This window comes from Saccoglossus kowalevskii, chromosome 16, assembly GCF_978046115.1.
Source record: "Saccoglossus kowalevskii chromosome 16, keSacKowa6.1, whole genome shotgun sequence".
Lineage (NCBI taxonomy): Eukaryota > Metazoa > Hemichordata > Enteropneusta > Harrimaniidae > Saccoglossus > Saccoglossus kowalevskii.
Window position 1 is genome coordinate 23608652 of NC_140656.1, and position 144179 is coordinate 23752830.

The following is a 144179-nucleotide window of genomic DNA, read 5'->3' on the forward strand; positions in this document are numbered from 1 at the left end:
TCGTACTACAATTAAACTCCCCATAGACGACAATGTACAATCTCATACTACAATTAAACTCCCATAGATGACATTGTACAGGTCTCGTACTACAATTAAACTCCCATAGATGACATTGTACAGGTCTCGTACTACAATTAAACTCCCCATAGATGACATTGTACAGGTCTCGTACTGCAATTAAACTTCACAAAGATGACATTGTACAGGTCTCGTACTACAATTAAACTCCCCATAGATGACATTGTACAGGTCCCATACTACAATTAAACTTCTCATAGATGACAATGTACAAGTCTCGTACTACACTTAAACTCCCATAGATGACAGTGTACAGGTCTCATACTACAATTAAACTTCTCATAGATGACAATGTACAGGTCTCATACTACAATTAAACTCCCCATAGATGACAATGTACAGGTCTCGTACTACAATTAAACTCCCATAGATGACATTGTACAGGTCTCATACTACAATTAAACTTCTCATAGATGACAATGTACATGTCTCATACTACAATTAAACTCCCCATAGGTGACAATGTACATTCTCATACTACAATAAAACTACCCATAGGAGACAATGTACAGTCTCATACTACAATTAAACTCCCCATAGGTGACAATGTACAGTCTCATACTACAATAAAACTCCCCATAGGTGACAATGTACAGTCTCGTGCTACAATTAAACTCCCATAGATGACATTGTACAGACCTTATACTACAATTAAACTCCCCATAGATGACAATGTACAGGTCTCGTACTATAATTAAATTTCTCATAGATGACAATGTACAGGTCTCGTACTACAATTAAACTCCCATAGATGACAATGTACAGGTCTCGTACTACAATTAAACTTCTCATAGATGACAATGTACAGGTCTCGTACTACAATTAAACTCCCATAGATGACAATGTACAGGTCTCATACTACAATTAAACTTCTCATAGATGACAGTGTACAGGTCTCATACTACAATTAAACTTCTCATAGATGACAGTGTACAGGTCTCGTACTACAATTAAACTTCTCATAGATGACAATGTACAGGTCTCGTACTACAACTAAACTCCCATAGATGACAATGTACAGTTCTCATACTACAATTAAACGTCTCATAGATGACAATATACAGGTCTCATACTACAATTAAACTTCTCATAGATGACAATGTACAGGTCTCGTACTACAATTAAACTCCCATAGATGACAATGTACAGGTCTCTTACTACAATTAAACTTCTCATAGATGACAATGTACAGGTCTAATACTACAATTAAACTTCTCATAGATGACAATGTACAGGTCTCGTACTACAATAAAACTCTCATAGATGACAATGTACAGGTCTCGTACTACAATTAAACTCCCATAGATGACAATGTACAGGTCTCATACTACAATTAAACTTCTCATAGACGACAATGTACATGTCTCATACTACAAATAAACTTTTCATAGATGACAATGTACAGGTCTCGTACTACAATTAAACTCCAATAGATGACAATGTACAGGTCTCGTACTACAATTAAACTTCTCATAGATGACAATGTACAGGTCTCATACTACAATTAAACTTCTCATAGATGACAATGTACAGGTCTCGCACTACAATTAAATTCCCATAGATGACAATGTACAGGTCTCATACTACAATTAAACTTCTCATAGATGACAGTGTACAGGTCTCATACTACAATAAAACTTCTCATAGATGACAATGTACAGGTCTCGTACTACAATAAAACTCCCATAGATGACAATGTACATGTCTCATACTACAATTAAACTTCTCATAGATGACAATGTACAGGTCTCATACTACAATTAAACTCCCATAGATGACAATGTACAGGTCTCACACTACAATTAGACCCTCTCATTGACGACATTGTAGAAGACCCATACTACAATTAAACTTCTCATAGATGACAATGTACAGGTCTAATACTACAATTAAACTCCCCATAGACGACAATTTACAGGCCTCGTACTACAATTAAACTCCCATAGATGACATTGTACAGGCCTCATACTACAATTAAACTCCCCATAGATGACAATGTACAGGTCTCGTACTACAATAAAACTCCCATAGATGACAATGTACAGGTCTCATACTACAATTAAACTCCCATAGATGACAATGTACAGGTCTCGTACTACAATTAAACTCCCCATAGACGACAATGTACAGGCCTCGTACTACAATTAAACTCCCACAGATGACATTGTACAGGCCTCATACTACAATTAAACTTCTCATAGATGACAATGTACAGGTCTCGTACTACAATTAAACTTCCCATAGACGACAATGTACAGGCCTCGTACTACAATTAAACTCCCGTAGATGACATTGTACAGGCCTCATACTACAATTAAACTCCCCATAGATGACAATGTACAGGTCTCGTACTACAATAAAACTCCCCATAACAATGTACAGGTCTCGTACTACAATTAAACTCCCATAGATGACAATGTACAGGTCTCACACTACAATTAGACCCTCTCATTGACGACATTGTAGAAGACCCATACTACAATTAAACTTCTCATAGATGACAATGTACAGGTCTAATACTACAATTAAACTCCCCATAGACGACAATGTACAGGCCTCGTACTACAATTAAACTTCCATAGATGACATTGTACAGGCCTCATACTACAATTAAACTCCCCAAAGATGACAATGTACAGGTCTCGTACTACAACAAAACTTCCCATAACAATGTACAGGTCTCGTACTACAATTAAACTCCCATAGATGACAATGTACAGGCCTCGTACTTCAATTAAACTCCCCATAGATGACAATGTACATGTCTCGTACTTCAATTAAACTCCCCATAGATGACAATGTACAGGCCTCGTAATTCAATTAAACTCCCCATAAATGACAATGTACAGGTCTCGTACTACAATTAAACTTCTCATAGATGACAATGTACAGGTCTCATACTACAATTAAACTTCTCATAGATGACAATGTTCAGGTCTCGTACTACAATTAAACTTCTCATAGATGACAATGTACAGGTCTCGTACTACAATTAAACTCCCATAGATGACAATGTACAGGTCTCATACTACAATTAAACTACTCATAGATGACAGTGTACAGGTCTCATACTACAATTAAACTTCTCATAGATGACAGTGTACAGGTCTCGTACTACAATTAAACTTCTCATAGATGACAATGTACAGGTCTCGTACTACAACTAAACTCCCATAGATGACAATGTACAGGTCTCATACTACAATTAAACTACTCATAGATGACAGTGTACAGGTCTCATACTACAATTAAACTTCTCATAGATGACAGTGTACAGGTCTCGTACTACAATTAAACTTCTCATAGATGACAATGTACAGGTCTCGTACTACAACTAAACTCCCATAGATGACAATGTACAGTTCTCATACTACAATTAAACGTCTCATAGATGACAATATACAGGTCTCATACTACAATTAAACTTCTCATAGATGACAATGTACAGGTCTCATACTACAATTAAACTTCTCATAGATGACAATGTACAGGTCTCGTACTACAATTAAACTCCCATAGATGACAATGTACAGGTCTCTTACTACAATTAAACTTCTCATAGATGACAATGTACAGGTCTAATACTACAATTAAACTTCTCATAGATGACAATGTACAGGTCTCGTACTACAATAAAACTCTCATAGATGACAATGTACAGGTCTCGTACTACAATAAAACTCTCATAGATGACAATGTACAGGTCTCATACTACAAATAAACTTCTCATAGACGACAATGTACATGTCTCATACTACAATTGAACTTTTCATAGATGACAATGTACAGGCCTCGTACTACAATTAAACTCCAATAGATGACAATGTACAGGTCTCATACTACAATTAAACTCCCACAGATGACAATGCACAGGTCTCATACTACAATTAAACTTCTCATAGATGACAATGTACAGGTCTCGCACTACAAGTAAACTCCCATAGATGACAATGTACAGGTCTCATACTACAATTAAACTTCTCATAGGTGACAGTGTACAGGTCTCATACTACAATTAAACTTCTCATAGATGACAATGTACAGGTCTCGTACTACAATAAAACTCCCATAGATGACAATGTACAGGTCTCGTACTACAATTAAACTCCCCATAGACGACAATGTACAGGCCTCGTACTACAATTAAACTCCCATAGATGACATTGTACAGGCCTCATACTACAATTAAACTTCTCATAGATGACAATGTACAGGTCTCGTACTACAATTAAACTCCCCATAGACGACAATGTACAGGCCTCGTACTACAATTAAACTCCCATAGATGACATTGTACAGGCCTCATACTACAATTAAACTCCCCATAGATGACAGTGTACAGGTCTCGTACTACAATAAAACTCCCCATAACAATGTACAGGTCTCGTACTACAATTAAACTCCCATAGATGACAATGTACAGGTCTCACACTACAATTAGACCCTCTCATTGACGACATTGTAGAAGACCCATACTACAATTAAACTTCTCATAGATGACAATGTACAGGTCTAATACTACAATTAAACTCACCATAGACGACAATGTACAGGCCTCGTACTACAATTAAACTCCAATAGATGACATTGTACAGGCCTCATACTACAATTAAACTCCCCATAGATGACAATGTACTGGTCTCGTACTACAACAAAACTTCCCATAACAATGTACAGGTCTCGTACTACAATAAAACTCCCATAGATGACAATGTACATGTCTCATACTACAATTAAACTTCTCATAGATGACAATGTACAGGTATCATACTACAATTAAACTTCTCATAGATGACAATGTACAGGTCTCGTACTATAATTAAACTTCTCATAGATGACAATGTACAGGTCTCGTACTACAATTAAACTCCCATAGATGACAATGTACAGGTCTCATACTACAATTAAACTTCCCATAGATGACAGTGTACAGGTCTCGTACTAGAATTAAACTCCCATAGATGACAATGTACAGGTCTCATACTACAATTAAACTTCTCATAGATGACAGTGTACAGGTCTCGTACTACAATAAAACTCCCATAGATGACAATGTACAGGTCTCATACTACAATTAAACTTCCATAAATGACGTTGTACAGGTTCCACTACAGCTTCGAAGCAGATATGTATCTAACTCGATGAGTCCTTAGCTTCATTTAACCATAGACCTTAGAAAGAGAGGGACAGGCAACTGGATTATAAAACAAAGGATTTCACGACATCCGGCGTGCAACGTGGGATACTGCAGTTATAAACAAATGACCAAGCTAAGGAAGCCGTATGCCGTCACTCACAATCAATCGGCCGCGCAGTTTGCAACACGTCTTTCAGTGTTTGTGCTCATTACATTGAATTTTTAATTTCAATACAAGATCCATTTTTTGTACTGGTTATTAGGTGATACATATTATATGTAGAGTTACAATTCGTTGTTTTTTTCATCAGTATAAATTAACTACTCGGCTGATTTTATGTGCAGTGACAAATGGATGAATAATACTTATCCTGCGACTGGCACATTTTCGCCAGTTTTCGGGAAAATATAAACACTTGCTGTTTGCATTATCATATTTTTCACTTAAATCATACTATTTTCAATGATACTCGCGTATTTTAGTTTTGCTAGTCTATATTTTAGAATCGTAATTCTGAAATTTTCGAACTGTCTGAAAGGCCGTCTGGACAACACCATGCAGGTCGACGATGAAATGCGATTAAATGTTGGAGTGAACAACTTGAAAATCAGCGTTATTTCAGACGCATGACTCCAATGAATTCTGTGCTCCTAAATTGGTATATTGTGAAAGTGGCCTCAACTCAAAAAGCGAAACCGAACATGGAAGAAGTTGACCTATTGACAGGTGCTCACTGAACTAGGATAGGATATGTTCGTCTCAAAGCAAAGCTGGTCAGTTTCGTTGAAATCCGATTTAAAATCTGCGAGCTTATTTTTTGGCGCGAATAGTTATATTCAATAACATTCGTTCATACGCGCCTGGGCCGATGAAATCCTATTTATGGTGTGAAACCTATATTATTTTATAATCTCACTATTATATATCCCTGCTTTAAACAAGATTACATATGCATGAGAGTGCTCTTCTCACGCGCGGATACAATTCTGGCGTGTTGCCAAACCATGCTGTTATGTTTACGATGTTATGGGTGTGATGGAAATTTGATCTAGTCATCCCGTTTTGAAAGTCTGGTAAAGTTTAGTTTCGTAGACGTATATTACATTATATCTTCCGTCCTAGTTAGATGAAGACGTGGCGAATTTGGTGAGTGCGATTTTAAGTCATATTGGTCAAATCTAAACCTGAGATACCAAACTACGTCATCGTGAGGTAAGGCACTGTAAGCGAACGCAATTGGCTGGGTGGGGCTATTAGACAATATACAGGCATGATAGAACCAAAGGGGTATTCGAAGGGAATCGCCGCATGCCTTGAAAGGGGAGACCCGTACCAGCCGAGGGATAGTGTTATATTGGCAAGGGACGTTGCGTGATTTTAACATTTTATATTAAGAGTGTTGTAAGCAATGATGATGCGTTTAGAGGTTTGGGTTGTTGGAATTACTTACTGTAGATGGTGAAACATTCACTGGGTGAAATGTGGATTTCATGTTGTTGTATATTCACTAGATTTTGTTTTTTAACGACCTAGAAAGCTGCTCGAACTGATAAATATAAAAATACCAATAGGTAATCATAGTCTTCCATAATTATTCAATATACTAGTAACCAAATTACATTTAAAAATCCGTTGTTCGAAATTGAATGAATACAGACGACTGTGACTATATATTATCATTGTTTATACATTATGCTTTAAAGGGTGGTGGTCATCGCGCTGCGCATGTGCGACATTTGTGTTGATTTTCCCACAATCCAATGCGTTCTTCTAATGCAAATCACAAGTATGAGGTTTGACCTGGGTGCGACTTGTACTTCCTTCGATACCTTAAAATCACTTAAAATAATACACAATTTAAGCCTAGTAACGTCTCAGTGTGTACTTGTTGGTCTGCACAGCAGTCAAAGTCGCCATCTTTGTTCATATGAGACCCATATCTCGCGTATGAGAGGCGCGGCAACTACTGCCCTTTAATTTAGCGTATTTGTCAGCAAGAATAAACCCCAGCTACTAATTAAGCCCTTTGTATTTTGTCTAAATTTTTCCAGAGGATTTATTGTACACAGAGAGGTTATAATTATTGTTTTACATCGGTCAGGGGGTGGCCAATAGAAACTTTGGATAGACAGATATTAGAAAAACTACTAGTATACAGAATTCAGTTTTTTTCTATCACTTAATTTTGGAAGCTATATTTTTGTGAGGCTGATATTGGTACAAATAATTTGTTTTTGTTTTTTTCTGTCAAATGTAGGTGTATTTTATAAATATATTTTTTTTCTGTCTCTTCCTTATACAGACACAGTCTCTTAATCTACCCCCTCCCTATTATGGCCAAACGCTTCTACTTGGAATGTGCTGGGGTTACTGCAGATAGCTGTTTACATCGTTTATATTCGTACGAGGAAAAAAAACTGTTGATCCGATATGTACCAATACATGCGTCACACTGGTTTACAGGGGCCATGAAGTGTGCGTTACCACGATGCAGATACCATCTTAAAGGCGAAACCGGTTTCGCGCCATCAACGACAAGCATTCGTTTCTTACATCGACTTGAGTAGACAATCAACTGACCGTAGCGGGCGCTAAATTGTTTTCGACCAGTTTGTTGTCTATTCGAGCCCGTGTATGTATATTCTACGTCCAAAGAGACAAGATGTAACGCTATATCATTCTTTAAATGCATAGATGATGTGTCGAAAATAAGACAATTGCATACTGGTCGACTTAATAAAAACAGATCACGACCACATTACGGAAAATACACCATTCTTTGAATACTCTAGTGACAGAGCGCTTCTGTGACGTCAAAATGACGTACTTGGGTGTAAGTAATGTCGTTCAAATTGACAACCGTGTTCAGTTGCGAAGTAATTCGTCACCAAGAATTCCGTAAAGTCTCTCTCTCAAACAAATATTCATTGATGACGACTTCAGATAAAAACGAACGGCTTTCGTGTGGCCCATTTACGTCATAGGAGCGCGTTGTCGCCTGAGGGCACTATTTACAGAAAAGGTGTATTGTATTGACTATTTGAAATACATTTGTTGGAACTAAATTTGTACTCACCACAGCGTTAAATCAGTAACAATGGCCCAGGAGATATGTCCCGATAACAAAAATACGAATAGATAAAATAGTACGATCCAATGCACCGTACTGAAATGTTATTATTATACATCTGTCACCGTAACGCCATAAGTTAGAGCGTGCGGTAATTTTGCGGTATTTTACGGAGTATTTCATCCTACCATATAAGGAAATGTGTATTCCAAATATGGAACGATTACGCGCGTAAGTGTCCTCTGATAATAAAAACAAACATGGCTGCCACCAAACTTTGACCGGATTCCACACAAAGAAGTTCGCTGATTCTGTTCTAAACATTTTGGATTTCGGCATTCCCAATAGTGTATACTTGGAGGGAAAAAATAATGTTATTACGAGGATACCTCAAAGTATGCACGAAGACAGTATGCCGGATTTCACTTATCGGTGAAAATAGCGGAATTTAAACTCAGTGATTAATGAATGAGTTCACAGTACATCGTGTATGTTACCGGTTATTTGATATACATTTTTTTTTTTACATTTTCGGGGAAAAAACCTCTCAGATTTATGAACTATTGTAAGTATATTTAAATTTGCACACACACAAAAACATTGTTACTTTTCAGTATACGTGTGAGGTTTGTTTTAAATAATAAAACGTCCCTGGTGTGAAACACGAGGTGGTGTGTTTGTATTTAAAATGATAGCTCGAGTCCATGGACTTTCCGATGTGCTTACCTAAGGGGTTGACCACACAAATCTGGAAGCGGGGATAGTATGAATACTTTCCCTCGGTTAATTTTGTAGATTTTTTTCAAGATGCTTTACTCTTCAAATGTGTGTGGGTCTTTTTTACCATGTGTTAACTGTTTCCATGGTTACCTGTTATTGAACTTTAATGGGTGGGATTGAGAGGGAGGGGTTAAAACATTAACATTGATAGCAAATTTATAAGCCCTCTCCGAGAGTGCCAGGATGCGCGACTTTTTCAGTTGGAGGTAATGCGCAAGACCGTCGTGATCTTTGCGGAGTTGTCAATATAAATATAGGCACACTGTAACAGTACTATATACAATTTCCGATATAGTTTTTTTTTTACCATAGATGTACTAAGAAGTGCTTAGAAGTACATCTTAGTACATCCATGGTTTGACACAATACACATCCACGCCCACCCGTGTTCTGTTTACACGCTGGGGTCGATTTCATCACCTTAGTGATATTCTAGCCCGATTTCTTACATCACTGGTATTGTCAAACTTTAGTTTTATCAATTTTATAATATTCCATCACAATTTTTGGCGAGTATTTCTTGCCATGCACACTGCGAATCAAAGTAAATACGCCTCGCGGGTATAACCAACTATAATTATACACTGTAAGGCGGTCACGGTGGCGCATTTACATGTTTGTACCTCAACGATAGCCCTGAAAAAAACACACGCTGTAACGACGTTGCAGGTGACACATGTGTGTTGGCGTTTCATTCGATCATCATCCGTAGATTTCCCATTAAAAATAAAATCCCGTGTTTTGTTCAATGTTAACTTTATAATCGGATTTGGTTGTGGTATTATCTCGTCGACCTTTCGGGACAAATGAAGGATAGACCACATGCGCCCAAATTGAAGATAGGACGGCCATAATCGCACGTATTATTTGTAAATAATAAAACCTAATTTAATTGTATATTTAGCATTGTTCGCAGTCTATCGACTATATTGTTAATGAAACAGACTTCACACTACTACGTCAAAGAAATTAACGTGATAATAATTTGAAACTATATAAAAAATGTCCGATAGTAGATCAAATTACTGTTTTTTTAGTTTACTGATAAGGAGCCGGCGAGCGCGGTTAATCAAGCTTGGGTGCATGTACCACAATGAAGCTAAATTTATATTTTTTGTAGTGGTTTGTGGTATTACTGATGTGATTTCACCATGGACCTTCTCTTTTTAAGGACTACGGTCTTACTGAATCAGAATATGTAGCTTACATTTTTGAAGTGAGAAATTCGGAACTGGCTAGCTGGCCAGTCGATGTTTAGTTCTGGATCCGTGATAATTCAAGGTGGGAATGCTACAACTTTGTCCTTGCTGATTTACCATTGGCATGACCACTGTGTTTCACCCAAGTATTCAACCTCCCGATATGCCAGGACAATTAGTATGGTAGTACTCGTTCATTTCAGCAATCCAACCTAGGTAAAATGTGAAATCTCAATAAATTGAATTGGGTTGAAATTGTTGTAAAATATGTGTATTTAGTGGTATTTATAGAACCTGTAATTGATTTTAAAACTAAGTCTTAACCGGAACCCGTTTGTCAAACACTCACTGAGATTTCCGGCGGCTTTACAATATGGTTTAGAACGATTTTAATTCCGGTGTCACCTGGAATGATTCCAAGGGTTTCAGACTATCCTAACCCCCAAGGGAGCATATACAGATACTCATTGAACCGGACGTTGCTTACAGAGCAGTGTGTTACTATAAAATGTTAACTAACGTTTGTATAAATTTTCGGATTTACACAACAACAACAACAACAAAAATAAAAAAGTTCGACAATAATTGCGGTCTTTCGATTCAGATTCAGATTCAGATTCAATATTTAGATAATAGTGTTCCAATAAACAATGTGACACTTTCATATGAAATTACATATATGCGCAGTAACATGCTCAGTAGTTCAAAAAATCAAATTTGGCCAGAAACTAATGAAGATTGAAATAAAAGTAGCCGGTGTACTGTCAGCATATTATTTATTCACCGAGTTTTAATTTCAGCTGATTCGCTGATAAACTAAATTAAAACTACGTGAACATGTTGTACAATTACATTAGCCCATTTTTCACTGTACTATAATTAGAAATATCAAAATAATTAATATAAATACTAGTGAACAATAATGATTTTACCCTATATCCAATGACGTCACGATTGAACGCATTAATGTCTTTAGTTTATATGACGTCATCACTGAGTGCATTAATACTTTCACAGTTTATCCAATGACGACATCACCGAGTACGTTAATACTTCTACAGTTTATCACCGACATCACTATGTACGGTACAAAGCAAATCTCTAGAAGGTGCGAACCATTCTTCTAAACCATTGAACGCCCTAAAAATGATGAAATTGCTGAGGATGGTACACAGATTTTAGTAAAATCTTTTATCGATTTTCCACACGAGTCAAATTTAGATTTAATCCAGTGCATAGTATCTAGTCACATCACAACTATCAGTTAATTATTGATAAAATGTGAGATAATAATTTAGAAATGTTCTAATATCTTGGCCAGCTTCCAAATTAGAAGCAACAGTGCACGTAACAATGAGACAGCGGCCTTGAGAACAATGGAATTGCTATTAAAAATATATGTAAAAGTTGTAGTGTTTATTGCGACTGTACACGGCGTGGGACCGCGACCAACCACCATGGGCTCCGACCATTTACGTTCGGCTGTGTGTGCGGTTGTGAAATAATTATAACGGAGAACAATCGATTTAGTTATTTGACGATATACATGATGCATATCGACCGCCTCTTATCTAGACGCATTATTAAAGACTGATTTCCGACCACAGGTGTCACCGTTTGCAGAAAGTAATCACAGCTTAATAACTCGGCTCTGGCAAATTTGATAGAGTGGAGTGTGGTTTACTTTTTGTTCTGCGCACTGTATTTTTATTTGCGTCTCGTTATTTAGGCCAGATTATCTGCGGTTAACCCTTATAGAATTTCGAGGTAATTTATGGAAACGTATAATAACACGTGACGCGACAGCTCTTGTGTATGCCCGAGGCAAAGGGCGAATCAATGAAACCACAGTGCGAACGTCATCACGATTTTACATGAGCGGTGTGATTAAGTTCGATAAGGCATGATCGAAATATGATCCGCCTCCACCAATGACAAGCTAGACAACGAAACACGCCTGTAGGCAGTAACACCTCCCAATAGTAAATATATGGATGTATATTTCTTTTCATTTAACTTATAGAGTTTATAATTAAGCGTTCAACGATATGCTTCGCAAAGACCACGAGTATATTTAAATAACGTGCCCAGCCCACGAGCAATGATCGACAGAGATAAGCACCAGTTTTTAAGGGTTGAACTAAAAGGTCGCCCTCTTGCGATTGATAGAAACATGATCATGAACCAAGAAACTTTTAATATCGAATACTTGTATTTGATAAACTTCTGCGTTCGCAAAAAAGGTGTTTAGAGAGTACCGATCAGAAAGCAGCTTGCTTGCTTGCTGACAGTTGTTTTTCGTCGTATAAAATTCTTCTTTGTGTATATATACTATATATACGTTCAAAGTACCTATTTGACCGTCGTATAAATATGATATGTTGTTTATTTGTTTGTTATTTATTTATTACGCAGATCAACAGGCAAAGAACTAAACCAGCAATAGTGTGAACCAGGCAAGTGGGAGAGTGCCACAGTCTTACTAGATGTCATTCTCCAAACCAGAAAAGGTGTGAACCAGACAAGTGGAACAGCGCAACAGTTCTACTGGACATCATTCTCCAAACCAGAGATGGTGTGAACCAGACAAGTGGAACAGCGCAACAGTCCTACTAGATGTCATTCTCCCAACCAGAGATGGTGTGAACCAGACAAGTGGAACAACGCATATCCTAATAAACATTTTCTTCCTAACCAGAGATGGTGTGAACCAGACAAGTGGAACAGCGCAACAGTGCTAAAGAACATTTTTCTTCCAACCAGAGATGGTGTGAACCAGACAAGTGGAACAGCGCAACAGTTCTACTTAACATCATTCTCCCAACCAGAGATGGTGTGAACCAGACAAGAGGGACAGCGCAACAGTTCTACTTAACATCATTCTCCCAACCAGAGATGGTGTGAACCAGACAAGTGGAACAGCGCAACAGTGCTAAAGAACATTTTTCTTCCAACCAGAGATGGTGTGAACCAGACAAGTGGAACAGCACAACAGTTCTACTTAACATCATTCCTCCAACTAGAGATGGTGTGAACCAGGCAAGTGGGACAGCGCCACAGTCCTACTTGACATCATTCTCCCAACCGGAGATAGTGTGAACCAGACAAGTGCGACAGCGCCATAGTACTACTGGACATTATTCTCCAAACCAGAGATGGTGTAAACCAGACAAGTGGAACAGCGCAACAGTATTACTAGATGTCATTCTCCAAACCAGAGATGGTGTGAACCAGACAAGTGGAACAGCGCAACAGTCCTAATGAACATTTTTCTTCTAACTAGAGATGGTGTGAACCAGACAAGTAGAACAGCGCCATAGTCCTACTCGACATTATTCTCCAAACCAGAGATACTGTGAACCAGACAAGTGGAACAGCGCAACAGTCCTAATGAACATTTTTCTCCCAACCTGAGATGGTCTGAACCAGACAAGTAGAACAGGGCAACAGTCATACTGACACCATTCTTCCAACTAGAGATGGTGTGAACCAGACAGGTGGAAGAGCGCAACAATTCCAATGAACATTTTTCTCCCAACCAGAGATGGTGTGAACCAGGCAAGTGGAACAGCGCAACAATTCTACTGGACATCATTCTCCAAACCAGAGATGTTGTAAACCAGACAAGTGGGACAGCGACACAGTCCTACTGGAAATCATTCTCCCAATCAGAGATGGTGTGAACCAGACAAGTGGAACAGCGCAACAGTCCTACTGGAAATCATTCTACCAACCAGAGATGGTGTGAACCAGACAAGTAGAACAGTGCAACAGTCCTGATGAACATTTTTCTTCCAACCAGATATGGTGTGAATCAGACAAGTGGAACAGCGCAACAGTCCTACTGGACATTATTCTCCAAACCAGATATAGTGTGAACCAAATAAGTGGAACAGTGCAACAGTCCTACTGGAAATCATTCTCCCAACCAGAGATGGTGTGAACCAGACAAGTAGAACAGCGCAACAGTCCTACTAAACAGAGATGGTGTAAACCAGACAAGTGGGACAGCGACACAGTCTTACTGGAACACATTCTCCCAATCAGAGATGGTGTGAACCAGACAAGTGGAACAGCGCAACAGTCCTACTGGAAATCATTCTACCAACCAGAGATGGTGTGAACCAGACAAGTGGAACAGCGCAACAGTCCTACTGGAAATCGTTCCCCCAATCAGAGATGGTGTGAACCAGACAAGTAGAACAGTGCAATAGTCCTGATTAACATTTTTCTTCCAACCAGATATGGTGTGAACCAGACAAGTGGAACAGCGCAACAGTCCTACTGGACATTATTCTCCAAACCAGATATAGTGTGAACCAAATAAGTGAAACAGTGCAACAGTCCTACTGGAAATCATTCTCCCAACCAGAGATGGTGTGAACCAGACAAGTAGAACAGCGCAACAGTCCTAATGAACATTTTTCTTCCAACCAGAGATGGTGTGAACCAGACAAGTAAAACAGCGCAACAGTCCTACTGGACATTATTCTCCAAACCAGAGATAGTGTGAACCAGATAAGTGGAACAGCGCAACAGTACTATTGGACATCAATCTCCCAACCAGAGATAGTGTGAACCATACAAGTGGGACAGCGCCACAGTCCTACTTGACATCATTCTCCCAACCGGAGATAGTGTGAACCAGACAAGTGGGACAGCGCCATAGTACTACTGGACATTATTCTCCAAACCAGAGATGGTGTGAACCAGACAAGTGGGACAGCAACACAGTCCTACTGGACATCATTCTCCCAACCAGAGATGATGTGAACCAGACAAGTAGAACAGCGCAACAGTCCCACTGAACACCATTCTCCCAACTAGAGATGGTGTGACCCAGACAAGTGGGGCAGCGCCACAGTCCTACTGGACACCATTCCTCCAACTAGAGATGATGTGATCCAGACAAGTGGGGCAGCGCCACAGTCCAACTGGACACCATTCTTCCAACCAGAGATGTTGTGAACCAGACAAGTGGAACAGCGCAAGAGTCCTAATGAACATTTGTCTCCCAACCAGAGATGGTCTGAACCAGACAAGTGGAACAGCGCAACAGTCCTACTGACACCATTCTTCCAACTAGAGATGGTGTGAACCAGACAAGTGGAACAGCGCAACAATTCCAATGAACATTTTTCTCCCAACCAGAGATGGTGTGAACCAGGCAAGTGGAACAGCGCAACAGTTCTACTGGACATCATTCTCCAAACCAGAGATGGTGTGACCCAGACAAGTGGGGCAGCGCCACAGTCCAACTGGACACCATTCTTCCAACTAGAGATGGTGTGACCCAGACAAGTGGGACAGTGCCACAGTCCAACTGGACACCATTTACCAAACCAGAGATGGTGTGAACCAGGCAAGTGGGACAGCGCCACAGTCCTACTGGACACCATTCTTCCAACCAGAGATGGTGTGACCCTAGCAAGTGGGACAGTGCCACAGTCCTACTGGACACCATTTACCAAACCAGAGATGTGTGCCCTATAAGTACCCTATGCCATTCTTACACATAAAGATGGTATGAGCCAGACTAAGTTGGACAGCGCCACAGGACTCCATTCTCCATAATAGCATATTCACAACATATTATACAATGTATATGTTGCACCCAAATTGACATATTTTACATTGTATATGTTGCATCCAAATACACAACATATTTTACAATGTATATGTTGCACCCAAATACACAACATATTTTACAATGTATATGTTGCACCCAAATACACAACACATTTTACAATGTATATGTTGCACCCAAATACACAGCATATTTTACAATGTATATGTTGTACCCAAATACACAACATATTTTACAATGTATATGTTGCATCCAAATACACAACATATTTTACAATGTATATGTTGCACCCAAATACACAACATATTTTACAATGTATATGTTGCACCCAAATACACAACATATTTTACAATGTATATGTTGCACCCAAATACACAACATATTTTACAATGTATATGTTGCACCCAAATACACAACATATTTTACAATGTATATGTTGCACTCAAATACACAACACATTTTACAATGTATATGTTGTACCCAAATACACAATATATTTTACAATGTATATGTTGTACCCAAATACACAATATATTTTACAATGTATATGTTGCACTCAAATACACAACATATTTTACAATGTATATGTTGCACCCAAATACACAACATATTTTACAATGTATATGTTGTACCCAAATACACAATATATTTTACAATGTATATGTTGCACCCAAATACACAACATATTTTACAATGTATATGTTGTACCCAAATACACAAAATATTTTACAATGTATATGTTGCACCCAAATACACAACAAATTTTACAATGTATATGTTGCACCCAAATACACAACATATTTTACAATGTATATGTTGCACCCAAATACACAACATATTTTACAATGTATATGTTGCACCCAAATACACAACATATTTTACAATGTATATGTTGCACCCAATACACAACATATTTTACAATGTATATGTTGCACCCAAATACACAACATATTTTACAATGTATATGTTGCACCCAAATACACAACACATTTTACAATGTATATGTTGCACCCAAATACACAGCATATTTTACAATGTATATGTTGTACCCAAATACACAACATATTTTACAATGTATATGTTGCATCCAAATACACAACATATTTTACAATGTATATGTTGCACCCAAATACACAACATATTTTACAATGTATATGTTGCACCCAAATACACAACATATTTTACAATGTATATGTTGCACCCAACTACACAACATATTTTACAATGTATATGTTGCACCCAAATACACAACATATTTTACAATGTATATGTTGCACCCAAATACACAACACATTTTACAATGTATATGTTGCACCCAAATACACAGCATATTTTACAATGTATATGTTGTACCCAAATACACAACATATTTTACAATGTATATGTTGTACCCAAATACACAATATATTTTACAATGTATATGTTGTACCCAAATACACAATATATTTTACAATGTATATGTTGCACCCAAATACACAACATATTTTACAATGTATATGTTGCACCCAAATACACAACACATTTTACAATGTATATGTTGCACCCAAATACACAGCATATTTTACAATGTATATGTTGTACCCAAATACACAACATATTTTACAATGTATATGTTGCATCCAAATACACAACATATTTTACAATGTATATGTTGCACCCAAATACACAACATATTTTACAATGTATATGTTGCACCCAAATACACAACATATTTTACAATGTATATGTTGCACCCAAATACACAACATATTTTACAATGTATATGTTGCACCCAAATACACAACATATTTTACAATGTATATGTTGCACTCAAATACACAACACATTTTACAATGTATATGTTGTACCCAAATACACAATATATTTTACAATGTATATGTTGTACCCAAATACACAATATATTTTACAATGTATATGTTGCACTCAAATACACAACATATTTTACAATGTATATGTTGCACCCAAATACACAACATATTTTACAATGTATATGTTGTACCCAAATACACAATATATTTTACAATGTATATGTTGCACCCAAATACACAACATATTTTACAATGTATATGTTGTACCCAAATACACAAAATATTTTACAATGTATATGTTGCACCCAAATACACAACAAATTTTACAATGTATATGTTGCACCCAAATACACAACATATTTTACAATGTATATGTTGCACCCAAATACACAACATATTTTACAATGTATATGTTGCACCCAAATACACAACATATTTTACAATGTATATGTTGCACCCAATACACAACATATTTTACAATGTATATGTTGCACCCAAATACACAACATATTTTACAATGTATATGTTGCACCCAAATACACAACACATTTTACAATGTATATGTTGCACCCAAATACACAGCATATTTTACAATATATATGTTGTACCCAAATACACAACATATTTTACAATGTATATGTTGCATCCAAATACACAACATATTTTACAATGTATATGTTGCACCCAAATACACAACATATTTTACAATGTATATGTTGCACCCAAATACACAACATATTTTACAATGTATATGTTGCACCCAAATACACAACATATTTTACAATGTATATGTTGCACCCAAATACACAACATATTTTACAATGTATATGTTGCACCCAAATACACAACACATTTTACAATGTATATGTTGCACCCAAATACACAGCATATTTTACAATGTATATGTTGTACCCAAATACACAACATATTTTACAATGTATATGTTGTACCCAAATACACAATATATTTTACAATGTATATGTTGTACCCAAATACACAATATATTTTACAATGTATATGTTGCACTCAAATACACAACATATTTTACAATGTATATGTTGCACCCAATACACAACATATTTTACAATGTATATGTTGCACCCAATACACAGCATATTTTACAATGTATATGTTGTACCCAAATACACAACATATTTTACAATGTATATGTTGCACCCAATACACAACATATTTTACAATGTATATGTTGTACCCAAATACACAATATATTTTACAATGTATATGTTGCACCCAAATACACAACAAATTTTACAATGTATATGTTGCACCCAAATACACAACATATTTTACAATGTATATGTTGCACCCAAATACACAACATATTTTACAATGTATATGTTGCACCCAATACACAGCATATTTTACAATGTATATGTTGCACCCAAATACACAACATATTTTACAATGTATATGTTGCACCAAAATACACAACATATTTTACAATGTATATGTTGCACCCAATACACAACATATTTTACAATGTATATGTTGCACCCAATACACAACATATTTTACAATGTATATGTTGCACCCAAATACACAATATATTTTACAATGTATATGTTGCACCCAAATACGCAACATATTTTACAATGTATATGTTCCACCCAAATACGCAACATATTTTACAATGCATATGTTGCATCCAAATACACATATTTTACAATGTATATGTTGCATCCAAATACACAACATATTTTACAATGTATATGTTGCACCCAAATACACAACATATTTTACAATGTATATGTTGCACCCAATACACAACACATTTTACAATGTATATGTTGTACCCAAATACACAATATATTTTACAATGTATATGTTGCACCCAATACACAACATATTTTACAATGTATATGTTGTACCCAAATACACAACATATTTTACAATGTATATGTTACACCCAATGCACAACATATTTTACAATGTATATGTTGCACCCAATACACAACATATTTTACAATGTATATGTTGCACCCAAATACACAACATATTTTACAATGTATATGTTGCACCCAAATACACAACATATTTTACAATGTATATGTTGCATCCAAATACACATATTTTACAATGTATATGTTGCACCCAAATACACAACATATTTTACAATGTATATGTTGCACCCAAATACACAACATATTTTACAATGTATATGTTGCACCCAATACACAACATATTTTACAATGTATATGTTGCACCCAATGCACAACATATTTTACAATGTATATGTTGCACCCAATACACAACATATTTTACAATGTATATGTTGCACCCAATACACAACATATTTTACAATGTATATGTTGCACCCAATACACAACATATTTTACAATGTATATGTTGCACCCAAATACACAACATATTTTACAATGTATATGTTGCTCCCAAATACACAACATATTTTACAATGTATATGTTGTACCCAATACACAACATATTTTACAATGTATATGTTGCACCCAATACACAACATATTTTACAATGTATATGTTGCACCCAATACACAACATATTTTACAATGTATATGTTGCACCCAATACACAACATATTTTACAATGTATATGTTCCACCCAAATACGCAACATATTTTACAATGTATATGTTGCACCCAATACACAACATATTTTACAATGTATATGTTGCACTCAAATACACAACATATTTTACAATGTATATGTTGCACCCAAATACACAACATATTTTACAATGTATATGTTGCACCCAATACACAACATATTTTACAATGTATATGTTGTACCCAAATACACAACATATTTTACAATGTATATGTTGCACCCAAATACACAACATATTTTACAATGTATATGTTCCACCCAAATACGCAACATATTTTACAATGCATATGTTGCATCCAAATACACATATTTTACAATGTATATGTTGCACCCAATACACAACATATTTTACAATGTATATGTTCCACCCAAATACACAACATATTTTACAATGCATATGTTGCATCCAAATACACAACATACCGGTATTTTACAATGTATATGTTGCACCCAAATACACAACATATTTTACAATGTATATGTTGCACTCAAATACACAACATATTTACATACATTGTATACACACCCGAATCAAACACACAGTGCCGCGACTATGACACATTAATACACAAATCACCCAAGAAAAAATATTCACTATCAAAACACAAAGAAAAAATCAGAGGCATTAAATACTTTCATTGAAAATTGGTAACCGTCTATTTGACATTAAAATCCTCTACAGACTCATTAACATACAGTGATTACAGTGGGGGGAAAAATTGTCCTGGAACAAGCCCGGACCAAATATTTGTTTTCCAGCCCTCCATTATTTTTTTACATAAAATAATAAATACAAATGCTATAAAAAACTCTTTAAAATGCACCAGATACAGCAATTTATTTTACCTATTCTAAAATTTCATTTGGCTACATAGATTTTTTTCGTTCTTTTTTTTTTTTGGTTATTTATGTTTTCATAGAGAGTGGGTAACCTATGTGCTCCAAAATAAACTGTGCATGTATCTCCAAAATACATCACCTCCATCTCTTATAATTATGGAGAATGAAAAATATACATATAATTTTTTCTCCATTTCTTGGAAATGCAGTTATTTTCTCCATAGACTTTTGAACATTTTCTCCTAAAATATTGCTTTTTCCAGGCTTTGTGCAAAATATATAAGAACAAATGAAGTTGGCCACAATCACTGTCTCAAATTAAAAGACAAGCAATTCTTGTTACAATTACGTTAGTATAATAGTAAGTTGAGGCTGAATTTGTACATGATTCACTGGCACAAATAAGACACAAACAAATGAACAAACAAGATGGCCGACACAAGCACCTGCCCTAGTTACTAGGCAACTACCATATAGGCACTACAGTGGTTTCAGAGACAAACACATTTCAACTAACCACCCCCCCCCCCTCAAACAAATTTGTGATACACAATTTCAAGTTTTCCCAAAATATTTGGCAAAAAGCTGTTTCTTTTTTCCCTTTCTTAAATTGGGATATTTCAAGATCAGCCTTAAAAGTCTACATCACTAAAACAGTTGTGATATTAATTAAATATGGTTTCTTCAAACTGTTAATACTGTGTGCATGCATTAGGGGAAATGAACGACACAAAGTTAAAAATCATTGGGTTATACAAGATTAAAAATCCATCTTTGTTTGTTTTTTTCAAATAAGCCCAAGACTCCGTGCAAGAATATTAAAATTGCGAGAAAAAAAATTATTTACAATAAATGTACTCTTGAAGTGCAATAATAATATGGTATCCCTGACAGCCCTATGCAATATGGAATGGTCCGCCCCAACCATTGAACCAGGCCTGCATGTCAGAGTCAAAATGTGAAAAAAAAAACAATTTTGGGATGATTCATGGTTTTGAATACATCAAAAGTACATAAAAAAATTAACATCTTGTCATAAAAATACAACATTGGCATAAACTGTCATATAGCCTTAACACTGCAAGCTTTTGGTCACCAACCTAGGGAGTGTTTTACACATCATCACTGAGATAAGAGGCATTAGACAATTACTAGATATATGCAGTGAGTCACGGAAAAATACGCTGAAACTGATCTGGGTATGGGTATGTTATACACGACACAGTTTCAACCTCACTGTAACAAGGTATCACAATCGTGTCCAATAAGAGGAGCAATTTCTCAGACAAGCTGGACCCCATAATGCATCATTTTCAGTGTACAGACATCAAGCATGTTTATTTCACAGTGTTGACACAAATTCTCTATCGACACGGCAATAGAAAGAGAGTAGCTAAATATATTGTAAATTAAGAAAATATATTCTACAGCGAATTTTTAAAGAGCAGAAATTAATTATAAACGGCAATTTTAACAGATAATGAAATTAACTTGTCATGATTGAAATATAAAGCCTGTTGTGCGCATAAATTTGTTCACAATTCAATGCCAATGTCAAATTTCACATCTGATCGATTTGAAGAACTCCAATTGTATAGTATTTTTTTTTTTGAATTGCTGTATAAATACAAGTCAAGTTCAATGATCAGTTTGAACAATACCAGTGAGTTAGGTAGGACTATATCCAAAACCCCCTAGTTTACAGGTGATTCTTAACAAAGAGTGTGATAGTGTTGCTTTCTTTAAGCTACCTCAATGCATTATGGGTAAAAATGATCTGAGTTGAATAATGGCAAACCAAAAAATATCCCACATATTTTTTTCACCATGATAAGTATAAGCTTGCATTGCTACATTTTGCTGACAAACATGTTTCATAGCAACCAAAGAACTTGAAACAGCCGCAGCATAATTTTATTGCGAGTACAAGCATGTTGCCTCTTATTTCAACATGTTTTTGGGTTTTTTCAGCTAAATTGTTGACATGAGGAACTGACAGAGAATGGCAGAATTGATGAAAAAGCTATATAATCAATAAGAGTAGCAATATCGATGAGAGTGGTTATAGGATTGGATCAGATTGTAGAGAAATTGGATGGTTCCATGATGACCTTTACAGCAGACATTGAACTTTACAAAGGAAATGATGCACTATTAAAATCCAGAAATAAATAAAAAGGTTCTGGTCAATTAATTTTATCAAAAAATCATGTGGGAACATGTTTTTTCATTTAAATTTTAAAATTATGCTTTATTTTGATTTTTCATAAAAATTAGATTTTGCTTTTGTTTCTAATTTCAGATTCTTGATGAGCACAATGAGCAGAAACAAGAATAACTATTTTCTGAGCAAAATAATATTTTCTTATTATTATTATTGATTTCCGTGAAAACATGCACAAAAAACTGGAGTGGCAACACTTTAACATTTAGGCAACATTCATCAATTTGTTTTGGTCCAAATTTAGAAGATTTTCCCGGCCCTGCAACTTCAAAATTGTTTTTTTTTTTTTTTACTTTCTTTTACGCTAAAAAACATGGGAAAAAAAAAACTGCAAAAAATGGAATACCATGATTGTCTATTTTCATTTTTAAAAATGCACATACTATTTGTTAAAAATTGATCTGTGATGAGAAAATCACTGTGTGGATAAAACGATATGCCAAAATACACTACAAGCCTTAAGATTTCAGTTAAAAACAAACAGGCACAAACAAATTAAAAGTCTTCAATTGTTCCCGGAATATAATTGGTCAGTGATTGTCATGTGATTGGTTATGAAGTTTTAAAAATAAAATAAAATATCTTCTACATCTTTTTAGGTAAATTGTACTCTTCAGCTTTGCAGCCAAATTGGCAATTGTGAGTTTTTAAGGAAGCCCAGAATAACAAGTCCACTGGGCAAGCCCATTCACTCCCTCCCCCAACTTGTACTGAGTGATGATATTGAAACATCAGTTGCCTCCCTTGCATGTGTTACTTCATAAGGTCACCATTGGTAGGTCATGTGAGCGTATGTGATATCCTTTCCTTGAAATGTTTCTTGGATCTGGATTGCATCGTTTTTGGCAGTTATATTCAGATTTCTTGTTACTTCACGGCAATTTACTAAAATTCACAACAGAAATTTACAATAAGTGTGACAATAAATGTGACAATAAGTAGCATAGTTGGTTGATTCAGACAATAGTCAAGAAGACAAAAATACTGCAAACTTGTAAAATTTGATGATCTAAAGGCGTTTGTGAAGATGAAAGTCCACAAAAGTGATTTCATTTTAAGGCAGTTTTAGCCAAATTCACTACTGAGCATGTTACTGCACATGAATGCAATGCATTATGGGAGAGAGCATTTAATACATCATAACCAAATATGGAAATCAAAATACCAAATATGGTATACAAATGAATTAACTCTTTCACCATATATGGAAGTTGTGAGCAAACCTACCTGAGTATTTCATATTCTTGTCTAAACATGCTTATTTCATCTGCAAGTCTGTTGTTGCAATTCTTGAGGGATTCTATCTCTTCCGCGCACTGAAAAATAACAACGAACACTTTTATTTTAGAACTAATATCGGAATCAACCATCCATAAAATATACATCAAAGAGACAAAAATATTTATAACCCCCCTTATGAAACTTCTATTTTTATAAATAATTTTTTTTACAGATGAGAGAAATTATTATTATGTGAACGTGCGAGTACATGGATTATGACTGCACAATTTGTATACGGCTTGCACACACATATATGTACGCTTCTTTAGCAAAACTGTACGAGCCATCAATTACAATAACACATCTCATTCTACGGTTGAGAACATTTCGAAATAATAGACACTGTGATTTGCATATTGTGTCAGCCAAGAACCAATAATAATCTACATAAACTCAGACTGTGTAACCGACGTATTTAGAATGCTAGAACATGCATTTGATGAGAAGCGCTTAACTGATGCTAGATAACGTGTGTTACGGCAAGATAATAAATAGCCAAGGTGTTAATGCAGGTTTTGCAAGTTACCGTGAGGCAATCAAACGCTCTAAAATTAACGCAATGAAAAGCTCATATAATTCACACAAAGGTATGGGCAGCCTTAATGTACTAAAACACTTAAATTTAAAATTAAGCACATTTTCCCCTTCAAACAAATCCTAGTTTTATAGTTATATTTCATAAAAATACTGAAACATTCTCATCAAGTTTCAGGCAGTGTTTCCGGAGAAATTTATAGTGTACAGACGGGGGTAAAAAAATCTAACTGTTACTGTTTTATTGCCGGGAATCAAGTATCTGTCATCAAAACAGAGTTTGGAGGCACAGATTTTTTATTTGCCACTTCCAGAAATAGAACGAGAATTTACAGTTTTGGCCGCAAAAATGTGACAATTATGGCACTATTCAAGACAAAAAGTGCAATAAAGTACGACTTATTCAGCTTTATGAGACTCATGAATATGTAAATTTTCGACCTTTGTCCACCCAGTGCGGAATTTTTTGTAATTTTGTGAGATGCTTCGAGAACGGTAGGTTAAGTAATTTTGACAGAATAGGTTTTGGTTTTTTTCTCTTTTCAAATTTATTGTACATAAAAAACAGCAACAATAGCAAGGGTGTGTTTTTAATAACCTTTACAGAATTTGTATACAGTAAAGACACATACCCGTAATTGGAAAACTTATTTCTGACTAAAAAAGGTAAAACAACTGTACTGGGCTGCAAAATATATAAATTTTAATAAGCTTTTTTTCTCTTTTTTTTTAATATGCAAAATTATTTTCACTAAGAACGAGTTTCTCATTTTAGGTGTACTAAAAAGAAGAGCACTCGTACTACAAATTTGGAAATGCTTTTATAATTAACAATGTAAACTACTGTGGAATACTTTACTTTCGCTGGAATTAATTTTCGCTGAAAAGGCTTTTTAAGCATTTATTATGGAATTTATTTTCACTGATTTTTGATGAGTTGAAATGTGAAATATAGGAAAAAAAGTATATTCGCTGGATTTTATTTTCATGGAATCATCCCTTCAGCGAAAATAGCGAAAATAAATTCCAAGCGAAAATAAAGTATTCTACAGTATTTCACAAGGCGAGAAATTTTCATTAAATTTCAAGGCAGGGAAACTCCAAAATTTTGTAAACAGTCAACTATGGTCGTTCGGACAAAGTGTCATCAAAATATGAACATTTCTAACAACAAAAATATATTGATTTACAGTAATTTGCATAAGCCCCATTTCTTTTTCTTTTTTTGTTAGACTCATCAGAGAATCAGCCGATTTGCTCCCTTGTATGTTTGAGTCTCTTGATGAATGTTTTCATCTGTAAAATGTTGTGTTGTAGGATTTGTAGTTTTTAGTCATGCATATGTATCATATCAGGTGTCGGCTTAACTGAGTGTAAACGTTAATCCCTAAACACCTCCTTACGGCCACCCGAGAGTTTTAGCAAAAAGTCTCATTTCCATAGCGGAAACCGAAAAACAAACATGAGCATAAAAAATTCACACATTTGTTACTTGTATTATGTTACTCGCATATTTTCATTTTAAAACAGACTTCGTATTATTAAGTGGTATATATTTCACAATTTTTGTTGTTGAAAGACGTTTGCCATAAAAATTAAAATCTCCCACAATTTAAAAAAAAAAAACACACAAAAAAAAATGCAAAATATCATGAATTCTATTATACATAGTTGTATTTTACTTAGAAAAAAATTTCTGCATTGTCAGTGTTTGAAAATTATACTGATCGCAACATTTGGGAAAAAAATAAAAAATAAAAATCATGCAATGAGTACATCCTTCTATAAAAAGTACTTTTTATCACTAAAATCATGGAAATATTTTGATATTTTATTCATTAAATGGACAGAATGTTGGATACAAGCTAATTAATGCATTTCAGGGAGAAAACGACATGTTTCTGTAATATACCACAGATATGGCTACAAGACGTTAATAATCCCGACAGATTTGGCAGTACACGAGGGACTTTGCTTAACCACAATTTGAGTCATCAGTACGGCTTATTCTTCAGTCTTTCGTACTCTCTCCGGGGATGGGCCCATCTTAATACACTGCATGTAGAAAAACGTATTCGTAATTCTGTAAAGATTTCTGCACATCGCGCTTCGCATAAAAACTGTACTACTCAACTAGAATTCCCACTGGAAGGAGGTGGAATTTTTATGCTGGATAAATCTATTATGTGTTCACATTTTCTTTTTATATTTCAAATTTTCACGTTGCACCTGCAGTACAGAGAGTGGGTGGAAGCTAAGATGATGTACAAGCACTCTAATATTTCTTGTAACATCACTTCACTAGATGAGTGGGGGATGCTTGCGATAGAATAGTATTTTTTTAGTATTTTAATTTTTTTCAGATCAACTTTGTGTTCTATTTTACTATTTTACAAATTAAGAATAAATGTCTCTTTTTCATGTATTTTAGGAGAGACTGTGAAAGAAGTTATTAATTTTTTTTGGTGGTATTTTTGTGGTATATTTTTTTTTTTGCTGTTCTACTCATTTTTCCCTTAATAAAGAATAGTGATGCAAGTTGTTTTCTCTTGTTGACAGAAAAAACAAGGACACTGTTTGATTCTTTCCAATTATTTACATCCAAAGATAGTCTCATTTATTTTTCAAAATACATTAAATTTTTAGTAAAAATTACAAATTTGAAGAAAATACACTCATAAATTGGCACCATAATGTGCACATTCATAATAAAATCAGAAATCAAAATGGCTCCAACAATTTCTCTGAAACAGCGCCCTCAACGTACTATTAATGAAACGGAAATGAAAAAGTAGAAACCAATGAATATTTACTTGCATTAAAAAGCGAATATTTAACGAAGACAAAAGAACACAGCTTGTGGGGTTTTCATTCCAGTGTTCAATGAATAATGCATGATCATGAACACAGCCCGCAGTACGCAAGATCATCCGTGGTTTTTATTATTACTGTGAATGAATAAGTTATATAAGTAATTCGACAAATGTCATTTGATTCAAGAAAAGGCTATTAATAGGAAATGCAAGACACAAAAGAAACCATACAGTCTGATGGAATTATTTAGCAAGGGCAATCTGAAGTTCTACTTGCCTAGAAACTTAAAAGGTATCTTACCCAGAGAATCAATGCAGTATGTTACATTTTTTATTAGGAACTGCTTGTTTCAATTCCGAATCAATGATGGCTGATCTACGTCCATTCTGCTCAAGCAATAAAACATGAACAGCGTTCACCGTCCTCAACTCGAGGCAATTACAACAAGAGTACTGTAAAATTAAAGTATGTAATAATGCACAAAAGTAACTCCGAGATTATTATCAAGACTTTCTGTGATTTTCAATGTTTGTTTCTTTCAAGATTAGAGTTTTGAATATTTCGAACAAAGTACATGATATAAAATAAAGAAAAAAACTGTTAAACAGATTTATCTCATCAATTATGCATAAAGCCAACACCAATTTTTATCCAACATCAGTTGTGCAACAAGAATTCATTTTTTTCCACTATTGGAAGAAATTCTTTTCTACAATTGAAAGATAAATTTTTATAAACTTCCCATAATAGTCAATATTCTTGCGCAAGGCTATTCTACAATCATTAGAAAACTCTCAAATGTAACAATAGACTACAAATATTTTATATTTAGGGACAATTTTTTAAGTTATTAAAACCAAAAGAAGAAGACAACGATGACAAATATTTGACTCGAAAAGCCTTTTTTTTAAAAAAAAATAATATTTTCATTCATTCTTTATTCAGAGAAAACTCAATTGCACGAAATATAAATAAGAAAATCGTATTTATAAAAACAAAATTCCATAAAATTTGGGTCAGAGCACACAAGGAGATTCAATTCCTCAACTTCCCATCACTGACGGCAATAAAAACGTTACCCGAGTAAAGTAATAAGCATATATCTGTCCATTAAATGTGATTAAAAACATCATATTCACGTTTTGCAGCCTAATCTATAATTCAGTCCCCGAGTATTATAACAGTCAAATTAAATTTTGTAAACCTTTCAACTTGACAATGCGTGAACAGGTCAATAGATATTTTCAGCGTTTGGTGCTTTGTTTTATTTTCAGTTGCAAACAATGGGGAATAAATAATTAATCGCCTCGGCAACGATGAGTACGGCACTATTCAAGTTACAAATCCTGTGGGGTGCCTGTGATAGACACTCATTAGGAGTAAAAAATAGAAATGGCAGGAATGGGAAATGTATGTTTCTAGAAATACGTGAACGAGTACAGCAATAGCGCAAAAAAAACAAAAACATGTTGCTATAAATGACAAGCCAATGAAAAGGACAATATGAATACAAATCACAACATGAGTGGAAGGAAGCACAAAATTGTTTTGCTAAAATCCACCAATTACTATTTAGCAAGACAGGTATATCATTTTAAGCATATACGCTGTGAACGATCAAAAAACATGAAGTAGACATGACGAAGTGTTAACAAAAAAATCCCCTCCCTTTGATTAGAAAACAATAAAATCAACCTCAGAAAAACAGCTAAGAAACAGATAAGAAACATGATTTTTGGTACTAAATCATACACTAGTTTATACATGAATGTTTTCGCACATAGGATGTGTGTCAAATGTGAAGCTTCATCAACCAGATACATGTATGTTCTATGGAAATATTATCACGTGTGAGAAACAATGTTTTACACATACACGATTATATCGTCACAGTACAATCGTCAGAAGACAAGCTTGATACAAAAATGTTGTATGAGATTGCATTATAGGAATAAAAAAATAATAAAAAAACTTTTTTGTTTTCCTACGCTGCAGCTTATATCAGACCAAGCAACGCAAACCACAGCATATCAATATTCTTCTTGAGTACAACAATTGTTTATCAGACAAAAGCTTAAACAAATAACAAGCTATGAACTTTCCGGAATACTCTCCTGAAAAACAAATTGACCTCTGACATTAACAGTTATCGTTAAAAAATGATGAAATTGACATTTTCAAAGTTCACTCCCATTTAGTAACATCTCTTGGGTGTGTCCTAGCATGGCTGTTTTATTCTGTTATTGTTTTACAATAGACTTGACAATAAAGCTTATTATATCTAATATTAGAAAAGATTTTAGTTTTTTTTTTAAAGAATAACACTTCTTTTTTTCATTCAGGCCAGACTTTTTTTATTCTATGTTTCTCGAGTTTTTATAAGGCAATTTTTTGGAGGAGGGCGGAAATAAAATAAAATTAATTCTTTTTTTCCATTAGATTTGTGTGATTCTCAAAGAATTGTAAGTGAGATCATTGATCGGAGAGAAGAAATGAAATACAATTTTATTCCATGTATAACCTTGTTCCTCATCTGCGCGAGACTTTAGTACTTTGATCATGATACTCCCACAAAAATGCTACTTGGGTAGTTATGCGGCGGGCGGAAAAAAAATAAGATAAAAATAAATTGTTTTCAGCAATTTTTTGCACTTACAAATCGGCGGGTGCAAGAAATTACGCTGGAATAAAATTTTATTTTTATTTCATTTTTGGCTCCTGTTCATTCGGCGGGTTCGCGAAACAAAAGATAATAAAAGGTTGGCCTCAATGCAATAGTGTGGGGTCTTAATAATTTGGTAAACTATATACTTTGTGAATCAAAAGAAAAATGAATGACGACTGTTACAAGCTGGTAGAAGTCAACAACATATGTAGATACAACATTACTGAAACCTATCTAAGTAAACTCCATTCCTGAAATTCTATGCCGATTATGGAAATTTGTTTGGGGAAAAATCCGGTACCTGAAGGGATAAGTCACCAAGGGCCAACCCGGAATAATCAAGAATGAATTGAATGTGGGAATACTGAAGGCACCCAGGGATTTACCGTACTAATAGATAAGATGAGAACGATAAGACGAAAAGACAGTGATTTGTTAACTATCACTGGTGCATGGATTTGCCCAGCGGTTACCGCGGTTACAGAGAAAACGGGTAGAAATAACTACACTCAAATAGGCACACAGAAAATTTTAATGATTGCGTCTTGTTGTTTTCTGTACACTCTAAAACAATTAATTGCAGCACAGCCCCCACTAATGGAGAACTGCAAAAAAAATGCATTTTGTTGGGAGCGGAGATCAGGAAAGTAAATTTGAGAAATTAAATTCAAGATAAAGTAGATGAAAGAGAGACAGACTGAAGCAGTGAGTGTGCACGCACCAACAAACCTTCTATGGGAAAATTTTCCTCACAGATAAGACCATGATGACAAGGAGGAGAAAGAAGACCATGACGACAAGATGGAGAAAGAAGACCATGACGACAAGATGGAGAAAATAGATGAATCACATAGCACGAAGTAAAGTAAACATACATCACTCAAACGACGGGAGAACTGCACATAGGATGAGACAGGTGGAATGGAAAAGGAGGAATTATGGGACTGACTCTGTAAACAACGAAGAGAGTTCAATAAAAAGGGGGAGGGTAAAAAAAGGGATGAGCCGAAAGAGCTGGGAGGGAATATGGGAGGAGAAAAGAAACGAGAAAGGATTACTCTTGATAAAACATGTCAATGAAGCCAGCTGACAAGCGCTGAACCCCCCCCCCCCCCCCCCACACACACACACACACACACACATTGATGAGAGCTTAAACATGAATAAAAGTATAAGCTCTTTCTAAGGCGATTACGATGACAGTAGAAAATTCAAGGCAGGAAGAGAGACCTTAACAAGATAGTGAACTGAAATTCCTCGATAATGCTCATTTAAGTTATTATTACCATGGCTCGCTGGACAGTTGATTTTTCAGTTTAAATCTACCAAATTAAAGTACTAAAGCTAACAACGCTGTAGTTTTCTTTTTTTTTTTCTCTTTCTAAACGGATTAACGTGTAATGCATTGCAGTGTGTTATGTTGTTTATTCACCCTAGGGGGTTTCAGGAGCCTCTCAAAACGTCAATGTGTGCCGTTTTTTTTTTTTAAAGATCCATTTTGAATTCAACAGAGCCACCTTAAGGTGAAATTGAATTTCAAGTTTCATGCTAAGTCATTCATTTCACTCATTTGTGATTCAAAATAGTAGATATTGTAATAGTGTAGTACCTACTGCGGCTCTCGAGTTTCTATCTACCTCTTTTTGGGCTTTATCAAATTAAATTTTTCAATCCGGTTAATTTCATTGCAAAAAAAGTTATTTTGTATTAAAATTCAATTCTGATGAAGCCTTGAGACAATAAAGCTTGGTTCCAGCATAAGGATTTGTTTTATTAAAAATGTTTATATTCACTAATTTTCGATGTGTTAAATGTAAAATATATAGGGAAAACAAGCATTTTTAAGCATTTTTTTATATTTCTGGTGATTCACCTTTTCAGCGAAAATAAATTTTAAGTGAAAATAATACTTTACAGTAATTAGCGAATTTGCATAAAACAATTAAAATAACAAGATGCTAAATTTAATGAGGTCACTAACAGAAAATGTGCAGCAGCAAAACTGCCACAAATGTTTATTCAAAAGTTCTAAGACAATCAATCTTTTTTCATGTTTTATTCTTGAAAAACTTGAAAAAAAATTATAACTGCTCACATTCATGAGTGAGACCAAACAAAACAAAATCAAAAATCAACACCAGATCTAAAAGTTCAGGTCATGCATCAGCGACACTGTATCGCCTCCGACTAAACATGATTCAGATTTTAAACGTTCTATCTAATGGAAAATATTCGACATCATCATTTTTTTTTTCACTAGGAGGATTTTTTTTTAAAGGACGTGGCAATACCATAAAGCACACAACATGCAAAGATCAACGTTTCTAAGTCTCATGCTTTGTTAACCAACACAGAACTCCCAAGAACATTCCGTCAGGGCACAATGGAATCTGGCGATATCTACTGATTTCATCAGGGATGAGATAGCCTCTTCCCAATCCATCAATAATGCAAGCACTTTAATAACATAGCGCAATGATAATATTTGTCTGATGGAAGATCGCGATAAGACAAACAAAATTGTTCGCCACTTCATTATGATATCACATGTGACATAATAAAAAACAAAACCAGCAGAGTGCATTTGAGTATTCAGGAACTGTGCAATGACTTCAATAAACGTAAATTTAATTCAATTTGAGTTTCCACAAAATGGCACAATAAGTTCAAAAAAAAAGAAAGCTAATTCAATGTGAATTTCTACAGAATGGTAAAATTACTAGCTTTTCATACAGCACTGTCGTTAAGGCTTTTGGTTACATAAAAAGGAGAATTTGAGGCAAATATGTGTAGGCATGGCAGAGTGCATGGAGCACTGGTTTGCAACCAATTCCAACTCACAATTTAACCAGTTCACCAGTATTTTTTTTTTAATTTGAACTTGCATACAATAAGTGAGAGCTATAGAACAGAATTTATCACAGCAGACACTTTTTTATGCAAACAAATATGTAAATTATATGCAAATGAATGCAAATTATATTCAAATTGCATGAATATATGTAAATTGTATGCAAATGAATGCAAATTACAAGCAATTTGAAAGAAATATGTAAATTAATGCAAATGATATGCAAGTTTTATGTAAAGATTTATTAAAAGTACATATTTTGCAAAACAATTATTACAAAACACAAAACTTTTATTTTATGAAGCACACAAGATGGGAAATTTTATAGCATAAACATGTCACTTGCAGATTCATGTAGAATTTTTGTGAATACTCTCAATTTTATAATTATATGTAAATTTCATGCAAAAACAAATGTATTGCATAGGTTTATATGGAGATGTGACAAGCCATTATTTGACATTAATGTTCAATGAGAAAATATAAAATGTTATGACGTGATAAACGGTGACAATTTGAAGTCATAAAATTTTGTGTGAAAATAGGATGCTTTATTAAATTTAATTCTATAGCAACTTTTGTTTCTTTTTACTAAAGCTTATTATAATAAATATTTAAGGAATACAAATTCAATAAAATCTGTGAATATCAAAAATTCTATCAGTATAGTGTAGTGAAGCTGAAATTTAAAAAAAAAATACATGAAAAATTTGCACGTGAATTATGGCGGGAATTTGTGATGATAAAAGATCTTCAACTGCTGCACGTTATTAAGCTGGTTTTGCTATCGACATGAGTATTACGTTGAATGACAGTTTATACAGATCTCAATCAGTGCAGTGCATTGTGGGTCAACACAGCTCTATCATGTAATAATGCTGAGTGTGTTCATTGAAATTCCATCGATAGCTTCGTAAAACCTTCTACAATCACCAGTGACGTCCTAACTACAATCTCGGTGCTGGCCTTCAGGCAACACGTTTTCCGGGCATTTGTTGAAAGACAAAAGAAATGCGGCCTGTTCTTCGTAATTTGTTATATAAAAACAAAATACGATAAAAAGCCAATTTAAAAACAGATGTAAAATCAATTTTTTTAATTTTTTAAATTGACATCTTCATTCAAGAAATGTGTTCAATATTTTTTTTCATTTCAAAGTAAGGGCAAAATGTTATGTTTTTTTTAAGTCTGTCTTTGTAAAAATGTATTAAAAACGAATAGCAGAGGTGGCAGCAAGTGGCATAAAATCATACCCCATCTCCACAAAAAAATCTTCACCTACAAAATGCTTTCGACCATTTTGATTTATAAAATCGAAGTGTGTGAACAGGTTACCATTTTTATTATACATTTATGATGGGGGCACCTAACACCGCAAAAAAATGCAATAATTGTGATGGATAAATAAGCATGATTACAACAAAATTCTTATATTTTTGAGACAAAAATTTCTGAATCTTACTAGAGTCAGAAAATTGCATAATTTTGAAACACTGAATATTTTACAGGAATCCTGAGGAGTCTCATTGAACATTTCACAGAAATCTTAGGGAGTCACTGTGATTTTAGTAAAATGTTATGAAATAGCAAAAACATTTTTGGCAGTTGAAATTTAACAAGTTACTGTAAAATTTCATTTCAAATAATGATACAAAAAAATAAGTTAAATTTCAATACGAAAAAAAAAAATCAGTTCGATGATTTAGACACATACATGTACATGAACCAGGATCACATATTAACAAATTGTAATAAAAGTTATTAAAAAATTATATTAAAACAATATTTTTTTTCAAATTAGAATCAGAAACAATAATATTAATAATTTACAAAAATGTTTTTAAAAAATCTTACAGTCTATACATTTAGCAAGCGTTAAAGAATGCAACCTACTTATGTGATAGGCTCAAATAAATAGCGTTATTCAAAAGTACAGATGGGGATTTAGTTTGGGCCACTTGTTAACTTTATAGTGCATTTTGTATTTAGAGCTTTAATCTTTGCAATTTAAATAGCAACAGTGAGTGGCATATGGTTGTTATAGTTCAAGTCGACACGCGGATAAACAACACATTCAGAGTAACAATGTCATACCGTGTTAACAAGACTTTTCCTTTTGTGGGTAAATCAGATTGCATACACATTTTCTGTATATTCATGTGGGTGCAGAGATTTTTCTCGTCAATGAACTTGGCTATATTGCTTTTGAATGGTGTGTTATTTGGCTGCAGTGAATAACATCGCACTGTACGTTTATTGGGTTTTTGTTAATTTTGATAAAGCGAAAAAATTTACAAAAATATATATGCATATTAGCAAAGATTTGCCTTAAACTTTCCATGACCTCTCCCTTGTAATGTTCCATGTGTAACTGAAGACAAAACATTTGACTTCTCCAGTTCCAAGCACAAATATGCGCCTACATTAAAATGAAATAAAAATATTAATTGCCACACAAGTCTGGGCACTTGATCTATACTTTTAGGCCAAAATGAGATCTATCGTCGGTCAGGTCATTTTTTGTCCCTTTGGAGGTATTATTTTAGAAGGGAAAAAACAGTGTAGTGTATTATTGTGTGATATCATGGCTCAAATTGTAATGTAGACCCTAATTATAGGCTTCACATTCCCACCCCCTCATCACATACTGGTATTTGTATTCCCCAAGTCAATAATGGAAGAGTCCATTGCACCCTAATGTTGTGTATTGTTTTTAGCCAATCAAATGGTGCCTTGGAGAGAGAAGATGGTACACTTCTCTCTGATTGGTTAAATCTGTGGAACCTTTTCAGAAATGCAGCAACAAAATGAAAGAAAACTCACCATTTTGTTCCTTTGCTGTTTTCCCAGCATATCGACAATGTAATTGTGTGCTGAAAAAATAACAATGGAAAATGTAGGTGAGACGAGGAAAGAAATACCAAATACACTAACACGGCAAAGGATCAAAATGCACTAGTCTGTGTGTGAACTGGACATGCATATATTCTTCACAGTGGTATGTGGTCCTGTAGCTCACCGGAAAAGTGATCTACATTATTATTCAAAATGAATCTAATTCATACATATATATGAAATATCATTCACTGTCATCGAGGATTATGATTGGCTGTTCAGGTTTTGGAAAAGTATCCATAGCAGACAACATATATTGTGGGGGTAAATGCTCTGCAAGATATGCCACATCTATCCAGCCAGTGTGGTCAATTCACACTCATCTGGGGCTTATCCCTGACACCATGCTGTTTGAAAAACGAGCACAGCCGGACAGACAGACAGACAGACGATTGGATAGACAGACACATATTACATATTTTGTATTCCTTCACTGGATTGAATGTCTACAGAAAATTGTTATATTACATGTAAATTCTGTACTTTGAATGCAATATTATTATTATAATTAACTATAAATATAACTAGCATTATTAAAAATATATCCGAGAGAGAAAAAAATGCACAATCTATGTTTTACTCTCCTGGATATGCATAATAGATATTTATTTTTATGCTCAAACTAATTACATGTAAAATACGCTGTTAATTAAATGTGAATATGTAAAACATGAACTCGAATTAAAACCTTACAAAATAGTTAAAATTAAATGCCAGTTAAAATAGTTGCTTTCACAGTAATCAGATTTTGGATAATTTTGAAAATGGATATGGAGAATAATTACATGCATTATGCAGATACGTTTGTTGTCAAAAACAACCTAGGAAACCCTTCTGGGAGACTGGAATTTGAACAAAATAATCTGCACAGAGAAAAACAAAACAAAATATTTACAAAATTTTGCATATAATTGAAAAAGAAAAGCAAAAAGTATAGCTCAAAACTAGGTAAGGAAAAAAAATAATTTGTAGTTCTATCTTTCTTCTCCCAGAATTACTAATACAAGAAAAAGAAATCAAATCTACATCAGTAAACTCAAATAGATGACATGACACCCTTAACGCTATGTACGTGAAACCAGATCATCACAGAGACATTATTAAAATATCATCTTCCTTTTATTCATACAAAAAAAAAATTCAAAGTCATGAAAAGGTTGCCATGGCAATGGCAGTAAACATGTCACATGTAACTGTAGAAATCTCATTTGATTACCATCTTTAACAAATGATACATTTCGTCTTTTGTTCGCTCCTTTTCCTTCAACGCTGCTTGAGACGAAAATAATTCATAGCAAAAAAAAAAAATGTTTTCTCACAAGAACTTTAATTTAATCTGGTGATTATTTATTTTATTTTTTTATCAAATTTTCATAAATAAAATTACCACACAGGCAGCTACGGTACAACATTAATTTGACATGTGACTAAACCTCCGATAAACGGCGATCTTCCGTTATTACTGAAGCTTAATTTGATGGTCCATTGATTCCTTTTAATTAGGCATGGGCATTATCAAGATTAACACGTATATGCTTCGCACTCAATTAATTTCGTCAATTATGGTAAATGTATAGGTGCGATGGAAAGAATCGCAATTGAATTGTTCTTTTTGGGGTGCCAGAGAGGTTAGGGGGAGGGGCACCTACATGCACCATGTATCTAAACTAGTAATAGAGCTGATTATCGTCTTTCAATACAATAACATGAAAAGGGATATTTCTTAATTTTGTGACAATTATAGACATTATGCTTGACCTCTAAAGGTCACACATCCTGGTACTTTCCGGGGGTACTGTTGTCTTATAATAGCGGCAATTCCAGATAATATCAGTTTTTATCAGTTAAGCCGGCTTTGAACTTAAATGACAACTGCTTACATTTTGGGAGGGAAACAAATTTCAGTGATCATGAATTGACACCCTAATATGGATGTGTGACCTTTGAGGGTTCACGCATGAGGTCTTTTCGAACTACTGTAATTAACGACAGTATAGTACATCCAATGTAAGTTAAATATACGAAAGTAAAATGGATGTAAATTTTTGCTGCTAGGAATGTCTGTGATTTAATGTCATTTGTGAGGCAAAAATTGTTTTTTTAAAGTCGCTGTGTCTTCATGTTTTTAGTACCCCGAATGGAAGAACATAACTCATTAAATATGCACAGGTATCAAAAACTGGTTAATAAAAGAGCACTATTTTTTTTTAAACTTTAAATAGCTAAAGACATACAGGCAGATGACAAATAAAATACTAAAATAAAACTTAAACCGCATTTTTGAAACCTGTCATTGATATTTAAGCAATTTGGGGGTGCCAGTCATTTTAACAGGATTTCAATTTTTTATTTCAGTTTTCATATCGTCTAAATTCAGTGTTCTGAATCAACAGTTGCGATAATCAGCAGTTTCAACAATATTACAGTAAGTACTGACTTAGTTTGGGGATTACACCCCCAAAAACGCCCATGCATGGTGAATTGGACCAGTGTGTTGGTTTTCTATATGTGGACTAGTACATTTTAAATACAGGGGTGGATGAGCTAGGAGGGTGAAGCATGTAACAAACTTGCAATCATTCCCAATACTCATTTATACTGTAATGTTTCTACAGAGAAAATCTTTGAATTTAATTTAATATCAATATTTTTGTGTGAGAGTATGAAAAAATCATATAAAAGTGTTATTGGTGTGAAAACGAAATCTAGTTCTTGGTATCACAAGAGCAGGGATTTAAAGGTAGTTTAAGAGGAATATAAGACTTGTAAACAGGAAAAAAATCATGGTTGCACCCTTATTGGGTGGTGATCATTTGTGATAACATTATATCTACATGTATATTCAACACAACAAAGACGTTGAAAGTTGTCACGGCGATTTTCATACACATACTCAATCAAAAACGGACATGAGTGATTTATTTTTTTTTTCGTTTGTTCATGAAGCATTCTAAATCCTATTCCATGCTATCATTACTCCTAATTGGCCTGTTTACCTGACATATTGAGATTGCTTCCAATCAGATTACTCGTAACAAAAATAGGCATGTTAATTTCAATTTCCTTGACAGACGTAGCGTAATAAGTCTGGCAATCACCAGCAGCAGTGTGCCTCATCAAGAGACATCCAGCGGAGAGGATGCCTCATTTCCAGCCGGGAAGAGAGTTCCATGAGGGAAAGGGGAATAAACAGTCTCTAAATCCCGCAGTACTTTGGATATACTGGTGTGCATTAGACGAGTGCATTAAGCAATGAGTAATGGGGAAAAAAAGCATCCCTGAAGTCAATCTCACACAAAAAACTGTCAGTTAACAAATGCGTTGCGTCTCCCTGGTTAATACACTTTTTTTTGTTAATGAATTTCTTAAGGAGAGTGGTCGTCTGTGAGCATTGCTGACAACATACTTCAGTGGGTTTTTTTTCTTCTTTGCTCTTGGAAGTCCTTACAGACACCATACAAGTCTGTACGAGCAGGTGCAGTTTTCTGAGAGATCGTCTATGTGTTTATTACTGATTTTCATTCAATTTCGTACATCTGGGGAAATTTAGTTCAAATAAAAGTACTTCTTTTTTTGAAAGTGTATCCTTCATTATGGAATGAAAAGTCGTATGAAAATGAACGGTAGTTTAAATAACTTATTATTGGTTATCTCCTCTCAAAACTAGTTGAGTACCACAAGTTGAGTTGAAGATTTAAAACATGGCTGCCACATCTGACTATAATTTTTCAAACTTTTCTAGATCATTTGAATATCTTTCAAAAAATACATTTTTTTTTCATATTTTTATCATGATCAAGAGTTGTTACAAATGAGAAAATGTACCAATCAGTTCTAAAATAAACAAAAATTACACAAAATGCATAAAAATGAGTAAAACTTTCAATTTGAACTGCTAAGATGCAAACACAAGATGCTTTGCCACTGTGTAAATATTGTTGCAACATTTTTCTGTATTTTTTTATTTTTCCTAACTTTTCGTGGTTATTTATAAGTAGTGCTATCATACTCAGAATCAAGGAAGCAAAGACACAGAGGATTTCAAGCATGTGTGGGAGGAGTGTTCAAACTAACTTTTTAAAAGAAAAAAGTCCCTACACTTACTTTTTTAAAATAAATAATATTTCTTTCCCTAGAGGAGGGCAGACTGTTAAAAACTTTTTTGTTTGTTTTACTTCTGTTGCCATAGAGATGAACATTGTTGTTCAGTTTTTTGAGTAGGGTAGGGGGTCCAGTTAGTGAATTACCAGTAGTGTCTTTAAGGACCTACTAGTACATTGAAAAGTTCATTTGTGAACCCCAGAAAACTGTATTAAAGTTTCCTAGACTTGCAAAATTTCAAAAAATTATTCTCTGACAAAATTAAAGTGGTTTCACGTTATATATATTGTAACGGCCGATGCTAAAACTCACCTCGGAGAAGCACATTCTGTTGGCTTTGATCGGCAAGATCTCGGCAGTCAGGCACGGCACGTTTCAAGACATCTATGGAATGCTTCAGTGACTCTCTTCTTTTCTGTTCTGATATCTTGTGTAGCGTCCGCCGATCCACCTGATTGGGATCAACACTTTGACCTGAAAACACACATAATAAAGGGTGAAAAAAAGTCAGGACCAAAATAAAACTGTTTTTTTTTTGCTGTATCCTTTCATATGAAAAAAAAAAGAACTTCTATAAGGAAGTGATGTATGATGGGAGAAATATGCAACCATCCGATTGGTGGAAATACAATGATTACATAGATGAGGGAAACATTTGGAACAATGCCAAAAAACTGGAATACTTTGATGGGCAAATCTCATGGCTCTCGTACTCATTCTCAATGAGATCTTGACGGCCATTTGCAAGGCAGAAACAGACACTGGTACTTCACCATGGTAACCAACAAAAGACCACTGTAAACCATTATATTTTTGTTGGTACATACATTCACGATTTTATAATTTAAAGATTTTTTGGAAAAGTCACTATGACTTCCCTGTCTTAACATTTTCACCACCAGACGTTTTTGCCCACATTTTTCTGTACTTTCTTCTTATGATATTCTTCAATATAAAATGAACCCTGATTTTGGAGTCAACAGACAATATTTGAGTCAATTTCAACCATTTTTATAACTGTCTGTAAACTTCATATTTTAGTTTAAACTCTAAGATGAGAGTAAAGAGTACTAAAGAAATAGTTGCATTAGTTAATTGTCTACCCACTTGAAAATACTCCTCAAATGGACATTTGGTTTAAAGGGTAGAAACATGTGCTATCTGATATAAGTACGTTGTATCAGCTCTCTATTATTATGCAAATTTTTAGTGACACGACTTGCATTTTGATTATAAGCTTATCACATTTCGAATCACCAATCGCAATCAGATTTTTTTTGATTGGAGGGAGTCAGAGTTTTTTTTAAGGTAAATCTCTCGAAAAGGTTAAACAAGCGTGAAATTGGTGTCAACGCAAACAAAGTCTATTACCAAGCATTTCAGTGATAAGAAATGTTATGTAATTCGTAGTCACAAAACAATGATATGCCACAGAGAGCCACTCACTGGTTATAGAGACATATTGAAAACCTGAATGAATGAAAAAAATGTGTTGACCAAAAAAATAATAACATTTTTGTTTCTAGAACTAAACTAAAAGCATAAAAAGATTTAATTTTAATTTAGTACAGTTATTTCACTGAAAAATATCCTGCACAAAAACTGTTTCTGTTTACTTACATGTACTGTTATTTTATCCCAAATTGACAAACAGAAAAAATCTAATTTTGTATATTTTATATAATATAGGTATATTTTGACAGAAGCCGATATTTGAAAACTAATAATTTTCTTTTAATCTAAAATTTTTTAATTCCTTAACAAATTCCGAAAAAAAAAATCCTGTCATCACCATTTCAGCTGTTATTTATAAAAAAAATCCTGTCATCACCATTTCAGCTGTTATTTATAAAAAAAAAAATTCCAAAAGCTTAACAGCTGGCCAATAATCATCTGATCAACCTAGCCAGACACCCTCCCCCACACCACAACACCCCCACCTCCAAACAACAATGTACTACCTACTCTATGGCAGAAGCCATTAGGCCATTGCCAAACTTCTACAACAGAATTAAATGTTATTTTAAACCCAAGGGAAGTTTAAGTTTACTATATTTAGATCTAATCAAATCTGGTCATTTTTTAAATTTAGATTAAATTGAATTGTTCTATTTTTAAATTCAACAGAAATTTCCTAATTGGGCTGTGATGCAGCTATAGAACCGTAGATGTACTTACAGCTAATTTGCTTGTATCTCCCACAATGCATTGTAAATTTAGTACATATAAGGACTGTTGCATGAATCCCCATGATGCATTGCCAATTAAATCTCCCCATACAGGTACTTTTTAAATCTCCCATAATACACTGCAAATTAAATTTCATACATGGGCATTGAATTAGTCTCTCTCTTGATAATGACTAGGCAATCAAGGAACAAAATTTTAATATCATTTTTATACAATCTCATCAAAATGGCGCATGCTATTACCAATACATTTTCAAACATCTCAAACTTAGCACTGGAACACACGCTCCATATATATAATCTCCTATATTAACAACAGCTGTGTGGCACGGCCATTTGACCCATGGGCAGGTGTTGCATCAACAATAGGAGATCCTTTTGTCGAACATACAGTGATTATGAAGGCTTTGCTCCAGATAAAACATTCAGCCTCGTAGAACATTCAATAGCATTATAAATTAGAATACAGAGAGCATTATTATGATATGAAAAAAAACAAACACCAATGACGAAAAAATTAAATATGGTTTTCATCATATTTCACGGGTCACCTGTCATGAGTTCATTTCAACATTTTATGTTATCGCAAATATGGAAATTATAATCACAACGAAAAAAAAATCTGGTAACTGAATAAATAGACTTGGACAAATACCAGAAATATGTTTAAATCCCAGCCACATTCTCAGTGATGCATGTACTGTACATGACGTTCATTGCTCATCACTCAAAAAAGGATATTTTCTCAAAAATTATTTAGCTAAAAGATGAAACTAATTTATAATGATTTGCGCAGATTGTCTATGATTTTACTGCTGTTGGCAGTTGCTAAACTAGGACTTAGTTTATAATGTTTCATATATCTAAGCGATATTTGAGGAGTTAAATATGAAATTATAGAATCCCAAACATGATGATATAAATTACAAAATATTTGTAAAACATTGTTTATAAGAACCGAAAAACTTAACAGGCAACTTAATTGAGACGTGTTGTATGCAATTTTATTTTCTCACCTCCAAGTTATTGATTTTTGTGTAGAAACACTTATATCTAAATATTTTACTCGTAAGTTTAATTACGTGTACAACAACACATGGTACACGACACTCGAAAAATAGTGATCTTTGTATCACACATAATATATATGTAGAAACTGCGCGAAGTTGGTGACGCCAATACCCGATGCTAATACAACAACCGTAGACAAGGACAGATGCAATCATGTACCCCCCTATAGCTTTCTCTTCATTTACAATAACGACAAAGCGGACAACCAACCCAAATGATTATTGCCTAACCCTTGAATACTTCATTACGTGGATCCACGATGTTCAACTTATGAGACGCTCAAATTAAAAAAAAAAAAAGGCACTAATTTGAAGTTGTCGCAGACACCCATGCCGTCACCTGCTTGCCCATTCCCTGCATCTTCTTGATTCAACGCAAAATGAAATTTCGAGGAAAATCATTCTCTGATTTGCAGCCTCATTCATTACTATGACAGCACACGGTAAAATTTAATACCAGTTATTTAAAGCGATGTAAGGAAATTAATTTAAATTTGAACTGCACATTGCACTGTGCCCAGAATTTTTAATCATTCTGTAAAATGAAGATTATGCCCCGCAGTGTTTCACGGCAGTTACTCGCATTAAACAATTTCCATTTTATGACTGCGTCAATGCGCAGGTATGCAGCACCAGCGAAGTGATCTTAATAGTTCACGGAGGTGAAGATGAGCAAAATAAAAAAACATGTTACAAACTGATTTTTTTATTGCTTCGCAAGAATTCAATTAATTTTTACTTCACATTGTTTATAGTTAGGGCTATTAAGGTAAAAACCTGATGTAACACAATGTAAAAAAACAGACACTCCCACAAGTCTCTACGATAATTCCTTGCAATGCCTGTGGCAGTAATCATTCTACTGACACAAACTGATCTCAATTTAATAAATATTTATACCATACAATGGCATTTTAATTCAGGCATTTTATTCAGTCTGTTCAAAGTAACTACACGTTCCTCTGCTATTCCCTCCCCGAAAATTTAAACTTCACTGATCCTAATTTCGGAGCACTCAATAATGGCCTTGTGGCGCAAGCAAAGCGGAGGAGATAGATAGGAAGCTGTGTGCATTAAGAAGCCATTAGTCACAAGATTTTTTTCTTTCACCACGAAACGTAGAAAGTAAACACATTAAAAATATGGCTGTATAAACACAATAAAGATGTTTCCATATTTGGGTTGATGATTTTCATCCCCGCACTTAAACAGGAGCAAGAAGAGGAACAACAAATCAGAGGACCATTGAAATTGGTGAAAATCAACGTCATTGGCTAAAAGCAGCCATATTACAGAGTGTCAATGCTGCAGTTATGAACTATGCAAAGAACTATATTTTGACCAATCACAATTTTAAAAAAAAATAATATTAATACATTTGGAAATTTTACAAGGGGTGAACTTTTGGGGCTGTAGGAACAGTACACATGTACTTTATCATCCAATATTAACAGTTTAATTTTTAGTGTTGACAAACAGACATCAATAAACAGGAATAAACTACTTTCAAAATAAAATGTACTTGCAGTGCTGAAAGACTTTCAGTTGAAAAACAATTGTTCACCACCTGTATGGAAATGAAAAGATCTATCTGCTTCAAAATTAACAGAAATTACAGAAAAATGAAAATGTTAAACCAAAATTTGTAATGAAGAAATAGACCTCTTGACAGTTCACTTTTATCTCACCCTTATAAAGACTACTTATGAAAACTGAACAAAGACGACAATGTCAGGAAAGATGTCTACGCAGTCACCACAAAGTCAAGTAATTCTATTCTCTACCCAATGCTTTCACAGAGCGCACTGTCCCCAGCAGAAGCGAACAAAGAAGAGACATGTTTATTCACAGAGGAAGAGATATCAACATCAACGTCATGTTTATTAAGAGTCAACCGACTGTTAAACGTGTAAATACATTGTTGGTTTTGTACTGTTGTTGGATTGTCGGCAGCAGGCAACATGTACATACATGTAAACACGTATTATAGCAATTCATTCAATCAGGTCTTACTGTGACTTTTTTTTAGCAGAAAACTAACACGTTTGTGTTTAGTTTCCAAACATCGGTAGAAGAGATAAACACCAAAGAAAACTACTATTACAAACAAAACTATAAAAACTACAATTTTACCCTTAATTTATTCTCACTAAAATTTTGGTACCGACACTCAGTTCACATATTTAATTATGCAAAGTTATGCTAATTTATGCTATTTTTTTCAATTTTTTAAGTGTGAGGAGGTTGTTTATTGCTGTCCAGGTCCAGGCAAGATTCTTTCATTTCATTTGTAACGACAAGGATTTTATTTTTATTTTAATTATACTTCAACTCAATAAAGCACTGCCATTTTTATCTATCAGAGACTTGAAAACTCAGATTTCCTTTTTTTCATAAAAGTGTAGAAACAAGTGATGTAAAGGTGAAGCACACCCCTTTATTTATCAATGGATCGACCCATATTCTGTCTCGGAATATTTCTCAATTCAGTGGGAAACTAATTGAGCGTAGCACCCGTTTAACTGATGTGTTGATTTATACAAGTTTTTAGTATTCCGAGCATGTGGTAGAGGAATATTCTATGATGATGAAAACCACCTATTTTTCCTTGAAGCATTAGAACAACCCAAGTCCAGACTAGAGAGTACGTTTTCTTTTTGTCGAAAGTTTCTACATTTCAATAGGTAGTCAATTGAGCGTGGTATTTCACGCAACGTCACCAGATGTACTCATGATTCTTTCACGAAAGAAATTTTGCACGATAGAATCTATGATACGATAGACAATTATTCAGACTAGAAGGAATCTGTGCGTGAATATACAGTAAATCTGATGAGAAATCGGAAGTATTAAAAACTATAAGATTTCAATTTTGTTCTGATTTATAACAATTTAAACAGTTATAACAAAGCAGACTGTATACATGCTAGTTGACCTTTGACATCACGTATTGTGTGTGTTTCCATCTGTGACTTGGCACAGTGAAAGCGAAGCAGATATGGTTGAGGGAGAGGAGGGGTAATACATGCATTAAACTTTAAAGCGCTGATGTGTGTACCTTAGTGTGAACCGAATTATCGCCTTTCTGGGCAAACACCTTCCACACACTACGGTAATTGCGATGTCAGTAACCAGGGACAACGAGTGAAAGGAGGTGTGTTTTACTGTATTATTAATGAAATACGCATTCGGTGACCGGGGAAAAAAAATGTTTGCCCACAGCAAATACATAAAATCAACCCTGGATTAATAATGGACAACCCAACTATGCAAATGAATGGGAAATATTTGCCTAGGGCAGGAGTTGGATTATTTACAATGCTATACACCATTAGGATGCATATCACGTGTAATACATGTTGTCTAGTCTATTATAGAAATTAGGGGTCGCACGTTTTTTTAAAGAGTTTGGGAGAAACTCGGTTGTCAGTGTGTCTGTGCGGAAACCACCAATTTACCGTATCTAGTCGCATACCGCAGACGGTGTTTTTATATACATGGGGGAAAACGACAAGCTGGAGTTTCAATTAAGAATTTTTCATCCATGCCTCAGGGGCTCCCCACCCCTTCTTTAGAATAAAGTAGTTGCTTCCTCACAACGTAGACTGACAGCGAGCGCTCTAGTCAATAGGACCACATGTGCATGAGCTACACTATCTAATCCTTGCGCAAAGCGATTCATTTGAAAGATTTTCTGTACAGGCTAAGTCATTGCAAATATAATCTGTTTGAATGAAGTGATATTGGGGAGGTGGGGATTCTAGTGAAAGAGAGAGGGAGGGGAGGGGTTTTAATAAAAGATGTCCATGTATACAAGTTTCTTTAAATTTTTTTATCAGTACCTTTGGGAAATATGGTGATTTCCGCATTTTTTCTCTGTTGTAATAATTGGTTCATTGAAGTAGAAAAAACAAAATTTTGGTTGGGAGGGGAGGGGATGTAACATATACCTGTACTGTTGAAACGATTTGCTATAATGGTCTGTAGCACCTTAATAACTTCAAATAAGATAATTATTTAATTTCTTAGAATTAATTTAAAATGTACATGTTATTAAATTTTCTACTTAGAAGAGACTGAGTACAGGTTTAAACTGAAGTCAATGACCACTCGATCAGTTATTAAATGCTTAGCAGGTTGATGAGAACAATAGGAATTAATTTGTAACATATTTAATTTGCAAAAATATATTTGCGCCACACAAATAAATATGATAAATGTAGTTTTTGCATACAAACAAATCATTGAAAGTAATATTATATCTTGTTCAGCATGTAGTATGTATGTATGTATGGTGTAACAGCAAAATACTTGCTTCAAAAAGAATGAAACATGATGGGAAGCTGATCAAACCTGATCATTCACTAATTAGATCGCTATTGTACAGCTCTGCAAACAGTACACACACAAACTATAATAGATACACAGAATAAAACGTATTGAGAAATTTGTTACAGTAAAGAGTATGAGCGGTGTTTTTTGTTAAATTTTTCATCAAATTTATTCAGGGTACCAACGGGATGTACAGACTATGCACAAGTACAGAGCTACAGTATACAATGCCTAGACAGCGAGCTATGCACAGGTAGACAATGCATAGACAACTGGCTATGCACATGTAGATAATGCCTAGCCAGCTGGTTATGCCCATCCAGACAACACCAAGTCAGCTATGCACAAGTACAGAACTACAGCATACAATGCCTAGACAGCGAGCTATGCACATGTAGACAATGCATAGACAACTGGCTATGCACATGTAGATAATGCCTAGACAGCTGGCTATGCACATGTAGATAATGCCTAGCCAGCTGGTTATGCCCATCCAGACAACACCAAGTCAGCTATGCACAAGTACAGAACTACAGCATACAATGCCTAGACAGCGAGCTATGCACAGGTAGACAATGCATAGACAACTGGCTATGCACATGTAGATAATGCCTAGACAGCTGGCTATGCCCATCCAGACAACACCAAGTCAGCTATGCACAAGTACAGAACTACAGCATACAATGCCTAGACAGCGAGCTATGCACAGGTAGACAATGCATAGACAACTGGCTATGCACATGTAGATAATGCCTAGACAGCTGGCTATGCACATGTAGATAATGCCTAGACAGCTGGCTATGCACAGGTAGATAATGCCTAGACAGCTGGCTATGCACATGTTGATAATGCCTAGCCAGCGAGCTATGTACAGGTAGACAACACCTAGACAGCTGGCTATGCCCATCTAAACACCAAGTCAGCTGGTTCTACACATGTAAACAACACCTAGACAGCTGGGTATGCTTCAAGCTTTCATAGGTGAGGGCCATATGTAACCCGAGAACATGACACATTATCGTGTTGTTTACATATTTTGTACTTTTGTTTCTCTTTTACACAGATTATTAAAATATCACAAAATTGACCAAAACACACGTTCCTTTTATATTAGGGAAAAAACAAATCAGGCTCACTCTTTCTCCCCGATTTAAATAGCGTTTTGTTTTGACCTGAGTCCTTTGGGTGATTTGAATAATTTAATTTCAATCAGGATGGTGCGGTTTTAATCAGAGAGACTGGAAGCCAAGAGCAAGTGTCTTTGATTAAATGAGCTAATCTGCGAAGCACAGACAAATTAATTTATTTGAAACAAAAAAAAATTATTCAAGGAAGAATACATGATTTTGTACACTAGACAATTATTTGATACAAATTTGCAAAATTTTGATAATTCAAACTATGTCATTAGCAACAAAATACATCTTTATTCAGATAAGACGATATCAAGATTATTAAATTTTATTTAGATTATGTAATTTTTGCAAAATTTTAAAAAGACAAAAACTAACAGAAAAATCTGAATTTACGGCCAATATTTTCAATATTCGTTGGTAAAACCATGAGTAGAAGATGATTAGGTGGTAACAGTGGAGTCGTTAAACTATTTCCCTCATCAATGGAGAAATGGCGAATCATATTGGCATTTGGAATTACTCAGCAGGTATGGACAATCCATGCTGGGAGGAAATTATCCAAAACGGCATGTTTCCAGGCAACCAAGGGTGAAGAGATGTGGCCAAGGAGTGTAGCTGATAGAGGTAGAAATTGACGTCGACGAATAAATTGGCATGATGGGATATCATGTGCGTCTCTCAAAGAGACAGCATTCTATGTTCACAGGTTGGCTTCCCTATTAGGTTCTTGTCTCTCCGCCTACTAAAAGTTCCTTACTGTGTTCAAAGAATAGAATCTAAACGGAATGACAATCATCGCTGTTGTAGCATTTTACCCATGGATCAATGTTTTCTGCTTGTTAGATTACTTTCATTGGTAAATATAACTTGGTGATTGTTTTCTTCTATTCTATTAATTTTATTTTGATGTTTCATCGCCATTATAGTACACATTGAAGTTTCAAAAAAATCAAATTAAAGAAAATGTTGAAAAATTTTGGAAAAGAAGAATTATGATCATTAAGCCTTAGTCACCCCTAGAATCACAACTTAAGTGTAAAATTTGGATTTTGTTTCCCTAAATATTAGTGATAAATTATTTTTTATAAATTATGATATGTATGATATGCTTAATCCAGTGAATAATTTGCATATTTAATCAGCTCCCCTAACTTAATTATTAATCAGCCCTGTAACTGATTGGTTAGATTTGCATATTTATGTCAGCTCCCCTAACTTGGTTGAGAATCAGCTCTGAAACTGCTTGGTTACATTTGCATACTTGCGTCAGCTTCCCTAACTTGATTATCAATCAGCTCTGAAGCACATGGTTACATTTGCATATTTATTTCAGCTCACCTAGCTTGATTAATAATCAGCTCTGAAACCACATGGTTAGATTTGCATAATTATATCAGCTTCCCTAACTTGAATTATCAATCAGCTCTGAAACTGAATGATTAGAGCTCTCAAAATGGAAGCAAATCTCGTGTAATAGAGATCACATGCTGAACATTTCTCCATTTTGTACCAGGCTTAACATAAAATTGAAATATTTATTCATTGACGAAAGGACTACAATTATCCAATGAAATGATCAAGTTAATAATTTTGTATTTTTAATGGCTTTTAGAATGTAAGTTTGAAAAAACAAAGTATCAAGAGCCACTAACAGGTACACATGTACATTTCAAGTACATTGAACGAATAGAAATCCGTACATGCGTGAACCACACGCATTTATTCCATAAAATTTTATATGAAATAAAAGTTGAACTTAAATATATGTTATGATTTTAGTAAAATTGTTATCTAATTTTGCTGATGCCATTTGCAACTTATAATTTTTTTCAGTGAAAAAGGATTTCTGTAAAAGATAAAATGTAGAAAATATGCCGTATTTCTAATAACAGAAAGACAGTATTTTCTAACGTTGTTTCATAAATAAAGCCATCAAATGTAGTCAGATATATACGCTGGGCCACTATTAATGAAAATTCAAATTAGTCTATTTTCTGTTGATTAATCCAATAGGCTCTCACAGGAATTTTTCACCACATTCTGGGATTTTTTTCTTTTTTTGGGGGGGGGGGGGTACCGAAATGCATTCACGAAACAATGTGGCAATCATAGCCTGATATGCGTACACTGATTAATCATAAATCCAAAAAATTTAAAATTTTGGGAAGTGTTTTTGAATTTAGACTGTGACTAGGAGTCGTAGTATAGTACAAAAGCAAAAAAAAAATTCTGAGATAAACTGAAAGCTACGTGATCAGTGGCGAAAATCAATCAAAAATCGAACTTGGAATTGATTCATCCAACTTAAATAGTGAAATGAGAAGGTTTTAAGGAATCAATATTGTTCACTGTTATAGCATTGACTTTGTACGGAGGAGAAACGTGCAATAGAATATGCCACCATAGCCCGCAGGTAATAGTCAATAAACGTGTGATAGGCTTCGGCACTTGAAGTTCTGTGTGTTTATCTTTCAACAATAAGAGGTACTTGCACCTGCCTGTCTTGCCTGAGTGTTTGCCCATTATCGCACATTATTGAGGCGAAAAAAAGTGCCATAGTGCAGCAAGTATGTTGTGATTTAACCACTACAATCAAATGTTTTTCAGATCATAGTGGATAAAAACAAGAAAATGAACACAAAAAAAAAGGATATATGAAGTGTGTTTTTTCACAAGATCTGTATTGATAAAACTTGTGGCTTGTGGAAACTTTTCAAAGTGCTGTTGAGGGTTTGAGATCTAGTTCCCACAATGATTAATGTTACCAATGCAAATTCCATTGCTTTCTATGGTTTTAACAAAGGTCTATGTTATAGCATTTTAATAAATTCTTGTTTGCCATGGGTGTTAAGAACAGTCTATTGTTTTCATACTAATTATGTTGTTTCCTATATGGTTTATACATGTACCATGATTGTCCATCATTTCATATGGGATTTTATTTTAAGTTTAGTGTTTCCTGTAAAGTTTAAATCAAGTTTGTCCATCATTTCATATAGGATTTTATAGTAAGTTGGTTGTTTTCTATGGTGTTTACCAAGATTCTCTATAATTTTGTATGACATTTAGAACTATTGTAGAAAGTTTCAGTGTTTTCTATAAGACTTATCAAATAATTCCTAATTTCTATGCCACTTGCGGATAGTATACCGAGATTGCTTTTTTTACGATGTAGTCATTTTAAAAATAATATAGGGTTGTACCAGGTTCAATTTCTGTGAAAGTCAGACAAGAAAATATAACATACTTTTGGTTTTTAGTATTTTGCTCAACAATCACACCTTTTCATTTTATAAAATATTACACAAATACACCCAAGTTTTGGTTACTATCATTTCCTCAGAAAAAAAGATTTAAGCAATAAAAACTGAAAGTAGTTGAACATTTACATGACTTGGATTCACAAGGTCAAAGTTCAGGAATAAATGTCACATGACCAACAACCAAACAGCAGTTAGGAGACTCAGATGAGGAAGCCAACAGAAGAGCATTATTATTAAGACTGCAGGGTATTATCAATTGGGAGGAGAGTAAGACTATGAAGTTATCATTGCTAAAAATAATTCATCTGATCTAGTCTAACAAAATCTAATCACATCTAATTAAGAAAATAATAAATTTCATTAAAAAAAATATTAGTTTTATAACTGGTATTTATTACTACTGAACTATGAGTCATACCTTCATCAGTAACAGTCTTCATTTCAAACATTTGCGGAGTTATTATTTTGGGGGTAATATTTTTTTTTGTCAATCTGACAAATTTGTTCATGCTACTTATGCTACAAACAACGATATTGCTCACAAATTTTTAAAACATGAAATATTTTTTTTTTTTGATCACATGATGTAATGAATTAACTTCACGTACAATATGATGTAGAATCTCTCTTTTTTTTCATAAATTTGTACTTCCAGACAGTAACACAATCCGGATTGCACGGTTTAGCAGTTAGAGGCAGACGATTTCAAACCAAAATAGGGCACCCCGGGGAAATCGACATCAGACAGCCTAAAAGAGTCATTCATCAGACGACACAGTCAGAAACGAAGTTCTATTATTCCCTTTCTTTATCTAATTCTGCTTTCCAAATTTCGTCTTCTGCTAATTTCATTTTGAACCGGTATTTTGTAGGATTCCTGTCAGATTGGAACAAATTATTTCTAGCTTACATTAAAATTTAAAAGGGTGCCCTCTTAACAGAAATGTAGCATTGTGCATTGTTGTGCTTTTTTCATACCTATATCCACAATTCTATAAAAAAAAATGTTCACTGGTAACTATTAGAAAGAGGCTAATAATTTTCAAAATATTTTTGGTAAAAATCAAACAAACCATTGTAAATTTCTATCACATCGTGCAAAGTAGTCTGCTTATTTTCTTTAAAATTTTTATCAAAAATTTATTTTTGGGAGCAAAATCTGCAGCATTAGTAGTAGTCAGTTCATTTGGTTCAAAATGAATACCCAAATCAGTAAAATTACAGAAAAAAATATTTTCCCCGACATTTTAGCGAGGGAAAATCTGGCAATGAAACATTTTGCAGTACATTACATAAATGTTTACTTGGAAAATATACAAATTTAGCACAGGAGAGTAAACACTAACAGCTATGATAGTTCACAATACCATCGAACACACACTGAGAAAGATTTTGTTCTCAAATTAACTTCTTTTCAACATCATGTCACGACAACAAATCAGTCACGAATAATGTATAAATTACTTGTTTTTGCAAATTTTTTTCCAGTAGAACATGCTTTCAACATACAAATTAACAGTAAAATTGAAAAAATTTTGATTTTCAGGTTTAAAAATTTAAAAAAAAGTTGTCCTTTTTTTTCAAAAGACTTCCCCCTTAAGACTGTTCTAAATTATCCTCATTTTTATCATACATCACAAGTTAATTTGAGTAATGAATTGATTTATTACTAATACTCAGGAAGCAAGTACAGAAATCAAGAATTTATTATAATATTATAGGCCAATATTAAAGGGAGAAATGAGGACGGGTACTGATACGTTAAATTACAAACCAAGACTGGACGAGATATCATTTGAAAATTAGTTGGAAGAAAATGCAGGCTGACACCATTTGATATTAACAGTACAAGAGAGACACTTGCAATGAGTAGAATAGTTTAGGAGTTTGGGGGGAGAAAATTCAAAAATCTAACATCAGATAAAAAAAAATTTTTAAGCATGAGGAATAAATTAATATTCAAGAAGTTGTGTACGTGATGCTTTTTTTTTTGTAATTTATTATTTGTGTGGGACAGACAAACTTCAACAAGGTGACAGAAGGATGTTTGAAAAGAAGTGATACGGCTATGGTTGGTATAATTGTGTAGTCGTGTTCTTCATTTTCATGAAGGTCACAAAAGAAAGCCAAATCTCCATATTACGCCGGAAAATAAATTGAAGGAAAAAAAACAAATAAGAACGAGAGACAGCGAAGAGACAATCAGATTCTGGAGACAGAATGGCTAATGAGACGGTGGTTGGTAATAATTACCATTAAAAGAAGAACCAGCCACGATTGCGAAAGAAGCCAACTTCTCTCATTTTCTCTATGAAGCATAATAAGTTGCGTTTTTTTTGTTTTTTTTTCTTTTTAAAAAAAATTAAACTCAGTCGTGTCAGTGCATTTCTTTCTGATAACGCAGCATAAAAAGATCAGACTTATTTGATTGTGTGTCTTTCTCCCTGGATCTATCTTCCCCTTTTTCTCTTTCTCCCTCGCTCGCTCTATCATCACATCTCATTTTTTTTTCCTCACTCTATCTCGGTGTCTCTTTCTCTATATTTTTTTTAATAACTACTATTCCACAAGCTCAGAAAGTCGTTCCCCAAAATTAATTTACCACAATGTGGTAAATGGGTCTCAGTCATGGTATTAATTCATTTTCTCTGTGCATGTCACATAATTGGAATCGTGAAACGCTGACTCAATTTCACTCAGCAAAACCATTTACAGAGTACGGGGATCTGTCGTTATTTACAATCATACGCCTTTTCATTTACACAAATTAACCATTTTGCGCTCCCCCTCCTGGTTTGCTTCCTTTGTGCTGGCCACTTGGAGATATTAGCTGCTTGTGGTGCAGAACAATATATATTTATCAATATCACCCATTTTCCCTTTTCTTATTCTTCAATCTTTTTTTTTTTCTCTTCACTGAGGATATTGAATTTTAATAATGACCAAAATGCCACACAGCTGAGTATATGAAAACGACGCATTATGAGATATATACGTACTTGGCTTGATACGAGGTCCCTTCTTTGTGTTTACTAAATTAAGTAAACGTACTTGCACTGGGAGGCAATTAGGAATGAAAATAAAATTGTTGGCTAGATTTGAAAAGTTTCCGAACCTCCAATATAAGATGATTAAATGGATTTTTCTTTTTGTGATTAAAAACAAGTACTTTTTGAAAGAATGAATTTGACCATATTTGGTTGTCGGCTTGTCCATGAATCACGACTTTCTGGAGCTATGCGCTTCAGAGGTAATCTAGTGATGGCATTCACCGTCTCTGGATACACTGTACACTATAGGCATGTTAAGTAAAACATCACAAAAGTAAATATTTTAAAGACAAAGCTATGTTTCTATGACAACAACGAACATTTAATTTACAAATAATTTTCTTCAAAATCTTTTTTTTTTCGTAAACGATTTAACACATTGACATCCATAGCGATGTATGATGCCTATAATGTACGCAGTAAAACATGTGTGATACTCTGTGTGTTGCCCCCGTACATACGAGTAATATTTGTGTAGCCTCTAATGTATCAACACATAGATACCACAGCACTGCAAACTGCATATAAATTGTAATTTCATTTGTATGCAATGTGTTCATGTCTGTGTTCTAATATTGTAAACATATTAATTATTCACAGGTTTTTAATTTTGTTATTTGTGTTGATAAGTAAACAATCACTAAATTAAATCCGCATTAAGATATTGAATGAAAATAGAACTCAGTTTCACTGCAATGTTTGGGAACTTCAAATCCAGTGAAATCGCTCAAATCATCAAAATAGTGAAATTAAATGCCGATGAAAATCAATGGTTTTACAGTATTTTAAAGGAGTTTCTCAACAGACACTGAAACACGTATTAATCGGGAAACCAGCTTAAACTAAGCTCTTTTTTCTTTATTTCCTTTCTCTATCAACTTATAGCTCCAATAAATAAACCTCTACAACAGAACACCTCGGTAAGATACAGAAAAACTTTATCAGTCATTTTGGTGTTCAATTGAGACAGGTTTCACTGCAATTATAGGTCTTATTCAGTGTTCAGTCAGAATGTTTTGCTGATCAAGGCATTCCAGCCATGTGATCTGTTAAATACAGTATAAACCGTAAGCAAGTAAATAAATACAGCAGTGTAGAAAGATCCATTTCTCCCGTTTGTTGCATTTCAGCAGGTACCGATAAAACCATGAGCAGCTCAGAATGTTGTCTTTTTATTAGGACTAGGGATTGTACAATGACACAAATCCGAGTGAAATGAAGGACTACCTGCATATCAAACGAAAGGCATGAATTCTTGGTTTGAGATCTACTGTGAATCCTGGTATTTACACATTATCCATATCTTTACGAGGTATTACAAATTAGTTAAAAAGCAGATAAATATATTACAAATGTTATTATAAGAAACGCAAACTAACAAGGGTAACAAACGTTTTATCTCATGTGACCGGGAAAATATCAAATTTAGTACTAATATTGGGAAGTATCTGATGACAGTAGAGCCTACAAATGGGAATTCCCTGTGAGCAACGTGTGACAGATAAGAGTTCCATTAGCGAAATTAAGCATCCTCAAAACTCAAGACAATGCTGCACAAAAGACATTATCCAATCTTGTATTGACCCCTGGAGTACCAAAATCAAGTTCAGGCACCATACCTAAAATAGTTTCATATATGGACTATTTATTTACACAGAAAATTTACCCCACCCACCGGAAAAGCATTCAGTGTTAAAAAGTTAACTTCATCTTTTTTCTTCAAGTTTAATTAAAGCTTAATATGATTGATTACGTGTGGTAGAATGAAAATATGAGTACCGGTAAGTATTTACTTGTGAGCAAGTATTTACCATGATTCACGGTTAGAGGTTCATTCTTCACACTGATTCACATAACAAACCCACAACAATGAACTGACTACCAGCTGTAAGAAGGCCACCAGAACAATTGACACACACTGGTAATAGTCAGACATATGCAACAGAGACATCGGATGCAACCCCTTTTATTAAAGACACCCACTACCCTATGTTATTCTACAATAGATTTTTTTCTTTTTTGGAACCTATTTTATTGTCGTCTGTTGGGGGTAAAAAAATGTCTGCTGAATTGTTTCTGCACACGTTCTTCTTTCTATTTGCAATGCCGCATTTTAACCTGACAAAGATAACGGAAAACGAGAATACATTGAAAAGGGCGATGCAGATGTTTGGAAGGTCGCCGCCCACACAACAATATGTATTGATTTGTCTTTCGTGAAAAGAGATCTCAATGTTTTTGAGGAAACGGCCCATTTTATTTTTTCGTCAGTCGACAACACTTTTAACAAAGGAGAAAAATCTGTACATGGAGATCCCTATTCGGAGAAATACATTAGGTAAAGTAAGGTTACTAACTGTGAACTTCAAATAAATTTCATGATTGTGAATAGTGTTTTTTTTATTAGATTCTAAAGAAAAGGCATATTAAAAATATTATAGATTTTTGGTAGTGTGGCCTGAAAGTTGATTATTGAAAAACAAATCATCCATGTTGGTTTGTAGAAGTTCTTAAATTGTGTAAAGTAAAACAAATATTGATTTAGAAAAATATATCTGGTTGGATAAAATTTACAGAATCTCAATTTAAAAAATACAATTAGAGTTAGTTTTAAACACTACACTCACTTCTCTTTCTCTCACTTCCCCAAAACACCTGCTGATAGCTTGCATGAACAGTCAAAATGACAGTGAAAAAAACGGCATCAGCAGGCAGTGTGTCGATATTTGCATGTCAAGATGGCATAAGAGTAAGAAAACAAGTCATTCCAGTCTATCATCTAGCAAACAAGATATCAGAAAGTCAAAGAACGGCTACGAGAACATTAACGGTAGTTAACAGCTTGTTTGGGGTTGAGGTACTAGTAAACATCTAGTAAACATAGGGCCGAAGATGTTTACTAGAACTGAGACCCCATGTGTAACATCAAATTAAATCCATATCCTGAGACTGAGACACAATCTAGATTGGTTACTTGCTACATGTTTCATTCCATGGCACTGATTGACCACTCATCACATGTTTCATTCCATGACACTGATTGGCCACTCATCACAAGTTACATTCCATGGCACTGATTGGCCACTCATCACATGTTACATTCCATGGCCCTGATTGGCCACTCATCACATGTTTCATTCCATGTTACTGATTGGCCACTCATCACAAGTTACATTCCATGGCACTGATTGGCCACTCATCACAAGTTACATTCCATGGCACTGATTGGCCACTCACAAATTCCATTCCAAAGCACGAATTGGCCACTCATCACATATTTCATTCCATGGCACTGTTTGGCCACTCATCACAAGTTTCATTCCATGGCACTGATTGGCCAATCATCACATGTTACCTTCCATGGCACTGATTGGCCACTTACAAATTCCATTCCATAGCACTGGTTGGCCACTTGGCACATGTTCCATAGCACTGATTGGCCACTTGGCACATGTTCCATAGCACTGATTGGCCACTTGGCAAAATTCTATTCCATAGCACTGATTAACAATTTTTTCAGGAAAATGTTAAATACAACATACAAATTATATATCAACACCAACATTATTAAATGTTGCAATTTGATGATTCAAAAATATTCACAGGGAAGGAATGTCACTGTGACTTCTCTCTTCTCCCCCATTGACAATTTTCAATGCTACAAAATTCCATGATTTTTTTTTCCCCTGACTCGGAAAATTAAAGCACATTTGTCTCACACAAAAATATTTTACATAAATTGCCAACAGTTAATATGTAGAAGACATAAAAGTACAGCAAACACTAAATCTTCAATTCCTGTCAATGATTCAAGATATTCGACTGAACCGCTAATTATTCGTTTCTTGACTGTAAAAAAATTAAGGTTTCAAGACTGCCACCACCACAAAAGTGATTATGGGTATATTTAGAAATTACATACATATGGTTTATTTAGGTTATCAATTGATGAGGCAATATGGATACACGTTTTCATGGATACTTCCCTGGACAATGATAAAATTTATAAACGGTTTCTCTTTTGAGCCAACCATTTCAGTATTACCATAATAAATTGAAAACCAGAGAATTTCAAACAAGCTCTTTTTTTTCATGTTTGACGATGGAACGATGATCGCGTCTAAATTGTGATACACATGAAGAGGATAGGATAAATCATGTGAACACGAAACGATGATCATGCCCCCAGGCAAAGGCTTTAGATTAAAACCACAGCAATTCATGCATATAGACAAATGTATAATACATGCACAGAAGATGGACAATACTGAGCTCATGATTTTCGTGACAAGGCATCTTTTTTTTTTTAAACAAATTCTTTATATTTTTTTTTAAGGGTAATTTACCAAAATTAAATAACACATTTAAACACAAATGCTGACAAAAAAAAATCAATGAAGTCAATTGGTGTTTATTTTGTGATATTTGAGGGGGGCATACAACAGACAAGTGAAAATGTAACAGATAATTTACGAGAGTGAATTAAAACAGACAGATTTTAGGATTATAGCCACTGGGTAAAAACAAAAGGGATTGCATCTTCTAAAAATACAAATAACTACGAACAGATTAACTGAAACGCTTGTATGACTCGCGTATACGGTACATACAAAATGTCCTAAGGATTTGTTTTTGATACTTCTGAATTTTACTTCTTCAAAAGAATTCAGTATTTACAAACAATTGATAAATTTTATTTAATTTGTTTTAGTTAATATACAGTTTTATTATTTTGTTAAATCTAAGAAATAATTTTGTCTGAAAGACTGATTAAGCCAAGCTGATGTTCATGTTGAAATAAATTTCAATCAACCATTCTTTGGTAGAAACACAATTTTTGTATGGAACTATATTGTGGAACATTACAAAAAATGAAAACATGGATCAAAATATCATTTCACATTAAATCAGATTGAAATTTTTTTTTTTTTAAATTTCAATATGGCCCCATGATAAGCGCCCTCTATAGGTGACAAATTTGCACCAGGCTATTGGGTCATTTTAAAACTTGATAACAAACAAATCTTTTATATCTATAATTATTGCAGAAGTTATTAAACTGGGCATTTTGCCCACATGACCTTTGAACCCTCTACATAATGACATAATAGTGGACTTCAACCCTGACAACCAGTAAGTCGGTAGATTGCATTATTTTAAAACATGGAGTGATTTTTGTTAGCATACTTTCAGGTATATCTGATTAAACAAGATAATTTTCATTATATTCCTTTTATTTTGTTTTTGTACTTTTTTGTACTTATCTGTTTTATAAAAAAAAAAACATCACTATCAGTAGAATGATAAACTAAACACAGACTAAGTGTATTATGATATTTTTATTTCTGTACCTATTACTATGCATGAATGGAATGAATAAGTATTAAACACCACATTTCCTCTACCAGCAGCATATGCAGGTATGTAAATTACAGAGGTGTGCCCATGGTATCCACCATAAATGCACTTTCTGGTCTATGTGTGCATATATTAGAGGAGTACTTCTAATACAATTACTGTAAAATACTTTATTTTAGCTGTAATTAATTTTCGCTGAAAAAACATTTTTGATGCTTTGTATGGACTTAATTTACATCGATTTTTGACAAATTTAATGTAAAATACAGGAAATTATAGGTACCCCGGTATATTCGCTGGATTTTATTTTCACTGAATCATTCCTTCAGCGAAAATAGCGAAAATTAATTTCACGTGAAAATAAAGTATTCTACAGTATTTTAGTAACCTAGAAATTAAGAGTTTACTGAAAATTGGAATCTGGGGTGAACACGTACGATTTCAGAAATATACCAAACTTCATTATAATGCTTTTCAATGCAAATGCAACTAACAGTCAGAAGTACTCGTATCAAGATTTATTTTTATGTCCATCTCTAATTGATAATTTAAACGTTAAACATAGCAAAGACATGCTGCCAACATCTAATTTAGGAAAACTTCTAGCAGAGCAATGCCGATATAATAAACTACAATATTGACGCCATATAGTCCATGCCATTTTACCATATCCTTTGGCAATCCAAACACCCCCTTTGGGGCAGCTCACTCTGAAAAAGAGGTATACCATTATTAAAAGTGGGGGTGGTAGCTAGACCACACTTTTTGAGATGATTATTCATGGTCTACTATGTGCTATGTACTTTTTTTTTTGTTCTCTCAGAGTCTTGTGTGGAGAACCCGCACATCTATTCAAGCGTTTAAATTCTAGCCTAGCTCCCCACAAAATTAATGGTAGAACCCTAAAACACCAACATACAAATTTGAGTATCCAGTGGGTTATGAAATTTATGTTTTTTATTTTTTTTTTCAAAAACAGTCTTTCATTAACGCAATTGGTTAATTTGTCTAAATATTACACACAATAAATAAAAAAACACAAAAACTGATATAAAATGTAGAAATGAATATTATTCACATTAGACACACAAACCAAAAATTGCAAGAGATTAGGCAGGGGACATGTTCTAGACTAAGCGATAAAGACTCCAAACATCAGGTGTCTGTCTGGGTTTAAACTGCAACGTTTGAATGAATAAAAAAAATGCAAAAATTTGTCAATAGTGCTTGGGGGCATTGCAAGCGTTGTTGTCCCGTCAGACAATAGAACCAGCGCTAAACGGCTTATGTGCTGGCTATTACTACTACTTCGGGTACAATGAATAACTAAAAACATATTTGAGGGGATGGCATTTGGTGGGGTGTGATGGAAAGGGGTTGGATAGTGGGGATGGAGGTAGGGACGGATGCTTGGAAAACTGGTTGAAGCTGCTCTGGGACAACTAAGTGAAAATAAGTAGCTGTTTTTACATTCTAAATAAAGGACATTAAACAAAAGACACTGGCAGTCTATTCTTGAAGTACAATCTGTGAATGACCTTAACTGGACCTGTAAGCAATCTCCATACAAAACACACGTGACTCGGCCTGATAATAGCTGTAACTCACCACAAAAAAAAACAAAAACACTTTTTATTTAATATTCAATGTATTCATAATTAAATAGCATAAGTCTCGCCTTCGGCTGTGAGCTCGATGCAGAAAGTAACACAAGTTTTTTTTTACTGAAACAAATCTGACGGTAGGTGCAGCCAGTGACACAGTTTGCAGACAATGGAACTCTTTTTATAAACATTGAATGGGTTTCTAATATAGGCACAGACTAAGATTCAAGACAGCCAGCTACAACACAATCATTCTCTCAGATACACACTTGCGGACAACCTCAAAAGCTAAAAGATGCTGGCTTGATAGCCACCTCTTTTTTTCCTATTGTAAGATCATTAAACAAACCAGCATTCTCTTTATTTTCTAGTGCTGTTTCAAACAACCTTTATATCATTTCTATACTCGCATACATCACTTTTACAAAACACCATTATACCACTTTTATACCCCCATAATCAGTCACAACACAACATTATACCACTTTATTGCTCCCATACATCACTGTTACAAAACACCATTATATTTCTTTTATACTCCCATACAGCACAGTTACAAAACACCATTATACCATATTATTACTCACATACATCATATTTACAAAACACTATTATGCCACCTTTATACTCCCATACATCCGTAAAAAAAACACCATTATACCACCATTATACTCCCATACATCCGTAAAAAAACACCATTATACCACTTTTATACCCCCATACATCAGTCACAAAATATCATTATACCACTTTTATACTGCCATACATCAGTCACAAAACACTATTATACCACTTTTATACTCCTATACATCAGTCACAAAACACCATTATACCACTTTTATACCCCATACATCAGTCACAAAACACCATTATACCACTTTTATACCCCATACATCAGTCACAAAACACTATTATACCACTTCTATACTCCCATACATCAGTTGAAAACACCATTATACCACTTTTATATACCTCCATACATCACAGTTACAAAACTCTTATATCACTTCTACACCCACCTATAATACACTATCAATTCCATTCCATCTTAATTTACCGACATGACAATAATCCAGCTATGTCAAAACGGCTTTACAGTGTTTGTATACAACATGTTTTCAATAACTAGCAATGTTATTAATCATAACTGTGTAATAATGTCATTAAGCAGATGAAAAGTCTACAACTTAATGAGTTAATAATGTGATGGTATTTATACTTTACCTGAAATGTGATGAAATAACGATTAATTATTATAATGGGTTTTTCTTGCATGAAAAAAAAATAGATATGTTTTTGATAAAAAAATTTAAGAAGTGACATTTTTCTTTTCTCAAAGCATAGTTTTAACTAATCTTTTCTTTCGTTTTGTTAATATTTTATTATTTTTATTAACATTTTTCTTGACATAAGCATAAAAAAAAATACTGTAGAATACTTTATTTTCGCTATTTTCGCTGAAAGGATGATTCAGTGAAAATAAAATCTAGCGAATATACTTTTTTCCCAATATTTCACATTCAACTCGTCAAAAATCAGTGAAAATAAATTCCATACAAAATGCCAAAAAAGACTTTTCAGCGAAAATTAATTCCAGCAAAAATAAAGTATTTCACAGTACTCTGTGAACAGCCTATTTTAAACTGATTTTCAAGTGAAGCAGAATAAGATCGTTTTTGACCGTAGAATGGCAAACCTGCTTTACGCAATGAGTGTGATAATTAACCCCCCCCCCCTCAAATTGCTCACAGGTATTTATTAAAATTTTTGAAGAAATGTGAAAATAAATTCACTACAAAGATTTGTATTAGTATTACCAGAGGTACATTACTTGGGGTTTGCAACGCGCATAGTACTGTATGGTGACATCATGCCAAGATCCCATTCAAGTCTCATCTCGTAGATAGCGAGACTGACGCTACTACCTTCTGACATGACATACGCGGTTTGTAATAAAACAATAACACGTGTATTACCACATTCATAGCGAAAAAATGTAATGCATCGAAAATGTACAGTATTCGCATTTTTCAACGTTGGAACGCTTATGTGAGAGCGAGATTGAAACGGGATCTTGGTATCATGTCACCGTAGTTGCAAACCCCAAGTAATGTACCTCTGGTATTACAAAGATCTACAGGAATGGTGGAAAAAATACTAGAATAGTTAGTTTTTTGTTAATGTACTGCTGATGTGTGCAAGTTTTTGAAGTTTAAAAAATATAAGAAAAAAGGTATTTTCGCTGGATTTTATTTCACTTCAGCAAAAATAATGAGAAAAATTCCAAGTGAAAATAAATAATTTACAATAATAAACGAAATGCCTTGAATAATGTTTGTCACAACAACAAGATCTGTCTAAATATAGAAATGACATAATCATAGAAAGCGATACAGCGCGTAAACAAATAATTTTTTACTCTAACTGCGTTACTTTGCTGTGATTTTCGGTTATTTATAGTGAATCTCAGAGAAGTTTACTGCCTGAAAATATTTCAACAGTTTCATGTCTATCGCTATTTAGGGTTTCGAGCCCATTTGGTCGAAACCCTATTGAAATTGTTCCGTTTATTATTATTAGGGTTTCGAGCCCATTTGGTCGAAACCCTATTGAAATTGTTCCGTTTATTATTAGGGTTTCGAGCCCATTTGGTCGAAACCCTTTTGTAATTGTTCCGTTTATTATTATTATTATTATTATTATTATTATTATTCTTCCGCCTAAATTTTTGGTCACGCTTTATGTCAACACCGTTGGACCGATCAGTTCCATACTTGCCACAATGGTAAAGCTGTATGAGATCTGGTGCATATCCTAAGTTCAGACACATAGGTCACATGGCCAGGCCGCCATCTTGGATTAAAGGCGAAATTTTCAATGCCGAATTGCGCACCTTTCTGAGGGTCTGAGTGCTCCAATTTTTTTACGATAGTAGCAGTGCGACAAGGGCTACAAATTTCAGCAAAAAAAACTTTAGCGGTCACGTGACTTTTTTTTTTAGAATTTTTTTAAATTTTGTTTTGCATCTCATTTGCATAATTTTCGACAAATCAACTAACCCTGAATAACTTTGAAAGATCATATGACATAGTATTTAATTCCAAAATATTGAGTCCAGGCGATAAACCGTTTTTTATAAGAAGATTTTAGAATGTTTTTCCATATTTTTTTGTTCTTTTACATGGTCACGTGACCTCATTTTTTAGACATAATTGCAATATCTCAAGCACTGTTACAGATAGGAACATGCAACCAGTGCAATATTGAAGTGATGGTACATGAAATTCTACTAACAAACAAGATGACCATATATGGTCATGTGATCTCATTAAATATGCATAAATGTAATATATCAAGCACTGTTACAGATAGGGACATGCAACCTGTGCAATATCGAAGCTATAAGACACGAGATGTGACTAACTAATGTGATGACCATATATGGTCATGTGACTTCATCAAATATGCATAAATGTAATAACTCAAGCACAGTTACAGATGAGAACATGCAACCAGTGCAATATTGAAGTGATGGTACATGAAATTTTACTAACAAACAAGATGACTATATATGGTCATGTGACCTCATTGAATATGCATAAATGTAATATGTCAAGCACTGCAAGAGTTAGTTACATGCAACCTGTGCAATATCGGAGGTATGGGTCAAGAGATGTGACTAACTAATGTGATGACCATATATGGTCATGTGACTTCATTAAATATGCATAATTGAATTATCTCAAGCACTGTTACAGATAGAAACATGCAACCTGTGCAAAATCGAAGCTATGGGATATGAGATGTGAGTAACTAATGTGATGACCGTATATGGTCATGTGCCGTCATTAAATATGCATAATTGTAATATCTCAAGCAGAATCACAGATAGAGACATGCAACCTATGCAATATCGAAGCTATGTGACAAGAGATGTGACTAACTAATGTGATGACCATATATGGTCATGTAACTTCATCAAATATGCATAAATGTAATAACTCAAGCACTGTTACAGATAGGAACATGCAACCAGTGCAATATTGAAGCTATTGCACAACAGAAGTGACTAACACATCCGATGACCATATATGGTCATAAATGTAATAACTCAAGCACTGTTACAGACAGGAACATGCAACCTGTGCAATATCGAATCTATGGAACAAGTGATGTGACTAACTAATGTAATGACCATATATGGTCATGTGACATCATTAAATATGCAAGATTGTAATACCTTAAGCACTGTTACAGACTGGAACATGTAACATGTTTAGTATGAAGGCCATGCAATTTCCTTTAATATATTATTGTCAATGATGCTGATTTTGGAACGCTGCTAATAAGCCAGTGGGCTCGAAACCCGACATTGCTGCAACGCAGCTATATTTATTATTATTATTCTTCCGCCTAAATTTTTGGTCACGCTTTATGTCAACACCGTTGGACCGATCAGTTCCATACTTGCCACAATGGTAAAGCTGTATGAGATCTGGTGCATATCCTAAGTTCAGACACATAGGTCACATGACCAGGCCGCCATCTTGGATTAAAGGCGAAATTTTCAATGCCGAATTGCGCACCTTTCTGAGGGTCTGAGTGCTCCAATTTTTTTATGATAGTAGCAGTGCGACAAGGGCTACAAATTTCATCAGAAAAAACTTTAGCGGTCACGTGACTTTTTTTTTAGAATTTTTTTAAATTTTGTTTTGCATCTCATTTGCATAATTTTCGACAAATCAACTAACCCTGAATAACTTTGAAAGATCATATGACATAGTATTTAATTCCAAAATATGGAAGTCCAGGCGAAAAGCCGTTTTTTATAAGAAGATTTTAGAATGTTTTTTCATATTTTTTTGTTCTTTTATATGGTCACGTGACCTCATTTTATAGACATAATTGCAATATCTTAAGCACTGTTACAGATAGGAACATGCAACCAGTGCAATATTGAAGTGATGGTACATGAAATTCTACTAACAAACAAGATGACCATATATGGTCATGTGATCTCATTAAATATGCATAAATGTAATATATCAAGCACTGTTACAGATAGGGACATGCAACCTGTGCAATATCGAAGCTATAAGACACGAGATGTTACTAACTAATGTGATGACCATATATGGTCATGTGACTTCATTAAATATGCATAATTGAATTATCTGAAGCACTGTTACTGACATGAACATGCAACCTGTGCAAAATCGAAGCTGTGGGACATGAGATGTGAGTAACTAATGTGATGACCGTATATGGTCATGTGACTTCATTAAATATGCATAATTGAATTATCTCAAGCACTGTTACAGATAGGAACATGCAACCAGTGCAATATTGAAGCTATTGCACAACAGAAGTGACTAACATATCCGATGACCATATATGGTCATGTGACCTCATCAAATAAGCATAAATGTAATAACTCAAGCACTATTACAGACGGGAACATGCAACCTGTGCAATATCGAATCTATGGAACAAGAGATGTGACTAACTAATGTGATGACCATATATGGTCATGTGACCTCATCAAATATGCATAAATGTTATATCTCAAGCACTGTTACAGATAGGAACATGCAACCAATGCAATATTGAAGTTATTGCACAACAGAGCTGACAAAAAATATCAGATGACCATATATGGTCATGTGACATCATTAAATATGCAAGATTGTAATACCTTAAGCACTGTTACAGACAGGAACATGTAACATGTTTAGTATGAAGGCCATGCAATTTCCTTTAATATATTATTGTCAATGATGCTGATTTTGGAACGCTGCTAATAAGTCAGTGGGCTCGAAACCCGACATTGCTGCAACGCAGCTATATTTATTATTATTATTCTTCCGCCGTTTTTTGGTCACACTTTATGTCAACGCCGTTGGACCGATCAGCTCAGTACTTGCCACAATGGTAAAGCTGGATGAGATCTAGTGCATAGCCCAAGTTCAGACACATAGGTCACATGGCCAGGCCGCCATCTTGAAATAAAGGCGAAATATTCAATGCCAAATTGCGCAGCTTTCTGAGGGTCTGAGTGCTCCAATTTTTTTATGATAGCAGCAGTGGGTCAAAGGCTACAAATTTCATCAAAAAAATCTTTAGCGGTCACGTGACTTTTTTTTTTAGAATTTTTTAAAATTTTGTTTTGCATCTCATTTGCATAATTTTCGACAAATCAACTAACCCTGAATAACTTTGAAAGATCATATGACATAGTATTTAATTCCAAAATATGGAGTCCAGGCGATAAGCCGTTTTTTATAAGAAGATTTTAGAATGTTTTTTCATATTTTTTGTTCTTTTACATGGTCACGTGACCTCATTTTTTAGACATAATTGCAATATCCCAAGCACTGTTACAGATAGGAACATGCAACCAGTGCAATATTGAAGTGATGGTACATGAAATTCTACTAACAAACAAGATGACCATATATGGTCATGTGATCTCATTAAATATGCATAAATGTAATATATCAAGCACTGTTACAGATAGCGACATGCAACCTGTGCAATATCGAAGCTATAAGACACGAGATGTGACTAACTAATGTGATGACCATATATGGTCATGTGACTTCATCAAATATGCATAAATGTAATAACTCAAGCACAGTTACAGACGGGAACATGCAACCAGTGCAATATTGAAGTGATGGTACATGAAATTTTACTAACAAAGAAGATGACCATATATGGTCATGTGACCTCATTGAATATGCTTAAATGTAATATATCAAGCACTGTAAGAGTTAGGGACATGCAACCTGTGCAATATCGGAGGTATGGGTCAAGAGATGTGACTAACTAATGTGATGACCATATATGGTCATGTAACTTCATTATATATGCATAATTGAATTATCTCAAGCACTGTTACAGATAGAAACATGCAACCTGTGCAAAATCGAAGCTATGGGACATGAGATGTGAGTAACTAATGTGATGACCGTATATGGTCACGTGCCGTCATTAAATATGCATAATTGTAATATCTCAAGCAGAATCACAGATAGAGACATGCAACCTATGCAATATCGGAGCCATGTGACAAGAGATATGACTAACTAATGTGATGACCATATATGGTCATGTGACCTCATCAAATATGCATAAATGTAATAACTCAAGCACTGTTACAGATAGGAACAAGCAACCAGTGCAATATTGAAGCTATTGCACAACAGAAGTGACTAACACATCCGATGACCATATATGGTCATGTGACCTCATCAAATATGCATAAATGTTATATCTCAAGCACTGTTACAGATAGGAACATGCAACCAGTGCAATATTGAAGCTATTGCACAAGAGAAGTGACTAACATATCCGTTGACTATATATGGTCATGTGACCTCATCAAATAAGCATAAATGTAATAACTCAAGCACTATTACAGACGGGAATATGCAACCTGTGCAATATCGAATCTATGGAACAAGAGATGTGACTAACTAATGTGATGACCATATATGGTCAGGTGACCTCATCAAATATGCACAAATGTTATATCTCAAGCACTATTACAGATAGGAACATGCAACCAATGCAATATTGAAGTTATTGCACAACAGAGCTGACAAAAACATCAGATGACCATATATGGTCATTGGACATCATTAAATATGCGAGATTGTAATACCTTAAGCACTGTTACAGACAGGAACATGTAACATGTTTAGTATGAAGGCCAGGCAATTTCCTTTAATATATTATTGTCAATGATGCTGATTTTGCAACGCTGCTAATAAGTCAGTGGGCTCGAAACCCGACATTGCTGCAACGCAGCTATATTTATTATTATTATTCTTCCGCCTAAATTTTTGGTCACGCTTTATGTCAACACCGTTGGACCGATCAGTTCCATACTTGCCACAATGGTAAAGCTGTATGAGATCTGGTGCATATCCTAAGTTCAGACACATAGGTCACATGACCAGGCCGCCATCTTGGATTAAAGGCGAAATTTTCAATGCCGAATTGCGCACCTTTCTGAGGGTCTGAGTGCTCCAATTTTTTTATGATAGTAGCAGTGCGACAAGGGCTACAAATTTTATCAAAAAAAACTTTAGCGGTCACGTGACTTTTTTTTTTAGAATTTTTTTAAATTTTGTTTTGCATCCCATTTGCATAATTTTCGACAAATCAACTAACCCTGAATAACTTTGAAAGATCATATGACATAGTATTTAATTCCAAAATATTGAGTCCAGGCGATAAGCCGTTTTTTAAAAGAAGATTTTAGAATGATTTTCCATATTTTTTTGTTCTTTTACATGGTCACGTGACCTCATTTTTTAGACATAATTGCAATATCTCAAGCACTGTTACAGATAGGAACATGCAACCAGTGCAATATTGAAGTGATGGTACATGAAATTCTACTAACAAACAAGATGACCATATATGGTCATGTGATCTCATTAAATATGCATAAATGTAATATATCAAGCACTGTTACAGATAGGGACATGCAACCTGTGCAATATCGAAGCTATAAGACACGAGATGTGACTAACTAATGTGATGACCATATATGGTCATGTGACTTCATCAAATATGCATAAATGTAATAACTCAAGCACAGTTACAGACGGGAACATGCAACCAGTGCAATATCGAAGTGATGGTACATGAAATTTTACTAACAAACAAGATGACTATATATGGTCATGTGACCTCATTGAATATGCATAAATGTAATATATCAAGCACTGCAAGAGTTAGTTACATGCAACCTGTGCAATATCGGAGGTATGGGTCAAGAGATGTGACTAACTAATGTGATGACCATATATGGTCATGTGACTTCATTAAATATGCATAATTGAATTATCTCAAGCACTGTTACAGTTAGAAACATGCAACCTGTGCAATATCGAAGCTGTGAGACAAGAGATGTGACTAACTAATGTGATGACCGTATATGGTCATGTGACGTCATTAAATATGCATAATTGTAATATCTCAAGCAGAATCACAGATAGAGACATGCAACCTATGCAATATCGAAGCTATGGGACAAGAGATGTGAATAACTAATAACTCAAGTACTGTTACAGATAGGAACATGCAACCAGTGCAATATTGAAGCTATTGCACAACAGAAGTGACTAACACATCCGATGACCATATATGGTCATGTGACCTCATCAAATAAGCATAAATGTAATAACTCAAGCACTATTACAGACGGGAACATGCAACCTGTGCAATATCGAATCTATGGAACAAGAGATGTGACTAACTAATGTGATGACCATATATGGTCATGTGACCTCATCAAATATGCATAAAAATTGCAATATCTCAAGCACTGTTACAGATAGGAAAATGCAACCAATGCAATATTGAAGTTATTGCACAACAGAGCTGACAAAAACATCCGATGACCATATATGGTCATGGGACATCATTAATTATGCAAGATTGTAATACCTTAAGCACTGTTAAGACAGGAACATGCAACATGTTTAGTATGAAGGCCATGCAATTTCCTTTAATATATTATTGTCAATGATGCTGATTTTGGAACGCTGCTAATAAGTCAGTGGGCTCGAAACCCGACATTGCTGCAACGCAGCTATATTTAGGGTTTCGAGCCCATTTGGTCGAAACCCTATTGTAATTGTTCCGTTTATTATTATTATTATTATTATTATTATTATTATTCTTCCGCCTAAATTTTTGGTCACGCTTTATGTCAACGCCGTTGGACCGATCAATTCAATACTTGCCACAATGGTAAAGCTATATGAGATCTGGTGCATATCCTAAGTTCAGACACGTAGGTCACATGACCAGGCCGCCATCTTGGATTAAAGGCGAAATTTTCAATGCCGAATTGCGCACCTTTCTGAGGGTCTGAGTGCTCCAATTTTTTTATGATAGTAGCAGTGCAACAAGGGCTACAAAGCTCATCAAAAAAAACTTTAGCGATCACGTGACTTTTTTTTTTAGAATTTTTTTAAATTTTGTTTTGCATCTCATTTGCATAATTTTCGACAAATCAACTAACCCTGAATAACTTTGAAAGATCATATGACATAGTATTTAATTCCAAAATATCGAGTCCAGGCGATAAGCCGTTTTTTATAAGAAGATTTTAGAATGTTTTTTCATATTTTTTTGTTCTTTTATATGGTCACGTGACCTCATTTTATAGACATAATTGCAATATCTCAAGCACTGTTACAGATAGGAACATGCAACCAGTGCAATTTTGAAGTGATGGTACATGAAATTCTACTAACAAACAAGATGACCATATATGGTCATGTGATCTCATTAAATATGCATGAATGTAATATATCAAGCACTGTTACAGATAGGGACATGCAACCTGTGCAATATCGAAGCTATAAGACACGAGATGTGACTAACTAATGTCATGACCATATATGGTCATGTGACTTCATCAAATATACATAAATGTAATAACTCAAGCACTGTTACAGACGGGAACATGCAACCTGTGCAATATCGAAGCTATGGGACAAGAGATGTGACTAACTAATGTGATGACCATATATGGTCATGTGACCTCATCAAATATGCATAAATGTTATATTTGAAACACAGTAACAGATAGAAACACACAACCTGTGCAATATCGAAGCTATGAGACAAGATATGTGACTAACACATCTAATGCCCATACACGGTCATGTGACATCATTAAATATGCATAAATGTAATAACTCAAGCACTGTTACAGACGGGAACATGCAACCTGTGCAATATCGAATCTATGGAACAAGAGATGTGACTAACTAATGTGATGACCACATATGGTCATGTGACCTCATCAAATATGCATAAATGTTATATCTCAAGCACTGTTACAGATAGGAAAATGCAACCAATGCAATATTGAAGTTATTGCACAACAGCTGACAAAAACATCCGATGATCATATATGGTCATGGGACATCATTAAATATGCAAGACTGTAATACCTTAAGCACTGTTACAGACAGGAACATGCAACATGTTTAGTATGAAGGCCATGCAATTTCCTATAATATATTATTGTCAATGATGCTGATTTTGGAACGCTGCTAATAAGTCAGTGGGCTCGAAACCCGACATTGCTGCAACGCAGCTATATTTATTATTATTATTCTTCCGCCGTTTTTTCGTCACACTTTATGGCAACACCGTTGGACCGATCAGTTCCATACTTGCCACAATGGTAAAGCTATATGAGATCTGGTGCATATCCTAAGTTCAGACACATAGGTCACATGACCAGGCCGCCATTTTGGATTGAAGGCGAAATTTTCAATGCCAAATTGCGCACCTTTCTGAGGGTCTGAGTGCTCCAATTTTTTTATGATAGTAGCAGTGCGACAAGGACTACAAAATTCATCAAAAAAAACTTTAGCGGTCACGTGACTTTTTTTTTTAGAATTTTTTTAAATTTTGTTTTGCATCTCATTTGCATAATTTTCGACAAATCAACTAACCCTGAATAACTATGAAAGATCATATGAGATAGTATTTAATTCCAAAATATGAAGTACAGGCGATAAGCCGTTTTTTAGAAGAAGATTTTAGAATGTTTTTTTATATTTTTATATTCTTTTATATGGTCACGTGACCTCATTTTATAGACAAAATTGCAATATCTCAAGCACTGTTACAGTTAGGAACATGCAACCAGTGCAATATTGAAGTGATGGTACATGAAATTCTACTAACAAACAAGATGACCATATATGGTCATGTGATCTCATTAAATATGCATAAATATAATATATCAAGCACTGTTACAGATAAGGACATGCAACCTGTGCAATATCGAAGCTATAAGACACGAGATGTGACTAACTAATGTGATGACCATATATGGTCATGTGACTTCATCAAATATGCATAAATGTAACAACTCAAGCACAGTTAAAGACGGGAACATGCAACCAGTGCAATATTGAAGTGATGGTACATGAAATTTTACAAACAAACAAGATGACCATATATGGTCATGTGACCTCATTGAATATGCATAAATGTAATATATCAAGCACTGTAAGAGTTAGGGACATGCAACCTGTGCAATATCGAAGGTATGGGTCAAGAGATGTGACTAACTAATGTGATGACCATATATGGTCATGTGACTTCATTAAATATACATAATTGAATTATCTCAAGCACTGTTACAGATAGAAACATGCAATCTGTGCAATATCGAAGCTATGAGACAAGAGATGTGACTAACTAATGTGATGACCATATATGGTCATGTAACTTAATCAAATATGCATACATGTAATAACTCAAGCACTGTTACAGACATGAACATGCAACCTGTGCAAAATAGAAGCTATGGGACATGAGATGTGAGTAACTAATGTGATGACCGTATATGGTCATGTGACGTCATTACATATGCATAATTGTAATATCTCAAGCAGAATCACAGATAGAGACATGCAACCTATGCAATATCGAAGCTATGAGACAAGAGATGTGACTAACTAATGTGATGACCATATATGGTCATGTAACTTCATCAAATATGCATAAATGTAATAACTCAAGCACTGTTACAGATAGGAACATGCAACCAGTGCAATATTGAAGCTATTGCACAACAGAAGTGACTAACACATCCGATGACCATATATGGTCATGTGACCTCATCAAATATGCATAAATGTTATATCTCAAGCACTGTTACAGATAGGAACATGCAACCAGTGCAATATTGAAGCTATTGCACAACAGAAGTGACTAACATATCGGATGATCATATATGGTCATGTGATCTCATCAAATAAGCATAAATGTAATATACCAAGCACTGTTACAGTTCGGGACATGCAACCTGTGCAATATCGAAGCTATGGGTCAAGAGATGTGACTAACTAATGTGATGACCATATATGGTCATGTGACCTCATCAAATATGCATAAATGTTATATTCGAAACACAGTAACAGATAGAAACACGCATCCAGTGCAATATTGAAGTTATTGCACCACAGAGGTGACTGACATATTCGATGACTATATATGATCATGTGACCTCATCAAATATGCATAAATGTAATAATTCAAGCACTGTTACAGATAGAAACATGCAACCTGTGCAATATTGAAGTTATTGCACCACAGAGGTGACTGACATATTCGATGACTATATATGATCATGTGACCTCATCAAATATGCATAAATGTAATAACTCAAGCACTGTTACAGATAGAAACATGCAACCTGTGCAATATCGAAGCTATGAGACAAGATATGTGACTAACTAATGCGATCACCATATATGGTCATGTGACCTCATCAAATATGCATAAATGTAATAACTCAAGCACTGTTACAGATAGGAACATGCAACCTATGCAATATCGAAGCTATGGGACAAGAGATGTGACTAACTAATGTGATGACCATATATGGTCATGTGACCTCATCAAATATGCATAAATGTTATATGTCAAGCACTGTTACAGATAGGAACATGCAACCAGTGCAATATTGAAGTTATTGCACAACAGAAGTGACTGATACATCCGATGACCATATATGGTCATGTGACCTCATCAAAAATGCATAAATGTTATATTTGAAACACAGTAACAGAAAGAAACACACAACCTGTGCAATATCGAAGCTATGAGACAAGATATGTGACTAACACATCTGATGCCCATACACGGTCATGTGACATCATTAAATATGCATAAATGTAATAACTCAAGCACTGTTACAGACGGGAACATGCAACCTGTGCAATATCGAATCTATGGAACAAGAGATGTGACTAACTAATGTGATGACCATATATGGTCATGTGACCTCATCAAATATGCATAAATGTTATATCTCAAGCACTGTTACAGATAGGAACATGCAACCAATGCAATATTGAAGTTATTGCACAACAGAGCTGACAAAAAAACATCAGATGACCATATATGGTCATGTGACATCATTAAATATGCAAGATTGTAATACCTTAAGCACTGTTACAGACAGGAACATGCAACATGTTTAGTATGAAGGCCATGCAATTTCCTTTAATATATTATTGTCAATGATGCTGATTTTGGAACGCTGCTAATAAGTCAGTGGGCTCGAAACCCGACATTGCTGCAACGCAGCTATATTTTAGTTTTATTTTACTTATTTGTTTATCTGAAATGAAAGTCTTTCGATATAATTAATCAATGATGTGATAGTTGGTAACAGCTTCTGAAACAATAACTATACATCATCTTCACCACCAAGGAATATATTTTCACTGCACAAGTAAAAACATGAAAATAAAATCGAGTAAAAATAGTTTCTTTAAGTACATGGGTTTTATATAGTATGACAAACCAGTGTTAACATGTGATAACCAGAGATATCGTGTGTCAATCAAATTTACAGTCTCAGCAAAAATTAAGAATCTAGCTAATATAGAGGGATTCACGGTTTGACAGTTTGAGAATTCCATGGTGCTAACAGATCGGTTTAATTAAAATGTCAAACTATCAGCAATAAACAAACAATAAATATTACTAGGATTCCTGGGATACCAAAAGCTAGGAGGTTCACCATATCATTTTTCTAACACTAAGTTTTCCCGCCAAAATGTTGGTCCCAACATATCGTATATTTTTATGTGATTTTTTTATGATTTTTGTTAATTCCAGACAAAGTGGACATCATTTTTCACTGCCTGCAGGACTTATGAATATTTTTGAAAACAAAAATATGAAAAAAGTTGTTTTTTTTAGTCAAAAAAACGTGAGACTAACTAAGTTTTATAAACATGGAAATTGATTTTTTTTTAGTTAATGTACTACACTAAAATATATATGTATATTTTTGAAGTAAGAAAAATTGTTAACAACATATTCCGGTAAATCTTTAAAACATTATCCAAGAGCATACACAGATGCAGATGAATGTTTTGAAAACTAAATTAATATACTGCAAATACTGTAAAATACTTTTGTATGAAGGTTATTTTCACTGATTTTTGACATGCATGTTGAATGTAAAATATTGGTCCAACATTATGTCTATATTTATGTATTTTTTCTTTATAATTTTCTTTTATAATTTTGGATAAAATAGACATTTTTTATTTACTTATTGGTCTGATTTTGTGAATTACTCTGGAACTCCAATGGTTAAAAAAAAAAATTCTGAAAACTGTTAATTTTTTGCTTCTTTTTGCAAAAAAAAATATTTCAGAACCCACATATTTTAAAAATACTAAACCGGCCAAATTTTGGTCGCTAAAATTTCTGTGGTACATGTACAGTTTATTTGAAGGAATTTTTGAAAGTTACAAGGGATCTTGTTATATAAACAACGACAAAATGTACACAGCTATACACGACAAAAATATGACTTTTACGAAATTAAAGCGGTTTATAGGAATATAGCTAAACAAGCCACTAAAGTGATGTTACCTTTCAATGTTCAAAATGGTACATTTATTTGTAAAATAATAATAGAAAACAAAATTGCTCATTTATACTAGCATTTTCATCCAAATCATAGATATTCTGTTCGTAATTATGACAACAAATGCTCAATCCAACCAAAATAAAATGAACGGCCTTGAAAAGTGAGAAATGAGGCGAGGTAACTAGGCCGATGGAGAACACAATGAACAAAATTGAATCCTCATCTGAGGGAAATTACTTGAAATCTCAGGAGACGCGATATACTGACAAATTCATTTCACTCCTAGTATTTATCTCTGCATTTACATTACGGTGCAGAATGGAACAGAAATTTAAAAAATCACAACATTGAAAAAATGATTGAAAGAAATATTACTATTCCAAATAAAAAATAGTCTAAATTGATGAGGATGATATACACAAAAAACACTTGAAAAAATTTAACAATAAGAGACTTTTTTTTATTTTAAATGTTTTTGTGTCTGTTTTATTTTTGGAACTTGACGGCCAATGAGAAATGAGTTTGGTGACACTAGTGAACGTCATTAAACAAAATAGTGTCAACAGTATCGGGAAAACAGACACCATTTCTTTGATGGAATCTGATAACAATCATATTTGAAGTACTGGGAAAACGTGGAGTGTTTGCCTTATTGTCACAAGTCAAATCACACCATCCTAGATTTGCGATACAAAAACGCACATAGCTTCATTTCTGTTGTTATGATTACATGTACAGACAAGTTCAATTTTTTTTTTTATTAAATAATACATTTTAGAAAACTGAAAACGATGTTTTCATGTTTTTTCACACAATATAAATTATAACAAAGAAAATACCAGCTATAATAAGATAATTGGTTTGAAAGAAAATTATTAAATTTTTTTTTTTTTTTCTTGTCAATACAATAATTCATCCACATAAAATATTGACACATTTACACACAAAAAATAATGATCTTTTTCATCACAAGCGAAATTTTTATTTTTGTTATTATGCCCTGTATAGCCAACCAAATATAGGATTTAAATGCCCATATTTGGAAAGTAACCATACTTTTCAAACAACATTATGTAACACGAGGAAAATTTCGTTCTACAATCCTCATATTTTGCTCACCCACAATCCGTCTGTACAACTATACCCATGAGTTAACAGACATTTTTTGAATAATTGTTCCGACTTATTTCTCAGTAATGAAAGAAGCAATTTTGGTAATTTGTTCAATTCCAATAATTTCTTGCACAGAAAATGAAAATGACAGGGTTAATTAGAAAGTGTGCCCAGCAAAAAAATCTGCAAAATGTTGCAATGTATGAAGGGCCCAGAAAAAAAATACATTTATGTTTCTAGTCAATAAGCATGTCAATTAGAAACATGTAACAGCTCTGTTTTGGGTGTTTTTTTCAGATTTTTCAAAAACAAAAAATATAAATGCAATAATAAAACAGACTCTCATCAACTTTGAAAAACAAATGTACTTTTTTTCTGGACGTAATAACAAAGGGGGAAAATTTTAAATTATGTTTGTATGGGAATTAATTAATACATTTTACATTTGTATTAACATTTAATTACCCTGGCTGCCCACTCAACAAAAATAATTATCTGAGATAGTTTCGATATTCAAATTCAAAAATTATACGTTTAATGAAGACAAAAGAGTTATATTTCCTCATCAGTATGATTCACATAAAATTAAACAGTATCACGGTACCAAGAATGGTAATGGCGCATTATACGAGAATAATCAATGGTTGATTATCACCGAGTCTGTCAGTGCAACATATGGCCTTCAGGGTATGGCATTATACTTTAAAAGTCTCAAATTAGACTAAGACCACCAGAAAGAGAGAGAGAAAGAAAAAAAATGTTCCTCAGAGCCCTATTGTTTTGGCTAACTCAGAGTAGGAACACATGTTATTGCAAGTTGGGATAACAAAAAATACACAGTGCTTCTTACTTGATTTGGATTGCCCATTAAGTTATCGTTATCGTAATTAGTGTCTTACGGAGAGCTGTGCGGTTTGATTGACAGTCCGAAGGGTCCAAGAAGAATTTTTTTTTTAAGCTTTAAAAAAAAAATACACTCAAGTAGTAGAAGGAGTGAGACCAGTGAGCTGTGTGAAAATATGCCATTTCTCTCATAGTTCTCCCCCCCAAAATGCTATATTTGATCATTGGGAGCTGCATCATAAATATTTAACAACGAGATGCTATATTTAATACTAACAGTTGCGGCCTGTCACAAAAAACTTTCTCCCTACTAAAAGGTAACTAAAATAACAGGACAAAGTCCGGTGTGTGTGCGCAAGATGTCAATGACAAGGAAAAAAGTTTTCTTGCATAAAGTAAACGAGACTTTCTAAAAAGCAACGGGTGAGGAACAAGAAATAGACACCCTAATGTTTGTGAAGAGAAGCGTTTTTCTAAACTGACAGAGAAAAACAACCGGATTGAGTGGACTGAAAACGATACCCAGGAACAGTTGAAATATACATGTAAGAAGATACCGTGGAATGTAGTCTGAATGTCTTGGTGTTTGCAAGGTGCTAATAAGGCTTATTTCTTACACTTTTTAAGTAAATAAAGGAGGGGAACTCGTTTCATTAAGTACACCATTTCTCCACCCTCCATTCACAGCTTAAGTAAATATACCAATGAAAAGGTAATGAAAGCTACCCACAAAAAAGGGGGGGTCTCTCTGTACAGACAATTGCATCGTTTTTATCCCGTTACCGCATTCGACTCGGTGAATTGTACAGCAATAGTGAACTCATCAAGAAGAAAACCTAGCTGTGATAAACAGAGATTCATCCAAATCAAATTTCCCTTTATTTCTCATGTTTTCAGCTCATCCTCCGACAGGGGTCTTTCCTCCCCACAGACACAATGGTTTATTCTCAAAAATAAGGGGCCATTGTTTGTAGACTATCAGCATGTTTTAACTTGGGACTGGATTTATCACCATTCCATTGTTCAACATTTGAGAGTGGGGTAAAAAAAAAAAAAAAAAGCATCAAATTTGAGAAAACAACTACGATAGCTGTGCATATATACACATAGCAGTTTGAGGCTGTAATGAGAGGGGCGGATACAAAAAGAGAGGCCCCCCCAAAAGGGAACCCATGACTAAAGCTAATTATGCGAGTGGAACAAATGCCTTTGGAGTACATTAGACTGGGCATGTTACAATGGCGAACAAAGAGCTGGTACAGAATTACCCAATTACATACAACAGATAAGCATCTCAACGAGCTGCCAATCACCCTAAACCTCAACTGATTGACAGAGTCCAACAAATCGGCTATATTACACTATTAGGAAGCAATGAAATCTGCCTTGCCTCTCTCCACATGGTTTTTTTTTTCTCTGCTCGTTAAGCAAATATATATAAACCCACCAAATTGTCAGTCATGTATGAATCGTCCCTGAAATGCCAGGGTACATACTGAAAACATGCGCTGAATTGATAATTTTGGTTATTTTCTTCCAAGTACAATTAGATCGTCTTCCTTTTTTTTTTTTTTTTTTTCCTTTTCAACGATCATTGATGAGCTGATGTAGTAATTGAAACACTCACATACAAACTATTCAGAAAACTAACTAGCTTAAAATGTAAACAGTACTACTAGTCATGATTCATGGAGAATTTATTGCATTATTTCTATTTCAGTCTTTATTTAGAATAAAAAAAGGAACAAGAAATTTCTTTTCACCGCATCAGAAAGTGACGCAACATACACGTTTCCTTTTAGAATTTGTATGCAGCCAAATGAAAAAATCTGTACTTTAAAACGAGAAAACATGACAATTCATGACTTTCTAACTCATTTTCTTCATTCTGGATAAATAACACAATTATAGAGAAAACAAAGCCATCACCCACATTAACCACTGTTTGGGTGACGACACAACCACAAAAAAAAAAAATAATATAAAAAATAGCCTGCAGCAGTAAATTACATTAAATTCTGATCTGAAAGGTGTATATTTATACCTTTAAGTACACAAGCAGACAATAGGAAAGAGACACCAACCGCTATACCCATACAATATGGATCGGTATATTAATAACGACAAATTTATCAATGGACTCAGACATTAACGAAGAAAGCAATCTGTTTGCCTACCATTAAACAAGTCCCCACAATTTGACGTTTATTACTTAGCGGCATCCTTTGGTTGCTTTTCAATGCCCCTCCTTTCCTGTACCTCCTTGGCAATGAGCATTTTACCGGGTGGGCGACGCCATTTTTTACTTAGTTTATTGAATACTGCGTTTCAGACTTCCACCTATACTATTCAATGTCCGCCATTAAACAGAGGGCTATGGGAAAAACTAAAAATGCGACCAGGAATTAGTAATATTCTGAATAGGTATCACAGGCATGCGTTTAATGTCCATGTTGGTGGTCTCTCTGATGACGTTCATTCCCTGGGTTGTTTATACTTGGCAATGAAAAACGGTTAATTGGTTTTTTTAAATCAAAGCATGTACGAGTTTTCTTATTTTAATTTGAAATTTGTCATTAAAATTGTGACTTTATATAGATTTTTCATGAAAATTCAAAAAAAAATTGAAAAAACATAAAAATGTTTTTGTCTATGTTTTATTCTGCATATTTATCAGTACTTTGGCTGTCATTGCTTTTGTACATATTTAATTCCAAGCAAAATATAAATAAAATGGGTTTTTAAAACTTTTGAACTTCCATCATATTTTTACAAAATAAAAATAAACAAATTTTTTTCATATTTTTGAATTTTTGTTTCACAATTTTGATAAAGACCTGTAGGAAAGTGAGGATTTAGTACAAAATTAACATCAAAATAATATATCAAAACGTTATACCAGTTAACACATTTTGGATACCGCTATAAATATACATATTGAAAGTCAATTAAAAGCAATATATTGAAACATAAATTATCAAATTATTATTATTATTAATGAAATGTAGATTTTTGAGCAGAAATTGTTGTTGTTTAATCCTCTATAATTTCCAAGCAGACCTTCTGGGGTGCCCAACCTAACATAGCAAATGCAACTAATAACAGACAGATGGACAGACAGATGGACAGACAGATGGACAGACGGACAGACAGACAGACAGACAGACAGACAGACAGACAGACAGACAGACAGATGGACAGACAGGTGGACAGACAGACAGACAGATGGACAGACAGACAGACAGACAGACAGACAGATCCTGAACACGAGGATTAGCCACCCCCTCAGAGAAATAATCTAAGCAAATAAGAATTAACAAAAATAAAAAGAAGTTGTAAAAACATTTTTTTTTTTTACTTTCATGGAGTACAGTAATTCAAATCTCATGTTTCAGATCAGTTATTTCTGAATTAAAAAGAGATACAATATCTTTGTTCTGACAGAGGAGATTAGACCAATATACCAATTTAGAACAAAGATGAACCAGCATTGTTGACAAAAATATTAAAATTAGGCACTGATCAGGCGTGGGTCTGTGAATGACATCCGGTAAATCAGCCTCTAGATTTTTGCAGACAGAAACTCTTTAGAATTAGAAAATATGAAGGCATGTCCTCAAACTAAAATTTCATGGAAAAGTTGCTGTTACTTCTTTTTAACCTTTATTTTGTATAATCAGCAATGTAACAAAAATATTATTGATGGACAGTGCCATCCTTATTCTTATTTTTTAAGACAAATACTGTTTTTCATCGCTAAAATTTATTGAACAATTTCACATGGTGACTGATTTGAATAAAACAATTTTCATATTTTGTGAAATTACTGGATAGTAAAACAGAGAAATTTCGCAAGTCAATTCTTAGTGAGAGAGTGGGGTTGGATTTGAAAAAGTAATTTGATGTTTGTAGTTTGCATATTCGACTTGCTGTCCCTGAAAGTACCATTCACACAACTTGCCCGCAAACCCTCACAAAAAATTAACTTCATTACGTTTATATATTTCTGTGACAATCTTAGCATTTTTACACTTTTCAAAACACACCATTTCTCAGACACTCGTGAAAATGATGCAGTATTAAGTGGAAGCTTCAGAACACTATAGAATAAAGCCATGTAACGAATTAAACAAATCCGACAAATTAGCACAATTTTTTTTCCTGCCAGTTCTATTTTTTAGTGTATAAAATGCATCCTAATTCAAAAAAGTAGCCTGCGTTGGCTCGAGTGGTTGTTTTAAAGAGATGATATTACTGATGAATGGTTACCTCGACAACTTTAAGGTCAAGATTATTCAGCACAAACTGTGTTAATAATAGAGTGTGTTATCACTACAAATTTGTCCTGATAATGAACCTCTTTTTACAAGTGCAAGGTGATATTTTTCATTCTGTGATTAATTTCTAAACGTTGAACAAATATAAATTGGTCTCTTGCTCGCTCGCCCGCCTACTTGATCGGTTGATTTAAATGAACTGTTGCTGAGTATAGTTCGGGAATGAATGAATGATTTGGGAGGGGTTCTCATTCGAAGGAAATGGAGCAAAAACAGATGTCACCAGGTTGCTAGGCGACCACATCAGTGCATATACCATGTGCTGCTCAACCTGACATCCTTGTCACGAGACAGACAGACAGTTGCGTTTTGAGTAGTTGGAAAAAAAAGTACATTGAGGAAGTGGGAACAAGTGCAACCTAACTACTGAATATAGGTAAGCAGTGCACTGAATACTCAAGCCTTGGTAAAGACACAAAGCAAATAAGCAAAATAAATCCTCATGAAAAAAAAATCAGCTTCAAAAATTTTACATCATTACTGGCTCCAATGATTTTGTCACTCACTTTGATAACCTTTCACCCATTTGTTAGTTTGCATATTGTTTACTCCAACAAAATTTTGCAATCAGTAAATGATGTAAGAGAATAACAATTAAGCGTAATATGCAAATTAATGCCAACAATTAGGCAAAATCTGAAAAATACCAACCATTAGGCAAAATCTGAAAAATACCAGTCAGTATATTAAAAATGTTTACATACTAGTAAAATTTGACATTGCCATAAATATTTGGCAGAATTTCCAGTGGTTTAGTTTATTATAAAATGGGGATTATCCCTGAAAACACACTGGATTACTCCAAATACAGGTAGGAATACAAATTAGGGGGAAAAAAGAAGCCAGAGACGAAATTAAAAGAGCAGAATAAATCTACGGTTAACACTACTACATGCCTAGCTTTAGAGGTAACATTTACTTCTGAAAATGTTGATAAAATATTAAAACATTTCACGCATGTGTAAATTTCTATAACCTAAAACAAATGAAAGAAGAGAACAATTTGAGCAAATGATGCAATTTTGTGAAGTGAATGAGCAAACAGAGTGACTGCTGTGAATCCAATTTTTTTAAAAATCAGGGAAAAAACTCTTCTGATTGGATTGAAAATTTAACTTTTTGTACAAAGTCTTCATGATAGAAGATGGAAAAGGGAATGGGGATTGGGTCATGCAAAGCTGACATCTTGTACTCTCTAAGTATCGTCGCTGAACGAGACACTGGATACATTTCATCAGTCTTTGTATACAGCTATTATGTATGGGAAGAGAAACGACGGAATTCATTATTATTCCGGTTGCATCGTTACGTGAGGGGAGGGATAGATATCATTGGAATTCTCGCGGCGCCAATGCATCTTAACAAACGTGGTATATACAAAACTGGATAAAGCAGAGAAATGCGCAACAATAGGTTCAAAACAGACAATGCTTGCTCGCCTAAGTAAACAATATCACAAGACATACTGAAGCTTACACCTGTAAGAAAAACGACAATGAGTGTGGCTTTTCTTTTCTTCGCAAGTCCCGCAATAAAAGAAAATTTGCAACCAAATGAGATTTTTTAAGCAAGATAAAAATGTCCCCGCTAACTACGGTAACATCAATAATATAAGAAATGAAATTGACTTTGATTGTCAAAAAATGAATATAATGATGATCTATAGTACCTGGGTGGAGTACATTAGATGGCTACATGGCTACTAAGCTTAATCATGTTTTGTGAAAATAAAAAAAAAAAAGACCATTCTCTTGTATTCTGAATGAATGCCAAGAAAAATGTTGATCTTTGGACTCTGGTCGCATTGTCATTCCTTATTCACTCACCCGCAAAAAGAAACACCAGATTTTTTTTTATTATTATTTTCAAAAAATTATTTCTCGTGAACATAGTGCTGATGTTAAAAAGTTACTTTTCACGTTCAATGATGGTAAAGAAGCTCATAGTTTTAGTAGAAGTCGATGTCAAGGATTATTTCAGCGGGACATACAATGTAGACGGTGCCAAAAATACACTTTAGGGTATAGAACACTTAAATTGATAAAGAGATGGTTGTTCGTTGATAAAAGTTCAAGGATGGATTTCTGTGGAGATTTCTTTATTATTCCTTAGAGTTTATTCCAGGTGTCAAAGTGTGCATTTGCATAGAAGCGTATTCATAAGAGCAAAATTTTACTGTGACTTGTCTTGAAGACGCAAGTGAATATACGCTATGACTGCTTGTCTAAAGACTCAGAAGAAATGTTCACTGTGATTCCAAAAATAAATAAGCAACAAATATGGTGAAATTGTTTTGGGAATTTTTCTGTTAATTTTCAGCCAAATAGATATAATTTGACATAGCCTACAAGGTCTGATAAAAAAAATCTTTGAAAAAAAAATGGGAAAAGTTACGTGGGTTTAAATTTGTAAATGATGACTGGAGTCAGTCGCTCTAAGGGTTAATGGCAAATTCAAAAAGAAATCACATATTTCAAACCAAGAAGTCCTTTTCCAAGCAGAAAAAAATAAAATTCCAGTAAAAATACAATGTATAGCCACCCCCCTTGAAAATACCAGGTTCTTTTTAAGACTTTGGACTATTCATGTTCAGACATAAAAAGTAATTTTAAGTGTTTATAACAAGCTATAAAAAAAGGGGTTTTAAAAACACATTCCACGAGTTGGGTTGTTAAAAATCATCAGAAATCAGGCAAGATTATTGGACTGGTTATAAAAGTATTAATACAATTCTTGTAGCAATTCTGTGGGCAAAGAATTTTGATCGTTTCCATGGTGGCAAATTTTGACTACAGCAAAACAAAACACCGAAAACCGTTCAGTGGGAAAATAAGCAAATCTGGGAAAATACATTCAAGGTCAAGTATTCGAAAATTCATTTTTTTACAGTTATATGACGTGCAACAAAAGCAATGAATATTTTATTTCCAAAAAATAAATTATAAAAGCATTTATCAGTGAGGCCAAAAAAAATTTAGTTTAGAATGAAAAGTTTGTTATTTACAAAACACCGTCAAATTGAATGTGCTGAAATAAGATGAAAAAAAAAATGAAAATTAGTTTTTGATTTATTAATAAAAGCAGCATAAATTTTTGATTCCTTTTTTTTTTGTATATTCATTTTTTTCGAATGGATTTACTGAACTGTGAAGCGAAGACGTTGAGGAGTAAATTGGTGGAAATTACGCACCATAGCATGTTTTTATTATCAATTTTTTCAAGGCAACCTTTCGCACACTTTCTAATGATCACACGTGTTTGCCGGAGGTAATTTATCGCAAAATTTGATCAAAACAGGAAAAAGAAAATCAAATTTTTTTAAACACCACTTCAATCTTGAAAACTACAAATTCGTAGACGAATATAAATATTTTCAGTCAAGGGATTGAAAGTGATTCATCAAAAATATGACTAGGACTGGCAACTCTTGTTTTTTTGGGAGAACATTTTCTCTATTAGGAGGATATTCAATTAAATTCTTTACTGATTTGCATACATATAGTTTACAACAGACGCTTTCTTTTTCAATTGCAACAAAATTACACCACTTAACCACCTTTTATATTTCCTTAACATCGTAAACGTTTAAAGCATCCTAAAAAAGTAAAAAAAAAAGAAAGAAAGGAATATAATTTCAATCGCTCTCATTATTGTATTTGGGAAAGAATTTTCAAAAAAAAAAAACAATTTGTACTCGTATCTTAAAACCTAATGATGGGCAATGTAGTAACGATGATTGGTGGAAGTTTTTCTTCTCAGTGGAACAAGATAATTGCTAACCAAAGGATTTTTTTTTCTTCGTCAAGTAGATTTTGGTTTTTCCTTTTTTTTTAACTCTAAATATATTAAAAAACGCAAGAGCTTGCAATGTCAGAGAGGTTGCCACGTTTTCCATGTTTCACCTGGTTACACATAACCAAACCACTTCAACGAGAGAACCATCAAAAGCTTATTCATTGAATTAAACAAACATTATTGATTGTAATTCTATGTTTTAAAATTTTGTGCATAAAACTGAGATAATTTTATTTGTGTACTGATTGTGCAATTGTGACGATTTATGGTAGAACAATCATTATTAATAATAACAGCTGGTATTCCCATCTTTCGTCGCATGAAAATAAAGTAAAATATTGGTTAAGTCATACATTATATTTAAATAAGAAATAGAAATAATGAATGTATATATTATTGAGCAATAATTAGTATTTTACTTTGAGTCCTGTCTTTACAAATGCGTTAAAATACTTCACACATTCTAATTATTTGTAATTTTTCATTAATTTTCTATTTTTTAAATACAGAAGCCAAATTTGTTTTAAAATTAAAAATGTTTTTTTTTTTTGCAACATTTTTATTTGTAATTAGTTTATGTTAACTGTATCACCAGCCTTAGTTGCCAAGACAATGTACACAGTAGATGTTTGTGAGATATGAAACCCAAAATTGAAATCATTTGACACAGCGAGACCTGTAAAGGAAGAGAGAGTCACTAAAAGCACTAGTAGAATGACACAATGTGACAACAGAACTAATGGGCACCTGATATAACAGAATTGCTGACACCAACAAACAACAGAATTTGCATAACTGGAACACCTTGCAAGTAACTGAAATGGATCTATTGTTCGGGTGTTGCGAGTCCGGAAAACACCAATCAGTGTTCAGTATTGTGAAAGATGTAGCGCAGGAATTATCCACAACCTTCCACACCCAACTTAATTGTTTTCTTCAAATTTTGCAAATTCAATACATTGGGGAAAACAAAAAAAAAGTAAAATTTCACGAGAAAACGAAAAATAGAAATATTGGTAGCTTGTCATTTGTGAGAGAATTTTTATCATCTAGTCAGTTTAATTCTTTCCTTGGTAGCAGATTGCAATTACATGGAAAAATGGGTTATTAATTCAACTCAATTTGAGAATTTCTTACTAATTTTCCCATGAAATGCCATTTATTTTAAAGCGTTGCCATGGACGCAGTAACCATTTTAGCGAAACCTTCACAAAATCAGACCTTGCACTTTTCTCCTTGAAAAATACATTGAATATAAACAAAAACAAACACATTCTAAACTTATACAAATTTTAGGAATGGTTGTTTATTTAACCTGCATGGGGAAAGCACTTTTAACAGGGAAACTGTGAAGGACAGAATTTTAAAAGTTTACTACCAGGGGCTTGAATCAATGATTGAATTAGAAACTCTGTATTTCCAGGAAATGTTGACATTTCCATCAAATTAAAATTAGTTGAAAAATATAATTTCAATAAAATTGGCTCAAATATGAATTTTTCATCCAAAAAAATGTTTGAATAAAAATCAAACTTAAAGTTAAACAAAAAATTTATCAGACATAATTTTTACACACAACTGTTTTTTAATAAAATTCACGGCAATGATAAAATCAGTGAAGTAGAGTTTTTAAATGAAGAAAATTAGGATTTATACTGATTTTTTTTTTTTTTTTTAATCCTAAAAAAAATGTAATAAACAGTATGTATCACTAAGGGCGAGGATAGACTTGACAACTAGAACAATCCTGGTTCAATGCAACGCAGCTACTCACTAGATATGCCAGTGAAATCGACACCATTCAAGTCAGATGTCAGGAGGTTAGGGTATTTAAATATCATGGTTTTGTTACACTGCCGTAATTTGTCTCGTAGGAGACAGTCCTTTTCATGCTATGGTAATCCAGCAGTTGGGCAACCGCTGCTGAAATTTATAAAAAAAAAAAATTGCATAATTCTCGTAGCTGAGTTTCGTTACGAGTGCTTTTATTCCAACGAAGTGGGAGGGGGAATTAGTGCACAACAGTGCTGTCGTCGTTGTATTTATATTCAGAGCGCACAAGCTGACTTATGGCGAGAGCCCCAGGAATTAATAAGTAGCGAAATGCATTGCCTCGCAGTTTTGCATTACTAGACGGTGAGCAGATGATGAAGACACACAATTGATGGGCAAGTCATACAATCAGAGCACACTTTGGTTGAAGCAGTCAAGCTTGAGAAACTGCTTGAAGGTGTCTTTGGCTCATGAATACTTTAAACCAGCTTACTGTGTGTCACATTTCTTAAAACCCACCACCACAACCCCCACTCCCACCCCCACCCCAAACTTTTGTGGCATTCAAACAATACACAAATAATAAGTGACTAACTTATTGAAGAAAAAAAAAAAAAAAAATTTTCTGATTCACAACTTTATAAAACAGGTGGAAGAAATTACGTGGCAGACATCGTCAACACCTTACACAAGAGATGAAAAACACAAGCGACTGAAACGGGCATTCAGAAAACACTTAAAATAATTATGTACAACTGAAAAATTAAGCTTAAAAAAAACTCAGGATTACTCTTTTCTTTTTAATCCCACAAAATAATATCCACTCAATTCCAAATTAGATGTTGTCATTATGTAAAGAAAGTCTCTTTGACCTTTGACACCAAGAGAGAGCACTTTAATTTCTTCGAGGTGGTATAAAGTAGATAACGGTGATCATTGTTTCAAAGCTTTCGGAATTAATGCACTTAATTTTATAATGTTAGTGTTTTTTCAGATAGTAGAAAAAGGACTTAATGCTCTTATACAATTTTTTTTTCTAATCACTTCGCTGGTATAAAATATATGAAAGTGTATTCAAAAGTAATGTTCATCAAATTAGATGCATCTACCAAGGACGCAAAACGTGCTCATTCTAACAGCTATCAGGTGTCTGTATGTCTTGCGAAATATTAAACTGTCCTACCTTTATCAGACGTCTTCTTGTTATGTTCCCATGGCAACATATTCGTAGGTTCCTTAGGTGCATCAGTGGGCATATACCACGTTGAGTCCTCCTCAGCTAGTAAGGTTTCCACATCGACTTGGTTTGCAGCTTTGGCCGTTTTGGTGCCTTTCGTTTTATGGCTCGTGGGTGCTTTGGGTTGGTTTTTGAAAGGCAGAGGTCGAGTGTCACTAATGTTGAACTGTTGCCTCTGCAGCTGAATCTGTGCCTGCAGGATTTCCAGTGGGTGGGCCTCCTCTGGTTGGTTATTGTTCAAGGGGGGTTGCCCACTATTAATAGGTGCCTGCTGACAAACAACGCCCGCAGATAGACCAGCAGTTGATGAGGTTGAATACGTCGACGTAACACTGGCTGTTCCAGCAGTGCACATGAAAACGGTAGTGTTTGGGTGGCACAGGCCATTATTCTGAATGGATGCACTGTTAGGGGTGATGCTTTCCCCGTCCTCCAATTCACAATTCATATTTGAATGACTGCCTTCTACACTGCAACTACTATCGGGCCTGGATAGCATTCCATCAAAGACTGGACAAGAGAGATCCTCTCTATCATTACTAATACTATTAACACTACTAGGGCAACTTGATATGTGATTCGCTATCTCCGTGGACATGCACAAACTATTTACTTCTGAGTTCTGTTGATTTTTTGGAACAGTGTTATTATTGTTATTGCTGCAATGTTCCGAGTTTGATGGGGTCAGGGGATGTTGTGGCCCACTGGGAACTTCATTAGACGTAGGGAGTTGACTTGCAGGAGAATTCAATGATGTAGGAGATGTTAACATATGTGGAGAATCCGACGAAATTGTTGCCATGGTGACCGCATCCAATGGACTTGAACTCTGCATGTCAGGAGGCGTTGGGAGCATAGTTTCTGTGGTTTCAGTTTTAAAAAATGTTGCACCTTCATGGTGCCCTAAATTTGATTCATGGGAGCCACAAAGATCACTTTCGCTGATCAAAGACGCTTCTTCTAGTAGCTTGTTTGTTTGTTCGTCAATACTACCAATGATCGAGCCACTTTCAATACTATTGTTTTCACCTTCCATGCTGACTGTGTCATCAGCTTTTTTCCTTTTCCTCCTTTGTCGTTTTGGTTGTTCCTCCCCATCAAGCGATGCGTCTCTTTTACGCGCTCTTTTCCTACGTGGTTTCGGCTCGGCCAGTTCCATGGGAGGGTCATGCAAAAAATTCTGATACTGGAGATGGAAAGTCCCGGAAGAAACAGAATTTGGAGTCTGCTGCCCCCCATCAGTGATGGGTGAGCATCCGATACTGCTCAAATTATCTAGCTGTGGTACATGACTTTGGAATGTTTGGTTCTGTGGCATAAATGGGGAAGGAACCATACCCTGTTGGATTGTTGGATACTGACTTGGTACCTGCTCATAACTAGGACTTTGTATTCCATTATCCGATACAACACTATATAGCTGATGATTCACCGACCTTTGAACTGGACTATCCAAATCTGCTATCATGTTTCTACATGCTGCAGAAAGAGCCGCAATGCAGTTTTCGTTTGACAATGACTGGGGCTCTGAATTAACCGACAAATACTCCACATGCCGGTTTGTCGGTATTTCTTCCTGTTTTTCTTTTAATGACTGCGTCATTCGCTGCAACTGTTTAACAGCGTTCTGTGACTCCACGGGATGGATGTCAGATTTCATCAGTTCCATTGTGTCACTGACATGATTGGGGCTTTCTGTCTTTTCTATCGTTTTTGGTGTACTTGCTTCAATCTGGTCCGTGATTTCCTTGAAATCCTCTGGACTGAGAGTGCCCACAGAGGGAGAATTCTCAGTTTTGGGTTGAAATTGTTGGACACTGGTAACAGGTACTGGCATACTGGTGGATACTGAAGTGGTTGTGGTAACAGCTGTTGTTGTTGGACTTTCTAGCATTTTTAGGTGGGTAGTTTCAACCTTACTAACAGGCAAATGAGTGTTGTTTCTATCTGAAACTAACTCTTCAAAACTTGGCAGCCCACTCTCTACCATGTCCAGTGTGTTTGAATTTGCAATATGTTGGCTTGTTGTTATCAGCCCACTTTGTTCATCAACAAAAGTTTGTTCAGTATCAATTCTCATTTCTTCATTTTGTGGTTGTGAAGTTAGTTGCTGTTGTTGTTGTTGCTGCTGCTGCTGTTGTTGTTGTTGATGTTGTTGCTGAGATATCATATCTGGGGTTTGAAGATCGTCAGTTATTTCAGGAAAATTTGCAAAAGCAGGATTTCGAGACAGTTTTGCTAGTTTTTCAAGTTCTGCACTGAATAGCATACTACCCCTTTTTTCACCTCGAGGATCATCAGAGTATGGAACACCGGGACTCAGCTCGGGCTCCTGGGCATCAATGGGTTGACTGTTTTGTACAGGGGGAGTGTGAATACTCTGAATGGACCCAAGTTCAGCCCAAGTTTGATTAGGTTCTTCAAGTGTGTGGTCTCTTTTTGCCATCGCTTGTAGCACTTGTGCAAATGATGCTGCTGTTGTCAATGGAGGTCGAGTTGGTCTGGGAATTGCTTCCATGTTTGCAAATTGGGCAGCATTTTGAAAATGTTCACCAGGGCCACATTGAAGTGTGTTCGGCCCATTATTACTTTGATAATTTCCATTCAATTGATTATAAGGATAATTGGGTCTGTGCTGAATGCCAGGACCCATTGGTACCTGGGGGGCTCTTGAAGTTGGTCTGCCTTCCATCATTCCAACTGGTTCACTCATTTGCTGCATTCCGGGAAAGTTACCAGTTGGAGAAACAACTGCTGCCTGCCTTGGATACCCATGCATTTGTTCTGTTTGATACCTGGGATGTACTGCACCATTCTCCAACATCGGTCCAAAATGTCTCAGTCGCTGGGTGCCCCCACCATTTGGATTTTGAAACTCCATCCCACTCCTAATAACCCCAAATTGTGCCCCTGAATTGGTTCTATATCCCTGCTGTGGTGCCGGATACCGCGGATGGCCCCCAGACTGACCCCCGGGATACCTTGGCAAGTTTGGCATGTTCTGCATGGAAGGAACATTTGAATTTCTGTGGAAACTACCCTGTATTGTCCCTTGAAACACTGGTTTGGCACACTCTGCTGACTGGAAATTTCTCTGTCCACTATAACCGGCCGTACTGTAAGGTGGGCTGGCATTAACAAAATGAGGATGACTCACCCGATTTGGCTGCATGTGTGGTGGGAATTGTCTCGGTGATGCCTGTGGTGGTAGTTGGTTAACATACTGTTGGTACACTTGCTGTGGCAAATGGTGAAGACGATTGCTATTCACTGTATTTGTGGAAGCCATATTTGATGCCATACCTTGGCCCTGATAAGACGAGGGTATATTGTGTACAAGGTTACCCTGTGGAAGAAAGTCCATTGGCTTGCTTATGGAAGTATTCATGCCGGGTATGTTTGATGCAGCCCTATTGTAGCTTACATTTTGTCCATGCATATGTGGGCTCATTGAAGTGGTCTGCGTATCTGCGTTCCTTTCATAAATCCCGGGTAAACTAGTATCTACATTTTGTGTATTGGAATGTCCGCCCTGATTCGGGTAAAAAGTTTGTACGGTGTTTCCAATGTTGGCTCCGTTCTGTGCTATCCCTCGATTCCCGGGGAACCCGCCGTATTGGGTCGTCATTGTCGTGTTTTCAGCCGGGAATGAATTTGTACGTTGATACGGCGCCGCGTGGCTTGGCAGAGGCGTTGGGCACGGTTCCGAAACGCGTCGGGTTGTCGATCTCCCGTACGAATCGACGTCGCATTCCCCTTGATGAATACTTGGCTGTAAAGCAGGACTAAAAACGGATTCCGTTGACTGGTGAAAATCATCAGCGATTGCAGAATCGGAGAGGGAAGGTTGGCTAGATCGTGGTCTATTTTGTTGTTGTACGCCGCCTTGATGCTCGTCGAACGGGAAACTGTCCATACTCGCTCGACCGTGGTTCATTGGGTTAAAATTATGTGATGCGTCCATTGCCATACGTGACTGCTGCATCGCCGCTGCGTGTTGTCCCTGACCGTTGGAAAACGGAAAACTAAAATCCCCGTTCGGTGGAGCTTGTCCGCTGAGTAAAGCATTGTCCAAATCACTGCATTCAAACCCTTTCATATTTTCCACTAAAGCGTCGGAATGCGACACTGTGCCAGCATTGGGGTGGTTGTTATCGTGTGAAAATCTGGCTTGTGACCGGGCATTCGAAAATTCGTAATTTTGAGCAGCGGTGTGATGAACGGGGTGTTCTACGCTACTCGCTCCTACTTGTGAATGATGACCCCTTCCGGCCGCTGGGTTAGTGGATGTAAACATTGTCTCTTATCAGTTAGGACCGCCCACAGTATCGATTAGTAGATCGTCACGCCGATATAGAATACAGACACAGACTCACGGCAGAAATCACGCCTGTCAATAACACAGAACACGAGTAGATCGTGGTTGAATGTATCCCCCAATCGAGGCGACGTGAAACTGCAGTCAAATTCGAGACACAGTTGTCGCCTCCTTTCAAAGTTCGGAAGCATTCAGCAAAACGGAGCTACTGCAAACAGCATTTATATGGTTTCTGAACTCCTGCTTCACACCCTACTCTGTCCACTAATCGCCACTACTAGCAGCACACACCGCGAACTGTCTTTCTTCGAAGACCCCAAATTGTGCCATGATTTTGCGTAGAACGGGCTGATTTCCATTCGAGTCTTACCACTTTCAGCATATTTGGTCGAGCTAAGAACACTTCAAAGTCTAGTTTGGTGGCGATTCAAAGCAGTTCGCTGGGTCGATTCGAGATACCGTAGCATTTACATTCCAAGACTATTGTCAATTTCACCCTCGTCGGCCATAATGGTGACTGTATTCTGCGCATGCCTGGCACATACCAATAGAGCAGAGGTGTAAAGGGGTCACCAAAATAATTTTCCACACAAATTCTTTTGTTTGCGAATCCGTGCGCCAAACGTGACAAAACTATGCCTCGTCCGAAAAAGGGTGTGCCCTGTAATCAATGACGTCAAAAAAGTTGAATTAAAACTTTATCTACGCACGAGAAACAGATTTTTACAACTAGTGATTTGGAAAGTGCTAATACTAATTCGACGGAACCATCCCCCATTACATATATTTGTACAAAATATGTTCTTTGCGCTAAAAACCAAGTCAGCTAAATACCGAGATAGGATTTAGAAACCCGGGGGGTAAATACTCACGCCCCAAAGCTTTTTTACTTTATCTATCCATCTATTTGCATAGCTAATGAAACACTCGAGGGGGGAAATAGTAAACTTAAAATAATCGAACCGGATCACTTTTTAGTAGCGACACGTTTTACATTGGGGACGTGAGCGTTCAGTTTAACCACAAAAATGCGTTAGAACTCCACTTGTTCGGATATCCAATTTCCAAAATTTTCTGGTATACGATTTGACCTGGTTTTTGTCCATGGGTTTTGCCGTGTGCGCCACCTTGCTTTGTTTTGCATATCCTATTGATCGCTCTTCTACTTTATCTACGTAATAGTCAACAGATCGCGTCTGAAAGGTGCGTCTAACCGACCTGTGAAGTGGTAGGTTGGAAAGTACTTACAACGGTAAACAAAAAAAGTGGCGCATTAACACAGGCCTCCAAAAGAAAGGCGTCAACAAGAGCCAAACGGTCAAGGAAGACTTTCTATTCATCCATTCAAAAACAAATTCTGAAAACAAACACTGAGTCCGTAATAGCGCTTTGTTCGACAATTTAATGGCATTTGACGGTTCAGCACTTTTTGAAAATAACAACATGGAAATAGAGTAAATAAAATAAATAACTCCTCGTCTTTTGCCTTCTCGAGCTTTGTTGTGTTAGCTTTCGACACAAAATACCGATTTGTGAACGTGTCCACTGTTTCCAGGTACTTGTATGTTGAGGGCGTGCGTACAGATCCGGGTCACACGTGTTCGTACCTGTTGCTTTCTCCCGGCAAGCATGTGACGTAAACAAACACTAGTTTTAGACGCCGCCGTGGATGTGAAATAAATAATTTTGTAAGAGTCCACGGGCTCCACTCGAAGAATGCACAGTTTATATAAGTTTTATAATAATAATTTAATAACATACAGTACGATGTCTATGTCCTATGGAATTTTGATAAATACGATCATTTCAAAAATTGTTTTTGTACATATTCCTTTATGTAAGCTGATAGTAATTTGTTAACAAAATGTAACATAATTGGTTGATGCGTATATTATCCATAATCGTTCAGACATTAGTTACGTGGAACCACCAATTGTATAAATTTATTAAATGCAAGCATTTCGTGGTACGGAAATATCTAAATTCTTGATAATAAATTATATGTTAATGCTAGCAATCTTAGGGATGTGTTACCCCCCCCCCCAACACACACGTGCGCAGTATGTCGACTTATTTCCGTACACAGTTGTTGTGATATATTTCTTGATAAATAAACAGACTAATAATTAATTAAATTCAAAATTTAACAGCAGTCTCCAAATGAGAGAAGAAGAAAAATAAAACAATATGCCACAATAATAATTATGACAAACAATATTTTAGTGTTTAATGCATTCCATCTATGTTATCAAGCAAAACTATAAGGAGTATTTTTGCCAATAATTTGCGTCAGGAAAAAAAGTTCGAAAAATTGTACTACTCGCTCTTTTTTTTTAATTCAATTTAAAATATCCACCTGCCCGCCTACAGTACCACATGGCAATACCAACTGCCTTCACGCAACTCGTAAAACGACCTGCGGCAACGAAATTCAAACTGTCAGACAACTTATCTCCTATCCTATAAACAAACGACATGTGTTGACAGATTTCATACGGGGAAACAAAGTACAGGAACTTTGCGCATTTATGGTGTTTTTAACTCTGCGCTCCAGTACACTTTAAACCACACTATCAACGTTATCGTGCGCGGACTGCGTGGAATGATGGACGTGCCGTCGGACGTGTCTTTGATTTATGGCTTCCAAAGTACAATTTATCAAAGCAGAGAGTTTAGGCTTGTGGTAATTCAGTTACCACTATCGGTCGTGTTATCATTATGTTAGTGGCGATAGCGTATCGTTGACAGCATTCTGATTTACAACATCGGAACCACTTCAGCGAATCGGGCGATGACCTTATGCAAAAAGTTTGTGTCAACCAATTGACGTTTTATATTAAACTATAGTTTTTGTTTTGTTTTTTGTTTTTTTTTTCTATGGAGCGTTTCATAGTGCGTTAGTTGTGAATTAATGTGTACACATCGTTCACTGGCCACAACGGCTTGGGTATTTCGTAGGAAATATTTATTTGTCTCGATTTCAATGCACACAGAAAACATCATGTAAAAACGACGACGACGGCGAAATTGCAACATTGGACAGTGGACGCTTTTCAAGTTCAAGTCAAGGTGAAGACAAGTTCATAGGCGATGATGAAAGCCAGTTCCAATGCTTACTATACTTATAAACAACCAACGTCAGCGAAGTGTCCGGTAAAAGTTTTTGGTACGATCACAAGGCTGCAGTTTGTAAATCTGGTCTCCGCATACATACCCCCCCCCCTTCATTTTGGCCAATAGTTTACGCCGACTGTTCGAATTATATACTGGTTCAGTGGAAACATAACACCATCATCAGCGTAACGTTACGCTCCCAGGCACGGGGTGGCAAAAATACCAGCCAGGGTTTCTCAAAGTGATTGACATTTCACATTACGAGATACAATACGAAACATGACAACTTGTTTGTTTATTGTTTCCGGGATTGTTTATTTTCCCAATCACAACTCACGAGTAAAAGGCGAAGATGGCGGACATCTTGCATCAGTTAGTGAAATCGGTTGTGACATACTTTCAAACATACCCGGCCACGTCCGTGCCTGGACAGACAAATTATTTCAAATCCTGTTATCATCCATTGTTTTACTTCTGAGAGCTGGATGTCAATAATTGGGGGGGGGGGAGGAAGACAGCGTTTCAGTATGCCATGGTTTGAGTGACTGACAATTAGACGACTCCGAGAAAACTTCATGTATGTTTTTGTTATGGGCATACACACAAACACGTCAAAAACAACAACATATATTACTAATTAATCAATGTCACTGCCACATCACTGATAAAATAAGCGATAAAACAGCAGAAAAAAAACAAAAACTCGACCTTCAGATCGCCACGCCAATTTTAATGTCGATATACACGAACTAAAGTTCAAAGAGAAAATCCATCAATATATAAAATAAAAACAAAAGGCCGCAATACGAAATGACGCAAGAGGGCGCCCTCTCACAAAATGTGAAGTTGTTGTGTGAAACCGCGTTTCTAAGTAGACCGAGAATCCATCGTTTGTTTATGTTGTTTCGTTGAAAGTCCGTATGTATGTCATAACACAACCACGAAACGTTATAAATGGCTGTGATTGAACGCCTAAGAGCTCTCATAATGTCAAAAAATTCAGATACTGAAAAAAGGTCCATTGATGCTGCAGTCGAATGCATGCGAAAGATATTGTAACGTCATTACTATTCATTAGTTTTTTTTTTTTTGAAATTGATCATTATCATTTTTTTTTATCTGAAAATATTTCTTTTCCCTGTTCTTGTAGAAAATACGCCAAGACTACAACGAAAATTATCTGCAGTTCACATACTTTCCTAGAATGATCGAAGGCACAGTGCGATCGTACTAGGCGGCGCCCGGTCAAGATATTGGAAAGTGATTACTTAATATTTTAAAAGTCAATACAATATATTTTAATCACCTTAAAGTTCCAATTTTTTTAAATATTTTTAAGGGAGTTCACTTTTTATTCTAGATGAGAAATGACTACACAATTTATGAAGTATTACTTTTACATGTGTCATATATACATAAGGCCGCAGTTTATAGTATTTGCACGAAATCTGGGTCTCAGAAGATCTTGCCGATGATAGCCGAAAATGGCCGAGCATTTTTTTATAGATTCTTTTGTGATCTTTAGATTTCAGTATCTGTATCCAGTCACTAAATCCCACGTAGGATTTTCTGATAAACATCATCGTACAATCGAAATTCTTGGTTTGTTTCCCGCACATCCCTTCAGAATGTATGTAACTTGACCTCTGACCCTTGAACGCACGGCATGTAACGACTGAATTCGTTTCTTGTTAAAGGGTGGTAGTCCTCGCGCCTCGTTCTGTTCAATATGGGACTCATAGCGACGTATACAACGCATGTAAAATACATTGTTTGTTTACACGAAATTCGAACATGCGCTACGAGACGACCGCCGACCTTTAACGTTTTTAACAACAATGAAAAGAGCACATTCATATCTTATTTGAAACGTCAACACTGTTATCAATTGTTGAATACTATTCCGTGTGCCTGTCCATATAAATTGTCACCATACCTTGACGTCATTATCGGTGATTATTTACTCGCATACCAATTCTAATCATTCTCTAAGGGAATTCCAGATGCATCTGGCATAACACTGTCACTGTAATGATAAATGACTCGCAAGTTGTTCCGACTGATGATCGGATGACCGCATCTCAAAGTTACACACAGTAGTCGGTAGTAACTTTAAACAATACAATAAAATATACTTTGCCACAATACACAAAACTTGAATATAACATTGCGACATCGTGTATTTCGAGGCAATTAAAGGAGATTTTCCCCCAAATTATCAGTGCATTCCAAGTGAGGTATGTAAATAAAAGATACATAATCGTATTTTTTGTATGATATAATGAAATATACTAAACAATATCCAAGGGTCGTTATTGTTGGTCGACTTCGAAAAAGCATTTGATTTATAGGAATATTTTTTTTTTGGTTCTGACTTACTAGTATGTGCTGATGATACATTCATCATAATAGTACTCGATGATTTTACAGATCTTCAAACAAATTAAGAAAAACACACACTACTTGGTCTTGGCCAAAACGAAACCGAACAAATCAACAAATAGCAACTTAATGTGGACTGACGGTATTTTAAAGTTTAGGTATAACAATAAACACAAGCTGAACAATAAGTAAACAGCTGCTGAACATTTGGAATCAAAGGAACCTGACAACTAACTTTTTATCAAAAGTCTAATATTGCCAAAATTTAATTATTAATTCTTAAGCCTGCCTTTACCTTGACAAAAATAATAAAAAAAATTGAACAAATATTATATAATTTCGTGTGGAATAGTAAAGGAGACAAGGTTAGTAGAAGAGTTATGAACTCTTGGAGAAGTGAAAATACCATACTTAATGAACATAATTAGATGTCCTGGATTAAAAGATCTCTCTCATCCCAAAATTCCAGTGCTTGGAAACAAATGTTTAACATAATGTTTTCTTTCTGTGAAGGAAACTCTGTTTGGAATTATAAGAGCAATGGGCTACGTACAAAATGCGATTAGGTTAGTAATGAATTTTGACGGGAAATAACAAACATACAGAGCACGGTGACAGATAATAATTGACAAATTAAAACAGCAAGGAACTATCTGGGTCAAACATTGTGGAACGATTAGGAAATTCAAAAAGGGAACAAAACTATATTTATTAAGCGGCACAGCGAAAGAATAAACTACGTTAATGATTTAGTTTAGCAAAACGGAACATTTATGTTGTATAATTTAATACACGATTTTATTCCACACAAATCAATTTTATTATTAATCCTAAACAAAATGTTGAACTAATTAATTAATTTAATTAATGGTCTCAATATATTGTTGTGTATTTTATTTGTACAATGTAGAGTGAATATCCCGTACAATTTTAACCTTTCTTATGTTTTGAACATGATGTATATATCCTCAGAGTAACTAAGGCAGGCAAGACCACAGTCACTTGTTACCTATAACAAGTCTTTTATTAACAGATCGGAGGCCCGTACCTCCTCCATGTCACATATAAATAGACTATGTGTCAAGGAGGAGGTACGGACCTCCGATTGTTAATAAAAGACTTGTTATAGGTAACAAGTGACTGTGGGCAAGACTGGTGTTATTTTATAAAGGTGGTTCACATATTTCAGGTAATTTAATTTATATTCATTTAATGTTATTCAATATATTTACATTTTTATGATTCATATTTCCCCCATGGTAGAACTATTTATTTACAATTGTATGTGTAGTACAAAGAGACACGCGAAAAGGGTTTTGTGTAATTCAACATTTTTATCTGGTCCCGAGAACGATCAGTGTGTCTGCACATCGCCCTCTGCCGACAAAATTTAAAATGTTTAAATTTGCCAATAGAGGGCGCTACACAGCTTAGAACGTCACTGTAGCATCTTTACTGAAGAAATACAGAATTAGGAATTAAGACGAGTCATTCACTTTTCTTTTTTTTTACCCAATTCGAAATATATTTAAGGAGGTTTAGGTTTATTTGAAGATTATATGTCATGTTCTCCATACTTTTTCTATTATGGGCTGATGCCATTAGTATTATTGACATTTGGGGTGAACAAGTCATATGCTAATATTTATATGAATATTGACACTTTGTTTAGACAGTTTTCAGAATAATAATTTTTGATTACATATATATTGAGAAGTTCTTTCCCATAATGCATTGCATATATGCACATTATCATGCCACGACTGAAAACTGTTTTATAATTACACCCAAATGATAAAACAACTGTCATGTTAAAGCCAAATTTTGAAAAATGATAAGACATCCATCACACAGAAACAGCAGCTAATCAGAACTTGTTGGTTGACATACCCTGTCAGGGAAAGACTCATTAAATACTACAGTCATGTTCAATATAGGACCTTTAGCGACATATACAATGCAAGTGAAATGTATTGTTTGTTTACATAAAATTTAAACATGCACTATGTGACAACTGCAAAACTTTAAATGTATAGGCAGTTGGCCAATTACATTAGTTTTTTTAACAGATTGAGTTAAATAATTTACATCATGATTGGTTTATTTTCAACACTGCGGAAATAAATATTTATAATGAAGAAGCACTTTAATTCAGGAAAGCAGTATGTGTGTATAATAGACGCCCCCACCCAAAAAGGTTTCTCACAATCAAACTGACTTATTCTGATTCTAAGTTAAATTAACTGTGTTCATCGTGCCATGCATGTGTGTCTCATAAGAATAATTATAGTGACTTTGAGTGTTGTGCAGATCAACAAGTAAAAAAAAAAGAATCAACCAAAACACTGGAGAATACAGGGACATGCAACAGTGGGCTTTTCTTTGATGTAATGTCTCCTTAGATTTGAATGCAATTTTGAACAGTCAAGGTGTAAGATTACATTTTAATAATTCATGACAAGTTGCATTACATAACGATTAATTATGTTTACAGACAAATTTTAAAACAAAAATATGCCTACACATAAAATTATTAACAGTACGGCACAAACTACATGTAGTAGAATTTGAACAAATTTGTTACAGTGTTTTTTAAAAAGGTGTGACAAAACAGCTTGGTGTTAACATTTGGTGGGACAAATACTTTGTGACTTGATGCAAGTAAATGAAAATACAATATTTTTATTCAACACCAGAGTACATAAACAGTATAAATAATACCGCCCTTTTATTAAAAAATGGGATAGGGCTGCTGTTGACTTGCATGCACCTAAATGCTTACATTATAGAACGTGACACATCAAGAGATGTCACATGGGAAATCATTCTATTACCTTTGTGGTGTTTGCTACAGTTGACTATCCCTGTATTCTCTAGTGTCTTTGTTTTAATTAGGCAATTCCTGATATGATTGGAATGCATCAACCAATATTCCAATGAGTCAAAGTCTGTGCACATCACATTCAGAACAAATCTTGGGTTAGTGCTTGTCGCTAGAAGAATGCATGGAATTGTGGGAAAATCAACACTTACAATCAGATGCATTGCACAGCAACCATCCCCCTTTAATAATAATAGAACTGTGAAAAGGTTCCTTCAGGGAAGCAAACTAAACCTAATTTTGGTATCAATACAACTACATTAAAAGGTGGTGATCATCGTACAGCACACATATTCTAATTTCATATTAACAAACAACCATCTATACAAGTCTCTCCAGTGATAAGCATATACTGGTAATACAGAATTCTCTCTATTTATTTACAATGACATCTGTATCTACATCAATTTACATACATTTTTGTTGAGAAAAAAAAAATACATTGGTAAAAACCAAGAACAGTCATAGACTTTTTTTTTATTTTCCTTTCTTTGTTCTGCTTGATGCTCTTTTTGCCTGACCTGACCCATCAACCGATGTTAATTTTGTCTGTATCGTTTCTTCACTTTTTTGTATTTGGTTGTCCACAGATATCCGAAGTTTTTCTACTTCCTCGGATAAATGTTGTTGAATAATTTTCCTTAGTTCTTTCATTTTCGGAGACTCTTCTGAAAGTATTAAAATATAAATTTTGAACGTTAGTTTTTTATACTAAAACTAACATTATCAGTGGGGAGTGGAATAAACGTCAGGGCTCCAAAAAAAGTATTTTACAGTAGAAATAAATACATGTCATTTTTCTCAATTTGTGTAGGACATCCATTGTTTTGAATTGGTTTATTTCAAAAACAAAGTACATTTTGTGAAAATGTTTAGTACCGGTACGGGTAGTTCAGGTGGGCTAGTATATTTTGAAAAAAAAATTGTATCCTTGTATCCCTAGGAAAAGATTTGGTAGTGTACACCTTGATCAATGTTAATTTCGAGACTTGAAACATTTTCAGGGATACACTTGACTTTGATTATAGCCATGTTAGAAGAATTAGAAGGAAGAAGAAGAAAGCACACTATACAAGGTTTTGATGTCACTTATATTGTGCCATAATATAATCTATATTATTATTACACACAGATATTTCCATTTAACTTTTGACTGTCAAGTTTTTTTTCTTACCTTTCTCTAATTCTGGTTCTGGTGTCTTTAATTCATCTTCATCTTTGGTTGTATCTCCATCTATCACATCTTCTGCCTCTGTTTCTTCTTTTGTCTCATCTTCAGCTGTCAAGAAATAAGAATAGTTAAACATCTACAATATTTGTGATCATCATTCATGTCCTATTGGCTAGCATTGTAATGCTACGAACCAATTGGAAGCAAGCCATGCAATAAATTTCCATATCGCGTCTGGCTCTGTTTGACAATATTTGTACAACTCTCCCGGTATATTCCCTTCATAATTTCAAAGTGGTGCACACTTGAGCGCTGAAATTGGTAGTTAAATTTATTTTAATTTGACAGTACAGAAATTATATTGTTGGGCTTCCCTTCATAAAATATCAATCACAAATACATGTAGCTTTCAAAAAGATACAGAAAGATATTGAAATCTAACGTTATTCAAGAGATTACAAATACTGGTTGGGGTTCTGATTCAAAAGAGTTGCTATATTAACGATTGAATGTTACAATGCTAAAGCGCTTTATTGATGTTGAGGTGTAAGCACAAATAATATCAAACTATAACTAACAGAAATAAGATTACTAAAGCAAAATAACTGAAACATCAGTAGCTCAATTGCATTTATTTTCAATGGAATCTATGATAAAATCTTTATGGACTGAATCAGAGTCCCTCCACAAGCAGCTCTTGGTCGTACTGGTAATCTAAGTTTACACCATATGACCTTGGCTGCAAGTACTGTATCCAGTCCATAAAGATTAAATGTTGTTTATGTTTCAGTAAAGAAATCAAAGTACTAGTAGTAACAACTCAAAATAAGTTATGTGCATTCACAACTATTCTATTGGTCAAATTTCCAATTTACATCAGTAACCCCCCACCCCCCACCCCACCCCAGGTAAGTCAAGGTGAGGTGATGATTACGATTCACACTCATGGTCCATATGCTGTAATCATCACATAAATTTGATTTAACTAGTACCCCGGTACATGCTATTTGATTGGTGTGAAGTCTTACCTTCTGAAGGTGGGGGAGTCTCTGGTACTCCCTCATAGGTTATAGCGAGGTCAAGCCGAACTAGAGGAGTGAAGACGTACTTGTACAGTTTGTGATGTTTGAAGTATGTATTGACGACGTACTCTGTGATTAGCTTTACTTGGTCAGGCATGAAGAGGTCAACACTCCAAGGTGGTCTCTGTTGAATGAAGAGAGCAACTACAGTTAATTTACTTTGATAACCCTTGTAATACATCAAAAGATTCAAAATAGTATTTGCCAAACTTCATTAAAAGATTAGCCTAACTATTAAAACTTGATTATTATTTGCTCGTTAGTTTTCACACCAACAATTTGATGCTATCTTTTGTACACTTTTATGCATTTTTCTAGAATTTTGGGGTAAATTTTGAACTAAACAGAAACAATTTCCAATTTCCTACAGGTCACAATCAAAGTTATTGAAAAAAATATGGAAAAAATTATGCAGATTTATTCTGTGAATGCTAGGTGACAGAAGTTGACATTGGCGTACACAAAGATTTAACTTTGCGAGATACAAATTTTCCTGAATTTGTAATGTTATGCGATCATTGTAATGTTGTTCATATTTTCATTTGTAATTTCATATCAAGAGATTGCATGTGCTGTTGCACGGTACGAGGTTTTACCCAGAATTCAACACGTTCTGTACCAACGCATATTGCTATGCGCAGAACTGAAAACCGTTTTTAGCGCTTGAGTTGTTTCCGGGTTAGCCTTCCATGTGCTTATCGTGCGATTTATTGTACCAATATCACATTTTCTGGACGTATTCCTACACAATCATGCTAAGAGTATCCAAAAGAGTCAAGCAGGCAAGTTTAGCCGCAAAATTACGTGGGAAATTGGGTTCAACTGCTCACTCGATCGCCGATGTTGTCCGTCGGCACACAAGGTCGTTCGCTTTCTGATCTTTCTTCCGAGACTTTGACTCGAATATTCGGGTTTTGTTGCTTTTTTAATGACAGTGATGACTATATAACACAGTTCGAGAAAGTTAAAACGATGTGCTCACTTCGAATGGTTTGTAGGCGATTTTATGCTATCGCGTCGAATGATTTGTTCGTTATGGGAATGACGGCAAGCTCTATTGCCAGCCGTGCTTTTCACAGATTTAAGCTGATGAAGGCGAGATCGCTCGTTGCTAATGAAATAGGGCAACTTTCCGATTTGATCATTCAAAAAGGGCCATCTCAAGTAAGACAAGTGGTGAGAAATTTGCTGGAAAATTTAAAGGGTCACGAATGGGATGATTCAAAGAAATATTTGGAAGTCTCTCTTGCAGTTCTATTTAGCACGAAAAGATCAGCAATTTCTAAGAAAGCCACTGGGAGTCGAGCCTACATCAGTAAAATCTGAAATCAGCACCAGGCAGTAGGTGAAAAGTTGTCTGGATTTGATGAGTGCCCTTTGGCAATTACGATTAAATAAAGATAAAACATTTGCCAAATCAGTATTATCTATCATTTTTCAAGGAAGCCATTACTTCAGATATTCTGCTTCCTTCTGTTAAATTGGCTTTATTAGCAGCACCATCTTCCCAGAAATTAGATCAGACTACAAATGACACTAAATTATGGAATGATTCTGAAGCAGAACACATATTTATCCATCTAGGGGGCGGTCTATCTGAATCTGACAATGATGGTTTAGAGAAATCTCTGAGAACACAAGAAAATGTTTCAAGAATTCTCAAATTAACCACTTTGTGAAATAATTTGTAATGGTGTCAGAAACTGCCTCTCAAGATAAAAAGGGCTGGTTTGTTCATGATATTGAAGGCCTGGTTTGGAGAAGTGTCCTCAACATATTGACTGAAAAGAAATTGGATTATGACCTTGATGATGAAAATGAGAGACAGAAGTTAGAAATAGTTGTAGGTGAGGGTGGCCACACTTTCCAAGATTTCAAGGGAGTGTCCCAAAATTTCAAAGTATTTGCCATCAGTGGTGCTATACGTCTGATAAAATATAATGGTAATGAAGTATGGAGAAATCCAAATCCAGTCTTCTGATGCAAGCCGCATTCCATTTGCCATTATAAATGCCCCAGAGAGTGATGCACTGATAGAAGTTGATATTCTTCCTGTTCTGGCATGCACTGAAAAATTTGCCCAACATGGTATAAAGGGGATGAAATACTGTAGAAAACTGGAACGAGATGAAAAGTATAAAAGTTTGGTCTTGCAGAGAAAGAATACCAGTTTTTTCTGCAATTTATGTTTGGCTACAGTTCATAAATGTCACAATCCAAATCATGAATGGGATATGTCTATCACTCTTGCGGATATGAATTCATGGGCAGAAGAAAAAAGTAATGGTCAGAGTAATCATCCTCTTATAAAGTATGACCCCATAAATGAATACACTATGGATCACCTTCATGCTAAATTGAGAAACGTGGGTAAACTAATTGACAAGCTCTTCAACGAGGCTCAAAAGATCGACCAACAACTGGAATTTATACAAAAGTTTGCAAAGTTATCTGAAGATCAAAAACATGATGTGAAGCAATATGAAACAAAACTGGTCGACCAATTTGATACCAAGGTTGAAATTAATGAAGCAAATCATTCAGCAAAGTTACTTCAAGTTACTAAAAAGGATGATCTTAACAAACTTGATAAGAAACTTGAAATTAAATACACTGAACACATTGAAGTGAATTTGTTGGATTCTGCTGAATCACATTTTGAAATTTTATTTGGCACACACAAGGAATACAAAACACTATGTGCATCACATCTCCATGTTGTATATAAAATCAAGCCAGGTATCACTCGTCACATGCAAACTGTCCATGGTAAGTTCAGCACAAAAGATCTGAAACAAAACACAAGATGCATTACTAATCTCAATATTTAATATCAAAAATCTGTCATAATAATAAATTATTATTTACACTTGGTAAAACTATTCCAAAGTCAGCCTAAATTGTCAAATTTGTAATGACACTGTTTCCTATGAAGAGTTTGACTGTAAAAAATGGGGCATGTGGAGGGGGGCCTGGCACATTTTCTTTGAAAATCATTTGTTATTAAACTAATCTCAATATTTAATATAAAAAATCTGTCATAATAATAAATTATTATTTACACTTGGTAAAACTATTCTAAAGTCAGCCTAAATTGTCAAATTTGTAATGACACTATTTTCTAGGTATTAATTCTTCAACTTCAAACACATCAATGTGTGTCACGTTTACTGGAGAAATGGGGCAAGTGGAGGGGGCGTGGCACATTTTTTTTGAAAATCATTTGTTATTAACTATATTTAGTATATTCTCACTTTAATATTACATAATTTATTATGAATAATATGTCAGAAAATAATATTGAGAGAAACGAATGAAATGCATTGGTATCAAAAACAGATACATGGAAAATGTTCATTTTATCCCTATACCCATAGTATCTCAATAGTGTATATATTATCTCAATAGTGAATACATGGTATGCAAATTAATGACAAAATACATTATGACACTTTATTCACTACTCCTATCACAGGGAGCCCAGGAACTATAATCAACTGTAATACGGAGTCTCTATGAGCGGGGGGGGGGGGGGGGGTATCGGCTGGTATCTAGTGTAAGAAATAGAAGAAATATTTAATGTAATGTAATGTAATGTAATGTAATTTAATGTAAGAAATATTTCTTACACTAGATACCAGCCGATACCCCCCCCCCCACCCCCCCACCCCCACCCCGCTCATAGAGACTCCGTATTACAGTTGATTATAGTTCCTGGGCTCCCTGTGCTCCTATGAGGTACATAACGTGTATATGGTCGATCTACATATCGTTGTAAAGCTCTCGAAATCCCCAACAAAATTACGTTTTTCATTTTCACGACCAGCATTATTGCAACAAAAAAGGCGCCAACAATTGAAGAAATCGAACGTTATTTTCTAAAAATTGCTTTTTTTGTGTGTAAAACGTAAAAAAAAAAGGACTTACCGAACGTAACTTTGTGAGCCGCCATGTTGACAATCCATAGGAGGCACTCTCGCGGTAATTCTAACATAACAGTGAGAGGAGTAGGCCAAAAACCACCAAAAATGCAGTAATTTCGCATAATCAATTATAGTCTATAACTATTTATTGAAATGGTTAAAACGATCCGGGTAAAAAACTTTAAATACATCAAAAAAATGAGAATTCCAGTATCAAGTTGGGAATGAGGCTGGTGGGTCAATTGAGGTCATAGAATGGTAATAGCGTGTATGCTAGTTTTTCTTTCAATTTGAAATTGCGCCCTCGTGCGGAGATAAAGTGTATATTGGATGGTACAAAACGCATTGAACTCTGGGATATCACATTTGCCGTGTGTTGTAGCTTAATCAGTTGTACCTGTTTACAATGTTATTTATTATTTGCGAATGTAATTTGCAAATTCTCGAACCCACCCTCCCCTGTGAGGTTGGTCAATGTCAGAGTGAATTTAATATGTTTTGCTGCATTCAGTTTCAAGCAAGTATTCATTATGTCATAAATTGTTCAGTTTGAATGTTGTATTTTAGTTTCTCGTTTGTACGTCTTTCTTTTTACTAGGTGAACCAACATTCATACAAGCGACTGCTATCATTTGCCATGTTTTAAGAATCAATTAAGAATCAAAGGCAATACCCAATATGTATGCTTTGATGCCTTTCAATATTTTATCAAATTTGGACTTGAAATTGGGTGAACAGCTCCAAAGTTCAAGACCTAGAAAATGACATTTAGGATATACACCTACCTTGACTGCATGACATAAAACTAGCTCCTTAAAATAACCATAACACAATTCTACATTACCAAAAGGAGATTCTAAGAATGAAGAGAGAAACACGTTGAAATTTATCACAGCAACAGAATGTGTGGATGAATTCTTAAAATGATCTTTATCTATTTTCAGATGAACCAAATTATTTCACAATAGGATTAACATTAACAGTATAAACTAGGATTTCCTCAATCTACCCGGTAATGTAAATATATACTCTGGTCACTTTTAATAATGATCACCAATAGACGTATAATGGAGGGCCGAAAATAAAAAGCCTGCATCAGAAATTCATCAGATTGGAATTTTCTATTCTGAAATACTCGTAGATTACAGCAGTTCATTTTGGGTCATGTTTGATATGTACCATATACTTTGCTTGTGTAAATAAAAATACAAAAAAAATGTTGCGTAATGGTTGGGTGCTTTAACTGTGCTTGATTTCCACTTCAGTTGCAAGTTAACGTGTATATAAAATTTATTTCCATATGGCAATATCCTGAATGTTAGGTACCAAAAACAAAAATAAGTAATAATAAGGGCTTAACGCTATGGAGGAAATCCCAAATTCAATATTGCCATGGAGAAACAAGTTTGGGTAGTGGCAAGACGGTTATCGTGATCGTGAGTTTGAATTCTGTATTTCATGTTGTAATATTTGTTTGTTTGTTTGTTTGCATGTACAATTTATTTCTTTGCAATGTAATATTTAACTTACCAATCATCATTTCATGAGTCTTTCTGACAATCGAGAAAAAAGCAGCAGTTTGTTCCTTACTAAAACCGTTCTCCCTGGCGTACTGGATAGTAAAGAAATACAGATCAACCAAGATGGCTGACCGAGGATTCTGGGAGTAATCGTCTAGCCCAAATATCTCACAGAGAATGCTAAAAGAAATGTAGATTATGGCGTAAGTTACAAATGTGACAAAAATATGTACTCTCTATAACCGTACACAATAAGTTACCAATATTATGCTTTCCCATTTTATTTAAGGGTGGTAGTCGTGCAGCACATGTTAAAATTTAGCATAAACAAGCAATGTACACACATTACATATGAGGCTATAAGACTGATATTGAACAGAATGTGGAGCGACGACCACCGCAACATTCATAAAAAAAAGGTGTTTTTTTTTCAAATCAAATCAAAACGAGGAGCTGTGGTTGTAAGTATGTCCCCTGTTACCATTTCAATACATGTAAAGAGTACATACCCAATAACTTTGACTAGACGATGGGGTCAAATATGCAATCATTTGAATTGGTCAAAATGGTCTTTAAATCATTGTTTATAAAAAGTGTATAGTAAATATTGATCAAAAGGTCACTATTAATACAAATCTTGTCTAACTGGATAATTCATATTTGTTACGATAGATGAAAGGCAAATCTACATTTGACCCTAGATCATAGTAATTTGATTGTTTTATATGATAATTAAAAACAAATTTGTAAAAATCTCTGGTGTTAACCTGGAATTTCCATGGCTGGTCTATTCTGCCACACACAGCAAGCAAGCACTACGTTTTCACATAGGTTTTAAGCTAATAAATAGCGTAATTGTAAGTTGCTAACCAATAAGCTTTCGGTTTGACTTGTTCTATGCAACCCTGACGCATACAACTATTAGATCAACTATCTATTTTTGGAAGTGTTCCATAGCTAGATTTTATAATGTTGCAGATATCATGTAAAATTAGAAGAAATGAATGAGTCAAAAAATAGACTGTCCAACTGAGATTTAAAAAAAAAAAATATCACATAAAAAATGAAAATTGCCAACGCAGGGCCAGTCTAAATAGTTTAGTTAATTGAAACAGTGTTTTACCATGCAATGTGCACTGAGGGAGTTTTAACTGTGAAAATCTCATGAATTAAAAAATCTCATGAATTACTATCAACCAAAATATTTAAACTAAAATAATTCCTTTCCTGTGCACAAAATTAGAAATTTGTATGATGTTTATTTGAAATAATTGACAGTAAATTAAACCACACACATTTTTCACTTAATCTGAAAAAAATAATGTATCTAGTAACTCCATATTAGAGAAAATCATATTTCTAATATGTTTACTGGTCCTCACCCTTTAATATCCTCATTGGAATCTGTCTTTGATATTACGTCCATCTGATGTACTGTTAAATCATCCCTGCGGGAAAAATAATAGTATTTAATTATTTTGTTTTCAATCATATCATTTCATACTTTATTACCGGTAGTATTGACATTTGAATATCAGATGACAAGTTATGTTTTGTAGTTTAAATTTTTGTATGTCGATTTTCACTATTGATACTATCTGTATTTAAAGTATCATTAGGAAGGCTGACAGTGAAATTGATTGATAAACAAAAATACAGCTTACTTTGGGCATGGAGCTAAAAAGATTTGTTTTGCACACACGAAATTGTGCTCAAACCACACACAGTAACGTTACGATAGAGCACACCTGCACATTCTATCTATTCTCAGTCAATTCAGCATGCATTCACAGTTACACAGCAATCTGGCGAAGTTTATTTATTGTACTATATCTGAAATTGATGATGTACCGGGCACTACTGTCAACTGAGTCGGAAGAGCGAGGAGTACTAGTATCTACTAGTAGCTTGGCCGGCTACGTGGTCAACATCAGACGGATACAATAAAATAAGATGGATATTGAATTTTATAAATCAGTAGAGCATACTCACCAAATGCACACCTTTGCTCTGTGTTGTCGGGGCTGTAAAAACAGACGAATAAGAAGATTAAAACGAACTATTTGTGATAACTCCGTCGAATTTCAAAAGGTAAACATTGAATTGATGATCGAGTTTTTCACTGTATTTACATTCATATCAAAGCAATAATTACAAAAAATCATTGTCACCAAGTTCAAGAACTAACCTGGGGTATTTTGTGGGCTTCGCCTGGCATTTTAAAGATTAAATTCGGTATACAATTCGATGAAATACAGTCGAGACTTTATCACAGTGGCTTCCAAGATGGCGCGGTCGCATAGAAACAGAATGTTCGCTTTATTTACATAAAGTCACCTGACATGGTGAGGTCAAAGGTCATACATAACTGATTTCTCGCAAAACGTAGTGCTTGGCAGCTTTCGTTGTTGACACTATTATTTGCGGTTACCTGCAGGTGTACGTACATACACGTTCGCCCTTAGACGTAGTTTTCAGTCGTTATTGGACGCGATTATTATTTGTCACTGTAATGAAACACATATGTTCATTTAGTTTTTGTTTTTGTTTTTGTTCGACCCTTTATGATCTTGGCGTATATATATACATATATCCACACCTTGTGTTCTGGTTCTAATTTAGTACGAAATAATACCTTCTGTCGTTTATTTTTGGTGTGTTCGATCTTTCCAGTTTGATAATCCATATTTGTTCGTGGTGTTCTTCTTTCTGATGTTCATCTTCTATCGGTGTGTGAGCTATTGGTTTAGACGGAAACATCACTTCTCTGCTTTCTTTCAATTTTATTATTTTATTTTATTTGTGTTATGTTATTTCTGTCTTCCTTCTCGTACCATGTCATCATGTATTATTAGAAATAGTGTATCTTCTATGTTGAGGCTTAGCACTCCTTGATTCGAAGGTAGAATAATGTGTGTTGACTATCTTCATTGCTGATGTGATTATGTGTTGGTTTCTTCTTTTTAATGGTCTTTGGTAGAACTGTATTCATCATACTGTATATTGGTTTGACGTATATTATTTGATACCCTTGTAACTTTAGTTATGTATCCGGCGCCCCATATCATGCAGTAGTATTATATTTTGTTGTGTTTGTACTCGTATACTCGTTCTTCTTCTTGCATATGTTTTATATTATTGCCAATAGATTTCAAGCATCGCATGCGAACCGCCGATTCCTTTGGTTCTATTGTTAGCTGTATTGAATCCCATTCATCTTGTTTGAACTCATGCAGGTCAGTTGTTGGTCTTGAGCGCATATTTTCTATGTAGAAATTGGAGTATTCGATATCACAATTTTGTCTCCACGTGTAGCCGTAAGCATGCTGTCAACAAGATAAGTGTACCACGTGAATTGCGCTTATTATACGCTTTTTGTCATGTGATCACTTTGCAATTTTCCTTTTACTGATATTATAACGTTAATGTTAGCGATAATTGTAATGATAATATATCTGTAATGAACTAATGTTTATTTCTTTTGGTCGAACCTGGTATCTCTGTGTGATTGTTATCTGCCAAGCGAGTCAAAGTTCCCTGAACACAACGCTCTATTCGCAACACCTCAAGGAACTATTATCTCAATCTGTACATTTGGAATCATCAAAATTGCAGGCAAAAATATTTTTATGAAGAGTTTATGCGGGCAGGTATACAGTTTGTGAGTCATCTTTTTTTTAACGCTAACGGAAATATTTTAGAATAGAGAGAATTCGTCAGTAGAAATGCGACATGCATTGTCTTCCTTGAATGGTATGGCATATTATTAACATGACAAAGTTTGATATTGAAGAACATGAACAATATATTAGTTTTCGATTTAAAGGGCGGTAGTCGCACCGCGCATGTGCAACATTTGTGTTGATAAACATTGATTTTCCAACAATCCAATGCGCTCTTCATGGAAATCACAAGTATGAGGTTTGACCTGTGCGCGACTTGTACTAATTACCGCCGGTGACTCTTTCGATAACTTCCGATCACCTAAAAATACCTAATTAAAGCTTTCTAACGTGTCAGTTTGTACTCGTTGATCTGTTCAACAGCCAAAGTCGCCATCTTTGTTTATATGTGACATATAAATATCGTGCATGCGTGGCGAGACGACTACTGCCCTTTAATAATTCTTATCTTCATTTAAATCATTGTACAGCCAAATTGGTGACACTTGGTATCATTAATAAATTCTTTGCTCCCGTCGCTCAGAAATTAAATTCACAGAATTCTTGGAAAACCAAATCCAAATGAAATGTGGAAGGTTATGAACTGCCTTTGATTTAACCGTCGGCACTAAAATACGGGAGTTTCAATGGAAATTGAACCATGACAAAGCAGCACAAAATTATGCATTACAATGTCAGACAGACTTCAATAAAAAAAAATTAAATGCGTTTATTATACTAAACATTTCGTGGTGTCAAGTTGACATCCTTTAATTCTATTCTGCCACAGTTACTACTAGAAGAATTCTAGTGATTCTACCTAATGAGCATGCGTCGTACTCGTGGCACCGAATAACCATAGCAACTAAACGTCACCAACATACATTCACACTGTAAGGGTCGTGGTGCATAATATCCAGATGTGTGAAATTGTCGATACTAAAGGGATACACATAAATCAGAATGCTGGGGAGGCTATAGACCTACTCCCGTCACCTTTTCTGTACGATTTATGATACGTGCCGTAGTTTATTATTGTGGGTTCAAGCCTTTTAATTTACATCATGATTCAAGTAACAATATCTGACAATATCTCCATTTTTCACACTGCTGATATATTTGTGTCATCGATACCTCTGTCATGTTCAAGATACCACTTATCTTAGTCGAAAATGCCCTGATACAGTCACCAAATAGATATAACACGCGTGTTTTCATATAACGCCCTCAATATGTTAGTGTTTCTGATTTTGTTTTAAAATTTCCTAATAGTCACCAACAAGCACATGTTCAAATATCGCCCTCTGCATTTTATTGGTTTTTTTTTTATTCGATTTTTTAAAGTTTTGGAATCCGAATTTGGATGAGACTTCTCGACCATCGTATCAGGTATTATATGGTTTTGACAAATTTTGTGTTGAATTCATGCAGCCACTGTTAACATTCGTGAATAACGGTACTCATGCTGCGTGCCGTGTGTGTGTAGACTGAAAAACTCTATTTTGCCACATCGAGAAAGACTCTTATCTTTCTTTGTTTGATATGTTGAGACCACGGTCTTCGCGCAATGCATGCGCAAGATATGGAACCCATATTTACAAAAATGGCGACAATTACAAACCGAGACGTTACTAAGCATTAACTACTGTTGGTTAACTACTCTTTTTAGCTAGCATGTTATTTTAGCTAATTTAGCTAATCTGTAATTTCGCTAATTCAAGATGTCGATAATTTAAAATAAAGTATATTCTCACAATGAGATTATTGGTACTTTAGCTAAATTAAGATTCAGTTAATTCGTGCATGGAGTCAAATTCTCTAAAAATGGTATGTAGCCATTTAAATATGTTTTACAGTATATTACTCTTTTGGATGTTTGGACACAGGTCAAAAACTCCTATGCGTGGATTGTGGGAAAAATCAATAATGTTTATCAACACAAATGTCGCACTTGCGCGGAGCGACGACAATCGCCCTTTAAATTTGCCGGAAATATAAACACACACACACTGCTGTTTCTTCAAAAAAGAATAAGATGTCTATTAAAAAAATGTTTAATGGTACACATTTTCGAGAAATTAAATAAAATACGTATGTAGTATGGATATAGCAAAGTATTCAAAAATTAACTATATATCAAACGTTGTTTCAATTGAGGGGCAATAGAAAAAAAATGGTTGGTTTGTTATGCACCATTTAATTTTTCAGAATATTTAATTTTCTTAGCCGTATACAAAACCTCTGATAAGCGGTTTTCCTTGTGACGACACACTGCTTATTCTCATGTTCATAAAGTCTGTCTTAATAATGAGTGAGTTGAGAGCAATTGTCAATGTGGTTTGTTTCAATTTCTTCATCAAAATAGACTGATCCTGAAGTTCATCGTGCATATTCAATGTTATGGTCACGTGATAACTGGAAATACTCATCTGCTGCGTCTTTTGCGTATGGATCTTCGTCGCCATGTTGGACTGTAAATGCATTATCACGTGACACACATGCGTATACGATGAAGTTTGAAGGTCGTTCTCGTAGTTCAACCTCTATCACTGCCATATGTTATGGGATACGGCGCTTTCGGAAAACACTTCACTCCGCTAGAATACACAATTGTCCCATCGCTGCCTTATCACATGAACATTAAAAATAAAAGACAGCACAGCAACACGAGAATGAAAACATTCACTAAATACACGATTTTCTCGCATCCGAAAACTGAGCCATCTGTCCCCGGCATCTGTCTGAGAACTAAGCCTTCAACGGTTTGACCATTCTTGCAATGCAAATGTTATTTATAAAACAACAATATAAAATAAATAAACAATATAAAATAACATTGTTAGGTCATGTACCAACACAAGCCAGAAGCATGTTGTTATTGAATCCATCATCCACTTCGAACTGAGGCAGTTTGTTAGGTATTTTTTCCCAGCGCTGTATACGACCTTTATCACCGTTATTGCGTTACGTCTCCTTCTGAAATGCGGACTTGAAACGTAGGCACATAGTCGACTTCTCGCTAAACGGCAATCTTGTATCCTTTTTATTCTCCCGTCGTGAATGTCCTCGAAGATATCGGGTAGTGCGTTCCGTCGACTCATTTTGCTCAAATTGTGGCTTTTCGTAGCACTTTGCATCGAAGCATATATGAAGCTATAGGACGTGAGAATGATTGAGAATACAGTGTGCGAGGGAGGTATTTATATAGGTTGATTTGGTTACGTGGTAGTGGAAAGGTTCCAGTAGTCGTTGTCAAGCACCTGTTGTTGATTGCATTTCCAGAATTTTCCAGTTGTCGCCCTGACATCGATGGTGGCGCCCACCTATTCAAACCAACGACTCAATTTCCGGGCATATTCCTATGGCACCCGTTTCAAAATGCATGAAAATATGGTTTAACAGCAATATTATAAAAATAATCAATACAACAACAAAAATACAATAGAACCCGTGAATTAATGTTCTGTAAAGTGTAATATGCACCAATTGCCATAAGAGAATTGACAAAATATGTCTTCACCTGTTTAATGGCGTGTTTATGAAACATATACAAACAAGTTATGTATTTGCTCACTAAAACGATAAAATATTCTTATGTTGGGATAATTTATACCAAATTGTTATATGTTCTATATGTAATGAGAAATAAAAAATTCTCATTGTTTTATCATTGTTTTAGCTTTCTAAACAATGTGCACTTGCTCCGAACCAGATATATTTAGCACTTCGGGTGAACATAGTTCGGTTGCTGGCTAATTCGCATCTCAGCATTATGAAATCGACAAAACACTGGAATTTGCATCTCCTCTGGTATATTTCATTGTATATCTAATATTTACCGCAGAAGTGTAATAATATAATTAGATTATTGACTGTCAAATAATCGCCAACATGTCTTCTTTTACTAGATTGTTTTAAAATGAGATGGTTAAAGGGGATAATTAGATATAGCATACATGTTCATCGACTACCATGTAGGTTTATACGCGCTGGTGACGATCAAATAAAACTGCAAGGTACAAGAATAAACTGTACAATTATTACAAACATATGCGTGAGATCGCATGCATCGTGTGATAAGTCACGTGTTCCAAAGATCCAACGATAGTGTATTCACGAATGATGTTTTCGGTCGAACGTTATCACCAGATGTGTCGTCTGTTGCAATTGCAGATATACTGTCTCAACCACAAACCCATTTCAAATTCACAATTTGGAATAACTTTGAAATGAACCTGTGCAAGCAAGATACATACGCGGTGCTTCAAATTCGAAATGATACCGTTCGGCCGGCGAGGGCGCCACTCACGCCTACAGGTCAGGCTTGGTTAGATTCAACTGTAATTTCATCAATTTTTTTAGCAGAAAAGAAGGGCTTTATCACAGTGTATCATAACATAAAAATAACTGCAAAGCCCTTAAAGAAACGATGTTAGGGGGTGTGTATATTAAAAAATAAACTATCTGTACCTTACTAAAAATGGGTAGAGTGATTAGGATGTTTTTTTTCATAAAAAAAAGTTGGAAAAAAAAACAAAGTGGTGCCAAATAACCACACCTCAAAATCTTCCGAGAATCAATGTAAACTAGTAATATAGAGGGTGCTAAGCCATCAACTAGAAAAGTATCAAGTATACATATTTAACTGGCACTGACGTTGACGTTGACCGAAATTATACTTCATGACGTCACTTATATCATCCAGCTCTACGAGCAAATGATATCAGACGATAACCTCATCAAACTCCATAGGTTAGACACGCTACATAGGTTTAACCTTTTCACGTGCGACATTTCTAAACACAGATGCTATCTGAAAGATAATTGTGGGTCACGATTATATACTTCAATGTCAATTTCATCAAAATTAATGTACTTTATTAACTGCGTGGGGACATTTGAATATACAATCGTATATATATTATCAATTTTCTCATTATAGTCTGAGTGTGTAGTTCAGTTCACGACCAATAGGTTTCTCCCTCATCATCAGTCTAAAAAGGGTGTTGTTGGTATTGGGAAATGGGTTAGAATAGAAACTTACTCGCTAAACGACTGTCTGTAAAAAAACAGTTTCGTCGACCCAGCAAGTAAAAATGTGCCAAGATGCAATAAATCAGATATCAGTGAAAGGGAATACTGAATTACGTCATTAAACCAGCGCGTTTTCGTTCCGAGTATACATGACAATTTCACCGTCGTTCACACTACCGATGCTGCGACACCATGATTACATTCATCTCCCAATCAACAGAAATAAATTAACTTTCTAAGGTTGTATTACGATATATTTGCTTGTTCCAGTGCCAACGAAATACTGTGTTTACAGTCGAAGCTGCAAAACTGATATATAAGATAAAGAGGATATCAAATTCAACAAAACACTCGTTTAATAAATGTGACATTAAAAAGTCACTCATGAGATGTGTACTCAGAACATACTTTTTAGTTTTCTGAAACATCATGGTTATTTCTAAATTCTTTTTGTTTTATTATTGTTTCAGCTTTCTAAACAATGCGCACTTGCTCTGAACCAGATACATTTAGCACTTCGAGTGAACATAGTTTGGTTGCTGGCTAATTCGTGTCTCGGCATTATGAAATCGACAACATACTGGAATTTGCATCTCCTCTGGTATATTTCCTCGCATATCTAATATTTACCATAGAAGTGTAATAATAGAATTAGATTATTGACTATCAAATAATTGACAATCTATCTTCAGTTGCTAATAATTTCTTTTACTCGATTGTTTTAAAAGGGGGTGTTTAAAGGGGTTAATTAGATATAGCATACATGTTCATCGACTACCATGTAGGTTTATACACGGTGATGACGGTCAAACAAAACTACAAGGTACAAGAATAAACTGTACAATTATTACAAACATATGCGTGAGATCGTCTGCGTCATGTGATAAGTCACGTGTTTCAAAGATCCAACGATAGTGTATTCACGCATGATGTTTTCGGTCGAACGCTATCAGCAGATGTGTCGTCTGTTCCAATTGTAGATACGCTTTCTCAACCACAAACCCATTTCAAATTCACAATTTGGGATAACTTTGGAAGGAACTTATGCAAGCAAGATACATGACTGTCCCCTTCAACGGATTTCGGCGGCCATTTTGTTTTGAGGTATATAAATCATTTTTTTTTGTTAATTTTAACATTTGTTTAACATTGCAGATATACTATATTGACCACAAACCCATTCCTCTGAGTTTAATAAAATAACTGCAAAGCCCCTAAAGCAACGGTGTTAGGGGGCGTGTATAATACAAAATAAACTATCTGTAACTTATTAAAAATGGGTAGAGTGATTAGGGTGTTTTTCCCCATAAAAACAAAGTGGTGCCAAATAACCACACCTCAAACTCTTCCGGGAATCAATGTAAACTAGTAATATAGAGGGCGCTAAGCCATCAACTAGAAAAGTATCAATTATACATATTTAACAAGCACTGACGTTGACCGAAGTTATATTTATTATTTTATTCCCATTTCTCTAAAGAAATATACCCCACTAACCTGGGGGAACAGGTTACAATTCATATACAAAAAGAAAGTTACAAGCGTGACTTTATTCGCCTCAACAAAATAAAATATTATTGGAGAACTCACACTAACAAAATATATCTAATCTGAAAAGCTGTGTATTCAAAACTTGCAAGAATTTGGATGATTTCATGGTTATCCTGAGAAAAAATATATATAAGTTTACTGATAGGCGAAAGGAGCTCAAATTGTGGTTTAATGCAGTTAATTCGATCAAATAGTGGTTTTCGAATATGGTTATATCCTGGACAAACTACCAAAAAATGAGTCTCATCTTCCACAGCATCTGTACATATTTGGCAGGTTCTATTTTCCACTGGAGTTCCATAATATTTACCGGTCTCAATACGTAACTTATGATTAGAGCACCGAAGTTTAGTTGAAGCTTGTCTGTGTAGGGGAACACGAATGATATCCGGATAATTCTCATAAAAAATATTATTATTTTTTTAAATTGGCGAAACGTTCCTAACTTATTTCTACTGTTTGGGGATCTACGAACATCGTCAAATAAAGCATCTTTCCAACTTTTGAAATAACAATCTCTCTCTTTCTTTCCAATTAACAACGTTGTTTCATCAGTATTTTGGGAGATAAACCTATACTCCCAAATAGTAAGCAAATAACACCGAATAAACGGCAAGGTAAAGACTATGTCTAATTATAGTAAATACGTACTGCGTGCGTGACTCGAACCGGCGCTCGCGTACGGCACCAAATCGCCTAGCTTCACGCCACTACACGTCTTCCCCTCGGCCACCGGGCATCCCCAAAAAAGGATGCTTAATAACCGAGCTTATTACGTGCAGAGAACATGAAACCCGTCCACGCGATACGCGCCACACAGCATGGCCAGAATGCGGCAAAGGCCTTCAGATCTGGCTGTAGTAGGATGGTGAAAGTAATGGTACAGCATTGTAACAGTGAATAAGTACTGAGAAATAATTTTAAACTCATAGTTGCTGTCGACATAGGAAGTAAAGTAAGCAAATAACACCGAATAAACGGCAAGGTAAAGACTATGTCTAATTATAGTAAATACGTACTGCGTGCGTGACTCGAACCGGCGCTTGCGTACGGCACCAAATCGCCTAGATTCACGCCACTACACGTCTTCCCCTCGGCCACCGGGCAATTTCGTTCAGAAAAATTGCAAATAAATTATACTTCATGACGTAACTTATATCATCCAGTTCTACGAGCAAGTGATATCAGACGATAACCTCATCAAACTCCATAGGTTAGACACGCTACATAGGTTTAACCTTTTCACGTGCGACATTTCTAAACACAGATGCTATCTGAAAGATAATTGTGGGTCACGATTATATACTTCAATGTCAATTTCATCAAAATTAATGTACTTTATTAACTGCGTGGGGACAGTTGAATATACAATCGTATATATATTATCAATTTTCTCATTATAGTCTGAGTGTGTAGTTCAGTTCACGACCAATAGGTTTCTCCCTCATCATCAGTCTAAAAAGGGTGTTGTTGGTATTGGGAAATGGGTTAGAATAGAAACTTACTCGCTAAACGACTGTCTGTAAAAAAAAACAGTTTCGTCGACCCAGCAAGTAAAAATGTGCCATGATGCAATAAATCAGGTATCAGTGAAAGGGAATACTGAATTACGTCATTAAACCAGCGCGTTTTCGTTCCGAGTATACATGACAATTTCACCGTCGTTCACACTACCGATGCTGCGACACCATGATTACATTCATCTCCCAATCAACAGGAATAAATTAACTTTCTAAGGTTGTATTACGATATATTGTAGATACGCTTTCTCAACCACAAACCCATTTCAAATTCACAATTTGGGATAACTTTGGAAGGAACTTATGCAAGCAAGATACATGACTGTCCCCTTCAACGGATTTCGGCGGCCATTTTGTTTTGAGGTATATAAATCATTTTTTTGTTGTTAATTTTAACATTTGTTTAACATTGCAGATATACTATATTGACCACAAACCCATTCCTCTGAGTTTAATAAAATAACTGCAAAGCCCCTAAAGCAACGGTGTTAGGGGCGTGTATAATACAAAATAAACTATCTGTAACTTATTAAAAATGGGTAGAGTGATTAGGGTGTTTTTCCCCATAAAAACAAAGTGGTGCCAAATAACGACACCTCAAACTCTTCCGGGAATCAATGTAAAGCCATCAATGCTAAGCCATCAACTAGAAAAGTATCAATTATACATATTTAACTGGCACTGACGTTGACCAAAGTTATATTTATTATTTTATTTCCATTTCTCTAAAGAATATACCCCACTAACCTGGGGGAACAGTTTACAATTCATATAAAAAAAAAATTACAAGCGTAACTTTATTCGCCTCTTATTTTAACTTTATTATATATATATATATATATATATAACTCATCTATTGGAGAACTCACACTAACAAATTATATCTAATCTGAAAAGCTGTGTATTCAAAACTTGCAAGAATTTGGATGATTTCATGGTTATCCTGAGAAATAATATATATATAAGTTTACTGATAAGCGAAAGGAGCTCAAATTGTGGTTTAATGCAGTTAATTCGATCAAATAGTGGTTTTCGAATATGGTTATATCCTGGACAAACTACCAAAAAATGAGTCTCATCTTCCACAGCATCTGTACATATTTGGCAGGTTCTATTTTCCACTGGAGTTCCATAATATCTACCGGTCTCAATATGTAACTTATGATTAGAGCACCAGAGTTTAGTTAAAGCTTGTCTGTGTAGGGGAACACGAATGATATCCGGATAATTCTCATAAAAAATATTTTATTTTTAAATTGGCGAAACGTTCCTAACTTATTTCTACTGTTAGGGGATCTACGAACATCGTCAAATAAAGAATCTTTCCAACTTTTGAAATAACAATCTCTCTCTTTCTTTCCAATTAACAACGTTGTTTCATCAGTATTTTGGGAGATAAACCTATACTCCCAAATAGTATGCATATTGTGTTTAATTAATATTTTTTTAATAGCTAAAGCAAAAGATGGCTTTCCTATCAGTGCCAATTTTTCAGACTCTCTATAGGCTCTGTAAACGAGACGATTAGATGAAATTTCAGAATACGTTTCCAAAATTTAATACGGATTATATTTCTGCCAATACTAAGTGGATATCGTCCGAGTTCACCCATGACTGCACTGTTGGTTGTATTTTGCCCCACACCTAATATATATTTACACCACTTTAACTGAACATCTTATTGGTTTACAGTATCGATATCCTACAACTGTCGCTCCATAGTTTAAAATTGGTTTAATTTCGAGTCAAATATTATTGAAGTAATTTTGGAGAAATCTCGTTACCAATTCCTTTCCAGGCCACGTACGCTGCCTTTGAAGCTTTTCCGGCCACAATTGCACATGCTATTGAACCATTTTCGGCAAAGACAATACCTAGATATTTATAACTTACAACAATATCAATTTGATTTTCAAATAGTTTAAAATCCATGTTATTGTAATCGCAGTCAAAAATATCCTTATTAAAGATAATAATTTCAGTTTTAGTGGTGTTTACAACATTTTCCACGTATAAAAATAAAATTGGAATCCAGCAAGTAACAACTGTAAACCCGAAGCACTATTAGATACAATAACGGTGTAGTCGGCATACATAAGACAATTTTTAATTAGTGGGTAATCATCCAATTCAATCCCATTAAATGGTGCTTTATTCAAAGCCTTTTCTAAATCGTTCAGAAAAATTGCAAATAAATTATACTTCATGACGTAACTTATATCATCCAGTTCTACGAGCAAGTGATATCAGACGATAACCTCATCAAACTCCATAGGTTAGACACGCTACATAGGTTTAACCTTTTCACGTGCGACATTTCTAAACACAGATGCTATCTGAAAGATAATTGTGGGTCACGATTATATACTTCAATGTCAATTTCATCAAAATTAATGTACTTTATTAACTGCGTGGGGACAGTTGAATATACAATCGTATATATATTATCAATTTTCTCATTATAGTCTGAGTGTGTAGTTCAGTTCACGACCAATAGGTTTCTCCCTCATCATCAGTCTAAAAAGGGTGTTGTTGGTATTGGGAAATGGGTTAGAATAGAAACTTACTCGCTAAACGACTGTCTGTAAAAAAACAGTTTCGTCGACCCAGCAAGTAAAAATGTGCCAAGATGCAATAAATCAGGTATCAGTGAAAGGGAATACTGAATTACGTCATTAAACCAGCGCGTTTTCGTTCCGAGTATACATGACAATTTCACCGTCGTTCACACTACCGATGCTGCGACACCATGATTACATTCATCTCCCAATCAACAGGAATAAATTAACTTTCTAAGGTTGTATTACGATATATTTGCTTGTTCCAGTGCCAACGAAATACTGTGTTTACAGTCGAAGCTGCAAAACTGATATATAAGATAAAGAGGATATCAAATTCAACAAAACACTCGTTTAATAAATGTGACATTAAAAAGTCACTCATGAGATGTGTACTCAGAACATACTTTTTAGTTTTCTGAAACATCATGGTTATTTCTAAATTCTTTTTGTTTTATTATTGTTTCAGCTTTCTAAACAATGCGCACTTGCTCTGAACCAGATACATTTAGCACTTCGAGTGAACATAGTTTGGTTGCTGGCTAATTCGTGTCTCGGCATTATGAAATCGACAACATACTGGAATTTGCATCTCCTCTGGTATATTTCCTCGCATATCTAATATTTACCATAGAAGTGTAATAATAGAATTAGATTATTGACTATCAAATAATTGACAATCTATCTTCAGTTGCTAATAATTTCTTTTACTCGATTGTTTTAAAAGGGGGTGTTTAAAGGGGTTAATTAGATATAGCATACATGTTCATCGACTACCATGTAGGTTTATACACGGTGATGACGGTCAAACAAAACTACAAGGTACAAGAATAAACTGTACAATTATTACAAACATATGCGTGAGATCGTCTGCGTCATGTGATAAGTCACGTGTTTCAAAGATCCAACGATAGTGTATTCACGCATGATGTTTTCGGTCGAACGCTATCAGCAGATGTGTCGTCTGTTCCAATTGTAGATACGCTTTCTCAACCACAAACCCATTTCAAATTCACAATTTGGGATAACTTTGGAAGGAACTTATGCAAGCAAGATACATGACTGTCCCCTTCAACGGATTTCGGCGGCCATTTTGTTTTGAGGTATATAAATCATTTTTTTGTTGTTAATTTTAACATTTGTTTAACATTGCAGATATACTATATTGACCACAAACCCATTCCTCTGAGTTTAATAAAATAACTGCAAAGCCCCTAAAGCAACGGTGTTAGGGGCGTGTATAATACAAAATAAACTATCTGTAACTTATTAAAAATGGGTAGAGTGATTAGGGTGTTTTTCCCCATAAAAACAAAGTGGTGCCAAATAACGACACCTCAAACTCTTCCGGGAATCAATGTAAAGCCATCAATGCTAAGCCATCAACTAGAAAAGTATCAATTATACATATTTAACTGGCACTGACGTTGACCGAAGTTATATTTATTATTTTATTTCCATTTCTCTAAAGAATATACCCCACTAACCTGGGGGAACAGTTTACAATTCATATAAAAAAAAAAATTACAAGCGTAACTTTATTCGCCTCTTATTTTAACTTTATTATATATATATATATATATATATATATATATATATATATATATATATAACTCATCTATTGGAGAACTCACACTAACAAATTATATCTAATCTGAAAAGCTGTGTATTCAAAACTTGCAAGAATTTGGATGATTTCATGGTTATCCTGAGAAATAATATATATAAGTTTACTGATAAGCGAAAGGAGCTCAAATTGTGGTTTAATGCAGTTAATTCGATCAAATAGTGGTTTTCGAATATGGTTATATCCTGGACAAACTACCAAAAAATGAGTCTCATCTTCCACAGCATCTGTACATATTTGGCAGGTTCTATTTTCCACTGGAGTTCCATAATATCTACCGGTCTCAATATGTAACTTATGATTAGAGCACCAGAGTTTAGTTAAAGCTTGTCTGTGTAGGGGAACACGAATGATATCCGGATAATTCTCATAAAAAATATTTTTTTTTTAAATTGGCGAAACGTTCCTAACTTATTTCTACTGTTAGGGGATCTACGAACATCGTCAAATAAAGAATCTTTCCAACTTTTGAAATAACAATCTCTCTCTTTCTTTCCAATTAACAACGTTGTTTCATCAGTATTTTGGGAGATAAACCTATACTCCCAAATAGTATGCATATTGTGTTTAATTAATATTTTTTTAATAGCTAAAGCAAAAGATGGCTTTCCTATCAGTGCCAATTTTTCAGACTCTCTATAGGCTCTGTAAACGAGACGATTAGATGAAATTTCAGAATACGTTTCCAAAATTTAATACGGATTATATTTCTGCCAATACTAAGTGGATATCGTCCGAGTTCACCCATGACTGCACTGTTGGTTGTATTTTGCCCCACACCTAATATATATTTACACCACTTTAACTGAACATCTTATTGGTTTACAGTATCGATATCCTACAACTGCCGCTCCATAGTTTAAAATTGGTTTAATTTCGAGTCAAATATTATTGAAGTAATTTTGGAGAAATCTCGTTACCAATTCCTTTCCAGGCCACGTACGCTGCCTTTGAAGCTTTTCCGGCCACAATTGCACATGCTATTGAACCATTTTCGGCAAAGACAATACCTAGATATTTATAACTTACAACAATATCAATTTGATTTTCAAATAGTTTAAAATCCATGTTATTGTAATCGCAGTCAAAAATATCCTTATTAAAGATAATAATTTCAGTTTTAGTGGTGTTTACAACATTTTCCACGTATAAAAATAAAATTGGAATCCAGCAAGTAACAACTGTAAACCCGAAGCACTATTAGATACAATAACGGTGTAGTCGGCATACATAAGACAATTTTTAATTAGTGGGTAATCATCCAATTCAATCCCATTAAATGGTGCTTTATTCAAAGCCTTTTCTAAATCGTTCAGAAAAATTGCAAATAAATTATACTTCATGACGTAACTTATATCATCCAGTTCTACGAGCAAGTGATATCAGACGATAACCTCATCAAACTCCATAGGTTAGACACGCTACATAGGTTTAACCTTTTCATGTGCGACATTTCTAAACACAGATGCTATCTGAAAGATAATTGTGGGTCACGATTATATACTTCAATGTCAATTTCATCAAAATTAATGTACTTTATTAACTGCGTGGGGACAGTTGAATATACAATCGTATATATATTATCAATTTTCTCATTATAGTCTGAGTGTGTAGTTCAGTTCACGACCAATAGGTTTCTCCCTCATCATCAGTCTAAAAAGGGTGTTGTTGGTATTGGGAAATGGGTTAGAATAGAAACTTACTCGCTAAACGACTGTCTGTAAAAAAACAGTTTCGTCGACCCAGCAAGTAAAAATGTGCCAAGATGCAATAAATCAGGTATCAGTGAAAGGGAATACTGAATTACGTCATTAAACCAGCGCGTTTTCGTTCCGAGTATACATGACAATTTCACCGTCGTTCACACTACCGATGCTGCGACACCATGATTACATTCATCTCCCAATCAACAGGAATAAATTAACTTTCTAAGGTTGTATTACGATATATTTGCTTGTTCCAGTGCCAACGAAATACTGTGTTTACAGTCGAAGCTGCAAAACTGATATATAAGATAAAGAGGATATCAAATTCAACAAAACACTCGTTTAATAAATGTGACATTAAAAAGTCACTCATGAGATGTGTACTCAGAACATACTTTTTAGTTTTCTGAAACATCATGGTTATTTCTAAATTCTTTTTGTTTTATTATTGTTTCAGCTTTCTAAACAATGCGCACTTGCTCTGAACCAGATACATTTAGCACTTCGAGTGAACATAGTTTGGTTGCTGGCTAATTCGTGTCTCGGCATTATGAAATCGACAACATACTGGAATTTGCATCTCCTCTGGTATATTTCCTCGCATATCTAATATTTACCATAGAAGTGTAATAATAGAATTAGATTATTGACTATCAAATAATTGACAATCTATCTTCAGTTGCTAATAATTTCTTTTACTCGATTGTTTTAAAAGGGGGTGTTTAAAGGGGTTAATTAGATATAGCATACATGTTCATCGACTACCATGTAGGTTTATACACGGTGATGACGGTCAAACAAAACTACAAGGTACAAGAATAAACTGTACAATTATTACAAACATATGCGTGAGATCGTCTGCGTCATGTGATAAGTCACGTGTTTCAAAGATCCAACGATAGTGTATTCACGCATGATGTTTTCGGTCGAACGCTATCAGCAGATGTGTCGTCTGTTCCAATTGTAGATACGCTTTCTCAACCACAAACCCATTTCAAATTCACAATTTGGGATAACTTTGGAAGGAACTTATGCAAGCAAGATACATGACTGTCCCCTTCAACGGATTTCGGCGGCCATTTTGTTTTGAGGTATATAAATCATTTTTTTGTTGTTAATTTTAACATTTGTTTAACATTGCAGATATACTATATTGACCACAAACCCATTCCTCTGAGTTTAATAAAATAACTGCAAAGCCCCTAAAGCAACGGTGTTAGGGGCGTGTATAATACAAAATAAACTATCTGTAACTTATTAAAAATGGGTAGAGTGATTAGGGTGTTTTTCCCCATAAAAACAAAGTGGTGCCAAATAACGACACCTCAAACTCTTCCGGGAATCAATGTAAAGCCATCAATGCTAAGCCATCAACTAGAAAAGTATCAATTATACATATTTAACTGGCACTGACGTTGACCGAAGTTATATTTATTATTTTATTTCCATTTCTCTAAAGAATATACCCCACTAACCTGGGGGAACAGTTTACAATTCATATAAAAAAAAAATTACAAGCGTAACTTTATTCGCCTCTTATTTTAACTTTATTATATATATATATATATATATATATATAACTCATCTATTGGAGAACTCACACTAACAAATTATATCTAATCTGAAAAGCTGTGTATTCAAAACTTGCAAGAATTTGGATGATTTCATGGTTATCCTGAGAAATAATATATATAAGTTTACTGATAAGCGAAAGGAGCTCAAATTGTGGTTTAATGCAGTTAATTCGATCAAATAGTGGTTTTCGAATATGGTTATATCCTGGACAAACTACCAAAAAATGAGTCTCATCTTCCACAGCATCTGTACATATTTGGCAGGTTCTATTTTCCACTGGAGTTCCATAATATCTACCGGTCTCAATATGTAACTTATGATTAGAGCACCAGAGTTTAGTTAAAGCTTGTCTGTGTAGGGGAACACGAATGATATCCGGATAATTCTCATAAAAAATATTTTTTTTTTAAATTGGCGAAACGTTCCTAACTTATTTCTACTGTTAGGGGATCTACGAACATCGTCAAATAAAGAATCTTTCCAACTTTTGAAATAACAATCTCTCTCTTTCTTTCCAATTAACAACGTTGTTTCATCAGTATTTTGGGAGATAAACCTATACTCCCAAATAGTATGCATATTGTGTTTAATTAATATTTTTTTAATAGCTAAAGCAAAAGATGGCTTTCCTATCAGTGCCAATTTTTCAGACTCTCTATAGGCTCTGTAAACGAGACGATTAGATGAAATTTCAGAATACGTTTCCAAAATTTAATACGGATTATATTTCTGCCAATACTAAGTGGATATCGTCCGAGTTCACCCATGACTGCACTGTTGGTTGTATTTTGCCCCACACCTAATATATATTTACACCACTTTAACTGAACATCTTATTGGTTTACAGTATCGATATCCTACAACTGCCGCTCCATAGTTTAAAATTGGTTTAATTTCGAGTCAAATATTATTGAAGTAATTTTGGAGAAATCTCGTTACCAATTCCTTTCCAGGCCACGTACGCTGCCTTTGAAGCTTTTCCGGCCACAATTGCACATGCTATTGAACCATTTTCGGCAAAGACAATACCTAGATATTTATAACTTACAACAATATCAATTTGATTTTCAAATAGTTTAAAATCCATGTTATTGTAATCGCAGTCAAAAATATACTTATTAAAGATAATAATTTCAGTTTTAGTGGTGTTTACAACATTTTCCACGTATAAAAATAAAATTGGAATCCAGCAAGTAACAACTGTAAACCCGAAGCACTATTAGATACAATAACGGTGTAGTCGGCATACATAAGACAATTTTTAATTAGTGGGTAATCATCCAATTCAATCCCATTAAATGGTGCTTTATTCAAAGCCTTTTCTAAATCGTTCAGAAAAATTGCAAATAAATTATACTTCATGACGTAACTTATATCATCCAGTTCTACGAGCAAGTGATATCAGACGATAACCTCATCAAACTCCATAGGTTAGACACGCTACATAGGTTTAACCTTTTCACGTGCGACATTTCTAAACACAGATGCTATCTGAAAGATAATTGTGGGTCACGATTATATACTTCAATGTCAATTTCATCAAAATTAATGTACTTTATTAACTGCGTGGGGACAGTTGAATATACAATCGTATATATATTATCAATTTTCTCATTATAGTCTGAGTGTGTAGTTCAGTTCACGACCAATAGGTTTCTCCCTCATCATCAGTCTAAAAAGGGTGTTGTTGGTATTGGGAAATGGGTTAGAATAGAAACTTACTCGCTAAACGACTGTCTGTAAAAAAACAGTTTCGTCGACCCAGCAAGTAAAAATGTGCCAAGATGCAATAAATCAGGTATCAGTGAAAGGGAATACTGAATTACGTCATTAAACCAGCGCGTTTTCGTTCCGAGTATACATGACAATTTCACCGTCGTTCACACTACCGATGCTGCGACACCATGATTACATTCATCTCCCAATCAACAGGAATAAATTAACTTTCTAAGGTTGTATTACGATATATTTGCTTGTTCCAGTGCCAACGAAATACTGTGTTTACAGTCGAAGCTGCAAAACTGATATATAAGATAAAGAGGATATCAAATTCAACAAAACACTCGTTTAATAAATGTGACATTAAAAAGTCACTCATGAGATGTGTACTCAGAACATACTTTTTAGTTTTCTGAAACATCATGGTTATTTCTAAATTCTTTTTGTTTTATTATTGTTTCAGCTTTCTAAACAATGCGCACTTGCTCTGAACCAGATACATTTAGCACTTCGAGTGAACATAGTTTGGTTGCTGGCTAATTCGTGTCTCGGCATTATGAAATCGACAACATACTGGAATTTGCATCTCCTCTGGTATATTTCCTCGCATATCTAATATTTACCATAGAAGTGTAATAATAGAATTAGATTATTGACTATCAAATAATTGACAATCTATCTTCAGTTGCTAATAATTTCTTTTACTCGATTGTTTTAAAAGGGGGTGTTTAAAGGGGTTAATTAGATATAGCATACATGTTCATCGACTACCATGTAGGTTTATACACGGTGATGACGGTCAAACAAAACTACAAGGTACAAGAATAAACTGTACAATTATTACAAACATATGCGTGAGATCGTCTGCGTCATGTGATAAGTCACGTGTTTCAAAGATCCAACGATAGTGTATTCACGCATGATGTTTTCGGTCGAACGCTATCAGCAGATGTGTCGTCTGTTCCAATTGTAGATACGCTTTCTCAACCACAAACCCATTTCAAATTCACAATTTGGGATAACTTTGGAAGGAACTTATGCAAGCAAGATACATGACTGTCCCCTTCAACGGATTTCGGCGGCCATTTTGTTTTGAGGTATATAAATCATTTTTTTTTTGTTATTTTTAACATTTGTTTAACATTGCAGATATACTATATTGACCACAAACCCATTCCTCTGAGTTTAATAAAATAACTGCAAAGCCCCTAAAGCAACAGTGTTAGGGGCGTGTATAATACAAAATAAACTATCTGTAACTTATTAAAAATGGGTAGAGTGATTAGGGTGTTTTTCCCCATAAAAACAAAGTGGTGCCAAATAACGACACCTCAAACTCTTCCGGGAATCAATGTAAAGCCATCAATGCTAAGCCATCAACTAGAAAAGTATCAATTATACATATTTAACTGGCACTGACGTTGACCGAAGTTATATTTATTATTTTATTTTCATTTCTCTAAAGAATATACCCCACTAACCTGGGGGAACAGTTTACAATTCATATAAAAAAAAATTACAAGCGTAACTTTATTCGCCTCAATAAAATAAAATAAAATATTATATATATATATATATATATATATATATATATATATATATATATATATCAGTTCTTTTTATTTAGATCATGGCAATTTTTTGGTCAGAGCGCCCTCTAGTTTTGTGGAGAATCATGTTCATTTGGAATGCTCTGATTGGATGGAAGTTCAAGCCTAGCAAGGTGTGATAGAATTGGCCTGTTATGTTCAGATTCAAATAAGCATGAACCACTAATTTGACAGGGAAGTGATACTTATAATGCAGCAAGCTGTTCTAATTGTTGTTGTGGTAGAGTTTTTCTATTTTCCTGTCAAATGCATTTATTGGTCCACTGAAAAATGAAAATAATGTTCCCTGTAACTTAGACTCTTATTGATCAAGGCATTTTAAAAATCATGGGTGTTAACTCCCCTCAAGTTATGACCCGTTGTCCCCTACAGAATAATGGTTGCATCTAATATTAAAATAAAGATGGCGGAGTATAGCGTTGATTCATCTCGTTCTACTCTGGATTACTTGGAGTCAATAAAGATCCTAGAAAGTTAGTATTTATATGCCTGTGTGTTTTTTGTTTGTTTGTTTTTTCACTGTCTTTGACTTTCCCAGTATGTTTGTTGCTGTTGACAACAATTCAGTCCTCTGCCAGGCTTCAGTCAATGTTTTTCTTCACTACCTACCCAACTCCTCGTCGGGCACTATGTAGCTGGTGTGGTATATTTATCACAGACAGTAGGGCAATTGTCACATTTAGTGCTCCAAGAAAATATTCTCTGTCCATGTGTATTTATATAAATAGATGCAGTTTCTTTGGCTTGAATAACGATCACTGGCTTCGTACATACAGGTATACTGGTTTACCTGTTTCTAGTTGAAATATAGCCAATCTTATTAACCAAGACAGTTGGACATTTGCCACATGTCACAACACTCATTTCCAAGTGCCATAGCTTGAAACAAGTAGTCAAATCTGATATTGGCTGGAGCTTTAGTTTATATGGACATGGTAAATGGCAAACTAGATGGTCAGAAAGTAATAAAAATAATCACAGCTTTACTCCACCCACCCCACTATGAAGTAAAAGGCTGTTTATAAGGCCATGTATGATGGTTTCATTTTTCTTATGGAAAACAATTTTAATTAAAAACTTCTATGCTCCTGTACCCAACCGTGGGGGTTCATCACACTAAACAACAGGTGTCACTATTACTAAGATAAATGTACTTTTTTTTCATTAAAATTACTGAATGCTTATACATATGTACTAAAACGTTAGTTAACATTTAATATCAGGCAATGCATTGGTTCATTACCCTGGCTACGTGTTAAAATGGTTATGAATTCATTTTGGATAAGTACGTACATAACCGACCAATCTTGGACTTTATTTCAATATGTTGGTCAGGGTTCTGACCCTGTGTATTTTTCGGTGGGTACCGTTTAATTTCACCACCCTGGCTACGTGTTAAAATGGTTATGAATTCATTTTGGATAAGTACGTACATAACCGACCAATCTTGGACTTTATTTCAATATGTTGGTCAGGGTTCAGACCCTGTGTATTTTTCGGTGGGTACCGTTTAATTTCATTACCCTGGCTACGTGTTAAAATGGTTATGAATTCACTCTGGATAAGTACGTACATAACCGACCAATCTTGGACTTTATTTCAATATGTTGGTCAGGGTTCTGACCCTGTGTATTTTTCGGTGGGTACCGTTTAATTTCACCACCCTGGCTACGTGTTAAAATGGTTATGAATTCATTTTGGATAAGTACGTACATAACCGACCAATCTTGGACTTTATTTCAATATGTTGGTCAGGGTTCAGACCCTGTGTATTTTTCGGTGGGTACCGTTTAATTTCATTACCCTGGCTACGTGTTAAAATGGTTATGAATTCACTCTGGATAAGTACGTACATAACCGACCAATCTTGGACTTTATTTCAATGTGTTGGTCAGGGTTCTGACCCTGTGTATTTTTCGGTGGGTACCGTTTAATTTCGCCACCCTGGCTACGTGTTAAAATGGGTCTGAAGTCACTCTGGATAAGTACGTACATAACCGACCAATCTTGGACTTTAATTCAATGTGTTGGTCAGGGTTCTGACTCTGTGTATTTTTCGGTGGGTACCGTTTAATTTCATTACCCTGGCTACGTGTTAAAATGGTTATGAATTCACTCTGGATAAGTACGTACATAACCGACCAATCTTGGACTTTATTTCAATATGTTGGTCAGGGTTCAGACCCTGTGTATTTTTCGGTGGGTACCGTTTAATTTCATTACCCTGGCTACGTGTTAAAATGGTTATGAATTCATTTTGGATAAGTACGTACATAACCGACCAATCTTGGACTTTATTTTGCATGCAGGTAAGGTACACCTACAGACATAACTGTGGACATTCAGTTCTTTTTATTTAGATCATGGCAATTTTTTGGTCAGAGCGCCCTCTAGTTTTGTGGAGAATCATGTTCATTTGGAATGCTCTGATTGGATGGAAGTTCAAGCCTAGCAAGGTGTGATAGAATTGGCCTGTTATGTTCAGATTCAAATAAGCATGAACCACTAATTTGACAGGGAAGTGATACTTATAATGCAGCAAGCTGTTCTAATTGCTGTTGTGGTAGAGTTTTTCTATTTTCCTGTCAAATGCATTTATTGGTCCACTGAAAAATGAAAATAATGTTCCCTGTAACTTAGACTCTTATTGATCAAGGCATTTTAAAAATCATGGGTGTTAACTCCCCTCAAGTTATGACCCGTTGTCCCCTACAGAATAATGGTTGCATCTAATATTAAAATAAAGATGGCGGAGTATAGCGTTGATTCATCTCGTTCTACTCTGGATTACTTGGAGTCAATAAAGATCCTAGAAAGTTAGTATTTATATGCCTGTGTGTTTTTTGTTTGTTTGTTTTTTCACTGTCTTTGACTTTCCCAGTATGTTTGTTGCTGTTGACAACAATTCAGTCCTCTGCCAGGCTTCAGTCAATGTTTTTCTTCACTACCTACCCAACTCCTCGTCGGGCACTATGTAGCTGGTGTGGTATATTTATCACAGACAGTAGGGCAATTGTCACATTTAGTGCTCCAAGAAAATATTCTCTGTCCATGTGTATTTATATAAATAGATGCAGTTTCTTTGGCTTGAATAACGATCACTGGCTTCGTACATACAGGTATACTGGTTTACCTGTTTCTAGTTGAAATATAGCCAATCTTATTAACCAAGACAGTTGGACATTTGCCACATGTCACAACACTCATTTCCAAGTGCCATAGCTTGAAACAAGTAGTCAAATCTGATATTGGCTGGAGCTTTAGTTTATATGGACATGGTAAATGGCAAACTAGATGGTCAGAAAGTAATAAAAATAATCACAGCTTTACTCCACCCACCCCACTATGAAGTAAAAGGCTGTTTATAAGGCCATGTATGATGGTTTCATTTTTCTTATGGAAAACAATTTTAATTAAAAACTTCTATGCTCCTGTACCCAACCGTGGGGGTTCATCACACTAAACAACAGGTGTCACTATTACTAAGATAAATGTACTTTTTTTTCATTAAAATTACTGAATGCTTATACATATGTACTAAAACGTTAGTTAACATTTAATATCAGGCAATGCATTGGTTCATTACCCTGGCTACGTGTTAAAATGGTTATGAATTCATTTTGGATAAGTACGTACATAACCGACCAATCTTGGACTTTATTTCAATATGTTGGTCAGGGTTCTGACCCTGTGTATTTTTCGGTGGGTACCGTTTAATTTCACCACCCTGGCTACGTGTTAAAATGGTTATGAATTCATTTTGGATAAGTACGTACATAACCGACCAATCTTGGACTTTATTTCAATATGTTGGTCAGGGTTCAGACCCTGTGTATTTTTCGGTGGGTACCGTTTAATTTCATTACCCTGGCTACGTGTTAAAATGGTTATGAATTCACTCTGGATAAGTACGTACATAACCGACCAATCTTGGACTTTATTTCAATATGTTGGTCAGGGTTCTGACCCTGTGTATTTTTCGGTGGGTACCGTTTAATTTCACCACCCTGGCTACGTGTTAAAATGGTTATGAATTCATTTTGGATAAGTACGTACATAACCGACCAATCTTGGACTTTATTTCAATATGTTGGTCAGGGTTCAGACCCTGTGTATTTTTCGGTGGGTACCGTTTAATTTCATTACCCTGGCTACGTGTTAAAATGGTTATGAATTCACTCTGGATAAGTACGTACATAACCGACCAATCTTGGACTTTATTTCAATGTGTTGGTCAGGGTTCTGACCCTGTGTATTTTTCGGTGGGTACCGTTTAATTTCGCCACCCTGGCTACGTGTTAAAATGGGTCTGAAGTCACTCTGGATAAGTACGTACATAACCGACCAATCTTGGACTTTAATTCAATGTGTTGGTCAGGGTTCTGACTCTGTGTATTTTTCGGTGGGTACCGTTTAATTTCATTACCCTGGCTACGTGTTAAAATGGTTATGAATTCACTCTGGATAAGTACGTACATAACCGACCAATCTTGGACTTTATTTCAATATGTTGGTCAGGGTTCAGACCCTGTGTATTTTTCGGTGGGTACCGTTTAATTTCATTACCCTGGCTACGTGTTAAAATGGTTATGAATTCATTTTGGATAAGTACGTACATAACCGACCAATCTTGGACTTTATTTCAATATGTTGGTCAGGGTTCAGACCCTGTGTATTTTTCGGTGGGTACCGTTTAATTTCATTACCCTGGCTACGTGTTAAAATGGTTATGAATTCATTTTGGATAAGTACGTACATAACCGACCAATCTTGGACTTTATTTCAATGTGTTGGTCAGGGTTCTGACCCTGTGTATTTTTCGGTGGGTACCGTTTAATTTCACTACCCTGGCTACGTGTTAAAATGGGTATGAATTCATTTTGGATAAGTACGTACGTAACCGACCAATCTTGGACTTTATTTCAATATGTTGGTCAGGGTTCTGACCCTGTGTATTTTTCGGTGGGTACCGTTTAATTTCATTACCCTGGCTACGTGTTAAAATGGTTATGAATTCACTCTGGATAAGTACGTACATAACCGACCAATCTTGGACTTTATTTCAATATGTTGGTCAGGGTTCTGACCCTGTGTATTTTTCGGTGGGTACCGTTTAATTTCATTACCCTGGCTACGTGTTAAAATGGTTATGAATTCATTTTGGATAAGTACGTACATAACCGACCAATCTTGGACTTTATTTTGCATGCAGGTAAGGTACACCTACAGACATAACTGTGGACATTCAGTTCTTTTTATTTAGATCATGGCAATTTTTTGGTCAGAGCGCCCTCTAGTTTTGTGGAGAATCATGTTCATTTGGAATGCTCTGATTGGATGGAAGTTCAAGCCTAGCAAGGTGTGATAGAATTGGCCTGTTATGTTCAGATTCAAATAAGCATGAACCACTAATTTGACAGGGAAGTGATACTTATAATGCAGCAAGCTGTTCTAATTGCTGTTGTGGTAGAGTTTTTCTATTTTCCTGTCAAATGCATTTATTGGTCCACTGAAAAATGAAAATAATGTTCCCTGTAACTTAGACTCTTATTGATCAAGGCATTTTAAAAATCATGGGTGTTAACTCCCCTCAAGTTATGACCCGTTGTCCCCTACAGAATAATGGTTGCATCTAATATTAAAATAAAGATGGCGGAGTATAGCGTTGATTCATCTCGTTCTACTCTGGATTACTTGGAGTCAATAAAGATCCTAGAAAGTTAGTATTTATATGCCTGTGTGTTTTTTGTTTGTTTGTTTTTTCACTGTCTTTGACTTTCCCAGTATGTTTGTTGCTGTTGACAACAATTCAGTCCTCTGCCAGGCTTCAGTCAATGTTTTTCTTCACTACCTACCCAACTCCTCGTCGGGCACTATGTAGCTGGTGTGGTATATTTATCACAGACAGTAGGGCAATTGTCACATTTAGTGCTCCAAGAAAATATTCTCTGTCCATGTGTATTTATATAAATAGATGCAGTTTCTTTGGCTTGAATAACGATCACTGGCTTCGTACATACAGGTATACTGGTTTACCTGTTTCTAGTTGAAATATAGCCAATCTTATTAACCAAGACAGTTGGACATTTGCCACATGTCACAACACTCATTTCCAAGTGCCATAGCTTGAAACAAGTAGTCAAATCTGATATTGGCTGGAGCTTTAGTTTATATGGACATGGTAAATGGCAAACTAGATGGTCAGAAAGTAATAAAAATAATCACAGCTTTACTCCACCCACCCCACTATGAAGTAAAAGGCTGTTTATAAGGCCATGTATGATGGTTTCATTTTTCTTATGGAAAACAATTTTAATTAAAAACTTCTATGCTCCTGTACCCAACCGTGGGGGTTCATCACACTAAACAACAGGTGTCACTATTACTAAGATAAATGTACTTTTTTTTCATTAAAATTACTGAATGCTTATACATATGTACTAAAACGTTAGTTAACATTTAATATCAGGCAATGCATTGGTTCATTACCCTGGCTACGTGTTAAAATGGTTATGAATTCATTTTGGATAAGTACGTACATAACCGACCAATCTTGGACTTTATTTCAATATGTTGGTCAGGGTTCTGACCCTGTGTATTTTTCGGTGGGTACCGTTTAATTTCACCACCCTGGCTACGTGTTAAAATGGTTATGAATTCATTTTGGATAAGTACGTACATAACCGACCAATCTTGGACTTTATTTCAATATGTTGGTCAGGGTTCAGACCCTGTGTATTTTTCGGTGGGTACCGTTTAATTTCATTACCCTGGCTACGTGTTAAAATGGTTATGAATTCACTCTGGATAAGTACGTACATAACCGACCAATCTTGGACTTTATTTCAATATGTTGGTCAGGGTTCTGACCCTGTGTATTTTTCGGTGGGTACCGTTTAATTTCACCACCCTGGCTACGTGTTAAAATGGTTATGAATTCATTTTGGATAAGTACGTACATAACCGACCAATCTTGGACTTTATTTCAATATGTTGGTCAGGGTTCAGACCCTGTGTATTTTTCGGTGGGTACCGTTTAATTTCATTACCCTGGCTACGTGTTAAAATGGTTATGAATTCACTCTGGATAAGTACGTACATAACCGACCAATCTTGGACTTTATTTCAATGTGTTGGTCAGGGTTCTGACCCTGTGTATTTTTCGGTGGGTACCGTTTAATTTCGCCACCCTGGCTACGTGTTAAAATGGGTCTGAAGTCACTCTGGATAAGTACGTACATAACCGACCAATCTTGGACTTTAATTCAATGTGTTGGTCAGGGTTCTGACTCTGTGTATTTTTCGGTGGGTACCGTTTAATTTCATTACCCTGGCTACGTGTTAAAATGGTTATGAATTCACTCTGGATAAGTACGTACATAACCGACCAATCTTGGACTTTATTTCAATATGTTGGTCAGGGTTCAGACCCTGTGTATTTTTCGGTGGGTACCGTTTAATTTCATTACCCTGGCTACGTGTTAAAATGGTTATGAATTCATTTTGGATAAGTACGTACATAACCGACCAATCTTGGACTTTATTTTGCATGCAGGTAAGGTACACCTACAGACATAACTGTGGACATTCAGTTCTTTTTATTTAGATCATGGCAATTTTTTGGTCAGAGCGCCCTCTAGTTTTGTGGAGAATCATGTTCATTTGGAATGCTCTGATTGGATGGAAGTTCAAGCCTAGCAAGGTGTGATAGAATTGGCCTGTTATGTTCAGATTCAAATAAGCATGAACCACTAATTTGACAGGGAAGTGATACTTATAATGCAGCAAGCTGTTCTAATTGTTGTTGTGGTAGAGTTTTTCTATTTTCCTGTCAAATGCATTTATTGGTCCACTGAAAAATGAAAATAATGTTCCCTGTAACTTAGACTCTTATTGATCAAGGCATTTTAAAAATCATGGGTGTTAACTCCCCTCAAGTTATGACCCGTTGTCCCCTACAGAATAATGGTTGCATCTAATATTAAAATAAAGATGGCGGAGTATAGCGTTGATTCATCTCGTTCTACTCTGGATTACTTGGAGTCAATAAAGATCCTAGAAAGTTAGTATTTATATGCCTGTGTGTTTTTTGTTTGTTTGTTTTTTCACTGTCTTTGACTTTCCCAGTATGTTTGTTGCTGTTGACAACAATTCAGTCCTCTGCCAGGCTTCAGTCAATGTTTTTCTTCACTACCTACCCAACTCCTCGTCGGGCACTATGTAGCTGGTGTGGTATATTTATCACAGACAGTAGGGCAATTGTCACATTTAGTGCTCCAAGAAAATATTCTCTGTCCATGTGTATTTATATAAATAGATGCAGTTTCTTTGGCTTGAATAACGATCACTGGCTTCGTACATACAGGTATACTGGTTTACCTGTTTCTAGTTGAAATATAGCCAATCTTATTAACCAAGACAGTTGGACATTTGCCACATGTCACAACACTCATTTCCAAGTGCCATAGCTTGAAACAAGTAGTCAAATCTGATATTGGCTGGAGCTTTAGTTTATATGGACATGGTAAATGGCAAACTAGATGGTCAGAAAGTAATAAAAATAATCACAGCTTTACTCCACCCACCCCACTATGAAGTAAAAGGCTGTTTATAAGGCCATGTATGATGGTTTCATTTTTCTTATGGAAAACAATTTTAATTAAAAACTTCTATGCTCCTGTACCCAACCGTGGGGGTTCATCACACTAAACAACAGGTGTCACTATTACTAAGATAAATGTACTTTTTTTTCATTAAAATTACTGAATGCTTATACATATGTACTAAAACGTTAGTTAACATTTAATATCAGGCAATGCATTGGTTCATTACCCTGGCTACGTGTTAAAATGGTTATGAATTCATTTTGGATAAGTACGTACATAACCGACCAATCTTGGACTTTATTTCAATATGTTGGTCAGGGTTCTGACCCTGTGTATTTTTCGGTGGGTACCGTTTAATTTCACCACCCTGGCTACGTGTTAAAATGGTTATGAATTCATTTTGGATAAGTACGTACATAACCGACCAATCTTGGACTTTATTTCAATATTTAGATCACGGTTATGTACGTACTTATCCAAAATGAATTCATAACCATTTTAACACGTAGCCAGGGTAATGAAATTAAACGGTACCCACCGAAAAATACACAGGGTCTGAACCCTGACCAACATATTGAAATAAAGTCCAAGATTGGTCGGTTATGTACGTACTTATCCAAAATGAATTCATAACCATTTTAACACGTAGCCAGGGTAATGAAATTAAACGGTACCCACCGAAAAATACACAGGGTCAGAACCCTGACCAACATATTGAAATAAAGTCCAAGATTGGTCGGTTATGTACGTACTTATCCAGAGTGAATTCATAACCATTTTAACACGTAGCCAGGGTAATGAAATTAAACGGTACCCACCGAAAAATACACAGGGTCAGAACCCTGACCAACATATTGAAATAAAGTCCAAGATTGGTCGGTTATGTACGTACTTATCCAAAATGAATTCATACCCATTTTAACACGTAGCCAGGGTGGTGAAATTAAACGGTACCCACCGAAAAATACACAGGGTCAGAACCCTGACCAACACATTGAAATAAAGTCCAAGATTGGTCGGTTATGTACGTACTTATCCAAAATGAATTCATACCCATTTTAACACGTAGCCAGGGTGGTGAAATTAAACGGTACCCACCGAAAAATACACAGGGTCAGAACCCTGACCAACATATTGAAATAAAGTCCAAGATTGGTCGGTTATGTACGTACTTATCCAGAGTGAATTCATAACCATTTTAACACGTAGCCAGGGTAATGAAATTAAACGGTACCCACCGAAAAATACACAGGGTCAGAACCCTGACCAACATATTGAAATAAAGTCCAAGATTGGTCGGTTATGTACGTACTTATCCAAAATGAATTCATAACCATTTTAACACGTAGCCAGGGTAATGAACCAATGCATTGCCTGATATTAAATGTTAACTAACGTTTTAGTACATATGTATAAGCATTCAGTAATTTTAATGAAAAAAAAGTACATTTATCTTAGTAATAGTGACACCTGTTGTTTAGTGTGATGAACCCCCACGGTTGGGTACAGGAGCATAGAAGTTTTTAATTAAAATTGTTTTCCATAAGAAAAATGAAACCATCATACATGGCCTTATAAACAGCCTTTTACTTCATAGTGGGGTG

At 35.0% G+C, this 144179-nt stretch overlaps 2 protein-coding genes, 2 long non-coding RNA genes and 1 other non-coding gene across 6 annotated transcripts; 2 read left to right on the forward strand and 3 right to left on the reverse strand.

The window, feature by feature from the left end:
- Window positions 1-6328: 6328 nt before the first annotated feature.
- Window positions 6329-7975, forward strand: LOC146733773 (uncharacterized). The gene is made up of 2 exons (XR_014926713.1): window positions 6329-6365; window positions 7522-7975. It is a non-coding gene; the product is annotated as an uncharacterized LOC146733773 (long non-coding RNA).
- Mir4823 (microRNA mir-4823) lies at window positions 7765-7864 on the forward strand. The gene has a single exon (NR_038780.1). It is a non-coding gene; the product is annotated as a microRNA mir-4823 (primary transcript).
- Window positions 7976-20899: 12924 nt separating the features above from the next.
- LOC100375657 (uncharacterized) lies at window positions 20900-95847 on the reverse strand. 2 transcript variants are annotated; one of them, XM_002731292.4, is made up of 5 exons: window positions 90963-95847; window positions 40784-40945; window positions 36299-36348; window positions 24558-24646; window positions 20900-24215 (listed from the first exon to the last, which is right to left on the reverse strand). In XM_002731292.4, the coding sequence occupies exons 1-5, from the start codon at window positions 95311-95313 to the stop codon at window positions 24203-24205; spliced, it is 4665 nt and encodes a 1554-aa protein (XP_002731338.4). In that variant the 5' UTR covers window positions 95314-95847; the 3' UTR covers window positions 20900-24202. The 2 variants fall into 2 exon arrangements, with proteins under 2 accessions (XP_002731338.4, XP_085347372.1); XM_085491246.1 differs by lacking the exon at window positions 36299-36348.
- Window positions 95848-104061: 8214 nt separating this feature from the next.
- LOC100376096 (cilia- and flagella-associated protein 119-like) lies at window positions 104062-113702 on the reverse strand. The gene is made up of 8 exons (XM_002731295.3): window positions 113596-113702; window positions 113400-113431; window positions 112790-112855; window positions 111418-111587; window positions 110673-110743; window positions 105911-106088; window positions 104886-104990; window positions 104062-104379 (listed from the first exon to the last, which is right to left on the reverse strand). Exons 1-8 carry the CDS (start codon window positions 113623-113625, stop codon window positions 104189-104191), a joined length of 843 nt encoding a protein of 280 aa, XP_002731341.1. The 5' UTR covers window positions 113626-113702; the 3' UTR covers window positions 104062-104188.
- LOC146733774 (uncharacterized) lies at window positions 108593-110255 on the reverse strand. Its single transcript, XR_014926714.1, has 2 exons — window positions 109892-110255; window positions 108593-108753 (listed from the first exon to the last, which is right to left on the reverse strand). It is a non-coding gene; the product is annotated as an uncharacterized LOC146733774 (long non-coding RNA).
- Window positions 113703-144179: the final 30477 nt, after the last annotated feature.

Excerpts from the sequence above, each read along its gene's own strand:
- LOC100375657 (XM_002731292.4), bottom strand. The coding sequence starts at position 95,313 with ATGTTTACATCCACTAACCCAGCGGCCGGAAGGGGTCATCATTCACAA. Across the intron at positions 36,349-40,783 it reads ACAGAATGTGCTTCTCCGAG|CACACAATTACATTGTCGAT; the intron begins GTGAGTTTTAGC and ends TTATTTTTTCAG. Across the intron at positions 24,647-36,298 it reads AACAGCAAAGGAACAAAATG|TGCGCGGAAGAGATAGAATC; the intron begins GTGAGTTTTCTT and ends GTTATTTTTCAG.
- LOC100376096 (XM_002731295.3), bottom strand. The coding sequence starts at position 113,625 with ATGCCAGGCGAAGCCCACAAAATACCCCAG. Across the intron at positions 113,432-113,595 it reads AAGCCCACAAAATACCCCAG|CCCCGACAACACAGAGCAAA; the intron begins GTTAGTTCTTGA and ends CTGTTTTTACAG. Across the intron at positions 106,089-110,672 it reads TTTTATGTCATGCAGTCAAG|AGACCACCTTGGAGTGTTGA; the intron begins GTAGGTGTATAT and ends TTCATTCAACAG.